Source organism: Biomphalaria glabrata, chromosome 6 (assembly GCF_947242115.1).
Source record: "Biomphalaria glabrata chromosome 6, xgBioGlab47.1, whole genome shotgun sequence".
Lineage (NCBI taxonomy): Eukaryota > Metazoa > Mollusca > Gastropoda > Planorbidae > Biomphalaria > Biomphalaria glabrata.
In genome coordinates, this window is record NC_074716.1 from 45,776,346 (window position 1) to 45,917,712 (window position 141,367).

General features: G+C 32.8%; 5 protein-coding genes across 19 annotated transcripts in view; 2 read left to right on the forward strand and 3 right to left on the reverse strand.

The window, feature by feature from the left end:
- Window positions 1–8,055: 8,055 nt before the first annotated feature.
- On the reverse strand, window positions 8,056–56,832 carry LOC106077773 (uncharacterized). 3 transcript variants are annotated; one of them, XM_056034052.1, is made up of 14 exons: window positions 56,244–56,832; window positions 54,041–54,342; window positions 53,826–53,921; window positions 48,228–48,424; window positions 48,005–48,092; window positions 47,759–47,891; window positions 47,307–47,441; window positions 46,892–47,038; window positions 46,658–46,768; window positions 14,841–16,551; window positions 12,670–13,057; window positions 11,560–11,790; window positions 10,925–10,990; window positions 8,056–10,491 (listed from the first exon to the last, which is right to left on the reverse strand). In XM_056034052.1, exons 1-13 carry the CDS (start codon window positions 56,730–56,732, stop codon window positions 10,957–10,959), a joined length of 4,062 nt encoding a protein of 1,353 aa, XP_055890027.1. In that variant the 5' UTR covers window positions 56,733–56,832; the 3' UTR covers window positions 8,056–10,491; window positions 10,925–10,956. The 3 variants fall into 3 exon arrangements, with proteins under 3 accessions (XP_055890027.1, XP_055890026.1, XP_055890028.1); XM_056034051.1 differs by lacking the exon at window positions 10,925–10,990; XM_056034053.1 differs by lacking the exons at window positions 10,925–10,990; window positions 46,892–47,038.
- A 5,868-nt stretch (window positions 56,833–62,700) lies between these two features.
- LOC106078334 (zinc finger MYM-type protein 4) lies at window positions 62,701–86,167 on the forward strand. 2 transcript variants are annotated; one of them, XM_013239190.2, is made up of 18 exons: window positions 62,701–62,857; window positions 67,623–69,767; window positions 70,875–70,893; window positions 71,839–71,906; window positions 72,354–73,391; window positions 74,779–74,998; window positions 75,786–75,851; window positions 76,956–77,017; window positions 77,117–77,276; window positions 78,205–78,383; window positions 78,526–78,667; window positions 79,096–79,260; window positions 79,668–79,867; window positions 80,324–80,585; window positions 81,141–81,266; window positions 82,242–82,499; window positions 82,883–82,994; window positions 84,901–86,167. In XM_013239190.2, the coding sequence occupies exons 2-18, from the start codon at window positions 67,635–67,637 to the stop codon at window positions 85,088–85,090; spliced, it is 5,400 nt and encodes a 1,799-aa protein (XP_013094644.2). In that variant the 5' UTR covers window positions 62,701–62,857; window positions 67,623–67,634; the 3' UTR covers window positions 85,091–86,167. The 2 variants fall into 2 exon arrangements, with proteins under 2 accessions (XP_013094644.2, XP_013094651.2); XM_013239197.2 differs by lacking the exon at window positions 62,701–62,857 and adding an exon at window positions 62,982–63,118.
- On the reverse strand, window positions 86,164–99,968 carry LOC106078350 (zinc finger-containing ubiquitin peptidase 1-like). 2 transcript variants are annotated; one of them, XM_013239209.2, is made up of 10 exons: window positions 99,781–99,967; window positions 95,638–96,590; window positions 94,452–94,622; window positions 93,858–93,913; window positions 93,152–93,488; window positions 91,926–92,117; window positions 91,014–91,185; window positions 89,443–89,579; window positions 87,918–88,135; window positions 86,164–86,465 (listed from the first exon to the last, which is right to left on the reverse strand). In XM_013239209.2, the coding sequence occupies exons 2-10, from the start codon at window positions 96,572–96,574 to the stop codon at window positions 86,430–86,432; spliced, it is 2,256 nt and encodes a 751-aa protein (XP_013094663.2). In that variant the 5' UTR covers window positions 96,575–96,590; window positions 99,781–99,967; the 3' UTR covers window positions 86,164–86,429. The 2 variants fall into 2 exon arrangements, with proteins under 2 accessions (XP_013094663.2, XP_013094682.2); XM_013239228.2 differs by lacking the exons at window positions 86,164–86,465; window positions 87,918–88,135 and having other exon boundaries at window positions 89,460–89,601; window positions 99,781–99,968.
- Window positions 99,969–104,573: 4,605 nt separating this feature from the next.
- On the forward strand, window positions 104,574–129,237 carry LOC106078326 (ADP-ribosylation factor GTPase-activating protein 2). Of its 5 annotated transcripts, none has more exons than XR_008778656.1 (15): window positions 104,574–104,728; window positions 109,005–109,196; window positions 109,612–109,743; window positions 111,071–111,109; window positions 114,060–114,246; window positions 114,713–114,834; window positions 117,971–118,113; window positions 118,882–119,010; window positions 119,272–119,442; window positions 119,553–119,693; window positions 120,231–120,296; window positions 122,090–122,219; window positions 123,131–123,349; window positions 125,166–125,278; window positions 127,699–129,237. XR_008778656.1 is itself a non-coding variant. In XM_056033678.1 (15 exons), exons 1-14 carry the CDS (start codon window positions 104,657–104,659, stop codon window positions 124,242–124,244), a joined length of 1,752 nt encoding a protein of 583 aa, XP_055889653.1. In that variant the 5' UTR covers window positions 104,574–104,656; the 3' UTR covers window positions 124,245–124,282; window positions 127,699–129,237. The 5 variants fall into 5 exon arrangements, 2 of the variants coding, with proteins under 2 accessions (XP_055889653.1, XP_055889652.1); XM_056033678.1 differs by lacking the exon at window positions 125,166–125,278 and adding an exon at window positions 124,236–124,282; XR_008778658.1 differs by lacking the exon at window positions 120,231–120,296.
- A 1,607-nt stretch (window positions 129,238–130,844) lies between these two features.
- LOC106078264 (synaptotagmin-7-like) overlaps window positions 130,845–141,367 on the reverse strand; it is a 465,097-nt gene continuing 454,574 nt past the window's right edge. For all 7 annotated transcript variants that reach the window (XM_056033680.1, XM_056033679.1, XM_056033683.1 and 4 more), the window contains 2 exons: window positions 137,694–137,808; window positions 130,845–135,450 (listed from right to left, as the gene is read on the reverse strand). In XM_056033680.1, the coding sequence (XP_055889655.1) occupies window positions 135,146–135,450; window positions 137,694–137,808 (420 nt within the window). In that variant the 3' untranslated portion in view covers window positions 130,845–135,145. The remainder of the gene's footprint in view (window positions 135,451–137,693; window positions 137,809–141,367) is intronic.

Genomic DNA, 141,367 nt, shown 5'->3' on the forward strand with positions numbered 1-141,367 from the left:
GCATAATCTCGTGACTCACAGGCTTTGAAGTCAATCACTAATTACAAATATCATACACATGGATCAAAAGAGGAGCAGAAAGAAGTAGAAACATTGAAAAATTAAAAAAAAGGATAAATCTCTGGGATGCTGTGAAATTATTTGTTTCCTCACCGGCTTGCTATAAAGCAGTGTTTGAAAAAATCTTTCTCTTTACGGAACACTTTCAATTTTCGGAGAATTTAACGCAATCCTTCCTTGGTTATCAAGGTTGGATTATTTAGTTACTATTCGTTTACATTTTTTTTTTAAATAATCATAGTTAAATCATGTTATAGATTTAGATCTTTTTTTTTTTTTTAAGTTGAAAACTATAATAAAATATATAGACAAAAGATCGGAAAATGTCTGAGGATTGTATAGATGCTGGGAAAACCCGTTCGAGCGAGTCTTTCAGTATTACACACTCGTATGTGATTTTCAGAATTCTCCTGAGACAGCGTAATATTTTAATATAAATAACGAAATATGTTATCTTTTACGTTCGCGTATTCATTTTACTAAACAAAATTTAATGTCGATTTATCGGAGGGCGGAAAATCCTGGTAGCTAGTTTACACATAATTAATAAAATGTAAAATTATAATTATACTAGATTGTTGGGAAAAATTTTTTTTACTAGATTGAAGTTTAAAAAATATTAATTCAGAACTGACATCAGGAGATAGTTGCTAAATTAGAACAGGAAATTTAAAAAATGTGCCAATGAACATCGGTGGCATCAATAGATAGTTCAAACTTAGCATAGATGTTTTACTAGAAATTCGCAAAATTATAGGAAGTAACAAAAAAAATATTAATTCAGAACTGACATCAGGAGATAGTGGCTAAATTAGAACAGGAAATTTAAAAAATGTGCCAATGAACATCGGTGGCATCAATAGATAGTTCAAACTTAGCATAGATGTTTTACTAGAAATTCGCAAAATTATAGGAAGTAACAAAAAAAAAATATTAATTCAGAACTGACGTCAGGAGATAGTGGCTAAATTTTAGCAGGAAATTTAAAAAATGTGCACACAAAAAAATATTAATTCAGAACTGATGTCAGGAGATAGTGGCTAAATTAGTGCAGGAAATTTAAAAAATGTGCACACAAAAAAATATTAATTCAGAACTGACGTCAGGTGATAGTGGCTAAATTAGAGCAGGAAATTTAAAAAATGTGCACACACAAAAATATTAATTCAGAACTGATGTCAGGAGATAGTGGCTAAATTAGAGCAGGAAATTTAAAAAATGTGCACACAAAAAAATATTAATTCAGAACTGACGTCAGGAGATAGTGGCTAAATTAGTGCAGGAAATTTAAAAAATGTGCACACAAAAAAATATTAATTCAGAACTGACGTCAGGAGATAGTGGCTAAATTAGAGCAGGAAATTAATAAAATGTGCACACAAAAAAATATTAATTCAGAACTGACGTCAGTAGATAGTGGCTAAATTAGAGCAGGAAATTTAAAAAATGTGCACAGAAAAATATATAAATTCAGAACTGACGTCATTAGATAGTGGCTAAATTAGAGCAGGAAAATTTTTAAATGTGCACAGAAAAATATATTAATTCAGATCTGACGTCAGGAGATAGTGGCTAAATTAGAGCAGGAAAATTAAAAAATGTGCACACAAAAAAATATTAATTCAGAACTGACGTCAGGAGATAGTGGCTAAATTAGAGCAGGAAATTTAAAAAATGTGCACACAAAAAAATATTAATTCAGAACTGACGTCAGGAGATAGTGGCTAAATTAGAGCAGGAAATTTAAAAAATGTGCACACAAAAAAAATATTAATTCAGAACTGACGTCAGGAGAAAGTGGCTAAATTAGAGCAGGAAATTAAAAAAATGTGCACACAAAAAAATATTAATTCAGAACTGACGTCAGGAGATAGTGGCTAAATTAGAGCAGGAAATTTAAAAAATGTGCACACAAAAAAATATTAATTCAGAACTGACGTCAGGAGATAGTGGCTAAATTAGAGCAGGAAATTTAAAAAATGTGCACACAAAAAAATATTAATTCAGAACTGACGTCAGGAGAAAGTGGCTAAATTAGAGCAGGAAATTAAAAAAAATGTGCACACAAAAAAATATTAATTCAGAACTGACGTCAGGAGATAGTGGCTAAATTAGAGCAGGAAATTTAAAAAATGTGCACACAAAAAAATATTAATTCAGAACTGACGTCAGTAGATAGTGGCTAAATTAGAGCAGGAAATTTTAAAAATGTGCACAAAAAAATATATTAATTCAGAACTGACGTCAGGAGATAGTGGCTAAATTAGAGCAGGAAATTTTAAAAATGTGCACAGAAAAATATATTAATTCAGAACTGACGTCAGTAGATAGTGGCTAAATTAGAGCAGGAAATTTAAAAAATGTGCACACACAAATATATTAATTCAGAACTGACGTCAGGAGATAGTGGCTAAATTAGTGCAGGAAATTTAAAAAATGTGCACACAAAAATATATTAATTCAGAACTGACGTCAGGAGATAATTGCTAAATTAGTGCAGGAAATTTAAAAATGTGCACACAAAAAAATATTAATTCAGAACTGACGTCAGGAGATAGTGGCTAAATTAGTGCAGGAAATTTAAAAAATGTGCACACAAAAATATATTAATTCAGAACTGACGTCAGGAGATAGTGGCTAAATTAGAGCAGGAAATTTAAAAAATGTGCACACACAAATATATTAATTCAGAACTGACGTCAGGAGAAAGTGGCTAAATTAGAGCAGGAAATTTAAAAAATGTGCACACAAAAAAATATTAATTCAGAACTGACGTCAGGAGATAGTGGCTAAATTAGAGCAGGAAATTTAAAAAATGTGCACACAAAAAAATATTAATTCAGAACTGACGTCAGGAGAAAGTGGCTAAATTAGAGCATGAAATTAAAAAAAATGTGCACACAAAAAAATATTAATTCAGAACTGACGTCAGGAGAAAGTGGCTAAATTAGAGCAGGAAATTAAAAAAAATGTGCACACAAAAAAATATTAATTCAGAACTGACGTCAGTAGATAGTGGCTAAATTAGAGCAGGAAATTTTAAAAATGTGCACAAAAAAATATATTAATTCAGAACTGACGTCAGGAGATAGTGGCTAAATTAGAGCAGGAAATTTTAAAAATGTGCACAGAAAAATATATTAATTCAGAACTGACGTCAGTAGATAGTGGCTAAATTAGAGCAGGAAATTTTAAAAATGTGCACACAAAAAAATATTAATTCAGAACTGACGTCAGGAGATAGTGGCTAAATTAGAGCAGGAAATTTAAAAAATGTGCACAAAAAGAAATATTAATTCAGAACTGACGTCAGTAGATAGTGGCTAAATTAGAGCAGGAAATTTAAAAATGTGCACACAAAAAAATATTAATTCAGAACTGACGTCAGGAGATAGTGGCTAAATTAGAGCAGGAAATTTAAAAATGTGCACACAAAAAAATATTAATTCAGAACTGACGTCAGGAGATAGTGGCTAAATTAGTGCAGGAAATTTAAAAAATGTGCACACAAAAAAATATTAATTTAGAACTGACGTCAGGAGATAGTGGCTAAATTAGTGCAGGAAATTTTAAAAATGTGCACACAAAAATATATTAATTCAGAACTGACGTCAGGAGATAGTGGCTAAATTAGTGCAGGAAATTTAAAAAATGTGCACACAAAAAAATATTAATTTAGAACTGACGTCAGGAGATAGTGGCTAAATTAGTGCAGGAAATTTAAAAAATGTGCACACACAAATATATTAATTCAGAACTGACGTCAGGAGATAGTGGCTAAATTAGTGCAGGAAATTTAAAAAATGTGCACACAAAAAAATATTAATTCAGAACTGACGTCAGTAGATAGTGGCTAAATTAGAGCAGGAAATTTAAAAATGTGCACACAAAAAAATATTAATTCAGAACTGACGTCAGGAGATAGTGGCTAAATTAGTGCAGGAAATTTAAAAAATGTGCACACAAAAATATATTAATTCAGAACTGACGTCAGGAGATAGTGGCTAAATTAGAGCAGGAAATTTAAAAAATGTGCACACACAAATATATTAATTCAGAACTGACGTCAGGGGATAGTGGCTAAATTAGTGCAGGATATTAAAAAAATGTGCACACAAAAAAATATTAATTCAGAACTGACGTCAGGAGATAGTGGCTAAATTAGTGCAGGAAATTTAAAAAATGTGCACACAAAAATATATTAATTCAGAACTGACGTCAGGAGATAATTGCTAAATTAGTGCAGGAAATTTAAAAATGTGCACACAAAAAAATATTAATTCAGAACTGACGTCAGGAGATAGTGGCTAAATTAGTGCAGGAAATTTAAAAAATGTGCACACAAAAATATATTAATTCAGAACTGACGTCAGGAGATAGTGGCTAAATTAGAGCAGGAAATTTAAAAAATGTGCACACACAAATATATTAATTCAGAACTGACGTCAGGAGATAGTGGCTAAATTAGTGCAGGAAATTTAAAAAATGTGCACACAAAAAAATATTAATTTAGAACTGACGTCAGGAGATAGTGGCTAAATTAGTGCAGGAAATTTAAAAAATGTGCACACACAAATATATTAATTCAGAACTGACGTCAGGAGATAGTGGCTAAATTAGTGCAGGAAATTTAAAAAATGTGCACACAAAAAAATATTAATTCAGAACTGACGTCAGTAGATAGTGGCTAAATTAGAGCAGGAAATTTAAAAATGTGCACACAAAAAAATATTAATTCAGAACTGACGTCAGGAGATAGTGGCTAAATTAGTGCAGGAAATTTAAAAAATGTGCACACAAAAATATATTAATTCAGAACTGACGTCAGGAGATAGTGGCTAAATTAGAGCAGGAAATTTAAAAAATGTGCACACACAAATATATTAATTCAGAACTGACGTCAGGGGATAGTGGCTAAATTAGTGCAGGATATTAAAAAAATGTGCACACAAAAAAATATTAATTCAGAACTGACTTCAGGAGATAATTGCTAAATTAGTGCAGGAAATTTAAAAAATGTGCACACAAAAATATATTAATTCAGAACTGACTTCAGGAGATAATTGCTAAATTAGTGCAGGAAATTTAAAAAATGTGCACACAAAAATATATTAATTCAGAACTGACGTCAGGAGATAGTTGCTAAATTAGTGCAGGAAATTTAAAAAAAAAAATATGCTAATGACTAGATAGAGACCGAAACACGCACACGTACGAAACATCAGGTAACTAAAAAAGAGCTGAGAATTGGGAGGTCCGTAACCTGGTGGGAGGGTGATTAGCTGTTGCGGGGTGGTGAGGGTTCTTGGGGGTGGGTAAATTGGGGTCCCAAATAAAATATATCTATGAAAATGTAAAACAAAAAAAAATTAAATTAAGACTTTTCCAGTTTTTTTTTTTTTTTTTTTTATCTTTTGGGGGAGAAGGGGGAGAGTAAAGAAACATTCTTTTTTTTTAAATTAAGACTCTGTTTCCTCCAGGGTTTTTTTTTTATCTTTTAGTGGGTGAGTATAAAATCTTTTTTTTAAATTAGACTTTGTTTCTTCCAGTTTTTTTTTTTTTTAATTAAACTATGTTTCTACCAGTTTTTTTGTTGTTTTTTTTTAATTTGACTGTTTCTTTCAGTTTTTTATTTTAAGTTGTTACAATATTTATAAAATGAGTTATTAATGTTGGTTATTTTAATTGAAAATATTTCTGATATGTATTTTGTTAGCTATAGAAAGGGAAGGATGTTGATGTGTGTTTTATATAGGTTGCACCAATCGGTGTTTGGGAGTAACATCCCTTGTAACTGTTGTTGTCAACCAATATGGCGTTAGATTAAACAGCTGATTTCATGGCTTATAACTTAGTTTTATCCAGAGTCTTGTTATCATTCGTTCATAATAATCAACAGTTTCTTCCATTTTTTTTTTTAAATTAAACTTTGTTTCTTCCAGGTTTTTTAAAAATCTTTTGGAGGGTGAGTAAAGAATGTTTTTTTTTTCTATTAGAGTTTCAATTCCAGTTTTTTAACTTTTGGGGGGAGGGTAAACAAACGTTCTTTTTTTTTTTTTTTTAAATTAGACTCTGTTTCTTCCAGTTAAAGTGGGTAAAGTGAAGAAAAGAAATCTATAAAAATGTAAAAGCTAGAAAAAGACAGAGAGAAAAGTAAGGGCACTCCCGTGGACTTGACACCATATTGAAAAAGAGAAAAGCTTGCAGACTTCTGTATGTTTAATGAACTGGTGATAGGCGGCAGCATTACCCCTCTCACACACACACGCAAAACCCACAAAGTGACATGGGTCTCACCTAATAAGACAAAACCAAACAACCACATTACCATACGTCACTACTATCCAAACAAGACTACCAAATAGTTTCACAAAAAAGTCACTAAAATGCTTAGACAGGACGAAAGAACATTCGCACAAACAATAACAAAACAGGCTGAACAAGCAGCAATCAAAGGAGATATAAAACCAACTGTACAAAACCACCAAACGTCTTAGTCCTAAAAAAGCCAATTGCAGTCTGCCAGTTGGAGACAAACATGGAAAACTACTTTCTTCAATAAATGAATAGCTTGAAAGATGGCAAGAATATTGTTGTAACTCTGTCCCCGCGCTGATATACATGGTGCGCACTAGTACACTGTTCCACACGAACGTTGAAAATAAGAGGACAGGAAATAGTGACATGATGGTGAATGCCGGCTTATTTTGAAAAGAAAAACTAGATCTAAGAAAACCTGACATCCTGTTGGTGTGTGTGTGTTATTTGTTTTATTTATTAAATCACTTATCACTGGTATTCTTCATCTGTTGAGTGCTTGCCTTGAATTTAGAACAATATTTTCAAGAAGTGCTCAATAGACCAAAAACAAGAAATCCACCAGACCCAAATGTTGGACCAACACTAGACATACACATAGAAGGAATAACAAGGGGAAGTAATATGGAATGCCATCAAACAATTGAAGAAAGGTAAAGCAGCTGGTATTGACAACATACCACCCAAAGTCCTAAAAGAAGGAGCAATAAGTTAACGATTGGAGAGAATATTGTGTATCTTCTTCGTGCTGAGGATACTAGTTTGTTGCCGAATGTGGTGACGGCTGATAAAACACTATTCAATAAAACAACTCTTTGTGTTGGAGGAATCAACTTCTCCACTTTTCTCAATTCAATAAAACAACTCTTTGTGTTGGAAGAATCAACTTCTCCACTTTTCTCAATTCAATAAAACATCTCTTTGTGTTGGAAGAAACAATTTTTTGTTTGTTTTCATGCACAGGCTGGAAATCACGTTTTGGTATTTTCAACTAAAAAAAGGGTCTTCCAGCATAGGCAGTTTGTATATCTAAGCATTCATGAATAAACCTTAATTCTATTCTTAGTAGACTCTTACAAATAGGCTAGAAACCGAGTAATAGAGCTCTTCAATGTGTGGGATTTGACAAAAACATGTATTGAAAATATCTGAATTGTACTATCTAATAAGACTATAAGCCTGTTTCTAGACTTGTGTTGTAACTTAATGAGAAAATCCTGCCTCACACAATGGGAGACTGAAGTAAACCCAAACCTTGTTTGAAAATATTGCTCTTCAAAAAACTAGAAAATCATTAAATGGTTGATTGTTTATTGTCTCTTGGTTTCCAATTAGATTCAAAATTTAGATTAGATCAGTTCATCATGATCTATAGAAATTATTTTATTATTAAGCAGAACTAATTTATTTTTTCTGCATTTACATTCATTTTATTAAAATTAAATAATTAAGATTAATTCATTTGGTGGTCTACTAGTTAATTATTCCAGTATTCTTGAAACACCTATTCAGACCATGCAGAATAATTAAGTTTCAACTATGTTTCAATTGTTTTAAGACAACTAGATTCTTCCATTGAAAAAAAAAAACAGAAAAAGATTGCATGTAAGACAATCTTGACATAAAACATGTTAGCAATAAGACATCCCAAGAAAACAACAACTAAACATTTGAAAATCATGGAATGCAAAACATTTTATTACAGTATTCTGTATGATTGTCAGTCAACAATGAAATGGTACCATCACAATGACCAACCAAAAAGTCAAACTTTCCATCAATCAGCTGAATTCAATATTAATAAATGATAAAGAATAAGAAATTAAAAGAAAGAAAGTAACAGAAATAAATTACTTAACTATCTAAAACTAAAACAGAAAAAAAAAATCAAAAGCAGTAAGTTTAGGCATAATCAATTGTTAAACTTAACAAAATCTAACTAATTTAAATATGATACTTTTTATACAGTATTACCCTAACTAGTTTTTAATTCATGAAATAGTAAATCAGACACAACTCTTTCTCTCCGTAATTATTTTCCACATTCTGGTGGAATCAATGTTGGTATCGTCAGTTAGGAGACAAAGAGTTAATCCTGAATAAACATATTGCAATTCTCCCTTTGAAAACATCAGAAGCACTGTGTGTAATAAAATTTAATAAACAAAAAAAAATAAATAAATAAACCAAGCATATATTAAATTGTACTAATTACTAATTCGTTTTTCTAAATACCAAAATGTTGCAAGAAACAATGGTATAAATAAAAAAAAAAATTACTAAAACGAATCAACCAAAAGTAATTTTAAATACTGATACTGCTAAATAGTAGCTAGGAATAAATCTTTTAAAAAATTTAATTGAACATTGGCTAAACTTAAAATAACAAAACCTAACACAAGGTAGTAGTTTCACTTCACTGAGAAGCTGATGGTACAACACGATGAATGGCTGGTACAAACAGTAGTGCACAGCAGTCAACAAAACAATTAACACAACAAAATAGTCCAGATAAAAAGGATAATAAATTATTTACTGTGCCAGTTACACACAACTAAAACAACTAGTGTCACCAAAGTTTCTATATACAACTTTATTGATATAAAAAGTTTGAAAGTGTTTTACACTCCAGTACACTTGAACATGAAATCACAACAAGAATAGGTCCGCAGACATTTCCTGGAGTGTTAAAAATACATCTATTATCAATCTCTAAAAGTTCAGAAACATGACAAATATATATTTAATGTAATACCATAAACTGGCAGACACAGCCCAATATTAATAATTGTTTAGCACAGCCTCCAGGACAAATATTTGTACTTGTTCTAGTAAAATCTAAAACTCACAGACACAGACTGATTCATCCTTTGTTTACACAGCCTTCTCATTTCAACTCTATTTATCACTCAAACATTGATTTTTCAATTATATATACTGGGGGATTTCTCCAAACAACAGGTTTAATCGATGGGTAAGCCATCTAAATAGACCCATTGTTAAGCAACTACAAAATGTAATTAGACTAATGAGCATGAGTTACACTGCAGCATTAAAAGAAAAACACTTGAACTCATTTCCAACAAACATCTCTTGTGATAAACAACCTATGAGCATATAGTGTTGAAACTATAATATAATGGTTTTAATATTCAACACTGTGGATATAATCAACATCAGCTTTTTTTTTATAAATAAAAAAACATCATTTCATTTCATGACATTGGGTTAAACAAAAATGGCAGGATGTAAACACATGACTACACAACTAAAATGCATGTACAAGTTGAGAGCATATTATATATGCTAAATATTGTGTAAAATAATGTGGACTAAAATATCACGGCTAAGGGTCAATTCTGAAACATTCAGATGTCTAAAAACAAATAGACTTGATACATAAATATTTCGTAGATGGGGCAGGAGGGTGCAAAGACACATTTCAAATCTTTGGAATGATGGCCTAGATATTTGTGTCTTATAATACTATAGCACAACAAAATATTGTATTAAATTCTGTTCTTGTGAAAGACAAAGTAAAGGTTAACATAAAACACACAGTACAAATGAGGCCAGCCTCTGTAATCTTAAAGTATTTAATATCTGATTTTAGAATTTTAAAAAGTAAAAAAAAAAAAAAATATACAAAAAAAAAAAAAAAACAGTTTTGATTTACTAAGAATTAGGTCTTTACCAAAATCCAAAACAAATTTTTTTTAAATGTCAAGCAACTTACACTTTCAAAGCAATAGGTAATAAATATTTAAATATCATCCTGCAATACCTTTCTAAAAAAAGGAATTAGTTTCTGAAATGAAGTTTGTTTTAAAACTAATACAATTATTTTTAATGTTTACATACCGACCGGTATTGATGATTCAAATGTGTAAATCTTCTTTTCAACAATCATTTTGTCATATAAACAACTAACATCCCTCAATAGGGATGTGAAAACTCTGACCCTCTCTCTACATTTGGACTGTCACTGTTTTAGCTTTTCCCTTTTTAAATCAACTCTTTAATTTTGTAAGCAGGACTTTTGATCTTGCACAAGTCTTGGCTCAGGTATTGGACTCCATGGGCAAAGTTTCCCTTGTATAAGTGAGTTTAACCCTGTGGGACAATGGAATGAAACATTTAGGACATTAGTTCAACCCTAGCACAGCATTCTATCTAATTTACCAGAGATGATACAATATATTTTTGTTAATGGTCCCCCCTCAATAAAAACCTAGAATATGCATTAAATGATGGGTGTTCATGCTGACAAGACAGATACAATATGATGACAGACTAAATAAAATGTGATGTTGAAATGAAGAGTAACTTCAGAAACACACCATCTATTGAAGCTGTGTCTGTGAAAGCAACAGTTACACTGAATAACAAAACAAGATCTTCCAAAAGAATTCAAACCAAAGTTCCATTAGTCAGGTTTGTAAGTCACACTAAACAAAAGCATTTTTAGTTTGTTAGTCACAGCTCCATTCACTTCTGTTGTCAATTTATCTCCCTTGAACCAGATACAAAGAAATGATTTAATTACCTCATAATGAGTTGAAATTATATTTTCAACATTTATTTGTAGACATCTTTAGAATAGGAAGAGGTTCTGGAATGTCAAAATGAGACTTTTGTATGGTGGGCAAAATTGAAATATGAAACATGTTTGAAATTCATGGATTACTGTCAAAAAAATTTCATTTTAAGTTGAATTTTTGATGTTGAGTAATATTATTCAACAATTTTAATTAATTACAAAGCAATGTCACAACCATAATTCTCAAGAAAACACAAGAAATTGTAATGTCACATACAAATCTGAAAAGTTCATTATCTGATCCTAAGGCAGAAATTTATAGTGATCTTCACTTGCTATTTACTGTAATTACAGATTATAGAAAGCTTACAGTAATATGTATTGTAAGGAGAAATAGTTTTGTATCATCTCTGGCATTAAATTAGATGTAATATTCTATTTAAAAAATGTGTTTCTTAAAGCAACAAAAAAAATGTTTTTTTAAGTGAATTGCTCACAAGGGCAACTTAATTTTGTATTATTAGTGTTAAGATACTTTATTGCACTTAAAAAGACAAAAAAAATGGTCAATGAAATTTAAAGAAAACAATAAATTTGGCATATCATTAACATTTACTTATTTAAACATATTGTCAACTGACCTAACTGGTCGACCTGCAACCATCTGCACACCTCTGCCTGGCATGACTGGACCACCTAAATATCTCTGCCTGACAAGCTGCTGCATCACTGCAGCAGGATTGGCAGTCCGCACTAACCCCTGACTTAGCATGGAAGGCTGGGTTCCAACTGCTGCCTGTTGAAGCAATGCAGCCCCCCTCAAAGCTTGTGCTCTCATTAACTGAGTGCCCATTGCTCTAGCTTGAGCTAACCTGAACAAACAATAACAAGATTTGTTAGTCATAAAAAAAAAACAAGTGCATTGGTAATCTAGAATAATGGGCAATTTATCACAAGAAATAACTACATAAAATATGACCAGCTGAAAAATTAATAATAGGATAAAAAGATGATAAAATGATAACAACAAAAATATTTTTAAAATTTATTCTTCTCATCAGAGCTTTCCATCCAAAAATGACAAAGACACACATTATTTCAACTTTATCCCAATTTTAGTTACTCTGTTTTTACAATTATTGGTTGTTTTACTTTCAAACTCATTCCAAGTTTTGAATTAATTAGCTGAATATATACTGCAGCTTTTTCAGTTCCATTTCCTGTTTATTGAATAAAAGTTAAAGGAAATTTTGAAGGTTTGGTGCTGAGTCACTTTTTTGTGTTATTTTGTTTCATTATACATCAGTCTTATTAAAAAGCATGTGTGCTAGGGCAAGAACTTAACACTATAATAATGGTGTGTTTTTTTGTGCATCTTTTGGAAATGTCACCAATTTGTTCAGTAAATAAATAAAGCCGTCTGTTCTGGAACAAGAAAAATCAGAAAAGGTCTCCCCTTATTAGCCCTTAAGTGGCAATAGTACAGTTCAAATAAAACATTTGTTTCTTAGTTTTGATGACCAAAAAAATGCTCAGGAAAAAGCAGTAAATGAAAAGTATAACAACATCTACACAGCAACAATAACATTTAGCAGCAGTAACAGTTTGACAAAAATTGAGTTATGATTCTTGAAGGAAGACCATTGAGACAAGGAAACTAAATATTGAAAGAAAAAAAAATGGGTAACGAGCTCTTCTCTTCCAAACACAAAAAGAAAATTGCTGAAAAAATCATTTTTACTAAGAAATACCTTATGGCCCTTTGCTGTAGTATAGTAGCTTGCTGGCTAACCATTGCACGATGCCTCAATGCATTAGCTTGAAACATTGCTTGTGCCACATTGTTAGGTGCAGCTAAGCGCTGCTGAACAAGAGTTTGCTGGGTCATGGCCCCCAAACCAGTGTTTATTGTCCTTTGCTGCAGTACCATTGTCTGACCCCTGTTGGTCATAGTTCTTTGCTGCAGGACAGCTGTTGCCTGAGCACCATTGGCCATAGCCTGCTGCTGCATCAGGGTGGCCTGAGTGATGCCGCCACCATTGAGGCCAGCACTGACAGTCTGCTGCCGCATGATAGTTGCCCCATTGGGGTGCTGGATGTGCACTGATGACGTGGACATAATGGTAGGTCCAGGAATACCTGTAAAAATATATTAAGTTTATACATTGATCTAATAAATATTAAAGGCACTGAACTAAATAATTTCAGACAGATTATTCAGCTTGAAATTTGTCTTATTTTACAATCAATATGTATTTATTCTTCACTATTCTTTAGTTTTTAACAGAAATCATTACCTCTACTTATAATCAGCAATTTTTACCATGAAATGATGCCAGTACATACCAAAACAAACTCTACTAAATAATTAGATAAGGAAAAATACAAAAAATACTATGAAAAACAGATACTTTGATCATAAGTTCAATCAACTGTTTTGATAAACTGGCACTTTGGAATGAACATTTTATGCATTAATAATAGTAAGACATAGTAAAAGAAAGTAAATAAATGAAGGCAGAATACAACAGAATTTATGTATACATAGGCAGTGGCATGGGTAGCAACAAATGTGCAGGAACAAGGAGGCGCAGTCTTGCTGATTACTATGTGGTACCAACAACAGATAAATAATAAAAAGATGAAATAAAATCACAAGATTCTCTGCAATTCAGAACATAAAAGAAGAGCAAGAAACCCTAAAGGAAAAGGAGTTGAAGACACTGTCTTTTGAAGATGAGAAAACAGTAAATCCCCAATGGTCCTTAACCATGAAAGGTGTTAATTACAAGTGTAGCAAGCCAATACGAATAACTGTCTTTCATTGTAACTATTATGTATTTACATGGATTTCAAAATTTAATCAGCCAAGTACATATATATAAAAAACAAGTAAACATCACTCTGAAAAAAACAAGAAAATACTTTTAAAAAAACAAAACTTATATTAAGCATAGTTGTATCAATTAGTTTGGATCAGTCACGTAATTAAATTTGTAATAGGTCTAAACTAACAAGAAAAAAGCATTTATAAAAAGGGGGATCGACCTGAATTTGAACTCATGGCTCAAACCTTCTCAGGATTCTCAAGCCAACATGGTAACCACTCTGCTAGTACAGAGCCTATGAACATGGAAGATTGTATAATTATCTATTTTTTCTATTTAATGTTTGTGTTCACTAAGCCTAATATATAGGGGACTAATTCAGCTTATACCACCACATCAGTCAAGTACTATTTCTTTCCATTGTTTGAGATACTAAAACAAAGTAATTTATTACCAATAGTAATTAACAAATTGGTTTAATTTTTTTCATTGGTTCGTGTGTTGTCAGGTAAAAGAAATTTTGCAAAACTTCCACTTGATCAAAGATTGGGTATCTGGGTGTCGGAGAAATAATTTGTACAAACTTTTGGCCAGACAGACAGACAGAGTTGATATAAGCGTTGTAAAAAAAAAAAAAAGTATGATACAAAATGTGCTTACATAATACAAATCACCAATTTGTAAAATTAAGTCAACTAGAATTGACAAAGTCAAATGCATTTAACATTCTAGATCAGTTGGGGGTGGGAGGTTAGTTCAACAATTGTTTGACTGAATTGAAGAACTAGTTATTGCTTCACACTGTAAGAATTTTTAACTTAATGATAAATAAAAGTATGAACGAATTTTTTGAAACAAGTTTCAGAATGTTTGTAAGCAGCTGGCAGTAGCAGCAAGAGCTTTCCGTAGACCAACACAACTGCCCAAAATTCAAACTTAGTGTACCATACTCTTTTTATTATGTAATCTTTGATGTAACCAAAGAAAAGACAAAACAATGCTGCAACTCCAAGTGGTGCTTAATGAAACTAAGAGATAAATGAAGACCAAAAGGTAAATCCAGTAATTTTAAACAAATTAAAAAAAACACTAACCCTGAACCATTGCTGTTCCTGCATAGATAGATGGATTGATGCTAGGAACAAAGGGAACAGATCTTGAAGCCTGTAGAAATGGACCCATTGCTGACTGTCTTGCAGCAGCAGTTTTGAAGGACTGATCTCCAGTACAAAGCGCTCCTTCATGATCATCTTTGCTGCCACCTGACACCTTATTCTGAGTTGAGGTCACAGTGGCAGACATTGAGGATGTGCTTGCGACTGTCAAGGTGTTCTGAGTGTCTGTAAATGAAGATGAGCTCAAGTAGCTGTTGCTTGGTACTTCTGAGTTGGATATAACAGCAGCACTAGAATCGCCACTGCCAGAAGATACCCAGTTCTCTTCAGAAGTAGCACTTGTATTATACTCTGCAACACCAGGCACACCTATCAAAGAGTTTAATGCTGCACTCCCATAGTGTGAAGAAATGCCTTCTTCGTAGCTCTGATAAATACCTGGACTATCAGTGGTTTGAGCAGTACTTTCGTCCAACCCTTCAGTATCCATGTCACTCACATCCTCAGAACATGTTTGTTTATAGGAAATCAAATTGACATCACTTTGATTATAGTCAGAAATGGGACTGTCCTCTGATGGCACTGTCTGTTTATAATTATCAGAATCTGCTGCAGCTTCATATGTGGAGTTATACTCTTCTAAAACTTGGTTATAGTCAGAACAGGAATTGTTGCTGTCCATGTCAACATGTAAAGATGGAGGTAGTTTGAAGTCTAATGTATCAGTATGGCTTGTTACATAGTCACCAGAAGTATTGCACAGTTTTTGGACATTTTTATAAGAATGATCAGAGTTAGACGTATCTGTAATAGATTGAGCATCACTGGAGGTATATTGAGATGGCACATCAGAAGGCTTGTAATTGTTACTTTCTGAAATGTGTAAAGTGTCTATAGACTGGTAGCTCTCATTAGAATGAAGAGAAGAACATTCAACAGGCACAATATCATTGGAAAGATAACTTTGAACACCAGTCAAATCCATGTTATCAGCAGAGAGATAACGCTGAATTTTGAATTCTTTGGGAACAGTTTGCTCATCAGATACATCATCAGCTGATAAATACCTCTGTAATGGTGGTTTCACCCGCCCCCCAGGATCAATCTTATCTTTACTATGAGTACCATCAAGGTAAGTCTCATCAATATCCATTTCTGGCTCGTCCATACAATTCTCCTTTGATTGTGAATTAAGTTTTGTCAATAACTCTGAACTGGAGTTCCCAACAAAAAATGTATTGTTTCTAGGAGTGGAGAAACAGAGAGATTTTGAAGTTGATAAGTCACAAGGAGTTTGTTCAGAGGGAGTAGTGTTGAAGTCATAATCACAACGAGGTTTTTTGGTTGGGTTCTCTGTAGTATTGTCTTTCCTATCCTTGTCAAGAGGCAGAACAACAGGAGGCCTAGAGCTAGGTATATTTTCTGACTCATCCATACTGCCATCGTTGTAGTGAGTTGGAGCTGACCACAAACCAGGATGCTCTTCTTCATTAAGATCAGGGGAGAAATTATTTGTTGGCAACTGGCATTTTTCTATGGTGTGATGTACATCTTCCCCCTCAACCTTCAATGACACTGGAGGTATATCAAGTCTAGAGTTGTCTAAATCATTTTCAGTAGTAGTGACAATGTTTTGACTTTCAGCATCATTTACACTACATATGGATTCTTCATTCACATCCTCCTCTGCCTGTAAAGAAAAGATGATTGTGTCAGTACAAAAACTTAGCACTTGATGTTAAGAAGTAAAACTGTTCAACTCAAGATTAAGATACAAAAATCTAATATGTCTTGTGGTGTACCAATCAAGTTTTGAAGTAAGTTCCCCATTTTAGTAAGAATATTTCATTCATACTTAAAAACTTAAGAATATGGATTGCCAAAGCTTACTGAAAACATCAAAAAGATTGTAGTGTAACACCTATTCAAACAATAATATTTTAATAGCATTATTATAGTAATAATTTTAACTGATCAATTAGAGCATATTAGTGTGATGATTTCTGTTTATTTCTTGGTATTCCTTTTATATTAATTATTGTTAAAACAGAATCATCTTGCCGGAGATTATATAAATGACTTGATAACACGTTGAAGAAACATCTGTGTTCTCTAATAACTTCTTTAATTGACTTCTTCAAATTAGAAGTAGATTCTTAATTCAATAACAACTTGACTTAAATTAAATCTGTTCATAAAATGAAACTTTCTATATTACAACTTAACTGGTATAACTTATTACTGAGACAACTTAAAGATACAACAACAACTTCAACTAGTATAACTTTAACTAATGGACCCGCATAAGACCATTACTAAGCAAAGACCGTTACAATGCGAGGACCTGTTCTTATGCAAGGACCATTACAATGTGAGGACTCCGGCTAGCTAAATTTCCCTTAGTTTATACTTTTCTAACCCGTACTTTCCAGAATCATAGAAACTTCTATCCTATCTTAATTGTTTTATCAACTGTGACCCCTTCTAGAAACTGACGTATGCTATTTTTTCCATTAACCTCTTTCTCTGATTGGATGACTATAATTAACGTGTTTGTTGACCTCGGCTTTTAGAAACAGATCGAATTAGGTCACAGCAACAACTTGTGACAATTAGTAAGGGATAAGATTTAATCCATAACAATTCATAGATTAAGTTAAGCCCTTTCATAAACTATTTAACTCAAAGTGAATGTTAAATGATAATGATACTGAAGATGGGTTTCCATGTAAATTCATGAAGATTTATATATACCGGCAAATTTCCTTTTTTTTAAATGAAACGTACAAATAATTTCTTAAAATATTTGAGAGTTTCAAATAACTACTAATATTTAAAACAAGCTTTCTAATTCTCAACCACCTAATTGGAAAAAAAGTTTAAATGTTCAACTATTTTTCATTACAATAAACTGTTTTCTACAATTCAAATACAGAACCTTAGTAAGGAATAAAACCAATAGGAATAAATGTGATTAACACAAAATATTTCTTGCAGCATTTGCCAGAAACATTTGAAGATGTCCATAACAGTAAAGATAAATCCATGATAAATGTTCTGAGCAGCTAATGTGCTATGATTTACTTCTGAAAATATAAAATTACTTATGTGATATATCTGTATAATTTTTAAAACGTGATCAAAGTTTTTTAGAACACCTGGGTGAACCTATATATCAAATATACCTAGATTTTTACAATGATTGTATTATACAATGTTTAAAAATAAATAAAAGCATTATTTTATTTTGAATTATTTTATGACTTTTAAATTTATTTGTGCATAACTGAATATTTACCAACTTTTAAAAATATTTTTTAAGAGAAGACAGTATTGAAACGATGTGATGTTTTTACCTATATTATTTTTAAAGGATAAAAAATAATATATTCCAAACCCACTCAATATTGCTTCAATAAGCCTACAAAAGAAAATCTAAAAATCTGCCATACATAATAGTCTGAAAACCTGCTACTACATAGCAATGCACTACATATTTTTTTTTTAGGTAATACCAACATATTCCTCTTAAGATAAAAAAAAAATATGGCCATGTAAGCACTGACAAAATATTTTCAAGAGGGCCTTTTTGTAAATTAAATATTTATAGCTACTTACTCTCTAGACATGTATGGCAATCATTGAGAGGCAATATAAGAAACTGTACATAATCGCATGATAAACTGATTATGGCAGACCTAAAAGTGCCTTGCAAAGCATATACTGATCATGGCAGACCTAAAAGTGCCTTGGAAAGCATACATTAACAAACAGACGCAAATGGTATGTCCACATGGAAAAACTCAGCCCTGTAATATTTAGTCATATAAAATACCTTTTATACCGTACTTTAGGATTTGCATTCTGAGATTTTATTTAAAAATCATTTTTCAACATTCATGCAATAATCCAATTCCCAACAGCTCAGTAACAATTGTAAACAAACAAAAAATTTGCGCAAATGACAAATGAAAGACCCTAGATTGGTCAAGCTAATTCTGGGGAAACTAAATCTTCCTTTATTATTATTATAATCATTCCATTACAAATGATGATAATGTCTTTGATTCCAAAGATAAAAGATGAGTGTAGTGCTTCACATGAATCCACAAAACCATTTGTCAACGCCTGTGGTTCCATTATAAGTAGTGAATCAGGAAAGACTGGTCATTAAAATGTTAAAGCAATACTTACCTGAATAAGTTTACACTACAGGTGTTGCCTAGTGGCAGAAAAATATGCTTTGCCCAAAAGGGCTCTGTAGTAACTTCAGCAACAGAGATGTCAAAAATCACCTGATCAATGAAAAATAAAAATTCCACACCCACCCCACTACCTTAAAAAAGTGACTTTGCATTGAATTATAGCCTTTCATATAGCTTGGATGTAATGATTGTCTTGTATTTATACACAAAGCTTTTTATTACTGGCATACATAAAGAGGCACAGAGTCTTTTGAAAGAAAAAGAAAATTCATAATCAACTTCTTACAACAATAAAATAAAACCCTTAAAGGCTACTCACAACATGCATTTAAAAAACAATTTCAACTCTCCCTTACGCAACGGTGCAACTCACTTAACAGAGCTTTTCCCTTTTTGAGGACTGCAGCAAGAGAGCCATTCCACTCTTAATGCCATTTGTAAAAAAAAAAAAATTTTCATAATACTGTTTATGATTTTTAAGTCATTATTCGAAATTTATTTCGGCTTCCTGAATGAAAAGTTATCCTGCGCATGAAAATTTTGTTGACAGCACATTACATCTTACAGGATAAAATCGCAGTGTATATAAGTCACTATTAACGCTTGTACTGAAGTTCAACGTTTATCATGGCACATGGGAATTTCATAGGTCATGTTGTTTTTATGATAGAACACTGAGACGTGTTACAAGAGCTAGAAATCTTTTGACGCTTTCATGGTAAGGTCCAAGAAAAGAAAAAAACATGCATCCTATGCCCAGCAAACCTGTTCATACTACTAGTCAACTAGCACAATCCTCAAGAAAATTCCATCTTAAAAAAATGTCCAGCTGGATTTCACATAAAAACTGAGGAAAGATAACCTATTTATTTTTTCACATCTCCTGCAAAGGTATTGTCTACCAGCAATCTTTTTAAGCTATCTGTCCTGTAGCTGTGTTCTTTCAGAATTTATACACACTCCCAAGGCTGCAAGACTCTCTTTACAAATTGACTCGGTAATTATGTTTAAACAGGTTATGATTGAAGTGACGAACTAGCAGCTACAATGATAATGCTAAAAGGATCGGTTTCTTCTTTTTTTGGACTCCTTTAACTTTTTTTTTCCTTTCAAACAAGGATCACAAGAAAAGTATTTGCTTTGGACAGATAAAAATTTACTCAAAAAGAAACCATTTACAAAAATACCAAAAATGTCTGACTGCATTTTTAAAAAGAATATTCTTTCAAAATATTACATAATATCAAAGAAGTGTGTTATCTGGATTATTTTAATTGAATACTTACCTGTTGAGTAAAGTCTTGTAATAAGTGTTGAGCGCTATCAGTAGATTTTCAACTTAATGGCTATTGTTGAGCGCCTTTGAAATCAAGAAATTAGTCTTTTGAGTTCAGAAGATGGGTAACTGGATATCATTTAAATCACAGATAATCTACAACCAACTATGTTATAATTAACATTAAAGTTGAAATCCATTCAAAGAGTTTTTACAGCTGAAATGCCTTAACCCACAATATAATCACACAAGAAACATGAATATATAAAAATTGAGAGTTAAAAGATTAAGCTGAATAACAAAACCCACAGAGCTGTTCATAAAAAGAACCCATTTGAGGACTGATTGAGGAGGAAAAAAATGTTGAAAAATTATTAGATATATACATACATCATGGGACAAAAATAAACAGTTTTTTTTCAGCATGGCACATTTTCAATTTTCCAAACTATAAGAGGATTAAAATGTAACCATCAATGGCCAACCATTAGAAATTGTTGACCATTTTTGCTATCTTGGCTTCATCATATCCAACGATGCTCTACTGGATAAAGACATTAACAACAGGATATCCAAAGCAATGGTCACCATGTCACAGTTTCAGAAAAGAGCGTGGGACAATACCTTGCTGACTAACAATACCAAGCCTTAGTCCTAGTGTTGAGCACTTTGAAACATGGTCAAACTACTCAAGGCAGGAAAAAAAGCTAAATATCTTCCATCTCCAAAGCGGATCTTAAAAATAAGGTGGCAAGATAAAATGACCAATGAAGAAGTCCTACAATGAGCAGGGTGCCATGACATCTGCTGTGTTATCAGCAGCAGACACATTGACTGGATTAGCCACATTAATAGAATGCCAGAAGGTCAACTTCCACAATACAAACTGTATGGTGATCTAAAAGAAGGCGAGCCGCTGGTCATCCACTTTTACAGTATACGGACGTATGCTAATGCAACATGAAGCTCTTCAAAATCGACACCAGTAGCTGGGAAAAAGTGGCACAGGATAGATCCACATGGAGAGCAAGCATAAATGATAAAGGAAGGGGCCTGGATTGCAGATGCCATACACAACAGTAGTAGAAAGAAGGGTGAAAATGCAACGGCGCTTGGTGGTTACATATGCTCAATCTGTGACAGCAGCTGTGTATCAAGGAATGGCCTCTTTAGTCACACAAGAAATTGCAAAGGGAAAAGATAGCATTTCAAGACATAAAATGCCACAGAGTATTAAACTATGGTTGATTTATACAAGGATGATATACCCTGCTCGTCATCAACACTCAAAGCTCATAAAGCCAAGTAATGTGAAGAAAGACACATTTCAGAAGCCAAACTATATGACTAACTCAGAATTAGGTTGTTTTGGTAGAATGAGATAACTTAGAATGAGACAACTAGATCTATGTCATGACCCATATCCTGGGTGAAGTATGAGGACTAACTCAAAGAAACAATGGTCTAGTATTAATGCAAGGTAGTTAAACAATGTTAGAACACACCAGTTGAATTGAGCCTTAAATACAATGTAAGCAGACAACATTTTAAAGGCTCTAACAGATCAAAATAGGAAGGTGAAGCATAATGGCTGCTTCAGTCATTGTGCTTCATTTATGCACATGTAGAGATCTTTTTTAACTAACATAAATCTATTTTATGTTTTATGCCCATAACTTTCAGTGAGTAAACATGGTCATCTTTGCAAGATAGTAACTTAAGTTCACTCTTGTTTTGCATCAAATCAGACACATTCGTTAGAAAAAAAAATTTCATTATAGGGCAGTCATTAAAACATGGTCTTTTTGCTAACCCTAATGCATCTCTAATTTAGCTGTTTAAGTAAGCAGGGTAAAGGACTCTTCTATTGCAAATGAGAGCAATAAATAGAGATATTGAGCTGTATTGAGAAAGGAATGTAAGTTTCTTTAAAGTAAGTTCTGGAGGTTCTTTCAAAGATTATTACATCTTAGTGCAAACATTTTGTGTGATCCGTCAGGAGATGGCAGCAAGATTTGAACTTAGGACAATTATGACAACAGTCCAAAATGCATTCCATGTGACAAGGCAGAAGGCAATCATCAATGTATTGTATCAACACTAGATCTCCCCCGCCCCTCAAAAAATACCCCCAAAAAAACAAGATTACAAAGTGAGTGTTTTCACACTAATCAGTATAGTGTTTGTCAAGTTACAACTGATGTGAACATTATTTAGTGCAAAATAACTACTTATTCTGCCTGCAATAAGTAGTTTAAAAATTATGAAACTTTGGTAGGATCCATTACTGGCTTGTCTAACACATCACAAGAGACTGAGATTTAGTTAACCTGTGGTTTGGATTAGACTAAATCAAAGGAGAAATGTACATGTACTACAAAATGATGCATCTAACCCAGCAGTCACAAAATTAAAACAATGCTAATCAACTGTATAGTGTCATCATTTCCGCTTCTCAGACTTTGAGATCCATGAGCAAATTAAGGTGTAGCTGCTCTGTTTCAATGGCCAAGGTTACTTAACTCTTTCTCTCTTAACTGACATATCATCATTGATTTTATCCCATTATGCAGCCTAATCAACAATATTATTATCGTCTATGCTTAAAAAGTCAGTTATGTTGTTATCTTTCCTCACAAAATGCTTTTAGTTGCTTACAAATAAATCTTGAGTAGTTTCCCTTTGGAAAAAATATGTTTGTTTTTTTTTTTCATTTTGATTGTTTTTTAAAAAAAAATGTTTTGAAAGAGTGGGGGCTAAAAAGGCTCTATTTTTCTAAATTAATTTTTATAGGGAGTGTGACCTCAAGACAATTGATATAAATGTTTTAGATATGTTATATAATTAGTTTTGTGAGAATATAAATAACTATCATAAAAAAAGACTTTTTATTTAATTTGGATCATAAAACATTGCCTAGATCTAGTCGAGATCTAGTTTTAAGGGAGACTTGTCCACAGTCAATATGTTTTAACTTTGAAGTTTCACTATCCAAAATAAACTTTTTTTTTTCGTTTTATAAGCATCAATTTAAGTAATCTTAAAAGGGTGTGCATTTTTGTAAAAAATGTTTGTAAAATGCTAAGCCCCCGCCACAGAACAGAATATATCTAGGAGTCATTTTTATTTTAACAATGCATTGAATAAATAATCTTTTGTTTGTAAAATGTTTTACATGTTTCGGATGTTCCTTCAGAGTTTACTTCCTAGTCCAAACCTCCCGCAGGACGACGGGGGATGGGAGCGGGCAGGGTTTGAACCCTCGACCGTTGATAAATCCGAACGACAGTCCAGCACGCAAACCGCACAACCAGGCAGCCATCCTTTAATTGTATACCAAATATAACATTTTCTGATAACAAACACAAAAGTTATTTAAGTTTTATCATGAAAGGGTTGTGGAATATATATATATATGAGTAAAATGAATCATTCCGTCGGAACGTGGAAAATAATTACGGAGAGAAAGAGTTAAGGAGGGTATCGAGTGGAAATAACCTTCACCAGTCAACTTTACTCTCTCTACTAATAACAGGTACTTTTCAGAATTGGACAAACTCAGTGGGAGTCAAATATCTGTACAAAATGCAAGTCTTCACCACCTCGCCCCATAGTCTACTCAGATATACACAATATTTAAAAAATATATATTGAATTTAAAAAATAAAAAAAATAATGTATTTTAAATTATTCACTAGCAAAAAAAAATTATTATTCAATGGGATAAGCATGCACGATTTTTTTTGGTACTGGTAAAGGATTTTTCAAAATAAATGGACTAACAACATGAAAATTACCTACTCACCCTACCAGGTCAACTGGTTAACTGCTTTAGCACTTGCATCTGGACAGCAAATAATGGCAGGTCTCAGCTCATTTTCAAAGTATTTAGATAAGGCTGTGAAAGGTGCTACGCTCTTGTTACGATTTCTTTAATGACAAACAGTGTTTTTCCAAATATAAAAAGAAATAAATTACAGAAACACCAATGGATACGTAATATCTTGAATAGAATGGTTTGCCTCTGACGTCCCCATTTTGAATTGAAAGGAGACAGCCACTCAACTTGGCTTGTATGGAAACAAATAAGCATAATAGGAAACTAAAAGGTTTTCATTCAAAGCTTTTACAAAGTGAGAATAAAAGCCTCTCAAGCCCTCACATAAGGTTTGATGATGATGATATATGAGGTAGCTGACATTCCTCCTATGCCTCCAAAAATAAGTGTGCTACTAAAAACACACATAGTCACCTTTCATCACATTTTTCAGAAACCCTAGTTGATAGAACCTGAAAGACTTAGTAACAACACTAAAAGTGGGACATAAAAAGATGAATTGAAACTGCAGATCTGTAGTATGCATTTCAGATTCCAGCTCATCAATTAAGTCATGGTACAAAAATAACTTCCCTGACAATCCTCAATGACGCAGGTCCAGTAGTGACTAAGTTTTCAGTCAGCTTTAAAAAGCAGCAATTATCATTATAAAAGAAAAAATAAAGTCAAAGGCATGTTTTCAAATCCATTTCTTTTTCCAATAATAAAAATTAATTTGCACATCAAAGAAGTTCATCTTCTAATAAAGACTTTTGGACCCTCAGTTACCTCCCCTTAAGCCCTAATTCCCCTGAACTCCTACAGACTGTCCGTCTGAGATAAGGTGCAGGAAACCGATATTTCGGACTGGCAGGGCATGGCTTTTTTTATGTGCTGACCTATAAATCGGGCTTGCAGGCACCTCCAGCAAAAGTTAAAGAAACACTGTCTTAATTGGTCTTATAATTTTTGTTTTTAAAAAAATTAACTAGAAACATGACATGTACCACTCAATAGTTACCCTAGAAAATTGTCAAAGTTCAGCTTCCAACACAGATACAAATCTTGAACACACAGAACTAATTAGGAATTATTTAGTACTATTCATTTTGTAGAGAAAGAAAGAAAAGTGTGTGCAGCAATAAACAGATTCATATAAATAAAGTGAATATTCAATACAACTCATTTAAATCTCTGATGATTCAATGCAACACATTTGAAACTTAGATAAGTGAAAAAACATGACTCCTTTAACCAACCAATAATTTTTTAACTACTGGCATTTAGTTTGTATGCTGCATATTTGTCTGGCCAATGATCATTAATTACTTAGTAAATAAAACAAACAAACACCTATGCCCAGATTTCAATTAAGGCAGAAAATGCCGTTTTTCCCCCTCACTATAATCCCCTAATGACCCCCACCTGAAGCTAGAAATGATTATCCAATGTGAATCAAACCCTAAATGATATGTGCCAGTATCTGGTATAACACCCTTCTAGTGCACTTTTATTAAATTTCATTTCACGAAATCCGCTCATGTTATCATCATTTGATAGAATTCGACGCAAGATTATGTTCATTTAAAAACAATATATGAAATCAAGGAGTATGCGTTCCACATAAACTCATGGCCGCCCCCTGCAGGTTTTAGGTCACAGTTGCTGCTGCACACAAAAAAAATTAAATAGTTCAAATAAATTTGTATTACATTCATTTGATAAATACAACGAAACACACACACATGGTACATGTACATGCAAACAAATACACACACACCCACTGATAGAAAGATACAGACAGACAGAGACAAACCAGTTAGATTGCAACAACTCTGTACTAAGCATATGCAGTATAAAATATTTTTTTTTAAAAATGTGTTTGACTATGAACCATATTATTCACATATGTAATAATAAATTGTAAAAAAATGCACAAATAAAACTCTATGGCTGTACCGGAATTACAAGGTCTTCGGGGCTCGCAAAGACCTTCCTTCAGGGAACAGTACCAGGAAGAAGAGGCAGACAGAATAAGCGATGGGAAGACAACATAAAAGAATGAACAGGCCTGCCATTGAAAGAGGTTTTATCCAAGGCAAAAGACAGAGGAATGAAGAAAGACACTCAACAAATCTTTTGTGGTGCCCCAACGGTTCAACAGGCTAAGGGATAGGTGAAGGTGAGTAATCAAGACAAAGAATTCACTTTTTGAAGACCAAAAGTAGCTTTAGCACCTATTCTGCAATGATACAATGAAATCATGTTTTCAATTTCCATTTTCAGACTGAACTAGATAATTGAAGTAGCTTATCCCTTTCTCTGTTAATCTACTTCGTAATTTCAATTCCTCTATCTTATCCCTTTCTCTGTTAATCTACTTCGTAATTTCAATTCCTCTATCTTTCAACAAGTGCGTTTGCATATTGAAGTAGACCAGTACAAAAAAATAATTTTACATTGGTAAACAAATTAAAACCTAGAAATGCCTTTTAATAATAGATTACTCTACTATTTGTTAAATCTTGTGACTCAGAATTGGTAATGTAATAATAGTTTTTAATTAATACTCCCAATTATCTTAATGAAATCAAGCAGTTGCTAACTATTGTTGCCAGGAAAAGATACCCCTCAAAACACTGGATATTTATGTGTACTGAAAATTATTTTATTTTTTTGCATTGCTTTCTTCATTCCACTAATAGCACTAAATGAGGTTTAACAAGTAAATGAAAAAATCACCCCCAGAGCAAAACATCAAGCATCTCTTTTAACAGCTGTTGAAGACACACACAAAAAAACATCATAAGTGGTATGTATGTATTCCTTCAAATAACCAAGGTGGATCAAAATCAATAGGCAGTATAAAAGACTTGTAGTAATAAAGCCTCCTCCAACAGCATTTCTCACTTTTCTGTGAGCAAAGGTACAGTGAGATAAAACACAAAAATACAATTTATCTTGTATGGTCAGTGAAGACTGGATATATCTTACAAAGAAATAATAAACCATGTGATGAAGGTAATGTTGGCCATCGATTGCTTCTTGATTTCCAGCCATCTCAATATATTAATGCCACTGAAAACAACTTGGACAACACAATATTACAAAAAATTAAGTATATAATTTTGTTTAACAACTGCAAATGCACTAAAAAGAATCTGCAATGGTAACAAGATGTTAAACAGTTTTTAATGTTATACAAAATGTCTAATTAAACAGCTATTTTTAGTCCAAATTACTGGATGGATAACCACAATGCATGGTTCCATAAATAGCAAATTTAGTATTAAATCTAAAAAGATTTTCTCCTGTTAGTGCATATGTAGCCTTGATTAAGAAAAGGTTTAAACAGTAACTTTCTCCATTGCAGTAGAAAACAATAGTTTGTAATCAGCTTGTAAATGTTATAATCGAAAATTAAAAACACACAGAATATTTTACAATAGATGAGGCATACATTTTTTTGTTTAGAATCAGATCACAACCTGTCCAGCCCACCTAATAGTCCAATACATGGTCTTCTCCTACCACGCCCTCTACAACCTTTAGAAAACTACATTAACAAAATAAATATGATACCGGTACCTGTATTTAATTCATAAGGAGGCGCAGTGGCTGAGTAATAAAGCGCTTGCCTTCCGAACCGGGGACCTGTGTTCAAATCCTGGTGAAGACATGGATTTTTAATTTCGGGATCTTCGGGCGCCTCTGAGCTCTAATGGGTACCTGATATTAGTTGGGGAAAAGTAAAGGCGGTTGGTCGTTGTGCTGGCCACATGACACCCTCGTTAACCGTTGGCCACAGAGCCAGTTCACCTTTAGATCATCTGCCCTATAGACTACAAGGTCTGAAAGGGGAACTTTACTTTCTTTTTTCTATTTAATTCACAATTTTCTCATTAAAATTTGGCCCATAGTGCTACCTTTATGTGTGATAGGTATGTATAGTTTCAGCACAGAGCTTTACATTGTACTAACTTTTAAAAACAAAGGGATACTCTTTCCAAATTGGCTAAAAGTAGCCATTGCATCTCCAATAGTGAGCACTTATGTTATCAGGATATGACTAGACAATGATCTTTAAAATATTCATAGTTTCAAAACCAAAGGGCTAGGCTTTTGTAAACTAAAAAAAAACAGTTATCAGTTTACCTAATTAGAAGATGAAAGAGATGGTGAAGTGGTTCTTCAATAATACTGAACACTACTAGTGCTGTGTAATACTTTATCAGTATTTCCGACTGTGCTGCTTAACTGCTGTGCCAATTTATGGCATTTTGTCTACTATGTGAAAAAAACAAAATGCCCCAGAAACTAAAAATAACCAACCTATCATTTTAAAATCTCTTGATTAGTCATTGCAAATGGCTGCCCCAATGTGTTCATATAATTTTTGTGTGATCCAAAGTGAAAAATTCACAATATAACAAACATCTTATGAACTGAGCACTTCAGCTGGGAAAAAAGTAATATATAAAAACAGTTCATATGTTAGATTCTCTGGAGACAGTGAAGTTTTGTTAATCAGTATTAGTTTTTGTACTAAGTTATTTGGCAGGCAACAGGGATGACACAGACGGATTCCCTTCAGTACCGGATCTGAATCGTCAACTTTCTTGATTGTCTGATTTTATTGTTGGCCTTTCGCCTGTGTTCAGTTGGTTAGCTGAATTAGTTGTTACCTCCAACTGAGCAGTCTTTACTCCACAACTAAGAAGTTTTTTTTTTAGATTTAGTGCTAGACCAATTGAAGAGGTGCTTGTCCCTCAAACAGCCGATGGTCGAGAACTAGGTGGAATTTCAAACCAACAAAAAAAATTAAATCTAGGTCAGAATTTCAATAAAGATGAAAGGCCCTGTAAATATTCCTTGAACTATTGAGGATAGTGAACCAGTGGAGTATTTTATCTTTGTTTTTGGACAATATGTTCTGGAAAAATTTGACAAAACAAACCATTGAGCCCATCAAGCATTTATTGTAAAGCCTACCTCCTACAAAACCGAAAATTTCAAAAGATGCCACAGTTCAAATGATGAGGCATTTCTTGAATTGACAATTTATATGGAATATTTATGTATATAGCAAAGCTACCAGGATAATTGGATTGAGGGCGCTAACTTCATGGGCTTTACTCCTATATTTCTCAATATTATGTCTCTTGACAGATTCTTATCACTATGGGGTTCTTTTTTGTTGTTAATTTTTTTTAATATTATTGATGAAGAAAGCACATATATTGATAAGACTATAAGTTATAGGCCTATTTGTAACAGCCTGCTCCACGTTTTAACACTTGTTTCTACATAAGCAACATTTGAGCTTAGATATAGGAATGATTTAACAACAACAAAAAAAACGCTTGGCCTTAAAGCAGTACATCGATAAGCCCACAAAGTGGAGCATCCAATCCTTTATTCTCTGTAGTAGTGACATCATGATTGGCAAAATCTATACTGATGCTGCACAGAAGGAGATAAAGACATTGGTGCAGTATTAAATATGGTACTGGTAGTTCTTTTTTACCTTATGCTTACTGGAAAAGAATGTCATGTTCTAGTAAGTTATGGACAGGTACTTAACTATAATTTATTATAAAAAAACGTGCTAAATATGCACTTTCTGAATTACAAATAGGAATAGTAGCAAAAGTAGAGAGCAGTTTTCTAAGTCATTGAAAACTATCCAAAAAAAAAACTTAACAGTGACCATATGTCAAAAATCGTGTAACGTTTAGTTTGGCAGGATAAAAGGCCAATCACATATTTATTTCAGAAGTTAACAGAAAAAATAAAGAGGGTAGCTATCAAGAAATACAGATGACACAAATGGTGAAGGAATACAACAAAGATATGGGTGGATGTGACTAAAATGACCTCCTTAGTACATCTGTGACATAACCATTGTGCTTAAAATCTTTCTATTACTCACATTTTTCTTTGATTTATTTTACCATGTCAACTGTTAAGTGATGAGATACTACTACCTACACCAATAAAGACGTCAATCATATTGAATTTCATCAAAAAATGTTTTGACTAATTGAAAGAAAAAATACAACTATTTCTATGGCACTTTTAAAGGCTTTAGAAAGGCTGAAGACAGCACTGTTGTATTCAAGCATCTTCTGACACAAATTTAGTTTGATGAAATGAGATTAAAGGAAATTAAAACACTGCAGATTGATTGAACAAAACAATGCATTGTAGATATTTTTGCAGATTGTTAGACACATATGCTAGCACTCAAAACTAAAAATCAGGACAGACACAAACCATGAGAAGAAATGTAAACTTGCCTGTTACAAAATCTGGGTGCCATTGAATTATGGCTCTATAAGTTTAACTGATATGTAGACTTTTTTTTCCCAATTCAACCCATGATTTTTTGATTTTTTTATATACCCAGAAGCTTGTTTTTTTTTCCTACCAAGAATCTGCAATGTTTACTTACAAGATGAATACTTGGGTGTTTGTTAAACAACTGTATTCATTTTATGTTATTGAATCCTGAAGTCTTTTTACTTACATTTATAAACAGTTCCTCAAGTCAGGGGTAGCATCACTAAAATCTACAGTCATCTAAGTCAGGGGTAGCATCACTAAAATCTACAGTCATCTAAGTCAGGGGTAGCATCACTAAAATCTACAGTCATCTAAGTCAGGGGTAGCATCACTAAAATCTACAGTCATCTAAGTCAGGGATAGCATCACTAAAATCTACAGTCATCTAAGTCAGGGATAGCATCACTAAAATCTACAGTCATCTAAGTCAGGGATAGCATCACTAAAATCCACAGTCATCTAAGTCAGGGGTAGCATCACTAAAATCTACAGTCATCTAAGTCAGGGATAGCATCACTAAAATCTACAGTCATCTAAGTCAGGGATAGCATCACTAAAATCCACAGTCATCTAAGTCAGGGGTAGCATCACTAAAATCTACAGTCATCTAAGTCAGGGATAGCATCACTAAAATCTACAGTCATCGAAGTCAGGGATAGCATCAGTAAAATCTAAAGTCATCTAAGTCAGGGGTAGCGTCAGTAAAATCTACAGTCATCTAAGTCAGTGATAGCATCAGTAAAATCTAAAGTCATCTATGTCAGGGGTAGCATCAGTAAAAATCTACAAGTCAGGGGTAGCATCACTAAAATCCACAGTCATTTAAGTCAGGGGTAGCATCACTAAAATCTACAGTCATCTAAGTCAGGGATGGCATCAGTAAAATCTTAAGTCATCTAAGTCAGGGGTAGCATCAGTAAAAATCTACAAGTCAGGGGTAGCATCACTAAAATCTACTGTCATTTAAGTCAAGGATAGCATCAGTAAAATCTAAAGTCATCTAAGTCAGGGGTAGCATCAGTAAAAATCTACAAGTCAGGGGTAGCATCACTAAAATCCACAGTCATTTAAGTCAGGGGTAGCATCACTAAAATCTACAGTCATCTAAGTCAGAGATAGCATCAGTGAAATCTACAGTCATCTAAGGGGTAGCATCGGTAGCCATCTAAGTCAGTGTTGGCAATTCTATTGACATGATGGGACACAAAAAAACTTCTGAAAAGCCTCACAAAACTTTTTAAAAAATAGAGTATTATCTTTATTACTCTATACTGGTATACAAGCAAGAGTGAAGAATATTTTTTTTATAGTTCTTGTGAATACAGCAAAAACATCTGTAGAGTAAAATTTAAAACATTATCTGTAAAGTTTGCATAAATGACAGTTGTTTGGAATTTTTTATAGCAATCAGCTCACTAATACATAAATGTATTATGTTAATGTGATTTCTGCCTCTAAATTAAAAAAATTTGAAGAAAAAAAACTGTGATAAATTTTTATTTTTTCTTGAGGCTTGGAGGACAGCATTAACATCTCAGCAGCAAGGGGTTGCCAATCCCTGATCTAAGTGATGTTGAGTAACGTAAAGTAATGAACTCACCTTTTCCTTAGTATTATATCTAGACTTCTAGATATACATTAATAATAATAACAAAGCTTGTCTTCAAATCCAACAATTAAAGAAGAAAGCTGCTTTCCAAGCTGCTTTGCAAATCCAGATTTGACCATTATTTTTATCAAATTTGATTCAAACCAAACCACTGGATGCAGGCTACATTAACCAAGTTGCATTAAAACTTTTGGTATTTTGATTTTAAATTAAGTGTTATTTCAGCAAGAAAGATAAAACAAGAAAAACATTTTTAAAAAATACTTTTTTTTAAATAAGTGTACTTTTATCAATTAGTTTGGATCAGCCATGTAATTATGTATGATAGACCAAGACAAATTTGTGTGATAGAAATATTTTTACCAGTTGTTTTTGCTTAGCTAATAGCTTTCTCAATGCGATATGATCCTATCACTTGTCTGGACCAGTTGTAAAAAGGGGAGGGAAGAAGGGGGTATCTTAGTAAATGTTTACAGGATTGCGTTTTTTAAATGCATAATAAATTTTCACTCGTGGCTCAAGATTCCTCAAGGGGACTAATTTAACTTATACTACACATCTGTCAAGTAAGATTTCTTTCCCTTGTTCAAGATACCAAACAAAATAATTACCAATAGTTAATAAACTATTTGGTTAATTTATTTATTTTTTATTCTTGTGTTGTCGGGTTAAAGAAATAATTGTGCCAAATTTCAGCTTGATCCAAGATTGGGTGTGAGAGAAATAAGGTGCTCAAACTTTTTACCGTACGATAAACAGACAGTGAAATGATATAAGCTTTGTAAAAAAATAATGGTCATTTTTTTTTATTTAATATTAATTACTTTCTATTTTACACAATATACAAAGCTCATTAGTAGAATGAATTATAGAAGCCCACTAATTTTTAGCTGCCCCCGAAAGGGGAATAGACGCTGTTAGTTTTGTGTGGTCTGTCCATCCGTCCCATTTACATTTCAGAAACTAGAAGAGAAAATGAAAACCGGACATCATGATATTTAAGATCATTCAAAGTTCCTGTTGAAACGGTTAGTTTTTTCTTTTCCGAAAAGTGAACCATTTAATTTAAAAATTATCTATGCAAGCAGAATTTTCAAAAAAATAGACCACTTTTAAATGAAAAACCCCAAAGGCAGACCCTGAATGCGATGGATTGACGATGTGGAAGCAGATCTGAAGCAGCTTGGGGTGGAGACGAAAGGCCCAGGAGAGATCTGCATGGAAGGATGTGTTAAAGCAGGCCAGAGCCCTCCATGGGCTGTAGCGCCACTGGGATGGATGGATTAAATGAAAAACTTCAGGGAGGTAAGTTTTTTAAAAAGGTCAAAGACTTCATTCATAGATTCGCTCATTGGTACCAAAATTTGCATCTAAGGTTACAATGGAAAAAGTATCAATGTATTATAAAATATATTTTCCATTTATTGACTCATGGAATGAAATACTGATTGAAATGTTGTTTTTTAAAAAGAATTTTGATACGAACTTCGCTTTAGTTGTAAGCTTAAAAAAAACTAACTTTTATAGCACGCAGTTTTGACATATATTTATTATAAAATTGACAGTCTAAATAAGACTAAATACAGCCCAGATCTAGATATATGTATAATATTATAAATGTATTAATAATTTGAACAAAATTTTAATTATTAAGGCAATAGTGAATATCACATGCTTTCTTGCCTGCAAACTATAATTAAGTCTTGTTTAATCTTGGAAATTGCCAAATTTGTGAGTCGTAAATTCGTCACCGTTAATTGTAAGTATTTATTCATCAAAGTGTGTTTGGAAAAACTTTGCTTGCATGTAGCCACACTTACCACAATAGTAATAAAAAAGAAATTTTAAAATATGCAGATCAAGATAGCAGTATTCAGGGATTTACATACATCGACTGCCCTATAGATTGCAAGGTCTAAAAGGATAACTTTTTTTTTACTTGATTCAGTGAAGCTGACTAACGAGAAGAAGTCTGGTTTTGATTGAAAATAAATGAATTCTTAACTTTTTCATCAAAAACAATTGTCACGTCTAAAAACACTACTTGTATTTTCATTTTTTCTTATTTTAATATATCTATGAACATGACTATTGTTACAATCTGCATGTTAAACTAACAAACAGCATTCCATCAATGTTATTAATAATTTCTGATTATGGTTACTTGGCACATTTCAGACCATGTTGTGTTCGCAGTATTAACTGTTGATAAAAAATCTTCAAACATTAAAAATTGAAACAAAAACTTTAACTATTCAAGCAATCATGATCAAACATCATGATTAGTAATTGTCAATGTCTTTCTACAAGCTTAAGTTGAATGTGCTTTTGTATGAAAATTCTGAAAACAAGCAATTCAGGGTGAAAAAGTAAAAGTAGGTCTAGACTTTTAGGTCCAATACTTTGATTGATTTAGAGGCGCGGTGGCTGAGCAGTAAGATCTTGGCTTCCGAACCAGGGTCCTAGGTTCAAATACTGGTGAAGACTGGGATTTTTAACTTTTGACAGTTTGGGAAAAGTGAAGGGGCTTAGTCATTGTGCTGGCCACATGACATCCTCATTTATCATGGGCAACAGAAACAGATTACCTTTACATCACAAGGTCTGAAAGAGGAACTTTACTTACTTTACTTTGGTTGATTCAGAATCTGAATTTAATGAAGAATAAGTTTTAGTGACCAGAGAGTGACAGCTTAAATAATGAGGAAAAATCTTGTATCTTATAGATCTATAGCTAGATTAATAGCAGACCTGCCTACCAAAAAAAGTCCAAATGCTTAACACTTACGGTCAAAATGCGTATTTTGGCACCAGAATGCGTAACACTTACGTGATCCTCTATTTTGTCATATATATATATATATATATATATATATATATATATATATATATATATATATATATATATATATATATATATATATATATATATATATATATATATATATAATATTAGATGTCATGATTAGATCTACAATCTAAATCTAGATCAATAGAGATGATATCTAGACTAGATCTGGATTTATGTCTATATAATGAATATAATCTACTCTATGTCTCTAGATCTGGGCTCAAAAGTGTTACCGGTGCCGTGGATCCGCTAGATCCAAACTTTCGTAGGCCTACCTTCATACTTGATCTATTCTATACTAAGACTAAGAATCTAGTCTAGATCTAGACCAGATGGTAGTAGATGTTATCGATCTAGATCTAGTCAATCTAAATTCTAAATCATACTAGATCTAGAATAATCTAGATCTATAACTAGTTTGTAGGGTAATGTAGAGAATCATAACGTAATGATTAGCTAGACTCGAGCTAGATCTATTCCTGTATAACAAGTTATCTAGATTCTAGATCTAGAATCCAGATCTAGACTAGATATCTACAGTGTCACTCAATGTGTTTTGAATCGATAGCTCTTCAATTTTTTTTTTTCTATACAAATGAATACGAGAATCAGGAATGCACCAACATAATTAATTTCTACTCATGAACTTACAAAAAAAAAAAAAAAAAAAGTCACGTTGGTGTATCAGCTAACTGACGGTACCAACCTGGTACCAGCCCGCCACTCCCTCACTCTCTCGTTCTTCATTTCTAGACATCTAATTGCTATTAAGTACCAATCAACGTATAGATCTGGGCACATTGTGTTCACCCCACCTTTTCTGTTTCGCCCCTCTCCCCACAGGTGGGCTTAGCGTGACCTCCGTGACCGCTTGTAAGCTAGTCTAGAGAGGAGAAAAAAAAAAGCATACGAAATGCGTAACGCGACGGGTTAAATGCGTATTTGCGTACTGGCGGTCATTTTTGGGAGATTTTGCGTAACGAATACGCATTTTGCGTAACGGTAGGCAGGTCTGCAATAGTATGAGCAGGGAAGGAGTGCTCATCAAACAGCTGTTTAACAAGATCTAAGTGTTATGAAGGTTAAAAAAAGTGTTATGAGCATTTACATTTCTGCATCATCAGGTGTATGTGTAATGGTATAAGCCCACAATGACTCACCCACATATAGAACCCATCCTCAAGTGATAACTGTTATAAAGTGTGTGTGTGAATCTATGGTGACTGTGGGTAAAGGTTAGCAATTGGATGTGAATGATGCAAGATGAACGGCATTGTTGTCAGTAATCTTAAGACAACTCCAGAATGCCAGACTGAAAGGATGTTATTGTAGTGAAATAGATTTTTTTCAGAATACCATTTCATATTATTATTGATTTCATTTCATCCCAAGTTACGTGTATATATTAGAATAAAAGTTCTATTTAGTTGTTTTGTTTTACAAAAGAAGTTATTCAAGTTTTTTTTTCAAGTTTTACAAGTTCAGATATAATACACCTACAGCGGTTTAGTTGTCTACCAGCAGCTTGGTGCTACAAGTCAACAACTGTCAATAACAATGACCCAACGCAGACGTTTTCCAGAGATTTTCCTAGGAAGATCATCTATTTATATCTATGTTGTGTGCACTCCAGAAATAAAAAGCAAAATGTCTTACAAAGATAATTCATATAAGATGGTGAAAAGCAATAAGTGGCACTTATTTGCAAGTAGTATCTCTATATGAAACAAGGCTCATCCTGCAAGGTGGATTGGAAAATCATCAAAAGCATCTGGTGAAAGGTCTTCACATAAAATTACATTTTTTTTATTAACTTTTGCATATTAATGTTTTTCTCTTTCATGTTCTAAATCTAAAACCCAGGTTAATAAGATCCAAAACTTGAAATTCTTGAAGGGTAAAAACTGGATAATTTTCTTATTCCAGGCTTCAAAAAAAATTTAAAGAACAACTAATGCTAGGTAATGTTAGCAAAATTAAGAAAAATATTCATACAGCTATGTCTTTTTTTTTTAAAGTACCAGGTACAAGGTTTTAAGGCTATTGTCTCATTGATTATATTTCAATTTTTTTTTTCTTGTACTATACTGTCACTCATTCAACATTTAACAAGAAAATAGAAGAAAACATTTTGAACAAGATACTCAAAAGTTCTCAACTTTAAACCAACCAGAAGTTGTTGAAAGATTTTTCTTGCCATTTTATTTGTTTTCACCCAATTTCTCGCCATCTGATTTGTTTTCACCCAATGTAAATAAAGATAATTATTTCTTATTCCAAAAAACTCTGAAAAGGTGTCAGCAGCAGTTGAAACTCTGAACAAGCCAAGCAACCAGTTTTCCTCTTTGTACAACATTTAACAAACATTAAGTTACCCTCAATTGATGGTATGATTTTGCCAGATTTATCAGTTGCACTAAGAGAGCACATTATTGGTTTGTAATAAACCAACTCATGTCCAAAAAGACAAAAAGTCCAGATTTACTTTTGTTTCATATATTATTGCTTAAGTAGTGCTCTTTGGTTTTTCAAAAAATTAGTGTTTGATTCACTAAAAACTAATTGAATCCTTTTATTTCTTACGTTTACATGAAAGCCATTTTATAGCGCTCGAGACGGAGCATTGCTAATAGTAAACCAAAGACCTGGACCATGCCCCCCCAATATCGACACTGTCATCATGGCCTCACACAACATAAAACAGCGCTATGGAACCCCTGTAATAATGCAGTGGGTACAGAGTCACAGGTGTGACTGGCAACACTATTGCAGACTCCTTGGCCCACCAGGGAGGGCAAATTCCACCAACTGAACAAGGCTGTATGTTTTCATCATGCCCTAGCTATAATTCGAAAAACAGAAATGGAAAAGTGGTTTGAGTGCTGGGACAAATCCCAAAAAGCCCGTGGAGTCTGGGAGCGCATGAGGCGCCCTGACTGCACTTTACCGTGGTGGAGGCTGTCCAGGCCTGAGCAAGCATTATAGAAAAGTGCAGGACAGGCCACTGTCCTGTTGGCTCATATTTCTCACGGCTATGGCCAAATTTCAATTCACAGTGCACCCATTGCGGGGAAGAAGAGAAAACCGTGCCTCATATTTCTGTTTGACTGCCCTAGACTTGCTGATCTCCGCCTCGACAAGTCTAGGAAACCAAAAATTCTCGACCTGTATGGTGACATATACGCACTACGCACTACAGCAGGGTTTCTGTCCAGGGCTTTTGCAAGAGAGGATTTAAGCCTCTCAAGCCTTCACTCAAATGGAGTTTGATGATGAAGATGATGAATAGTAAACCAAGTCATAAATTACCATTCTAATTTGTTTATATAAGAAATTTCAATGCAGAAAGACAATAGAAATTATTGTTTAAGCTTTTAACTTGCACTAGTGTCAAAATAATACTTATCATTAACACTAGGACTGCAACAAACGAAGAAAGGTAGTCACCATTATGTAAACAAGTCTCAAACACCAAAAGAAAAATATGAATAGGTGTAAGTCTCCAAAATAAAATTTAAGAGATTGTTGTAGAATCAAGCACCACAATTTCTAAATGTGATCGGCAATAGATTTCTCAGAAGTGAGATAAGGTGCCAACATTCAATATACAAAATAGACCATAAATGGATATTTTTATTGCACCTATCAACGTGTTGGAATAAGGTTTGTAAAGCTGAATTATGCTTGGAATAAGGTTTGTAAAGCTGAATTATGCTTGCAAATTTTTTTTATCTTGAAAAGGTTTATTCAAATATTTGACACTAAAATTGGTAATGAAAGTATAGTATTTTTTTTTATTTCACAAGTTTTCTACATTTGACACATTGTGTAAATATGTGCTTGTTAAACAATATAAGCAACTAAGTAGCCAGCCCACCAGTCTTAGACATTGCTTTCCAACCATCATAGAAACAACCTAATTGAATTTTTCTTTAAAATTCCAGAACTGATATATTTTTTTTTATTATTTACAACTGAGTGATAATATTATTTAAAATATACAGAAGTCTCAGATTACCTGGCCTAACAAAATTATAAATTAGGCTTCTATAAAATCTCAAAAGTATTTTTTGTTAAATTTCTACAGGCCACAGATGACGAAAAAAAAAAAAAGAAGAAAGTTCTTTTAATTTCTAACTTTATTGACGACACTTATGAACTAGGATTAAATTACAAAGACTTTGAAAAAAAAAAAAGACTTAACTTTAAACAAGTTTTAATACAAAAAAATGTTGGGCAGTTTTATTTAAATCAAATTTATTGGTAAAAGCATACAAGACACTATTTTAAAAAAAACGAGTCATTTTTTTTTTTTTAAAAAAAAGGACAAATATTGTGTGTTGAAACAGCTATTACAATTAATGACTTGACAACAGATCGCATGCAGAACAAAAAAAAAACAATGATGCAGAGCTCTAATGACCACTATTAAAGAGCAGTTAATTTTTCCCAACAGTGAAGCACAAAAACTTTTTAAATGAGATGACATAAATGAGCTAGATATGAAAGTCATGAACACAGTTTATTGCTGTAAATCATTAGCAATTAACCAAGTACTGTCCCCGTCCCTTGATATTGTTATTTACAAACAAAGACTACATTTCCAAATGTCTAATAACTTTTAATATTAATATACTTTAATTAATGATACACTTATAGAGCTATAATATAAAACACAGAAGTTGTTTTTCTAAAAGGATATAAGATACATTTTTGCTATGATTATTTTCAAATGTTATCTATACGCAATATCATCTCCCCCAAGTGAGTGATAAAAATGAACATTACATTCTTTGGGCACAAACGAAATATTTCATGTAAACAGATTTAAAACACTAACATTAAAACAACAGGATAAGAATACTTAAAATTTAAAATCTGCGCATTCTTTTGATATCACTGAGCTCCTCTCTGGCAGCTTCTCTGCGTCTCTCTAACATCATACGCTCGTTTAAGCTTGCAGCAGACTGGAACATGTTTGGACTACCTCCCCCAGGCATGCCTCCCTGGGGCCCACCCCCCATTTGCCTAGCCAAAGCTGCTGCAGTTGATCCCAAAGTTCCTTGGGGGCCACCTAAAGCTGACTGGGATCCTCCAAAACCCACGGGGCCTCCCAGACCACCTGGTGGTGCCCCAAGAACACCTCTTTGGCTCTGATAGTTATCAGACCCTCCTTGACCTTGATCAAATCGAGAACGCCTCTGTCAAAATCAAATTGTATAAAACACATCATTGTTGGTTTATAAAAGTCACATGATGGGTAAGTTATGATATAATCCAGTTAGAAATTCAGATCATCACAGGAACATGTCATCAACATCATTGTAGAAGGTAAGACGTATCAGCAAGCAAATGGGAGAAGAAAAGAAAAGCTTAAATCAGTTTAAAGTTCCTTAAAGAACCTTACAATGTACCTACTACAATCACAGCTGAAACTAAAACAATCAATTTTGAACAATAATTTTTAATTTGGAACAATCATTTACAATTGTAAACATTTTTTTGACAACAATTTATGACATGTAATATGTTGTGAGGCATATGACTACTATTTGTTTCTCCCGCCACAAAGCAGCTTATGTCAAAGTCAAAGAAGTAAGCAAGAAGCTAACAGATTATCATCGCAAATATCATTGACATATAGTAAAAAAAAATCTCCCTTTGAATATGGTAAATAAGACAAAGTAATAAAGTCTTCAAACAATTTCTTTTATCCGTTGAAACAAAACCTGTTACCTTTATGTATGATTAGATCAGAAGAACAGAACCAACTAAAAAGTTCAGGTAACTGTTTGTGAGCATGTGATCTAATTAAACACACAATTCATGATTCATTATTATAGCTCTGTATAGTTTGTCTTCCATGCTGCTTCAGCATTCTCAGTGCACCTATGTCCAAACACAATGTGGCTATGTGGGGAAGGAGACATCTGCTCAACATCTTAGCTCAAATCTCAAACTTTCCAATTGTAAATCATGATTCAAACATGAACCCCCTTCAATTAATTAGCAAAATGAATTATGCCACACATCCGACATAATTAGAAAATTAGTTAAAGGAAAGAGGTTTCTTCAATGTCTGTTTGACGGTGCATACTAATACAACTAAATATTTAAGAAAATTTTACACTATGGCAATGTCTTTGTACAGCATCCCCCTATATCAAACTGAAAAGAAAAGCCTGGTTCTAAACATTCAGCTAATGTAAAATAGAAATAATAATTCAGAGCATTGAAATTTTAATGATTGTTTTGTTTTTCCTAGTGTTCTGTTTAATGCTTTTATTTTACATGCTTGTATAAATGAAATATTATATATCTGTAAATGGCAGATTTATATTCATGAAAAAGTACTAGATCTATCTATGTGATTTAAAAAAAACAACATAATTCTGAAGTAATCTATTTTAAACAGCTTGAACTAGATAACCAAGTGGAACCAAAAAAAAAATTTCTCCTTCATGAAGAGGATGACTGTTTGTAAAGGGATTATTCTTCTCTAAGAACTAATAAATGATATATTTTTTTTTTAAATGGAACATTTTTGCCTTGCCCTAATCCCCCCCCCCCTTTTTCAAGTCCTGAAGCGGAAAAAATCCTACTTAAGTGAATGTATAAATCTACTCAGAGTATAAAATTCTAATGGTAGGACTATGGATCTAGACTAAGGATTTTATTAATTATTTAACTCTAATGCATTAGATGTGGGAATACATGCTGACGTGTGTTCAATACACAGAATGTCTAGTCATCCAGACCAAATTTAATTTTAGAAGAAAACATTTAGAAAAAATCTAAGTCAAACCAGAGTTTTCCCAGTGTGGACAATCAACTAGCAAGTCTTTTCAGAAAGATATATACACAACTGTAAAATTTATAGGAAAATAATAATAGAACCATTTTTGACATCCGCTTTTTTTCACCCTCTGAAGAATTTGCCAATCGAAAAGAGGAATTGTTCAAATAGTTCTGTCATCCAAGAATAAGTTATCCTTTGTAGATTACTTTCGCACAATCATTAATAAGGTAACAAAAGTGATTAAATGCTTAAATGTTATGCATTTAATGAGATTAATGAAAATGATAATGAATGAACAAAAACAATACTATAAGCTTTTTGAATAACATGTTGAAGCTTACATGTAAAAGGAGAGACGGCGGTTACAGTGTTGTAGCTTTTTTTTTTACTATTTATTTGCAGTTCTAATTAGATATTAAATAGACAGGGTAGAGTTTCAGACAAATTTCATTTTTAAAGTGCTCCAATACTTTAAAACATTTATTTTTTTACTGTTCTAAATGCTTGCTTGTTTTATATACACAAAGTAAATACCAGGGTATATATACATATTTATATATATCTAATATATATAATTAATTGTAAGGTGTATGTATGTAAGGGTGTATGTCCCAAATAAAATCAAAACAATCTTGTCAGAATAAAAATCAAAACAAGCTTGTTAAAACGCATAAATGTTCCTTAGATCATGGCCGTAGTGTATGTTTAATATCCCTCCCACAACCAGAGAGCCCTAAAAATTGAAAAAATACATAATTGTATCTCAATTAAAGAACGAAACTTTTGAACAAATTGGGTAAACCCTTTTTCACAGTATTTTATATTAGGCATGAATATGCTGGTTTAACTGGGACAACAATTTTCACACTTTACTTTTATTTTCACTGGAAGAACACACACACAATTTGAAGGGAACATTCTCCATGTTGTACATAGATCAAAATCCAGTAATACCCGAATTAAGGCTTGCAGGCCGCAGGTTACATCCTAGCTGACACCCAAATGAAAGGAAGGATTAACACTTTTATAAACACTTGTAGTTGTAGACATCCGGTATATAAATATAATCGGCCATAGTTTGCTCAGAAATACCACTTGAAATATCATAGGTTATCACAACAAGATAGTTTACATCATAGCAAACATGGAGTAGTGGATTTTGCCAAAATTCATTCAACAATAAATTATTAGCGAAATGGTTTAACAATCATACCGCAGAATTACAAACGCATGGTACATAGTACATAGTATCATATGCCTCATAACACATTTATTGTCAAATTTATGAATTTCTATTGTTTGAGATTCAGCTGAATAATAAAAAAAAACAAAAAAAACTCAAGATCAATTTGATACACTTTAAATTATTCAATAAGTTAAGGGTTAATTCAGTTTTTTTTTAATAATGCTTCGTTCATGTTAAATCACTTAACATGAAATCTAAGAAGACAACACTTATTAATTAATAACTTTTTGTTTCCCCTTTGAAAGTCAAAGAAAAACAAGTTAAATGTGATGTTAAAAACAGACACTTTTGCCATTTTTCTAAACTAGAATTGTACTGTATTACTATAAGGCAAAATAATGAGATTAAATTGAACTTAATAAAGATATAGATTTTCAAAAATGAATGGGATGATTTTATAGCATTATGTCAAAGTTAAGCAAAAAGAAAAGTGGCTTGTTGGTTCTTAAACTCATCAAAATTTATTGAAAGTCTTTTCCATATGTTAAAATAAAAAACAGTACAGGTCCCTAGTCCTATTACAAAATTGCCTATGATGATTGCGGTACAGTACAGTGCTGATAATTATGAATAAATTTCCACTGGCGTGAAGCCCGAGCGAGAAGAAATAGCAACTATTAATAGTCCATTTATCAAACATCTCAACTCAGGTAGTTTAAAATGCTCAAAACTGTTTCTTACAACACTAAACTGTAATAGACAGTATATTTCTTAATATCCTCACGCTAAAGCTTATTTAGTTGTTTATACGCTGCCCTCATCAGTATATTTATCCTGATGATGAACTTAACAGAACATTTATTTTCTTCACACTCAGTCTATTTTTCCCATAGAGAAATTCGAGATTTATAGTTTGTAGATATATGATTCATAATAGAAGACTTTTATAAACATTTCACTTCTGCAATGAAACATGAACTAACCAAGAACAATATTAAACATATCTCAAAGAATTGCGCAAGTTTAAAAAAAAAAAAGGCTGATCAAGGATAAGATGGATAGACAATATTAAGAATAATGTAGAGAAAGACTTTCAGCTTGCAGTCCAGAATAGGATGGAAAACACTAGAGACGGAAGATATTGAAGCAAATATTTGGAAAATTAAGTACTCCACATCCACTTAAATTTAACTTTCATTTTCATTGAATTTCTTACTATTACATCATTTTCACTGTTTAAAATCTGATGTTTTTTTTAACCAGATATAAATACACTTTTTCGCATATATAAGATATAGATATCCCATAAATGTTTCAGATTTCGTACTTCTTATTTACTTCCTGAGATAAAAAGAAGAACTTTTCATATTGGGAGTGTCAGAAACTCTGGAAATCGAGTAGGCCATGTTCAAGACCTTGTACAAAATTTAAATATTTGGAATGTGATACAAAACGTATATACAGACATAACATTGAATAATGATTTTGCTTACAGAGACTAAGGTCACAAAGCCACTAATTAAAATTCAAAAAGAATAGATGAACACTGTGTAGGTGATGTCATTGAAATTAAGCGCATCAACACTTATCTTTTTCGCATCATGTACGGACATTATCAAAGAGGGGGAACATAATAACAATTTTAATCCGATTTTATGAAACTATAATAATCCATCTTCATGTGACTAGGGGAGAAATCTTGGGACATTTATCAGACCTTGTGACTTCTCTGACCCTCAAAATGGAAATTACACTGACTGACTAAAAGTGGATAGGGAGTTGAGAAATGTCAATTACAGAGGATTAAAATTTTATTTCTACATCCAAATTTTTTGATGCAATGATTACAGTAAACATTTCTGAATGAACAGTAGATTATTTTATGAATTTAAATTATTATAATTACTATTTTATTTTTTATTTATCCTGTCTACATGTTTCTATACAATGCTCAGCGCACTCTAGTCTAATCATTTTAATGGATATATTGGCTGGGACTTAGAAGAGATACCAGTAGGTACTCAAACACACTCCAAGTTAAGTCTTTAAAAAAAAACTAACCAGGATTAGAATTCAAGCCCTGTCAGATAGCCTAGCATTAAATGCCACTTTGTCACATGTCAAAAACAAAATTTTGCTTAAATTAATTTTTCTTCAAAAGTGTTAAAATAGCAGAAAGTTAATTTGAAACAAATGTAACTAAAGGGACAACCAAGCTAAGAATGAAGAACTTAAGGACTCAATAAGGAAAATATAACAAAGTATATGTTAGCCAACAATTTTTCTAACAAAGAAATTCTTTTTACTGATCTGTTTTATATAAATTAAAATTACAAAGAGTTGATATTTTATATATTATTTTTTAAGTATGCTTAAAATATGCATTTAGATTGAATCCTGACTCTTCCAATTAACTATATTATAGTCAATTTAGGACAAACCTACATTTTATCATTAGGACTAGACAATAAAATGATCCTAGATTTAGCCAAAGTAAATATTGATATAATTTTCTTGCAGATTATTAATATCTTATTCTAAAATCTAGATCTAGATTAATTCACATAAGCACTTTACAACTAAATGTATTAAAGATATCCATCAGTAATGAATATAAGTAAATCTGTAGATATACATCTATATTTCATTAGAAATTTTATCCTTTTCCTAGTAACCGTGGTGTAAAAAAAAAACTTAAGAAAAACATTATTTCAACATCATAATCAAAGGCCATCGAATGAATTAATAATTAGCACAAGTTTAAACTAAATGGAACTGTGTATGCTCCCACCAAGTAAATCAGGTAAAAAAAAATATTTTGCATGCTTTATTTTCATTTACGTATAATAATGAAATTAAGAAAAATGGTAGGTGGAATTTGTACTCTTCGAAAAATGTCCTTATTGTTGAACAGTTGATATGTTTGAACATAATTTTCCTGTTGCATTTTAGTTCCGCAATGTAAATATTTCAATAGTATTAGGAATGATACTTAGAATTTTCTAAATACAAAATATCAGTTGTGACAAGTTGAAATGTATCAGCGCACCTTGCCCGCGATAGGCCTCCAAATAATTTTCATCAGTAAGATTATTTTTACTCCAATAAAAAAGCATAAGTAATATTCAACATTTAATTCTTAACTGTCTATGGTTAATGGTTTACAATTTAAAGAATAAAATATTGAATAATACTTATGCAAATCAATCTGACTACTTCTCAGAGATGAAAACATTAACAAATTTAGAAATTAACACAATGGCAAATACTTTAAAAAACCTTTTTCCATTTTTTTAAAAGTTCTTTACTCAGCAAGGCGATACAAATATTATGTCAAATTATTAAAATCCTTAGTGCCTATGTAAACAAGCTCTAGGATTAGAGCAGCCTAGTTTTTTTTTATTTTAACTGAACAGCATCACTGTTTCTAAAATATTCTTGGTTTCTCTCCCTTGTTCCAAGCACCACTGGTTGTAAGTATTTGATTTTTTGTTTGTAGACTTTTGATCATAAATATCATGTTACAAGTACTCAAATGGCATAAAGTTGTGACTGATAAAATGAAAATATGTATGAATTAAAGTAAAAAAAAATAAATAAATTACAAACTGTGAAAGATAAGAAATATATGTAGTGTGTGTTTTGCTCCTGTATGGCCCACAAAACCAGTAAGATAGTGCTTTGGAGTGCAAATAGAAATGTACTTACCATATTAGAATTGTCAGATGAGGCTGATGGGTTATTAGCACCAGGAGCATTACCAGGCTGGTTGCCTATGTTTCCAAACCCACTAGTGCCCATCAAAGGTTTAGGACTGGACTGTTGAATTAGAACAAAATTTTCATTAGTGTATCCCCATAAGGAATATTTACAAATTATCTTATCAATATGATTATGGATACTGAGATATAGAATAGCATGAAGAAAAAAGTGATAAATTACTTTAGAACTCTGTGCAGAAGCAGCCATGGATTGCCCCCCACGTTCCAAGGCACCCGGTCCTGAGGGTGGAACAGGCGGGGGTTGAAGGGGTGGAGCACCAGAGCCCCTCATGTCCCGCCCCCTGCCACCATCACCTCTCATACCAGCCTAAGCACATTAAAAAAAAATTAAATGAACGAAAAAAACAAAAACAAAAAAAAGTCAATGCAATTAACAAGATTTTTAGACTTCAAAATGTTAAAATCAAAAACAGGGAAACTTATTATTATTATGGCAATTCAACTTTAAATGCATTAACTTTAGAAATTAAAATGCCAAAGCAATATCAAACAATGCAATAAAAACTTCAAACGTTTAAAGAATTTAAAAGTTAATTATACTTTATAGGTGATTCAAAATAAGTAATGAAACTAACCTCTCCCCTTTGGTTATCGTCCCACATAAATCCAGACTGGCCTGGTCCCATGCGATCCCCAATTCTATCTGACATCCTGTCGCCCATGCGGTCTGGCATTCTGTCTGACATTCTGTCACCATAACGGTCAGCCATCTGATTAAAAAAAATGTCAACAAACTTTTAAAAAAAAACAAAGTTATTCAAGAACATCAATAGAACAAGTTTAGCACCAATTAATATAAATATTATGCTTAGAATTTTTGTTTGTTTATCATTAACATAATATTAATTTCAACCTTAAGTACAGAACCATTCTATAGCATGATTGTGTTTGTGGGGAAATAAGTCTAAATTTTCAATATTAAAATATTTATAAAGTTTATTTTTAAGCCATTATACTAATTTCTTACCATTTTAGTTGTAGTATTGAAACAATAGATATAATGCTAGAAAAATTGTAATAAACATACCAATATATCATCTCTTCCTCTAGAATCGAGGGGACCTCTACCTCTGGCTAGTTCTTGCTGTCTCATGCTTAGCATCATATCTGTTCGCCGACGCTCTTCTTGCTGTGCTCTCTCTCTGTCATCTTGCTGGCGCCTTCAAAAATATTTTCCAATGTTAAATCACTTTACCAAAGAAGTTGCTAACATTTCTAATTGTTTTGTCGAAAAGATATACAACTAAATAAAAACTAAAACTCTCTAAATTACCTTAATTCCATTTCCTGTTGCCTCCTCATTCTATCCTGTTTTCTTAATTCTTCAAGCCGCCTTAATTCTTCTTGTTGTCTTAGAAGATCTAAATTTTTATTTAATTAAAGAAAATGTTGAACAAATTTGTCTTCAATTTGTTTTTATATACTGACATTTTTATATTATTATTTAAAAATTGTTAGTAATCAAAAAAGTTTAACCTTCAAATGCAAATTTTTACCTTGACGAATCTGTTCTGCTTGATATTCATATAATGCATTTTGCATTTCATCTTCCAGCTTAAGCCTTGCTTCTTCAGTGTCCTTTTTTATTTGTTCAATGCGCTGTTTTTCCAGATCTTCAAGAGCTTTCCATCGCATTCCAAATTCATACTCAAAGGTGCCTGGGGGAGCAAACCTAGGCTCTTTTTCTCTCTCCCTAACAAACAATTTTGAAGTGCAATTAAAAAAAAAAAATTTCAAAGTAAAATTTTTAGATTAAAAAAATAAGACATGTCTACCCCCAAGACAAAGAATGTGGTTGAAAATGTGGACTTTTGGGCACCAATGTGGAACATAAACAAGTTTATGGTGGTATACATATTGCACGCATTAAGTAAATCTCCAATTATTACTTAAATAACGACGCTAGTTTGTTTCTTTTACATTCAATGTAAATAATATAATTAAAACTAAGAAAACCTGTAGTTTAAAGTATAATTTTATGCCCTATGCTTGAAATCAATAGTTTAATCTAAATCTATATTATGAATTCAATTGCTTTAACTAAACTATATATATATATAGATCTAATGATTTAAAAAAATGCATACATATTGAGTCTAATAGTCATAGATCTCTAGATCTAAGATCTATATTACAGAAATAGATCTAGACTTACTAAATCAGTTCAATGATTCTAGCTCTAGAATATCTAGAAATTATAGAATCATTTATTGATCTAATGACAAATCTTTTAGTACTCTTATGCTACTATGACAACTAGATCTAGATCTCCTTGATTGTCTAGGATACTAGATATAATACTAGTCTGTAGATCTAGGTCTAGATCAAAATTCTAGATCTATATCTATAGATCTAATAATTATAGTATACTAGACGGGTATGACCAGCGGCTCTTAGTTTGTGTATCACTGATCTAGCAACATGTTCCCATACATAGCTAATATGAAATACTGTGAAAACTGTTTTACCCAATTAGTTAAAAGTTATGTTCTTCAAAATGATAAATTAATGTATTTTTTTTAATTCTTAGGGCCTTCTTGTTGTGGGAAGAGACATTTAACATACACTACGGTCAGGGGTGCCACCCATGAGACCAAGTAAACCCTGAAACCAGAATTTCCAAATTTTACAAACCCTGAAATCATAAACCCCAAACTTTACCAACCCTGAAACGTACAGCATATACAATTTAAGCACCAAAATTTTACGAAAGAAGAACAGTATTCAATTACTACCTAGATCTGTATCATAATATGCCCCCCCATGTTTTAAATATGTAATTAGTAAGCCTATCATTATAATAAATAGAGTTTGTGTGTATTTATTGATAAAGCTTGTAATACAAGTTAAGAGGATTTAGTACAATTTTATATTAACAATGTTTGTAAACCCCCCCCCCCCCAACACACAGTTATTTTAAATGATGTTTCTCTCTTAACATTTTTTCCCTCATTATTCATTTGAAGCAGCCTACTTTAATCAACATTGATAAAACTGATTCCATCAATGTACACGCATGGACCTGTAAATCTATTGCAACTTGATAAAATTGATTTTGAAATTTAGTACAGATCTACTCCAAAATGAACATTAAGATTTAGTTTCTAATATTTAAATGTAGACCAAGATGGCTAGAATGTGCTGGACTGCCTATACATAATTATAATTTATTTGTATAAAAAAAAACTATAAATCTATTGACCAATCGATCTATTTTTTCTAGCCTTCAGGCGAATGCAAACTTACTAATTTAATTCTTCAATCATTGATTCTAGTTCTGATCTAAAAACGATATAAATATCCTAAATCTAGATCCTACTTCTATAATACTCTAGACATAGGCTAAGGCTCTATGTCTATATGGAACCTATACAAATTTTAAAATATAAAACACGGGAAAAAAAATAATTTTCTCACTCGTGAATTTTTTTTTTTTTCTATTTCTAGATCTAGGACTAGCCGCTAGGTACGCGAGTAGATCTAGACTATTCTAGACTATATCTATACTAAATACAAGACTTTACAGTCTAGATCAGATCTAGATTGATCATAGAAATAGATCTAGACTCTAAATCGAGCCGATTCGAGGCGCGTTCCGTAGATCTAGAAATTCTCTATAGATCTAGAATGTTTACACTTTTTTGTCACTTAAAAAAAAAAAATACTGTACCGGTAAATAAAGCTTAGTGCGCATGCAAAGTGAAAGTCTCGCGAATAGCGAGATATGAGACTGGTCGATTTTGTTTAAAAGTGGCGGCTCGTGCGATCGGAACTAACAAACTAAAATTAACGTGGGAAAATGACCAGAAATTTCAAAAAAATCTAAATCAACTAAAACCCTGGATTTTTACAAAATTGTAGAAGGCAAACCCGGAGGGAGGGAAAATCGGACCCATCAAAACCCGGATTTCCGGGTTATTCCGGAAAAGTGGCACCCCTGACTACGGTGTCTCCGCCATGATGTAAGGAACATTTATGCCAAATTTCATCAATATTGGTCAAATGGTTCCGATTTCTATTCAGGATATACATAAGCCTTACTTTCTGCTTTATATATTACATTTAATTTCTTAGAAACAGGTTAGATCCACTAGATCTAATCTATATAGATCTAGATTGATTGCACAGATAGATCTACATTGTCAGCAAAAAAATATTTCAATGAAGCATTAGGCTTATTAGATTCTACAACTAATCTAGTTCTAGATAAACTATCTTCTTCGTAAATGTAGACACAACAGGTCTGGGAGGACATGAAATGTAAACAATAAACACAGACCTATTTGTATTCTATTTTGCATTAAGGCGGAAAACAGATTTTCCATTGAAAATGCATTTTTGGGAATCAGAATTCATTATCCCCTTAAATAGACCATCTGTTGCGTTTTTGTTTGTTTTGATAGATAGATCTATGTTTGTGGAAGCTTTGTTAGCAAAATTTTGTTGAAATTCGTTTTTGTAAAGATTTTATGGTTTTGTGAATTCCATGAAGTATTCAAAATGCGAAGCACAGGATTTACTTTTGGATTTATGTGATCCCGTTTGAAAAGGTAAGAAGCATATAAATTTTTATATTCATATATAAAAAAGACATTCTTACCATACAAAAATGGCTATTATACAAAATCCAGGGGGAGGGGAGTGAATTAATTGTTTTTTTTTGTCTTAGATTTAAAAAAAAATGACCTTGTTGACACTACGCAATTTGTGCAGAGCTAGTCCACGTGCACTATTTTATTTTTTTGTACACTTAAATATTGCCTATTTTATTTAAACGTTTTACATTTTCAATTTGAGAAATAATAATGTTTTATTATCAGTACTAATACGTATATATATCTATATTAATCTTAATAAAAAAAGAATTAATTTTTTTATCCGATCGGAAGTGCTTCTCCGGAAATAGGCATCAATAGCTTTTTTGAAAACATGTTTTTTATTCATTCAAGTGGAATCCGTCAGAGAAGGCACATCTCAGAACTGAGATCTTTATCTGTAAAAGCCACACGCTTACAATTTTTAAATTAATATTGACTATTAAGGTAATTATTATGCTTTAATGTTAGTGCTTCGCAACTGTCAATATCATAGGCGTCAATACGTCGGCCATAATGCACAACTGCCGACACACGCGTACATGGTTGCAGCGTAAAAAAAGTTAGGAAAACATTGATTTTTAACTTAGATCTAAATCTAAATTGGAATTCTAAAGATATAGATCTATTTTAGATCATAATGAATATGTTTTAAGGCGATCAAAAATAAATGAAATCTAGTAATACTAGATCCAATACATGGACATAGATCTAGTAGATCGAAATGATATATATTTTAGAGTCATATGATATTATATTACATTAGATCTAAGTCTCTAGATATCTGACATTTTCTAGATTCGATCTAGAAATTTTGTGAGCGTGATTAGAGCTAAAAAAAAAATGCTGACCGGTAAAAATCGAGTGCTATATTCCTTCCATTGTTTAGAATCTTAGACAGTAGATTTAGAATAAAATTTAGATCTAGTAACTAGTAGATCTAGATTCTATCTAGAGCTACCAAAATAAAGCAGATACTGACATTTTTGTTTCAAAAAGCATTTGATTGTAAATCTAGACACTAGATCTAATAATACTTGTTATGTTTGTGATTTATAGAGGTAGTCTATAAGACTAGACTAGAATAGTCTAGATCTACATTCTAGAAATCTAAGAATAAATCTCTATTGAATAGATCTACTTATGACTTAAACTTTAAGGCATCGCTAAAAACAACAACAAACACATTTAAACCAAATAAATGTTGTTTTTATTTCTTTTCTCAGCAACAATTACAACAGATACAAAAACTTAGATTATTTGATATATATATATATATATATATATATATATAGTAAACAGAAAACACCATGCACCTGTGAGTTTTTAAAAGCCAATTATAAATATTAGGGCTAGAATCTAGACCTCTAATTCTAATGCCTAGATCTAGAAATGAACTAGAGAGAGATCTATTTATATCTTGATAATATTTCATTTAATATTAGATCTTTTCTAGTCTAAAATACATCTATACCCTTTATCTAAAATTGATATTGATATAAATAGTATGTAAAAAAATGAAGATAAAAAAAAGTGACTTTATGGTAGGGTGGGCCGAAGAGGGGGCTTATTTATTAGTTATAAATACATTTTAAAGTTGTTTGTTTGTTTTTTCAAATGTTCTATAAATATACTTAACTTTGTGACACAGTTTTATGTTAATAATATTGTGAATTTGTGAAATTCATGGAATATTGGACATATTTTCTGTGAATGGTGGATTTTTCATTATTAGGGGTAAGTGTGTTTGATCTAATTTTTCTATGTTAAATACTTGTCTGATGATAATGAATTTACTTTTTTTGGATTCCTCTGTTCTTGGGCATTAAATTTGATACATATTATGTCAAAACTGATAATGGTTTTGTTATTCATGATGATGATAAAGTATAATTTGCAATTTTTTTTTTTACGGAGGGGGTGGGGTCTGGGGGGGCTCAATTAACAGGCATAAATGTCTTAAAACACTTATTTATATATTTTTTTCAAATGTTCTATAAATATACTTTACTTTGTGATACATTTTTCTATTAATAATATTGTGAATTTGTGAAATTCATGGATTGTTGGACATATCTTCTGTGAGTGATGGATTTTTCATTATTAGGGGTAAGTGTGTTTGACCTCATTTTTTCAAGTTAAATAATTGTCTGTTGCTTCTGATTTTATTTTTATTGAATTCCTCTATTCTTGGGCAATAAATTTGATATATAATATGTCAATAAAAGCCAATTTGAAATTGGTCAAAAAAATGGTCCTAAAAGTAGAATGTTGAGAGCTCAATCTGTTTTCCGCCTTAAGTATTTTTATTTTGCAGTATTAATAAATAATGTCGGAATTTAGACTTGGCGGAACAAAAAATATGCAATGGCTGAACATGTTAGCTTTTCTTTCATGATTTTGAAGGAAGATTCACCATAAATGGGAAAAGTAGGCACGTCTGAAATAATCTTTAATTACCATTACAGAAAAATTTATAAAAAGAAAAATATAAATTACTTTTTATATTGGTCAGTTTTGGTAAGAAATTTTTCTGGCATTCCATCTTCTTCATCTTTCTGCTCAAGTGGCTCAACTGCAACAGGCTTGGGATCACTAAAAAAATATAAAAAATTCAATGTTTTAGCATAAAGATTAAATGGAATATTTCTATATAAATCTACAAAAAAATAATTATAAATTGAGAAGCATTGTCAAATGAAACTGTTACTTACATGCCCATTAGAAATACTCCTTCATTAATACGCCGGAGGGCAGAATTAGCCCCTGGTTTTCTGACAAACTCTACTATTCCTTCTCCTGTAGGTTTACCTCTATCATCTACGATAACCACACATCTTTCCAGTTCACCAAACTGTGAGAAAGACTGTTCCAAAAGTTCATTGGAAACATAAGGGTGGAGATTCTTAACTTTCAGTGCAGCACCATGAGTAGCAAACCGAACTCTTAGGATTCGCCCCTTTCTCTGGTGACCATCTAAAGCTGCTTTAGCTGCCTCAGCATTCTGTCTGTAATCCTACAATTATGTAGATATAATTAAAGATACAGAATAAAGTGGTTTTTTTAGTAAAAAAAAATGTATTAAAATAAAATCAAAACTGTTAAATAAATTGAAAATATTATTTTAGTCAAGCTTTATTCGTGCAGTGAGAAAAAAAAGAGACTGGAATGTTGGTATAAACCATAATTTTTTTATAAAGAGAGAATGAAAACAAGAACTTTAGGCTTCAAGTTAAATAAAAATGATTAAAAAGTAATTTTTACTTAAAGGTACAAATTAACATAGCTCTAGGTTTTAATTAAAATAAAATCATAGGACAGCTAAATTACTTAAGTAGATTACTTTAAACACATTTAAAAATTAGAATCAGAAATTTATGATTGTTGATATTCTCTGTACATCAAACTTAGTAGCACTATCACTCTATACCACTTAATAAAACAATCATCTAGGCCCAGTTAAACAGGCTATACAAACAAGAAAGAAAGAAAGAAAGAAAGAAAGAAGAGAGAGAGAGAGAGAGAGAGAGAGAGAGAGAGAGAATATATCAAATTCAGATAATAGAAATGTAGATCTAGTCTTCAAAGAATCTTATCTAGCCAAAAATAATATATGAATAATGCACCTATTCACTAGTTCTGTTCTCATATAAATTATATTACAAATCTATATTGTAAATTCTACATAATTGGGTAAGGCATTTAATAACCAAAATTTTCCTATCTTACAATAAAATAATAATATACAAGTATACAGTGACAAAACTAGCCACTTGCAGTGATATAGAATGTAACATAAGATCCAGATGATAATGAGATAGATAGCATTCTATTACAAGTATTAGATCAGAACTATTAAAATATTTCTAGTTAATCTCTAGAGAATAATCTAAATCTAGACAAGTCTAGTCTAGTCTAGGCTAAACCATAAGACTGCAATCTATACTAGTATAAATCGAGATTATTTCTAGACCTAGTTACAGTAGTTAGTCTTAGTCTTGGCCATGAGCTCTTTGAGAATATAAGGTGGCATGGTTGCTAAGTTCTCAACTCAGCCCATATGGGTAAATTAACAGATGTCTGGCTCAAGAAGCTCACTTAAATTGACTTCCCAGCTGATTAGTTCAATAGGGTGTGCTTGATAGCTTAATCTGACATATTTTTTTTTTCTTAAGGCTTCAGATTAAAGTATTCTATATTAATCTATATAATATATATTTGAATCTGGATAATTGGACCACACCAACATACCATCGATTTGTTGGGTTTTTTTTATAACTAGCTGGTCTGTTTAAACTAGATTTGATAGTATAAATTAGATCTATATTAATATTAATAGGATTTGTTCAGTCTCAGTACCCGTACTTTACTTTTCAGTTCGATATAATCATAATATAATGATATATAACATAATTAGATCTAGATCTATACAAATAATTAAAAAGCTGCTTGTTCGATTAAATGATTCAACAGATTTGACTGTATTATAATAGATTCTAATTCTAAATTGATAATAATATAGATCTCTAGTTTTAGCTCTAATTGTCTAATAGAATCTAGGCCAATATCTGAATATCCTGGGCAATCCAGGGCCAGGGTATAACAAATTTGGAATCTATAATCTAAGTTTAATCTACTAATTAATGATTAATGGACCCTGTTTTGTAGATAAATTTACAGTAATTTGATGTATGAAACCATGAGATGATGAGTGATGACCATGAAATCTCTAGGACACCTTAGTGACTAGAGTAGAGAGATAGAGTGTCACTAGAGTCTATACTTATAATCTACTACAGTACTACAGTTATAGTCACTAGACTAGAGTCCTCAAGAGACAGTCACAGTCTGAGTAGAGTACTAACTAGAGTCAGAGACTAGATTTAGACTTTATTAAAACTAGAGAGATGATCTCACCAGCCGAATGAATCCAAAGCCTCTAGAAGTATTAACATAAACTTCAGCAATTTCTCCAAATGGTTCAAACATTTTTCTGAAATCACTTTCTGTTACGTCAGGAGTCAGATTGCCCACAAACAATCTGCATCTCCCAGTGAATTTTTTTTCTCCCGGTGCTGGCCCTGTGCCGCCAGTAGAACCTTCAACGTTTTTGTCATCTTTGTCAGCCGTCTTTTCGGTTTCAGTCACAGCCTTATTGTCAAACTGTTTGTTTTCATTTCGATTTGAAGATCGATCTCTATCATGTTGTTGGTTGTTCTGGTTGGAATTATTTTGATTTTGACCACCACCGCGTCCCTGTTGATTGCTGGGTGTAGAATTAAATCCACCAGATCTTCGTTCTTCTTTCGCATTGATGTTTAGTCCACTATTTTGGTTTCTGTTATCTTTTTTAAATGAATTATTGTCTTGTTTTGTTGGGGTGGTGTTTACCCCTTGCTTGGACATTTTTTAGAAAATAATGTAAAAACTAATAGCACAAGAACACAAGTAGATCTAGATAAAATGGCGTCGTCAGTCAATTTCTCCTTTGTAGATTCAAACGAGGCTTATTTCCGTTCCGAGCAAGTTAAAAGATGATTTTTTTTTTTTTCGGTTTCTTTTTTTTTTTTTCGCTCAATATTTGGTAATTAATTTCATTATTTATTATAGATCTAGAGCTAGATCTAGATCTAGATTCCTAAATCTAAATTTAATTTTGGAAAAGTAAAAGCTTATGCATTTGCATTTTTTTTTTCTTTTGCTTGACAAGAATCAATAAAAAAAAAAGTTAGCTAGTTAGTTAATTAATTGGTAATTAATTATTTTGTTAGGTATCTCGAACAAGGGAAAGAAATTGTACTTGACTGAAAACGAGGCTTCATGGCCTATATTCAACAAAATTTGCGGCATGATAGATTTTATATTATAAAATAATAAGAATTTAATAGATCTTGATTTATTGTATAGAAAAGCCCATTGCAGCGAGATGTAAAATGATTTTGGTTGCATGTTGTAAATATTATGAATTTAAAGCGAAGTATTGCAAACTAGTTTTTGTCAAGTTGTTTATAATTATCTTCTTTTTTGAAGTAACGTCTGTATTATATAAGATAAGATTTTAAAAAATTTGCACTATTTTATTTTATTGCCAACTTTCAATGCAATAATAATAATAAAAAAAAACTAAATTTCATTGAGTTATGTTTTAAATTAAATACAACATTTGCAGAGCTATACCATGCCAAGAACAGGAAATTGTATCATGAGTTTATAGATGGACAACATTTCTATAGATCTACATGCTGATGATGTTATGCCGACAATGTTTTTATTTCATAGTAATACTCATACAAGTGCATAGAAACAGACATGATTTAATCTTGCTAGATTTCTCCAAGGCTTTTGACAAAGTTCACCAACATAGTTTGCTTAAAAAATTAAAATATTTTGGCATTGATGATCCATTGTATCAGTGGATTAAAGATTTTCTGATAGGGAGAGAACAAACTGTAATAAAAAAAAATGGTTCTAAATCAACACCAATAACAGTAAACTCAGATGTACCCCAAGGAACAGTCTTAGGCCCACTACTATTTTTGATTTACATAAATGGTTTACCAAATTGCATTAGTTCAGGAACAAAAGTCAGATTGTTTGCAGACGATTGCATAATATATAGAACAATACTAACAACACAAGATACAGAAATTTTACAAAGAGAATTAGATGAATTACGGAAATGGGAATAAAACTGGAACATGTCTCTCCACCCAGAAAAATGTCAGTTATTAAGAGTAACAAAAAACTAAAACAAATTAATTCCACATATCTTATTCATTGTAAACCAGTAACACAGACTAAAAACGCAAAATACCTAGGTGTAATAATAAATGAAAAACTGTCATAGAATCCCCTTATTGATGAAAGTATCAAATATCAAACAAAGCATTAGGATTTATTAAAAGAAATTTCTATAAATCATTAAGAACATAAAACTAAAATTTTATTTAATCTTGGTTAGGCCAATAATAGAATATGCATCCTCTGCTTGGTCGTGCGGTTTGCGCGCTGGACTGTCGTTCAGATTTATCGATGGTCCAGGGTTCAAACCCTGCCCGCTCCCATCCCCCGTCGTCCTGCGGGAGGTTTGGACTAGGAAGTAAACTATCTTCAACTCTGAAGGAACATCCGAAACATGTAAAACATTTTACAAACATTTTACAAACCCCTCAACTCAAGAAATCATTAAGAAACTGGAACAGACACAAAAAAGAGCAGTGAGATTCATAACAAACGAATATTCACATTTGACTAGAGTAACACCTTTAGTAAAATCACTAAATTTAGAAAGCCTTCAGGACAGAAGGCTCAAAAGTAAAGTAGCAATCATACATAAAACACTGAACCATAATCTTCAAATACAAAAACAAAATTTAATAAAATACTCTGAAAGACACAAAGATAAAGGCACATTCCTCGACCCATATGCTAGGACAAATTTGTACAAATGCTCTTGCTTCGACCCTAGTGCTATTATAACATGGAATGGGTTGCCTGAGCTAGCCAGGAAAACCAGTGACTTGGCAGAATTTAGGTCATTGGTTAATATGCATGACTAAATGCATGGCGCGTAGGGCGTAATCATCCTCTTTTTTTGAAGTAACGTCTGTATCATATAAGATAAGATAAAATATAGAATCTATGTATAGGCAGTGGCGTAGCAAGGTGCCCGTGGGACCGAGTTCAAGAATGTGTTGACGGGCCCCTCTCCCAACTCCCATATGACAAATATTTTGTGTGACAACAAAATTCAGTAGTGTGTATGTATTGGTGCATTTACTAACAGACATTCCTATGCAAGTTCATGAACACAGCTGACAAACAAAATTTAAGACCATGTTTTAGTACCGTTTAGCACAGTGAACATAATGCGCAAGCGGCTACTTTTGTTGAAATATGATATAGTAGGCCTACTGTCCACTAGTGTCCACTCATATTGAAAAAACATCATTGCCTTGGTATGGTTAGTAATTTAAAGAAAGATGGCGATATTTTATTACTTAAGAGTATTTGTTCAGTCAATTCTGCAGACTTCTGGTTCTCACAAATATGAAAACCTACAAATGACTATATGATTGCAATTTCTTTTGGTAGTTCGTCATCGGAGTTTACAAAACATTTTCAGAAAATATTGCAAATTTAATAAATTTTTAATACTCTTTGAGTACTGTCAACCATGATAGAGTACATGGTGCAGATTGGATCTCCTTCAGGTATTTTGATAAAATTGCATTGCCCAACAGGTTGAGGTAAAGCCGCTGTATTTATTTTCTTAAGAATCTGTGTACTGCCAAGACATTTTCGTTGTTACTTGTGCCACCCAAACGATAGCCTACTCTTCGCGATGACCACTAAAAGAGAGGTTGTTGCATGCTTAAGTCAAAACTAACGTTTACTATGCGATGAGTTACTTTCAGTCCCTAATTGTCAACTTCTTCAATGTGCTCTTGCCACCCACCGTTCTCAGTCATTTATGTTGTCGGTATGTTTGGCAAGATTGTCGATGAAGGTCATTTGTAGGCCTATATTTTTTTTTTAATTCTTTTTTTTTTTTTACGATTTGGTTGGAAAACAAACAACATTGATGCTGTCTCAGGGTATAAACCCGAGACCAAGGAGACCATACGAACGACTTTCCAGTGCACATACCAGACGATAAAGCAGCCATTCAAGTGAAAGACACTATTTCACGATAAATGTAATTATCTTACTTTCTTAGACTTAGGTCCACCCCCCCCCCCCCCGCGCCGTTCGGTGCATTGGACGGCAAGCTGTCTCCATAAAGATCTGTCGTTGGCAATGTCTGAAGCCTCCTCCCACCTGGTGTCCACTGTTCTGAGGTCCCCCATGAAGGTGTGGCGCCAAGTAATACGAGGACGTCCCTGTTTGCGCTTTCCTCGTATTAGCCTCCATGTCATCGCAACTCTTGGTATACGTAGTTCATTTTGTCGTAGAACATGTCCCGCAAACCTCATGTGACGCCCTGTCACAACCTCACTAAGTGTTCGACTCCCAGTTCGGCATAGGATTTCCTTGTTTGAGACCCGATCTGTGTAACTGACTCCCAAAATCCGTCTCAGCCATTTTTGTTGAGCCACATTTAGCCTTTTCTCAATTTTGATAGATGACTTCCATGTCTCACATGCATATGTTGCAGTTGGGATGACAATTGTGTTGAGAAGGTGTATTTTTGTCTCGAGCCCAATGGCTTGGCTTGTCCAAATAGGCTGCAGCCTTTGGAAAATGCTCCATGCCTTTCCTATTCGGCACGCTACATCATGGTAGGCATCCCCATCATTTGTTATGATGCTGCCAAGGTAAGTGAACTTGTCCAGCTCTTCAAGCTTTGACTCGCCAAGTCTAACGGGGGCACCCTTTGCCTTATATCCCACTCGCAAAATTTTGGTCTATGCGGTTTATGCGGAGGCCAATTTTGGGTGCTTCTCTAGTTAGGCTCTCCGTAATTTCTGGTGTGCCTTTATTTGTAGCTTCGAGTAGTGCAACGTCATCAGCAAAGTCCAAGTCCGTTATTCGATTTTGTTCACGCCATGGAATACCAAAGGCAGTCTGGTTCATTGCTCTCCTCACTATGTAGTCGATGGCTAGGAGGAAAAGGAAGGGAGATAAGATGCACCCATGTCTCCCACCTGTCTCGATGCTGAAAAACTCTTAATTTTTTTGTTATAAACCTCCTCGCTTATTCAGTCACAAGAAGTAGCATAAAAAGTCATCATCTTTAAGTAACGTTTCCTTAAGTAACAAACAGAATTTGTTGTTTCTTTTGTTTGTTTAATATCTAATTTTAAGTCTAAATCTAGATTTCTGGTAAGAGAAAAACTTTTTTTAAAAAAAAAAGTAATACTTTCACCGGTTTAATTAACATAGAGGAAAAAAAAAAAGAATGGGAGTATGGGACCCAACCATCACCACCAACGCACCGTCACCACATTACAATAAATCTGATGCAAGGAGTTCCTTACAATGAATCTATAATAGGTGAAAAAATGGGTTAATGTTTTGATGTTAATATAAAGTTTGATAAGATTTTTTTTTTCAATTCTATTTTTTACAAAATTGAAGTGTAGGATAGACCACAATTGGTCATTAGTCATGGGATCAGGCGATTTGAAACCCCTACGCGCCATGCATTGCCGTATTTCTAGAGATATTCCCATATTAGTCCAGATATTGTATATAACTACTAAATATTTCTTGGAGGCCCTAAGCTAGCCTAGAGCTTATAGATGTAAATCCGGCCCTACCCCCATGGTTGTTACACCGGGTGTGGGCCCGGATTCATTGAACCCCTTCGCGCCATGGATGCTACGCCAGTTTTAAATATCGGCATATCTATGCAGAAAATACAGCATCTGATTTTTTTTTTTTGCCTAACGTACTTGCATCAATTTTCTTTTTAATTTTTCACTACTAGATCTAATTTTTTAAAATCAATTATTAATCAAAGAGGTAGATGGCTAGAATCTAGATCTAATTCCTTTTACCATAGCCTTATTCCTTTTAACGAAAACGAGGCTTCATGGCCTATATTCAACAAAATTTGCGGCATGATAGATTTTATATTATAAAATAATAAGAATTTAATTGATCTTGATTTATTGTATAGAAAAGCCCATTGCAGCGAGATGTAAAATGATTTAGGTTGCATGTTGTAAATATTATGAATTTAAAGCGAAGTATTGCAAACTAGTTTTTGTCAAGTTGTTTATAATTATCTTCTTTTTTGAAGTAACGTCTGTATTATATAAGATAAGATTTTAAAAAATTTGCACTATTTTATTTTATTGCCAACTTTCAATGTAAAAATAAAAAACAAACAAACTAAATTTCATTGAGTTATGTTTTAAATTAAATACAACATTTGCAGAGCTATACCATGCCAAGAACAGGAAATTGTATCATGAGTTTATAGATGGACAACATTTCTATAGATCTACATGCTGATGATGTTATGCCGACAATGTTTTTGTTTCATAGTAATACTCATACAAGTGCATAGAAACAGCCATGATTTAATTTTGAGGACTTTTTGTGGATGTATACAACAAAGATATAGACAATCTCACAATTGATTTCAATCAAATGAGACCTGAATTCGATGGAAAATGATTAGCTAGTCAACAATTTAATGCTAAAAGTACTTATTTTATAATAATATAAATTAGCGAAACTTTGTTGATATTTCAAGATAACTTATCAATAACTCGAAATTTTAAAAAAATATATTTAATCTTTTTTTTTATAAATCTATATTTTACGCTATTCGTAGTGTTTGGATTCTTACGATAATCTAAAATGTTTTTTTTTTTTTAGATAAATGAAATATTAATTCATTTTAACCAAGGCCAAAAAGGCCTAGGCGTTTTGAGAGGTTGACGAAAACGAGGCATATGACCTATTTTCACCTACATTGGCGGCCTGTTAGGCATTAAAAATATGAAATAATAAATAAGTTCTTCAACGTCATTCAGTAATTAGAATAGAAAAAGTGTAATCCTTAATATTAATCATAGGTGAGTTAAATATTATTTTAAATATTTAATTACGTTAAATGAATTTTTCCTTATCTCAAAAGGACGGAAGGCAATCTAGATCTAGATTACATTACTTATTACTACAGTATTTCTAGTGTACCTCTTGTTTCTAATTCCAGGCGAGCAATTGAAAGGGGCCATAATCAGATCTGTGTCTTATTATTGTGTTTTTAAATAAAAATAAAACGAGAAAGAACCCAGACTATACTTCTTGATATAGAATTACAGATCTAAATCAAAGTAAATCTAAATTCTACTTCTAGCTAAGCTAGCTTTATATAGTAATACTAGATCTAAGAGATATTAAGATATCATTAGTAGATATTTTATATTTACATATATTTATATTTGATAATTTAGATACTCCAACTTACTCTAGTCTCCACTCTACTACTGTCTCTACTCTCTAGTCTCTAAGTCTAAGATTATAAAGATAGTTAAGTTACTGATAGTAAGAATACTAGATATATCTAAGATTTAGTTTACTAAGATTTTTTCTAGAATCTAGATCTAGTAACTAGTTATCTTTTAGTTTTAGTTTCTTCTTCTTCTTCATTCTCATTGACTCATTGTTATGTTTCCTTTCTATTGGGGTGATTTGGGGCCAATGTCTTATACGGGCCTCTTGGTATAGAGAGCAGTTTTGGAGAACATGGTCTGCATTCTCTGGTGATACTCCACATGGGCAGATTTCACTGGTTCCAATTTTGAGCTTCCGGTACATGTGTTGTCGCATTCTGTTGTGTCCGGTCCTGAGTCGAAAGATTAGACGTTGGTCTTGTCGGGATAGCTTATAGTAAGCGTCATCTTTCTTGTGATTTGGATGAGAGCTCGTCCATTTCTCATTTATTTTATTTACGATTAATTTCTTCAATTCTTCTGGATAGAGTGCAGAGTTTATTAGTGTGTTAGTTCTCCCACTCTTGGCGAGTGTGTCAGCCTTCTCATTTCCTTCTAGTTCTATATGAGCTTTAGTTTTAGTCATTTTAGTACTATTACTAAGTAGTCTAAGTAGATCTACTCACTCATCTAATGATCTATGATCAAGACTAGTTAAATCTACTTTAGTACACTAGATCTAGTACTTACTCTGAACTTTTATTTACTTAGTTACTAAGTCTAAACTAAGTTAGTATTCTAGATTAAATAGCTTATAATAGATCTATACATTTATAAAATTATTATAGAATATAAATATATTAATATTATTATAGATTTAGTTCTAGACTCTATCTTAATCTAGATCTAGGACTTTTGATTAGACAATTAGAGTCGCAGCCTAGAACAGAATTATATATCTAGGCGTAGGATCTAGTGACTTGACTATCAACATAGACATGAAACCACTATAGGGTTACTACAAAGTCACAAGCACACCCAGAGGAGTACAAAGCTTTACAAAGGAGGACTAAAACAAGACACCTGTTCAAGAAGGATGTTGTAAACAAAATCTTACTGCTATGAGTGAGTTAGTGCAATTAATCTAGAAGATAGGAAGGAATAAAACCAATTGATGCTTAAATATATCCAATTGTTGTGAAAAAGCTGGACTTTCTTACACATTAGCAGACAGAGGACATGATCCCAAAAAGGAGGACATTGACTTCTTTTGAAGGATATCTGGTAACCTTAGATATAGTAACTTAGAGATCTACACTGACTTAAACTAGATCTAGTACCTAGTCCACAGGCACTGTGATTTTCAAACAGTCTCACTTGTCTTTTCAATTTTGATGAGTTGATTGAACTGGACTTCTAGAATAGAATTTAGTGGAGATGGTTCTGACAATGTCGTCAATGTAGTTATTGTTATAACTCTGCCATGTGCACCGCCATCCAGGCTAGTGCTAGAAGGTGCGCACTGTGATAGACTAGACCTAAAAGGATGTCAACATTAGGGAGGAGAACGATTTCTGCCCAAGTTGAAAGCCGAAGTGAAAAGACTGTGCCTAAGAAAGATGATGTTTTATGAACTTGTGATGTCGTGTAAATAAAGATATATTATATGTGCCTCGTTGAGTTGCCTCACTTAAGTTATTACATTATGTAGCAATTAAAAATATTTAAATTAAAATTAATTACATATAGAAAAGTTTTTACACAATACTGTTCAACAACACTGATAAATTGCAAATAGTACCTAATACAGTAATAGTGAATACTAAAAATAATCAGGAATAGTTGACAGTAATCTTAAACACTTTGCACCTTGACTTTTGAGTGTACAGAACAAAACACCAGCCTGGCTTGGTAGAATATTATAGATCTAGATTTTCAGACAGTGCCAGATGACAGGCACATCACTGAAACAACTCCAGTTCATTCCAGCATGGCTTGACATGAGTGGTACCCAATCTAGTGTCTAGAAGTAGTATAATATACAATGGATGAGCATCACTGTATTCAATGCACTTTAAAATTAGTTTCATGGAATAAATACAAATACTCTTGTAGGACCTGTTAGAAACACTCTTGTTAGGAATTTAAGATTTCATATTCCACTCATGGTATCACAATAAAATCTATACAAAGTAGATAGTGATTATACCAAACATCGTCACAGAAGCAGGAATAAAATAACTATAATAACAGTGTACAGGAAGACTTGGTTGTGCAGATGTGAAAAAATTCTACTAACCAGGGATCCCAGGTTCGAATCCAGGTGAAGAATGGGATTTTTAAATTTCGGTATCTTTGGGCATCTCAGAGTCAACCCAGCTCTATTGGGTACCTGACATTAGTTGGGGAAAAGTAAAGGCGGTAGGTCGTTGTGTTTGACCACATGACACCCTTCTTAACTGTGGGCCACAGAAACAAATGACATTTAAATCATCTGCCCTATAGACCACAAGGTCTGAAAGGGGAACTTAGTTACTTGTTTCCAATGCAAAGACAAACTCATAGATAAGAACTCTTACCTTTCATTTTTAGACTACAAGCATGGAATTTTATTTTTTTTTAACGAAAATTGCAGGCTTAGTTGCACTAAGAAAAACTTGCTTAGAAAGAACATTTGTTTTTAATTAACTGAAAGGATAAACATATCTAGCTTTGTTTTTATTTTTAAATGTTACATGACCCTTTTTTAAAAATTAAATTGTCAGTGGAAAAATAATTACTATTCTATAATAAAATCAAGTAGTATTAAAATTGAGTCATGGATTATAAATATAAATTTATTGATAGCTTGATACTATTGATTACAATGACTACTTAACTTTTAGATATATTATAAGATTTTGTACAAAGTTAACAAAGTTAATAATTTGGTAAACGTTTGGGTTATTTTTTTCCTAACTTATAAATAAAAGAATATATACAAAAATGCTTTTTACAATGATAAGAAGACTAATTTATCATTTTTTATTTGTTGAGGGTCAGCATTTTTTTTTTTTTTTGTAACATACAAATGTTAATTGCAACATAGCATTCATATGCCCCTTACATTTACCGATACCACACATATTGAAAAACATGTTTATGAGGGGAAAAGTTTTATCAACATGGGGACATGTTCATGAGTGGCTTTTTTCCTTACGTTATTCTGTATATTATATCGTCAGTTTGCTTAAAGTTACATAATCAATTTTCTACACTTAGATGATAATTTATTTTTTAGGTAGTTTTTGACAGTTGGTAATGAAACCCCTCAACTCAAGAAAACATTTATAAAGAAACTAGAACAGATACTAAATAGAACTGCAAGATTTATAAAAAAAATTAATATTCATATTTAATTAAAGTAACATCATTAGTAAAATCATTAAATTTAGAGACACTCCAGGACAGAAGAACTGAAAGTAAAGTAGCTATAAAACCTAAAAGACTAAATCATAATTTACAAAACCTAATAAAAAGAAAAAGTACATTTCTCATTCCATATGCTAAGACTAATTTGTACAAGTACTCCTTCTTTCCTACTGCCATTAGAGCGTGGAATAAATTGCCTGAATCAGCCAGGAAAACCCCATTCACTTATTAACATGCATGAATGTATTGACACATGAAAAGTGTAAGGCATAATCATCTTCTCTTTTGAAGTTAAGTTTGTAATTTATAAGATTAGGTAAGAATAGATTGGAAAGGTCTTTAATAAATGGCAGACCTGAAATTATTATTCATTTTCAGCTGACCTAGCATTCAGAACAATTTTTGTATGCTTCTGACATTCTTATATAAATAAATATATATTATTATGTGTGTAAATATCAAACACACACTATTTAGTGAGCACATTCACTTTATTCCCTACCTAGCATTCATAAGAAGTAATAGCTTGAGTTAAGAATTAAAAAAAAAATAAATTTCATACTGTTGGTGCATTTGGATGGGAAAGAGAGCAAAGGTTTATAAGTGGTGCTAGAGGTTTGAACAAGAAATATTGCCATCAAAATATCAAGTATATATTGTTGAAGGATAGATTTAAGTAAATGATAGGTTTTTTTTTAATGACACAAAGTTATGTTATGTTTTTTAAAAATACTATCCATAATATTATTGTTAGGAATTTAATATTACTAGTATAAATAGTAATAATATTACTGTTGTTTGGTAAAAAAAAACAAAAAACTACCTAAAATAAAAACTCTAAAAAATAAATAGTATTTTATTTTTTGCTTTAAATATATGTACTTTTGAAAATATTTTAAAATTATTAAATTTATTATATGCGCGTGTGCATGCATGTATGTTTAATCTAATGGTTTTTCTTTTTATTCTAAAAAAAAAATATTTTCTTGTACAGGGGGATGCAAACATGGAAAGTGAAGAAGCTATTATGGAAAATGAAAACAACTCAAATGTTGAATCAGAGTCCATTATAAGAGTTAGAGAAGGGGCTATCAGTAATGATTATCAAAGGGAATCTAATGATGCTGCCTTTGATAGCGTTGATTTATTGGAAAATTCTGAAGACTCTAGAATTCCTGAGAATATTTCATCCAATTCAGATGGCAATATTTGCAACTCTGATCCCTCAGTACTGCCTATAGATGTTAAAGAAGCAACGGAAAAGGAAGATTGTGCTGGTAACATAAGCATTTGTCCTCCAAATCTTTCAAATCTCTTAGACCATAGTAGTGTAGTTTCTGATTTAGAAACACAGCAGTCCATTAAAGAGACATGTGACACTGAACGCAAAGATGTAACAGAAATAGTCCCAGATGATTGTTCCAATAGTGAAAACAATGAGAATGAAGAAGAATCTATGGATGTGGACAACTATAGCCATCCAGGTAGCATCCAACATCAATCAAAGTCCTGTGCGAATAGTGAAGATGGCTTGAGTCACAGAGATGAATCCATTCAAGGCACTCACCAGGAAATTAATGAGTTTTCTACAAACTATGAGCTTAGCAATAATGGGGTATTAGGTACTTTAAACATGGAATCAGTGGGGAATAATAATGAAGATAATTTTCAAGATAGCAATGAAATGGAAAGTGAACTACAAAAGTGTGAAACACCTAAACATGCTCAAGATATATCAACAAAAGAAAAAAATGATAGTGAAAGTTATGAAAAGGCAAATAATCTTGATGCAGAAATGAGCGGGGCCAGTTTTTTTGTTGCCTCAGAATCAAAACCCTCTGATACACAGCCAGCTGAAAGTTTTCCAGTACTTGATACTTCAGATGAAAATTCAGCTGAACTAGTGAATAGAGGGGAAATACCAGATTCAGACATTCCGAAAGAAGCTGCTTCAATACAATCTTCTCCAAATAAGAAAACTGAAGAGGAGCATGGTACTCCCCAAGCACAAGAGATGGCATCTGTTGCAGACAATGAAGATGGTGAGATTAGGATTCTGCAGGTAGAATCTGTTGCAGGTAATGAGAATAATGATACTTCACATTTAGACACCATTGCAGATACTGTGAGTGACAATGATTGTGAATTGCAGCTATCATCTGAGATAAAAGCTGGAGGTAATACCGTTGATGCACCACCTACAATACCTGAGCCAAACACTGGTGCAGATATTAATGCTGATGATGATCGTGCCGTATCGCAGCTATCAAATACTGCAACAGATGGTGGTGACGATTGTGAAATGCCTATGATTTCTGAGCCAATAATTGTTTCAGACAATGAAGGGGATGATTCTGAAATGCCTAATATATCTGAGATAGAATCTGCTCCACTAATGAATGGTGAATCTCAATCAGATTTACCTAAATCATCTGAGACAAATACTGCTCCACTAATGAATGGTGAATCTCAATCAGATTTACCTAAACCACCTAAGACAAATACTGATTTAGCAACTGCTGTAGAGAAACAAGTTGATGGAGATACTGTGGAAGAATGTATTTCTGATGTTGAATATACTAGCAATGCTATACCAAAATTATCAAGAAAAGATTCAATCAAAGATAATCTGCAGCATAGTGATAGTAGTGCCTCTGGAAGCTTTTTAGAATCTTCTAACACTAGTGACACACTTGACAAAAAGGACTGCAGCAATAGTCAAATTGAGATGACAGAAAGGACTGTTCAAGATGAGTCTAGTAGAAAAAGTATAGACTTTGTTGATTGTGATAACATCGATGGCAACAGAGACAAAACTAGTGACACTGCTGCTGCTACAGAAAGTGTTAATGTAGCTTCTGTCAATGAAAGTGATGATGACCTGATTATAGTGCCTGCAGCCAATACGGAATTGGCTAATGAAAGTCTTAAGAGTCAAGATTCAACCTCCAACCTTGATGTCAAAGCAGAGCAGGGCGCAAGTGAGGATGATGTTGTTGTTCTGGATGACGAAGGAGAAGTTTTACCTGTTAAAAAGGAGGGCGATGACAGCAAAAGCATAGACAATGGCCTCGGCATCCAGATTTCTGAAGTTGCAGGCCAGCAGCACCAGCTCCATGCCACAGCGGAAAGTACTGAGGTTAGTTGTACGTAAATATCAACCTTAAACTCATTTCTAATGGTTCCTGAATAGGGAAAAGTCACTATTTAGTTTTTTCTGGCCTGTCTGTCTGTCCGTCCGTCCTTTTGTCACATTTAGTTCTCAAAATTAGAATATTTTGTAGCTTGCAAAGTTTAGGTGCAATAGCTAATTTTATCTTCCTAAAAGTACATTTGCATCTTGGGGTTCTGATTTTAAAAAAAAAAGTAAAGTGATAGCCAGAATTTTTATGTTCATGAATCTAGATCTAGTTTTTGGTCTAGATGTGGAATCAATAGAAACAAGACATTTGCAGGAATATTCTATATATTAATTTGTATGTGTATTCTGGACTAGATCTATAGTTAAGAGCAAAATGTTTTCACTTGTTTTGTTTTACATGTTTCGTATGTTCCATCAGAATTGAAGATAATTACATCCTAGCTTGCAGAATGGAAGAGGGATGGTGGTCAGCAGGGTTTGAACCCTAGCCAGGCAGCCAGCCAATACTTAAATTTTATTTTTAAGAATTTAGAGCTTGATTTAATATGTTTAAAGTCTGAGAAAAAATGATTTATTATAATAAATAAGTGCATGACAGCACCTCAGCAAAACATTGACATTATTGATAGGCTAGGATTGGAACCTTTCTAAAGGGGTAAGATTGCTCTGTATGGGGGCACAAAACATGCTATCATAATATCCTTAATTAGAGGAGCTGACGATTCGATTCCATTCTCATGGAGTGCTTGATTAAAAACTAATCTCTTAATTGGTAAATAGATCTTAAAATTCTCCTTGACAATACATGCTGTCTAATCCACAAAGTCTAATATAAGGCTATTCCTTGTTCTTGTATTTGGAAAAAAAAATGTTTATTTTATATATGGCTCCTTCTGTCTCTGAAGACAATGGATGCTCCCAGATGAGTCGCTGGCTTTGGATCATGTTGGAAAAAATGTTTACATGATATATTATAATTATATATGATATAAATAACTGATATATTATAATTATATATGATATAAATGATATATTATAACTAGAAATAGACATTAGCCTTAGAATATTTATTTATTTATTTTTGTTTTTGTCCATTCATTGCAGGCTATTTCCTTAAGCACATGTAAGTAAAAACCATTGCAATATGTTTTTTTTTATTTATTTTAGCAATCTAGAGACACAGTAAAACTCCAATTGACTGAACCCTGTTTTGTAGGTCAAAGTCACATTATAATGATTCATGACATTATTTATTTTATAATTTTTAAACTCATTTCAATCTGTGTTGCATTCTTTTTTAAAAATAAAAATAATTTCTCAATCATATTAAAATCATAATATTAAATATTTTAATTATTAATTCATAATTGGGAAGCGTGGTCGAGAGGCTAAGTATGCTTGAACTTGGCTTGGCTACATATGAAGGGGGCTCGAGGTTCGACACCCAACTCGGGCAGAGTTGTGTTTACTGAGCGCCTAAAGGCAGCACGGAAAACTACTCCTAGATAACCCCCCCCCAACCCCACAGGTTCACAAATGAGATAGGACCATGGCGCTCTGAGCATGCTATAAGCATGAAAGTAGTGCAATATAAAGGCTATAATATATAATATGTTGTCATTTTTTAAAACATCTATGAAAACAAACCAGACCTAAATAAGAACAGTTTTGCCATGTGCATCATTGATTATTCTCTCTTTATGAGTGATATAAAGAGGAAATAAGTGTTTACATTTTAGTTACAGAGAATAAGTTTCCATTAGTAAAGTACTTAAGTTCTTGTAAACTGTTTTCCATTGCTACTTTCTCTGTAGGTTGTTGGTATACACTGTGAATGTTATTTTTATTTTAATGAACTCAGCTAACATAATTTAATATGTAATAACATAATGTTATGCTCTGACTTTGTTACTCTGACTCCATACTTATTTCCCCTTTTGAGAATAGAAAATAGTTTAAAAGCAAATGTGTGTATGGGATTTGTATTACAATTGTTTTTGTGTCATATTGTTTTATATGAATGATCATTAATTTAAATAATTTGAAACTATTTACTTTGTTTTTCAAGCTCAATCTAAACAGTCTTCAAAGCCTAGGAGTAAGTCCAAGATGCAAATCTGCATTGTTTGTTCAAAGGTAATTTTCTTCACTTGATAAAACAAAATGTTTGCAAATAGTGCAATGTGTGTAAAGTGACTAGACCATAATAGTTTGATGAAGAACAAATTACAAACTATTCAAATAATTTTTAATCTTTAAAAAATTTTAAAGAACATGTATTTTTTAATTTTATATCTTTAAAAAAAAATCTATGATTGAAATTAAGTACTGTATTGTTGGAAACTTAAACTGACAAATATAATTGATGATATAAAATAAACCTAGTAACCTTTGTATTTAATAATTTATGGTTCATTTAATATTTATATTGCTGGGAAAATATGCAGGTCACAACTGGATTAGCGTAGTCTTTTGAAACACTGCACTCATCCTTAATCTTAGGAATCGAAGACATTGCCTTTATTATAATATATATTATATATGTGTGTGTGTGTATATATTTAACTTTTTTTTTTTTTCCAGGTGGCTCGATGCAAGTATAACATTGTCAGAAATGGTGATGTCAAGCATTTATGTGATGATATTTGTTTCATGCAGTTTAGAAAGAGCCCCAGCTCTTTTCTAAAGAATAAAGAAGGAAAGGGATCCTCAAAAGATGCAAAGGTTTCCAAGAGTTCTTTGAAACCAACTTATGAATATCCACCACAGACTCCAGCATATAAGACCTGTGCCGTTTGTCAGTTAATGGATTTGAATGTACAGCCCTCTTTCTGTAATTGGAAAGGTTTAGACTTTTGTGGAGAATCTTGTCTTGGTAAATTTCAGGCTACCTTGAACACCTCCTGCTCCTTCTGTCATGCTTATATCCCTATGGACATGAGAGCCCTGTACTGCTTTAAGATTGGCAATGACATGCGGCCATTTTGCAAAACCAAATGTGTCACAGAGTTTAAAAAGAAACTGAAACTTTGTGCCTTCTGCCAGAGGGACATTGCAGCACTGCCTGGTGCCACTTCAGCTGTCGTAGGAGCTGGGGTGAGGAGGGAGTTCTGTTCCCAGGCTTGCGTGAGCAAGATGGAGGAGCAGCTGAGCGCGGTGGAGTTCATGAGTGTCAGCAGCCAGAAACAAGAGGGATCCTGCACTGTATGTGACAAGCAAGGGATGCCAAAACACATGGTCAAGTTCAAGGGCAAGATCCACAAGCTCTGCAGCGAGCTGTGCCTGTCAGCGTTCCAGTACACCAACAAACTAAACATCACCAGATGTGACAGCTGTTTTTCAATAAGCAGGCTGGAGGAGACTCAGGCCCACTTCATCCAGTTTGAAGGGCATATGAAGAGGTTCTGCAGTGACCACTGCGTGAATAATTTTAGGCGTCAGAACACCAAGGTAGTGAGCTGTGACTGGTGTAGCACCAAAAAGCTGAATTTTGATATGATAGAGAGGCTGGACACAGAGAACAAATATCAAATGTTCTGTTCACTGACTTGCCTGTCGCTCTATCGTGTCAATCATCAGGCCAAGTCTAATCAAGCAATTTCTTGTGATCAATGCAGAAAGGTATGGAAATATATTTTTTTTATAATTTTGATATACTTAAAATTCTATTGCACAGAAGTTTTTTTTTCAACCCTTTTGTTGATTATAGGTATTCTGTATAACCCTATTAATGGAGTTTAAAATGTTAGAATTTGTAATATAAGCTACTTTTTGGGCAGTTGTTTGAGACAAACATCTATAAAAAAGCTAACAAGATCCTCGAAATAAAGAATCACCCTTTGTGTCAGGATTTTGTGATTTTACCATCACAAAAGAGATACAAGACACCGATAGCAAAGACAAACAGACACAAACACTCTTTTGTTCCCCTGGCAATCAAATCATTAAATAAGAATAATCTGGTATAAACTTTGTCACATGTAAATTATGAGTGAGTCTGGTGTGAATGTACACTTTGGTTTCTTATAGTTATAATGTTTTTTTGTTTGGTGTAATGCACAAATTGTAAGACAAATTTCCTTACGGATAATAAAGATTATTATTATTATTAATTACCTCTAATGGTTTAATAAATGCTTCAACCGTATAAAAAAACTTTAAAAAAAAAACTGGATTAGATTAGACAAACTTCCAAGATTATTGTTTTGAAGAAAGTTATTTTTTCAGCATCACTTAACAGTTTCTGTTTAGATGATGTAAAGATTAGCGGATATTGTCATATCATTTTGTCATCTTGAAACCGGAAATTAGATTGTTTATTACACTGATTAGTTTAGAGTAGTGTATTAACACTTCATAGTTTATTTGAATAGATGGTAACACAGGTTCTGGGAGGCGCAGTGGCTGAGTGGTAAAGCGCTTGGGCTCTGTACTGGGTGTCCCTGGTTCAAATCCTGGTGAAGACTGGGTCCACCTAGCACTAATGGGTACCTGACATTAGTTGGGGAAAAGTAAAGGCAAGTGGTCTTTGTGCTGGCCACATGATATCCTCATTAACTGTGGGCCATAGTAACAGTTAACCTTTACATCATCTGTTTTATCTCACTTGTCAATAGTTATTATTTGTTAAACTGATTTGTATAAAAAAGTATATCATATTTTTAAATCAAATAACTAACAGATGCATGTTATCTCAATAACATATTTTTTCTTGATGCTTATCAGTTAGGTCTCTAGATCATTTTATTTCATCTGTTTTTAGCATTTCATCAATGATAACAGCCTTCTTTTAGATAGCAGTGAAATTAGTTTTGGAAAGACAGTCATGCAAATTAAATTGCAATTGGATAATGGGCTATTTAGACTAAAATAATATCTAGTGTTCTTTTGTCCAACAGGCAGGAAGGACCAGATGAAAATTAAACAATGTCTTAAGCTTCTGTAATTGAATTTTCTTTCTTTCCCCTCTGTGCTTATTATATTTTAAAACTCTGTTTTTATATTTCAGGTTGTTCCAGCTCAGTATCACCTCACTATGAGTGATGCCTCAGTTCGTAACTTTTGTTCCTATGTGTGTGTCATGGCATTTCAATCTCAGTTTACAGCTAAGCACAGTGTACAGGGTTTGAGCCCACAGCTACAAATACCTGCTGTACCTCCCCAGCAGTCTATGCTTCAAGCTAAAGCACCTAATGCCACCAGGCCAGGGCGACCTAAAATTCGACAAGGTAAATATAAACTATTTAGTTATCTCTTGTTAGTAGTGATGGGAACTAAACTAACTTTAAAAAGTTAAACTAAAACTAGTTGTCGATTTCGATTTAGATCTCAATAATGTCTTAAGATTATAAAAAGGGTTTTTCTTGATGTGCCTGCAGTTAAAAAATTATTGTTTGCCACAAATGAATTGATTAAAACCACTAAATATTGACCTAACTCACTAATCAGATTCACACTAGAAACAAATTAAACACCTCCATGTGGCTCACAAAAATAATTCGGAACAACCTCATTCATAATATTGCATAGAAGCTTTTGGCAAAAAATGTTTAACATTTTATGATACTGCTACTTTCAATTGCAAATATTTATTCCCATAACTTCTACCAGTATCTTACCTCTTCAAATGCAGACTGACTAAATAGTTGTAGACTGCATCATTTTTTTTGATAATCAAAGTTATTGATATCACATGACCAGAAAACAGATATGTGTGTTTCAACCCTGACCACATGTTGAAAAGTTGTACAAATTTTAATTAAACTATCTAGTTAGTAACTTAAAAAAATTAATTAAACTACGATTTTAACTTAACTTTTTTTTTTCTAGTTAAACAATGGGCTTAATTTTTATTTTTTTGTTAAACTAAAAGTTTCTAACTTTTTAGTTAACTTTTGCCCATCACTACTTGTTAGTACATAATATGTATCTTTCTACAAATCTTTTTTTGCATGCTTAATTGGTTTATTCAATTCTATTTAATTAAGTGTTTATTTTTTGAAATTTAAATTGTAGGTTCATCACAGAAAGACTCGTTTCCTGTAATCTCTAATGTTATATCTTTAGCTCCACCAAATACTAGTGAGTATAGACTTAAATATTTACCACTTTCAAACATCAAATTATTGTATTATTTATAAGTTAGTTGATGTCAGTATTTTTTAGAATCACTTTTGAATTAAAAAAAAAAGATCTTTGATATAAAAAAAAAGTGAAGTGCCCATTTTCAGACCTTGTCATCTATGGGTCAAATGATGTAAATGCCATCTGTCTCTGTGGCCAGCGGCTAATGAGTGAGGGTGTCATGTAACCAGTACAATGACCAAATGCCTTAGCTTTTCCCAACATTATGTCAGGCACCCATTAGAGTTGGGTGTACTCAGGGCAACCTAAAAATCCTGTCCTGAAATTTAAAAATTCCAGTCTTCACACAAATTCTAACCCTGAGACCCCTCATTTCGGAAACCAAGAGGTTTACCACTCAACCACAAGGCCCTCACATTTGATTGTAGTACTTACTAATTACAACCATTTTAGAATCCATTCTTTGTCAAAATAAAAGAGAGAAAAATAAATCTCAATATTCTTAAGTTTTAACCGTAGCATAATATCATCTTAGATTAATAGAGCACTCTCAACTTTCTATTTATATTTTATGAATGCGACTAAATTCCATAGAAAGTTTTAGTTGTACTTGCAAACATTCTTCCCTCACCTGACCTGCCTCTTTGTCTGGCTACCACTGTCTTCACCTGACCTGCTTCTTTGTCTGGCTACCACTGTCTTCACCTGACCTGCCTCTTTGTCTGGCTACCACTGTCTTCACCTGACCTGCTTCTTTGGCTACCACTGTCTTCACCTGACCTGCCTCTTTGTCTGGCTACCACTGCCTTCACCTTACCTGCCTCTTTGTCTGGCTGTTTACACTTTTTTCAAACTTTAGTGCATGGGTAATGAGATAAAATTTGTCTAAAAGGCACAATACTAGACTATTTGGTTAAAAGAGAAACAAAAAAATGTTTGTAGCATATTATGATAAAATGGTCACTTTTCACAGTCTTTACTAGTGAGTTAGCTTGATATATTTTACTTAGTCGTTAGTAGCTGGCTGTTAGATGAATTTTTTTTTTTAACATTTATATACAACTCTAAACTGAAATCACAATACATTTGTCTTGTTTTCAGGTGATAAACAAGTGCAGCCTACTGAATCTTTAATACCACCAAAAGTGACAAATGTGCCACAGGTATGTCAATGTGTTCTTTTTGGTATTTATTTATACACATTTGAACTTAAGTTTCATAATAGCATTATATTAAATACTCTTTTTTTTTAAATTTTTCAGACTGGCAACATAGTTAGCAGTGGGGATGGCAAACATCAAATCTTAATTCAACCGCCAAATCCAGTGACAGTGAAGAATAAATCTCTCCAGTGCCGGCCTATCACACAAACCAAAGCTACGTCTTGCAAACCTCATTCGCAGTCTAAGGAGATTCAAACAGGTATTTTTTTTTTACTAGATCAAGCTGTATAGCCTAGTTTTGTTTTTGGTGGGAAAGTTATGGATTATTTCCATCTAGTTCAAGCAACCTATCTCATGCTGGTATGCTACACTTAAGGGAGAAGATAGATTTATTCTGATCTTTGTTGTATTGAAATAAAATAATATAGCCCATTTTTTAAAGTTGCTGTAAGGGAGAGGGTGGAAGGTTGTTGAAGTTATTTGAAATATATATATAATATAAAATATGACATTAATGGTGATTCGTAGTTGTTTGTTTTTTAATTACATATTTATAAGAATGGTACATCATCTGCCCTATAGACCACAATATTCTGAAAGGGGAACTATGTCACAAACTACCTTTATATCTACTGCTTTAAGGTGGTTGTACAGGTGCATCTAGAGATATAAACACTGGCAGGTTAACTTACAAATCTCAGTCCAGGTCCAATCACTTATATTCTTATAGGTTGTGGCTTCTTTGTTCTCATTCACAGCACGCTAATACACAAATAAAGAATTGACTAGTGCTTGTAGTCAAGATGTTGTATTTCACCAATTCATAACTTGTGTACATAGAATACTTAGTCCAATAAAATCAGTGAATGGGACAAAATAATCATAGAGGAAACTAAAACCTCTCTTTTGAAATTAAGCTCTCTCTCTCTCTACCAATCAGTTAATAAAAATGATCTGAATACCTTTTGTACCTCCCCCCCCCCCCCCCAACCTACTTCCGTGAGAACCCATGACAATCTCTCATGCTATCCATGATGAGTTTCTCAAAACCTAAATAATATAGGGATCTATAAATTTAGACCTTACACTAAACTCACATTCTAGACTTGTAACATGGTAAAAAACTAAATATCTTCCCCCATTCTGTATGCTTTCAAAAGCTATTCACTCTATTCTTTGTTGTTCAGATGAGCAAGCTCCCAAGACAATATTAATTCCTGTACCTGTACCGATCTACATACCAATGCCATCTGTGATGTACACTGCCCCAGCACCTCAGTTAGTACCTTTCCCCATTCCCATACCAGTACCAATATTTATACCGACAACTAGAAAATCTGCTCAAGGAATTTCAAAAGCCATTAAAGTAAGTACACTAAGCTTCAATGTATTTCTAGGGACAAATTTTCTACATTTTTTCTATTAGTTGATACAGTGCCTGATTGTTGAATTTTCTTTTCTCAAGAAGTTTGAAAGAAAAAAGTCTTATTTTTTTCTGATTCTGTTAGGAAATAGTTGAAAGGATGCCAGCGGATCCTCTTGAAGCTGAACTCCTGATGATGGCAGAGGCTGTAGCTGCTGACTCAAGACAAGTGGAGAGTGAGTCAGAGTCTGAAGAGGATGTTGGCGGTGATGATTTTGAGCCATCAGGTATGCTTGTTTACCTTTAATTAAGTCAAAACACTTAAGAATTGTTGAAAATATTTGGATATTCCATTTTTTACTCTCATTTAGTTCATTTACCATCTCAAATTTTTCTAATGGTCTGTGACTTTCATGATTTTCAAAGTGCCTTTTTTAGACCCTGTATTATACTATTAAGCTCAGTTGAGAACTAAAAGTAATTATAAGAATGGTTAGCTGATGAGTTGCAAAGTATATTTGTGAATAAAATGAAACCTTAATAAAAACCTGTACACTGACCTCAAAAAGATTTGTATTAAAGTTTAATGAGTCAACTGTAGCCCTTTTTGTCTTGTAACTGCATTATCAATCCTTGTAGATGAAAGAGTATTATGCACTAAATTAGGTGAAATTGTGGTCTGTTATAAAAACCAGATTTGTTTATTTTACTACAGTTGACCTACGACATTCCTCAAAGGAGGATGAGGCTCAGATGATGAGGAAAAGAGATGGTCAGGGTGAAGAGGATATGATCCAGATGGCCTTGCGAATGGCAGAGGAGATGTCTGGACCCATTGAAGATTTAGAAAGCTCTGTTGAACCTGTAGCTGTCAATTCAGGTTTCTAATTAAACAATATTAACTGAATAATCTCATACATTTTGTGTCTGTCCTTTTAAATGGTTACCAATTATCTAGTGAACCACTACCCTGAGGAGCTGCTTTTATTAATTTAAAGTCTCTATATACTGTGAGAAAAAGGAAATAGGCCAACAGAAATAATCTGAAAAAGCATTCTTTCATTCAGTATAAAATTAAAGTGACTTTTAAACCTAAAAAATTAATCATTGGAGAAAAGTATTCTGTAGTTTTTTATGACATTGTTAATACTGATTTCCTTTCTTATTTTTATTACTTTTTTTTTTTTAATTTAAGCTAATACGGGTATGAACTTTTGAAATTCAAATCTATTAACTAGAGAATGTTTGGAAATTTCTAAAATGCCATTTTTGTTCTTTATCCATCAGATCCACGTGGGCACCAGAGCATACCCAGTTATGACACTCAAATAGATGAGGAATATATTCCACCTGTCTCTGCAAGAGGTGCAAAAAGATCAAACAGGGGCAGGCCTCCATCAACCAGACCCAAACGGGCTCGGTACGAACGTCAGTCTTATGCTGATGATGACACAATGTCCTCCTCTCAGTCCCAAGCTAATACTACTGTGAGTTATTGTTCCTTGAATAATGCTGTTGTCTTCTCTTCCGCTTGTGGTTATTCTTAATGGGCATTCCGGCATTTTAAAAAAAAAAAAAATTTTTTCTCCACCTTTGTGCCAGTAATTACTGACTCAAGCATAAATATTGATATAAGAATTACAGCGACCGTGCCGTAGAAATCTTCTTTAAGACTCTTGAATGATATGACAAATGTAATTAAATCGTAATCTTATCAGTTGTGTTTAGACTTTTGGAGGCAAGGGCTAAACACTAATCTTAATACTTTACATAGATGAAGCTTGAATGAGGCTGACTGATTCGTACATATGTTAGCTAGTCCACCTCTACATTGAAGGCTTCCACAGTGTGGGTGTGGATGTGGAGCCGATTCGACTGATTGAAGTGGGCGAAACTGTGTTGCTGTTTGTAACAGGTTTTTGTGACATTCACTATATTCTCAGATGGAACCTCCTCCTGATGCAAACTACAGACTCAAGTTCACTTATGGCGTGAATGCATGGCGTCACTGGGTCATCACTAAAAATGCTCAGCTGGAGAAGGCACGACAAGGGTCTAACAGTCCTAAAATACGAACATTCCCCACAGACATATTGAAGTGCACCACAGATGAGCTTAATTTTACACTCTGCCTATTCATCAAAGAAGTCAGAAAGCCAAATGGTGATGTTTACTCTGCTGATAGCATTTATTATCTTTGTTTAGGTAAGTCTTTGTTTTTTTTGTTTGGTTAGCTAACTCTCTATTTGTAGGTTTGTTAGTTTGCATAGCTCTCAGTAGTAAACTGAACTGTGCTGTGTATTATTAAAGGAATTTACAAGTTTGTGCATTACTTTTGAAAGGAAAAAAAATTAACTCAAATTATACAAATATTTAGTGGACTTGTGTTGTATGTATGCAGGATAATTTTTTCCTTTCCGCCCCGAATTCTCTGCTATTAACCAAATCCCTTTATAATGTTTGGTAAAATGATCTTATCTAAAAAGAAAAAAAAATCAATTTTAAAATCACTAAAAATATAGATTGAACAAAATAAAAAGTTAAAAGAAAAAGCTTACTTCAGTCGTGAATCAATAGCTAGTGTTTGTCCTGTTTACATAATAAAAATAGTATCTTAAACAAATTTGGCTGATCAGTTATATTCACCTTATCTTGAATCTCTTTGTTTTTGTCAATTGTTATTGATGTGTGACATGACCTTCTTTGTAATAGTAACCAAGGAAAGAATTTGAAATGATATAATTACTTTGTGTTGGACAGGTATTCAGCAGTATCTTTATGAGAATGGTCGAATAGACAACATTTTTACTGATTTGTACTTTGAGAGGTTTACAGACCTGTTACATGAAATATTACAGACCCTTCAGCCTAAAGTCAACAGTCAAGGTATGCTGCATTGTTAACTAGCTCAGGAATTCTCCTACTTAGGGATACAAGTTAAAATAGGCAGGCTAAATGTTAGCACTGTTCTATGTATCATTCTAAGGATCATTCTGATAACCTAATCTCTAGAAACATTTTCTATTATATTAGACTAGCATTTAACACCTGCTTTACCCGTTAATTTGTTCCCAAAGTATATATTGTTTATTTTGATCTTTAATGTGCCCCCTCCCCCCCCCCCCTCCCCCTCATTTTTTTTTACTTTCAGTAAAAATGGCTAGATTTCCCCCCCCCCCCCCCCCTTTTTTTTTTATTGCATCATATGCTCTTTCACATAGCTGGAACTCCTCCCCCTCCCTTTCCCAATCTTTTTTTTTTTTTCACTTCCAATGCAACAGATTGTTTTTGACACTTCCCTAACATAGTTTATAAGTTATGTTGAATTAGAACTGTTCAATTAATAGCGCCCACCCCCCTCTACACATACTTACTTTTGGCCCATGAATTCTAGTATCATGTTTCTCTCCATCCCTCCCCTGGTTATGGATATGTTGGTTTGGCACATCGATTAGAGTGCACTCTGGACTCAATAATGCCAGGTTTGAACCCTCTTGTCCTGCAGCCTTTTGGGAGGTTTGCGCTAGGAGACATGGCAAACAATTTTAGTCCTTTCAAGGACTATTTGTTCTTTCACCCTGCATAATTTAAATGGGATGTTAGAGGTGATTCACCCCCACAGACAAAATAATGCATGAACAGAAATTTTATCAATCAATAAAATGTTTTAAATCTATTTTCTATAAATATACCATTTTGTTTGTATAATTCACCATTCATGCCTAAGTTGAACATTTAATTTGTGTTTAAATGTTTATACTTTTGATTCAGGGCATTTAACACCTTTTTTTTTCCCCTAATGAATGTGGGTTGTTTTTAACTATTTTAGAATGTGTGTTGTTATCTGTGTTTATTTCTCAGGTCAAATGTTGTGTCGTATAGAGGAGGAACACTTGTGGGAGAGCAAACAGTTGGGAGCACACTCTCCTTTTGTCTTGTTGAACACTTTGATTTACTTTCACACCAAACATTTCATTCTGAAGACAGCGCAAGAACACATGGCTCTGTCTTTTGCTCAGATTCTTAAACATTGGAAGAAAGGGGTTCCTGTCAAAGGTCAGGCTGCAGCTGGGAAGAATGTTTCATTAAGGTTTTATTGCCTCGCTAATGGTAAAAAAGGTAATTAGCCTCCAAAAATACGGAAGTATATTTTTTTTTAGGTACAAACAAAAATGTCAAGACCTTATTTAGACTTGATAGTTGAAGGAAATCAAATGGCTGATTAGATGAGGCAAAGGACATGAGTTTGAGTGTAGACAGTTTGGACTTGAGTTTGACTTTGATTGTAGACAGTTTGGATTTCTAGATTAGATAATGTTTCTGATTTGACATAGTTCTGATTCCAGTATTTTAAATATTTAATGCATAGAAGCTTCCATTTTTCTGGTCACAAACAAATAATAGTTTTTAAATACACTTGATCATACTTCATTCACTATCAATCAAGTATTTGTGATCTTTCTGTCTACATTTTCATGATTAAACTTTTTTTGTATTTGTAGATGGCTTGGCTCGAAAAAATAAGGATGGTGTCCCAGTGTATGAAGTGACAGAAAATTTTGAGAATCCTTTAAGATGTCCTGTAAAATTGTATGAGTTTTTCTTATCCAAATGGTGGGTACTTTATAATCGTTTTCTTTCATTTAAACATTTAAAAATTGAGCTTATGTTCTTTTTATTATTTGTTATAATATGTATAATTTACAATTTTTCTCCACATCACAAATTAGTAGTGATATTTGAAATCTTTGATGTAGAAATAATATTTAAGTATATATACAATATATTAAGCATTGATCTGTCTTTTTACTACATGACCCTAGGTACTGTATTGTACATATGTGCAGTAGACAAAGACAGTGATAAAAGAACAATATAGTTAATTCTCTCACGCACTGCTATACTAAGCCAATTGGGCTACAAGCAACCAATTGTGGTGTGATGGGCATTTTCCAAACATTGTTGGAATTCTGAAAATTTCTTCTGATCCATTTATCTAACAAAAAGTCCTATTTTTTCCTTGATATTTCTGTGACAAAAAAAAATCTGATTTTTTTTTTCCTGATTTTTTAAAATGAAAAACAAACTTTTATTATTTTCGAAGAATGCAAAATAAGACTTGATTCACTTTGAATATGCGCACATCTGTTATTGGTCTTTTAACAAAATTAAATTCTATTTGTTTAAAATCTCATTTTCTCTTGACCCAAGATCTAGATCTAAAAGTCTAGATCTAGAGTGATTTGAATCATTCTAGGTAGATAAGATGTCTGTATCTAGATTTAGATCCTTTACTTGAATACTTCTGATCTAGATTCTAGATCTAGGCTTCGATTTGAAACAAACATACTTTTTAATTATTTGAAAAACTCAAGCATGTTTTGATTTTCAAACACATTATTTCTTTGTAGTTGTTTAAGAGAGAAGTTGTTACAATACCAGTAAAGCAATGATCTATTATAGAATGTTCAGACTGCCTGGACCAGATAAAAAGCTGTCAAAGTCCACTCATCTGAACATACAAACAATTTTAACAGTGTCTTGCATGTATTTTGTTTGTATGTGTGCAGTAAAGCTCATGCAGTGTATTTAATATGTAAAACTAATTAAAGAAAATATTAAATATAATTAATTCTACAAAAATTAAAAGGAATTCAGCAACTTCTTACTTGGCAGCTTAAAAAACGCGGGTGTAGAAAATTTCCTAAATTTTTTGCAAAGTCTTTTCCCATCACTGAAGTATGCAGCAGCTTGTTAGTTGTTTTTGTCAAGTGTCCATGTCTTGTGTACATGGCTGATGGTCTTTTTTTTTTTCTTATCTTTTTTGGGTTTTTAAAAAGTTTTTTTGCAATTCTTGTAAAGCAAAATTATTTACATTATTTCATAACTTCTAGGATAATATTTTTTTGATTCCATATTTGTGAATTGTTATATCTCCTGTAAATGAGCCTTTAGTTACTGTTCCCATACTTCAGTATTTTCTCTTCAAATAAAATAGGGTTCTTCGCAAATAAAAAAAAAATGTAAAAAATATTTAAAAAAAAAACAATCTCTTTTTATATGCTAACAATATTTTTACTTTTTCCTCTACCTTTGAATAACTGGCTGATTGTAATGTATATGTTTTAGACTTTCAATACAGTAGTCTCAGCTATTGAATAACTGGCTGGTTGTGTGCATAAGTTTAAGTCCTTTTGTACAGTCATCTCTAGTTTAAATTTTACTTGCTATTATCCTCTGCTTAAGCTAGGACTTAATTTCTGAAACAAAACTACCAGTTTGTCATTGTCATTTAAAATCATAAATATATTTTTTTTTTTATTCCTTTCATTTTCTGAAACAATCTCAATAGCCTAGCCTTTTTTTTTTTATTAATAGCATAGCTATATTGTTGTTATTAATTGTTTTAGACTTATGCATCATTATTTTACAGACTCCAGTTTCATTGTGTTTGCAACAAGTTAAATAATATTTATAATTTTACTAAATGACCTCTTGTAATAACATTTTATGTCTGCAGCCCAGAGAGTATTAAAAACAGAAATGATATTTTCTACCCTGTGCCTGAAAGATCCTGCGTTCCAGACAGCCCAGTGTGGTACTCTACTCAGTCCATTGATGTACACACTATGGATAAAATGTTGACCAGGGTGCTTCTGGTGAGAGAAATTCAGGAGGCTCATCTACATGCCCAGCCTCTTTATTTGTGAGGCTGTCTTGTCTTCAGATTTTTAGTTCCACCCCCTTTCCCCTTTCCAACGTCTGCAGTTTGTATAGTGATGGCAGAATTCTTGAGGACTTGAATTATTTCAAGATTCTTTTAGTAAAGTGCAGTATATCATACTACTATTACCCCCCTTCCCTCTCAAATTTCACATTTATTTTTTTTTTCTATAAAAAGTTAATAGAATTTTAAATGTGTATATTAAATTACCTGGCAGTATAATTTTAAAATGTTTACTTATCCAACATTTAAACATAGACATGCCATTTTGCTAGTTAGTCAACAGGGAATATATTTCAGTCTCTTGTTAATACAATAGTTTCATATAATTATTTTGTTTTCAATACTATTTTATTAAAAAAAAATGGAATTGGACATAATAGATATTTAGATCTAGTAAATTTGAAAAATGGAAAACACCAAGTTGGTTGTATTATAACTAGTAAATGTAACTGTTGAAGTTATATAAGAAGTTGGTTTATTTAATGTGCAATATCCTTATAAAATTGTACTATCAAAAGACAGATAAATATTTTAACACAATTAGTTTAACTCAATACTGTTTTGTATCAGTTGATTTCATCGAAGGTATGAAATAGTAAATATATTTTAATAGGCAAATATGATATGCCAATACTATATTTTTACAGTATACATGTTTCTTGAGTCTTGGTAAAAACCAAGTCATAGAGTAAATCATCTACTTGGGAGCAGTAGTATCCCATGCCACTTTTTTTTGTTTTCTGAACTTATTAGAATAGACCTGATTTTAGAAATGAACTTACAAAATAGATGACCATTTTGTGTTTATTCAAAATACAAATAGCATTGTTAAATATCTAGGAAGGGGAGCGAGGTATTGCTAGCATTGTTCATGTTTGTGTTTTAAACAATATTACATTTTGATCAGATTTATGTTAAGTTTATATTTGTTTTGTTTATACATGTGGAGTCTTTTTCACACAAAAAAGACAGAAAGTGTGTTTGGTGAGATTTTTTCATTGTATTAGCATTGTTAACAAACCATTTTATGTAAATAAACATGAACTAGTGTACAAGTCTATTGAAATTGTTTTTATTCCAGTCAACATTCATAAGTTTTACATGGCAGAGAAGCAAATCATTGTGTACAATACTCACAGTTACAATGAAATGGATGGTGGTTCTGTGAACATTTAATCATTTATTTTGTATTCAATACTTTGTTCTAAAAAATGTTTTTGTTTTACTTTGTGTATAAAGATGATGACAGCTGTAAATAAATGCACTTATGTATCACCCCGAACAATAGTCTGTGCATTGATTGCCCTGGTATGTTGTCACACTCAGTCTATTCTTTCAGATTTCAGTATCTTGCTGCTCTGTGAAATATAATTAGAACACATCCAGTTCAAAATAATAGCAGGAAACATGCTAACTGGTTTAAACAGTATAGTTCCCCTTTCAGACCTTGCAATCTTTAGGGTAGATGATGTTAAGGTCATCTGTTTCTTTAGCCTACGGTTAATGAGCAGGGTGTTTTGTGGCCAGCACAATGACCAACCACCTTTACTTTCCCTAACTAAAGTCAGGTACCACTTAGGGGCTCCCTAAAAATCCAGAAATTCAAAATCCCAGGTTCAGAAGCCAAGCGCTTCCACTCAGCCACCGGGCCCCAGTTACATAATGCAGACCAATTCATTAGCTGGCTGTCAACCACAAAATGTGTAAGTAAGCCTAAAGAAGTATTGGAAGTATTGGTTAAGATTAGCAGTTCTCAACCTAAGAGTGCAATGTCTTGAATCTTTTGAGAGGGATTGGGGGGGGGGGGGTCAATTCTAAGGGATGAGAATTTGCATTTCAGTGCATCTATAATCGTATAAATTCAGGTTCGAATACAAACCAAGTAAAACGGCAATGTTTCTAAAATGTATTTGATTGACTTCAAATTATTGAAATAGACATTTCAAAATGCAATTCTTATTGAAGTTCTAGTGTTAGGACAGTCTAATTTTAATTTGCATACTGAGTAAAGTATTAGTAACACTAGTTTAGAGCAATGTTCTGTTGGAGACTGGCTGCTTACACAATTGAATTTGAACTAAATATCAAAATAACAGAGATTCACTTTATTAACAATTAAAATGTACATTTTAGCATGAACATATTTTAAATAAATACACCAATAAACATTAATAGGTATAGAAAACAAAACATTTTAAAAAGAATCTCCTTTATACCATTGTTACGATTATTTTGCTTTTAATAACTAATGAATGTTAGATTTAAAAAATAAGAATATAACATTATTTTACTTTGCCCCATAGGGCCTGCACATGTGTAAATACCTGAAGATGTATAATCTGTTCGAGATAATATTTTCTAGTAATGTAGCCAAATTTAAATTACATTTTTTTATACTTCGAAAAATTATAATGGTCAAACTAGTTTTCTCATTGTGGCTAATGGGCTGGTAATGCTTTTCCCTTCAATATACATTGTGAAATTTCTAGGAAAATAGTTAAGAGATGTTTCTAAGAACCATGTCTGTCTAACCACCCATTCAAAATGAGGGACTTGAATAGAGGTATTGTAAAAATAACAATCAGTGGACTTCTCAATAAAATTCTTAAATAATCCTGAATGCTAAAGCACCTCAATTTGTATACATCCCATCAATTAAAAAAACTGGCCTCCATCATGGGGTACAAAAGCTCATAGTCTATTTAGGCTGGACACCTTTTTCCATTCTTGTCAGTAACACATCTGGTGAAGCCTAATGTTAAAATGATTATGAAAATGTGCTGCATTAAATATTGACTAAGCTCCCTTACATTGTATTCTGCTTGGGATAACAATCCTATCACAGCTACTATCTGATATTGCTTGGCTCTAAAACCGGCTTGAGTCCTGCGAAAAGTTCTAAGATCTTTCCAGCCAAGTGAACCTCTGGCTAGTCGAGCAAGTTCATCTCTGGGTGTACCAGGATCAAAGAGCAATAACTTGGTAGCTCTTCTGTCAAACTCAACTCCAATTATTGTGCGACTATGACCTGTACAAATAATTGAAACCATGTTTTTATACTTTTTAAAAGAAGCAAAGCAATAAATGGACCTCTAAAAGAAATTTTCTACAGCCTGGAAAAAAATGTTTTCCTCCAAAAATAGGGATTCATTTATTCAAGAATTAGGTAGCCAGCACAATGACAACAGATCAACAGACATTGGAGCTGGTTGGAATCATAATATAATACTAAAATTTCTATCTGCAATCTGAGACCTTTAACTTGGCAGTCAATATCTAGTCAAATTTAATAACAAAAAGTTATATTTTCTTTAAAAAAAACAATGCAAGTGTAAGGTATTCAATGTTGAGGTGATTTCATAACAGATATTTAGTCTTAACCACATAGACCAAAACATTATAAATATATTAAAAGATTCATCTATTGCTCTAAACTCAAATGTCCTTGATAGATAAGAAATTGGCTACTTAAATCCTCCCCCCCCCCCCCCCCCCCCCAAAAAAAAAAAAAGAATCACTGCTTTTTGTCAGAAGTAAAAATGTATTGACTCAAATTCTTTAGTTCACCAAGTTCAAAAGTTATCCTCCTTGAATAAATGTGTGATACTAACCATTTCATCAAACATTGTGAAAGGTATCACCACCATATTTGTTAACAGTACCTTCAACATACACTTTACACTGAAAGTAAAGCCTTCTTAAACATATTATTTCTACATGTTAATCTTTTTAGCAGCTGACAGACTTCAATCAACAAACAGTACATTATATAATGTAGAATCAGCATACCACCAGCACAGTCATGGCTATTGACTACAAGCCTTGACTGAAGTAGATATTCATCTATATAATCTACCTGGAAAATGTAACGGCTGTAGTAGTGTTATGACCCTTGCATTGCAATAAGGTCGCTGAAGCGAAATCCCTAGAACAAAACCCTAGTTCAGCAGATAGTTAACATGAAAGGGAGTATTAGATTATAGCCCAAGTAGATTAGTGAAAGGAAGGAACTAAAATGGTAATACAGAGACAAGAAAAATAAAAAGGAAAAAAAAAGTGTATTTACTTTTTCTCCCTATTAAACTGTTGAATCCCCATGGTAAGACTAATTTGTAATTTTTTAAAGTCCTTATTAGCAGAACTTTTTTCAATAGCTTATGTTTTTCTTAGATTTCCCGGGAGTGAGGTGGGGGGTTTCAAATTGTCTGTAGAGCATACAATCTTAATTGAAACTGTAGGGTGATGATAAAACTTCACTTTAAGCTGGAAACTTAACAATGTATGTGTGATCACATACAGGCAACATCCAGGTCATAATGCCTAACATTTTGTTACCTTGGTGCTGTAAGTAGAGAGGTGGTCTGCCCAATCCATTGATCTGAGTAGTTCTGAAGTAGTCACTGACCCACTCCAGAAGCCTAGGATGGGTCCCGTCATCTGAAGATGGTGCATGGAAGTCAATAAGTTGACACCTACCATTGATATAGGATGGTACTGAATGAATAAATTAAACCAAAATATCAATTAAAAACAAATACATGTGTACAATATATATATATATATATATATATATATATATATATATATATATATATATATATATATATTTTTGTTAATGAATTATGTAGGGTTTACACTTTGTATAAACTTAAAAGGCTATTAGTATACAGGATTTTCATACCAAAATTAACCACAGCTATCAACAATTGTTTTTAATTTGCTTTTTAAGATTAGATAACTTTATTGGTCGTAATCAATGGAAATTCAGTGAAAGAACTGATTTAAGTTTTTTAAGCAATAAATGACAGAAAAAGAACAAAAACAGAAAGTGATACCATATGAGGAAATGTGGAACCAATGTAATGGAAATCCCCCCCCCCCCCAAAAAAAAAAAAAAAAAAAAAAAAGAAAAGGAAAGAGGATGATTGGGTAACATTTTGAAATAATAAACATCATCTTTGAGTCTTTAGATTGAAGAAGAGGGCAGTATTTCATGTGGCTACATAGACCCATTTATTTTAATTTTTTTTTTACTTTAGAATTTTGTGCAGCTGGTACACCAATAATTTAATATGACAGATAGCTGGGATTCATGTCTGTACACAGTACAATCAATAAAGAGCAAAATTCTAAAGATGTCATTAGGTTGTAGTGATTATCATACAAATGTCTGCCTGAAAGTGTGGTAAGCACTCTGTCATCATCACTTTGTCCTTATAAGTCATTTTACCTATCAAATACAGTAAAACATCTAGCACTAAACCATAGTGTGATACCATGTACGTTAAAAAAAAACTAGTGAAGTTCCCCTTTCAGATCTTACAATCTATAGGGCAGATGATGTTAAGGTCATCTGTTTCTTTGGTCAATGGTTAATGAACAGGGTGTTATGTGGGCACAATGACCTACTGCCTTTACTTTCCCCAACTAAAGTCAGGTGCCCGGTACCAATTAGAGTTGGGCGGTCCCAAGGGTGCCCTAAAAATCCCAAAATTCAAAATCAAAATCTTCAACAAGATTCAAACCTAGGACCCAGGTTCAGAAGCCAAACGCTTCGAACCATGCAGCCACTATGCCCCCAAAACCATTTAAGGCCTAACACTTAATATAATTCTTCCCTCATTGGTATAACACAGCACAAATGGAACAAACTGTGTTCTGAAGCTAAAAAATGTTTGTTTGTAAAATGTTTTACATGTTTCGGATGTTCCTTCAGAGTTGAAGATAATTACTTCCTAGTCCAAACTTCCCGCAGGACGACGGGGGATGGGAGCGGGCAGGGTTTGAACCCAGGACAGAATGACAGCCCAGCGCACAAACCGCATGACAAGGCAGCTTCCAACTGAGCATCTGTTTTAGTCAGACGGAAGCAATGTATCTGTGTCAGTAAGTTCAAAATAACTTACTTAATACCCAAGTAAGAAAGTGTGGCAACTATTTCTGTGGCCCCAATCCATTTTTTGGTGTTGACAAGCTTTCCATTAAGCTGCAGACAGCCTTGTCGATCAAATCCATTTTTCCACGCACATTCAATCATCTCTTGAATTTTAGGAATGGAAGGAATGCTTTTTTGCTGGTCTAGATAAAAAAGAAAATGCCATATAATGGAATCAATAAGGTAAACTTGGTCGGAACCACAAAATCAAATTCATTTCTAAAGCATACAGCTGGCTCAAAGAATAGCAACATTTAAAAATATCTTAAATAAAAAAAAGATTAGAAGACTTAACATCAAAATATCTAGAAGCTATACACTTCATGATTTTAAAGAATGTTTTAATTATTAGAAATTGCGCTAACTTTTTTCTAAAAACATAAAAAGTGGGCTTTTTTATTTTTCTTAAAAAAATAAAAAAACAACTTCCATGATCTGCTTAACTTTTAAATATAATTAATTTAATTAGTAATTAAGAATTAATATAATTAATAAAGTACTTTATTTTGATAGCCCAATTATTAATTGCCTCATTTCATTATTAATTTGAAGACTATCATCACTATCAGGGTTATTTCAAGAAAGAGCTTTGTATAATATTTTTTCCACATCATCTTTTTTTTTCATTTTACATTGAATTTTTTATTTTGGAATAATATAAAAATACCGGGATAAAAATTTTCAGTAATCTTAATATATTCTTTCTACTGACTTGTTTGTACAATAATAGAACCCAAGAGGACATTGTACCATAAGTAAAAAAAAAATCTAACAAAAAAGAAAATTTAGAAATATGATCCTTGATACAATAGTTTTAAAAAATGTGGATTAAGGTAACAACAAGTCTTTACAAAGATTTAACAGAATGAACTTCAAACAATACCTGGAAATATTTTAGCAGCAAACTCTGGTGATGAAGAGAGACAGGAGAGTATCATTTGAAAGTTGCGATAGCCACATCCCCAGCCTTTGTCCCCATAGGAAGCTGAGTAATGGTCAGCAGGAGAGCACAATATGGCACTCTGACCTTGTCTGGCTTGTGTTCTGTAGAGGGTTTCTAATTTCTGAATTAAGCCTGTGGGTTGTAAATTCATATCATGCTCATCTATTATCATGCTCATTTATTTTGTAAGAAGCATCTTTATTACCATAAAATTATAGTAATAAAAAACAAAACAAGAGCTCATTACAAAAGGAAGCAGAGTGCTACATTAATAAATATATAGTTCACATATTTCACACAACTGAGATTGGGGGTTAGGTTGCTGATTGGTAAAGTGCTTGGCATCTGTCTGAGGGGTCTTGTGTATTAATCCAGGTGAATACTGGCATTTTGAATTTTAGGATTTCAGGATGCCCCTGAGTCCACCCAACTTTAACAGGTACCAGACATGCATGTAGAAGTAAAGACGGTTGGTTGCTGTGCTGGCCACATGATACCCTCGTTAACTGTGGGCAATAGAAACAGATGGTGTTTACATCGACTGCCCCCATAGATTGCAAAGTCTGAAAGAGGTACCAGTACTTTAATCTAACCTACAAGTGAAATATTTTGACTTAATGCTAAGCAATGTGATTGTTTCACTTGTAAGGGGTAAAGGTTTGAGGGTAAATTGATTGCTGCATCTCATACTGTCTGTTCTATGATGAACTAGGTCCTTTCAAAGTAAACAAAATAATAAATGGGGTTAACACACAAACTCATGGACAGTCATTTGTAACCACACATCACATTGCACATGTACATTACTGCAGGTCAACACAAGCAGCATTGTAAATCGCTCGCTGACATCCACATCACTCATTCAGAATCATTTATTTCCCTTATTTGGATATCAAACAAAATAATTAATGAACAACAATTAATTAACGAAGTGGTTAATTTTTTGATTGATTCATGTGTTGTCAAGTTCCATGAATAATTTAGAAATTTTTTTTTACTTGATCAAAGATTGGGAAATGTGAAAAAAAAACATTTTAAATTTTTTTACCAGACAGATTAACAGACAGAGTGAGTTGATATAAGCATTGTAAAAATCATGAGTAGATACTTTAAAATTACAATAATATTTTTAAAGCATGTTAAAAACACAAATTACCATCACAAACCTGTAACTCTTGTGCTGCCATCGTCAACTCCCCTCAAATCATTCTGTGCCATTGACCTCATTTGTTCATGGTAATCTGGTACTGAGACCTGACCCCTGAAGACGGCCTTCTGAAGGTTCTGTTCATACTGTTTCCTGTAGCTAAAACTACCACCACTGTTAGATGACTGGAAACTGTTTTTGCTGGACGACGGCAAAGTATTATCTCTAGTCAAGCCACTCCTGTCTGCATTAGATGCTGAAGAGATGATGCTGGGGTTTCTAGCCACTGTATTAGGATTTTCTTTTTTCTCTTCATTCTCATTACTTTTTGGCGATTCTGAATCAATTAAGAATTTCTAACAAAATAGCAAATTGAAAGAGATTTAAACATGACTTTGAATTTAAGACACACATCAGTACACACACACAAGCACATGCCGCACACACATGAGTATTACTGTTGTCTCAATCGATATAGCGAGTTAACTTTGACCTCTTTCTCTGATTGGTTCACAGCTAGTTAGGATGCGATTACTATGTATTACTATGTGACTCTCTTTTGACATGATCACTTCTAGAATGAAGCAAAATGAGGTCAAAGTTAACTTGCTATATCAATTTGTGACATTTGTTACATGATTAAGAAAAATTGTGTTTTACTAACAAGTGCAATAAGGTCATACAATTTTTATAGAAAGTAGAAAAAAAAAAACTGTCAAACTTACATTAGCATTCAGTTGTATAGAATTACCAGAAAAAGAATTTGGTACCAAATCCACGCCTGAAAAATGTAAAAAAAAAATATGTATATGTTCAACCAAAAATTAGTTAATCTAAATTTATGTTTAGTAAACTATTTTTAATTCCATTTTTATTGTGATTACTTGGTGATGCCTTTTTCATTCAATTTATACAAATACTTGTAGATGGGACACTGTGACAAAAGTGAAAGATAAGTTTGATTCAAGAACAAGGAACCTAGATTCCAAATTTGAATGGAGACTTTTACATTCATAAAAACACATATGACATCTTTTTGGAAACATCTAGTTATTTAATAAAACTCCCAGCAACCTTGAGAATATTGTTGGCCACAGAAATTAATTGACTCTTCAACAGTGCACTTAATAGGGAAAATTTTAGTTACTCTTCTATACAAAATGAAGTAGTTAATCTCATCTTATATATTACAGACTTTATTTCAAAAAATAAGATAATTACGTCCTACGCATTTGATTTGTCAATCTTGTCATGCCTGTTAATCAATGACTTAAACTCTGCTAAGTCTTTGGTTTTCCTGGCTGATTGAAAGATATTACCTAGTGAGTGTTGTGGATTAAAATGACTTTCAACATGTGAGTTCATAAGGTCAGAATCTGTCAAGGTTAAACCACATACAGGGCAAGGCATCACGGAAGATACTTCTGGACACAGGCTGACTCCATAAACAGTGCCATCATTGCTGTGTGTCTCCAAGTGATGTTTCATATCTGCAAAATAGCAGTGAAAGAAAGTTACAAGATTGTAAATCAGATATCAAAGGGAGCCCAAGAAAAGAACAATAAAAAACACTAATGCTGAGAATGATTTGTTTGTAATCACTTAATTGCATCTTTCCTGCTAGAGCATGCTCAGTGTGTTATGGTCCAATCTCTTTTGTGGGCATGTGGGAGAAGCAAACATAACTCAGCTTGAATCTGGAGTCAAACTCAAGACCCCGGATAATAAGCCAAGCAGTTCTGCCACTCATCTACATACGACGAAAAGAAAAATGTTAGTGAAAAGAGATATTAGATAATACAGCTAAAATGTAAATATAAGGTATAATTAAGAAATTTTTCATGAAAGAAGCCTTTCCAAAACACAAACGATTCTTGACAACCTGCACCCATTAAGTCACTGTTACATCAGATCTGAACGAAGTGGTCGTCTCTTTTCTGTTACAACTAAAACAGAAGGATTTAAAAACTCCTTTATCCCACTTTCTGTCAAAGTGTTACAAGATCAGCTGTTGTCATCAAGAAGTACATAGAAGTCTAATTCATTAAGCGTTGGTTGTGAGTGTGTATGTGTTTTATGTGTGAATGTTGTTCGTATTTGCATCTATATTGTTATTGTTACAGTGGTTACACTGAGGAGGTAAATTGTAGTCAAACTGAATTTCCATTTGATTGGACCAATAAAAAATATCTTATCTTATAATTCCTAACCTACTTTGACTTAAAAATATATATTAAATATATATATACTTAGCTTGTAACAATCAATGAGAATTTTAGTGAGCCCATAGTGTTGATGATTGACTAATACTAGTCATTATAACATACACAATTACAAAATGAAATATACTTCCCAGATATAATAATTTCTTGCAACTGCTAAAACAAATAATAAAAAAAGATTTGTGCAATATTTAATGGAATCATAATCTTTAATCATAATAAAAATGTAAACGTAAGTTCTATTTTATCTTAGTGGCTTCAAAAGAGACTCTGCTTTACTTACCATGATCGGATGAACAGACTGTATCACAAAGTGGACAGTTGAACTCTGTTACAGCTTTGTCGCTGCAATCATCTTCATGAACCGTGTTTATGTGCACCTGCAGAGTCAGTGTGTCACCCAGGTCTATATCACAGTAGGGACATACCCCAAGAAAACAGTAACCGTTATCACTGTCACAGGTGTTAGTTGCAACATCTATTTCCACATTTCCATTTTCTGGATGTGAGAGCTGTATGTGAACTTCTAATGTGTTTATGCTGTCCTGACAAGTACCACAAAAAGGGCATGTGATGGGGAGGCTTTGTTTGTCTTGGTCTTCAAAAACCAAATCTGTTTTAAGTTGTCTTTTGTCATTCAGTGACATGCAGCCTGCATTGACTTGATCAGGAAAAGCTATGAATGATTGAGCAACTTCATTATTAATATTTAATTCACTCGGAATGTTTTGCTTCAAAAGTGTTGAGTTGAAAGGTTGTTCACCATGTAGACTAATACTAGCAGAGTCGTCGATAGGACTTTGAACTTGGTAGTCAATAGAAGTTAGAGCTGGGTCATCAATAGGGCTTTGAGTTTGGTAGTCAACAGAACTTAGAGCTGGGTCATTAACAGGACTTTGAGCTGAAATCACAACAGAATCCTCTGATAACATATTTTTGTTTTCTTGAGTCATGTCATCAAAACATGACTTAATTTGGTAGTTTTCATTGTTAGTATTAGATTCCTTATTTAAATTATGTCCTTTGGATTCTTCCTCTAAAACCTGTCCTGTATCCTGATCTGTTATCATACTGTTATCTGAAATGTCCATAGAAACGTTTGACAGAAAAGATCCCAAGCTACTTTGAGCCTGCCCTTGCTTTGAGGGTACTTGACTTTCTTCTGACTCAGATTCCTCAAACATATCATCACTGGCATCAAAGATGTCATCTTCAGTCATTTTCAAAGAGCTTTATCTAAAGTAAGAATAGAATAAAAACATTGATTTAATAGATTAAAGTTAAAAAAAACATTTTACAGACTGTATATATCAGTTTTTTATTGGCATATTTCACTATAATTTTTGTTATAAAATGATTACTGTCAGTCAGCAAATTAAGTTACTAATTGAGGCCAGATCATACAACTATGATACTTAATGATGCTTCTTTTTTAAACTGGCTCGCTTGTAAATTAAAACATGGTGGGCCTAAGACTGCTCCTTGAAGTATGCATGAGTTACAATTATCCTGAATCTAATGGTGTAATGCTACTATTGCCAAAATATTTTAATTTTTTAAGCACTCTTTGTAAAATGTCTTAGGCCTTCAAAAAGTCTAATAAAATTAAATGGCATCTATTTCAGTACTTGCTCATTATTCTGTAAGCCCAATGAAAAGACCAGTATCAATCACCAGCATCTCATGTAAAATACTAGAACACATAATATGTAGCAACATCATAAATCACTTAGATAAACATGTCTTCATGTACCAACTTGGCTTCAAGAAATATAGGTGATGTGAAACTCATATTATGGGATTAATTTATTATTTTTCTAAGGGATTAGATAATAGTGAACAAATAGATGCAATTTTATTTGACTTTTCTAAGGCATTCAACAAAGTTCACCATCAACACCAATAATAGTTAACTCAGGTGTACCTCAAGGGACAGTCTACTGTTTTTAATTTACATAAATGATCTACCAAATTGCATTAGTTTAGGAACAAAAGTCAGATTATTTTCAGAGGATTGAATAATATATAGAAGAACAATAAAAACAAAACAAGATACAGAAATTTTACAAAGAGAATTAGAAGAATTACATAAATGGGAAGCTAATGGAGCATGTCTTTCCACCCAGAAAAAAGTCAATTATTAAGAGTAACAAATAAAACTAAAGCAAATACAAACTACTTATTTTATTCATGATAACCAGTCACACAGACTCAAAATATCTAGGTGTAATAATAAATGAAAAGTTACCATGGAATCCCAATATTGATGCAATTATTAAAAAATCAAGCAAAACATTAGGGTTTATTAAAAAAAAATTATAAATAAAACATGAACATAAAACTAAAATGCTATTTAACTTTAGTTAGGTCAATATTTGAATATGCATCCTCTGTTTGGGATCACTCAACTCAAGAAAACAAAGAAACTTAACAAATACAAAAAAGGGCATTGAGATTTATAACAAATGAATATTCAAATTTGAGTAAAGTAACACCATTAGTCACTAAACTTAGAGACACTTCAAGACAGAAGAATTAAAAGTTAAACTAGCTATAATGCACAAATATTACAACATAACTTACAAATAGAAAAACAAAACCTAATCAAATACTCAGAAAGATTTATTGCCTCATATACTCTCTCTCTATCTCTCTCTCACTATATATATATAATTTATAGTTTATTTATTTATATACCTATATAATCTATATGTAGAAAGACAGAAATAAATCTATATAGATTATAGATCTATAAATTAATTATTATAATTTAATAAACATGACATTTTCAACCAAAAGTATTCTCTCTCACTCTTTTAATTCCCATCCATGGACCCTCTTCTTGTTTTCATAATTTGGATGTTCGTTTTTTTGCACCTTAACACCCCCCCCCCCCATAGATGCTTATAATTTTTTCATATGACTCTTTTCCCCTTCCCCCCAATGGCTGTTTAATAGGTTGTGACACTACACGCTTAGTGTATACATTACTCTCCTCGCTGCCAGCTCACCTGGCGTGATGAACTGCAGTAGGCATGGTCTCTGGCTTCAAATTAGCAGCCCGCACTTTTTTATTTCATTCATAAATTATATATTCTAGATACCTCGATCTAGTTAAGTTTATTCATTGAGTTTAAGTTTTAAGTTTAGGCACATCGGCACAATTTAGGCCATGTCGTGCCCGTAATCCTTTAAGGATCACTCATCCTTTACATAACAAGGGCTAAATTCTATACAGTTAAATCATTAAAAACAAGGTCTATTTATTGAACAAATCATAGATTTATTAACCCCAATAGTATTTCTTATTACAATTTTGCTGTGTCCAAGGAAGGAGAATGAGTTAAATTCATTATTATTCGTTGGACACCTCCTTTTTTAATTTTTTTAAACAGCTAACAGTATAAATGTGATTGGAATGTCTTTCTAAAGATGAGTGGAAGCTTATTTTGATATGCCCATCAGCCTATGATCAAACGGGCTCATAATATATAGCATTCATCCCTTATATGGGTGTGAGTTGCTGGGGTAGGTTAAAACAATAGCTTTACATACATGGTTACAGAAAATCTAAAAAACTGCCATCTGCTTTGGAAAAATGGAACTAAAATACCGGAACTAATCTAAAATTGGACATGCGCAGTCCTGTAACGTTGATTTTTGCTCCAAACATTAAAAAAAATGAATTACAAACAAAAAAAAGCGAAGGAGAATTTGAGGGGGTGTCCCAAATTTAAGAGCTTACTCTTAATCTTATATAAATCTAAATTTCTAACTAATGCCACTAATTATTTAATACTAATGGTAATTTAATATTTAATTAGACTAGATTTAAATCTACCACTACTGATCAAGATCTATTTAATGCCACTAAATTTAAAAGTGATTAAATTGTGACTAATGACTAATGGTAATGCCAATAAATGCCTTAATTTGCTTTACTTTATACTAATAAATTTATACTACTGAAGTTCAAATTTATTAATAATAATAATTTAAATAATGATTTATTATTTAATTTATAATCTTAATCATAATGCCCAATAAAGATTAATAAATAATCAATAATGCAAATAATCATATAATGCCAATTCAATAATCATAATAATATAACCATAATCATGGACTTCATTCTTTATTTAACAGTTACTTAAACTTTAAAAAGTTAAATATTTATATTATTATTAATAAAAGTAAAGTCTAGACTCTAGACGATCTAGATCTATTATCTAGCTAGACTAGACTAGTCTAGACGAGTACTAGAGTAGAGTAGAGAAGAGGTCTAGATACTCTAATACTCTAACTGTTACTCTAAGTCTAAGTGTCTAAGTAACTCTAGAATAACTAAGCCTAAGCCAAGCCTAAGTTAGTAGTAAGTAACTAGATCTAGTAAGGCCTAACTAAGCCTAAGCTAACTTAAACTTACCAAGACCAAGTCACTAAGGCCATAGCAATTTGTGTACTAACTAGAATCTAAACTAACTAGAGATGATGATCTAATCCAATATATAACATAGATCTAGAGTCTAGTCTAGTTTATTTTTGGCCATTTCCAAGAATCGAAATTTCGTTTTCACTGGTTTCATTAATTTGTTGATTTATCATTAATGCACATTTAAAAGTTACGTTACTCCGAATGAATACAAGACACAAATTTAGCTTTACTTATCTCCCTTGAAAAAAAAAAACAACAACAATGAAATTCCCCCTTCCGCAGGGGGTGGTATGAGTATGTTGGAATTTAGTGACTATTATTTCTTTAATTTGTTTATTGTAGGTGATATTTAATGTTAAAACAGCACAGCCAAAGGGGGGGGGGGGTAAAATCCCCCTACAGGGGGTTTTGATGTTAAAAAAAACCCTATTAAATAAAATAAAAAAAAAAAAAATAAAGCAACCGACAGTCAACAAATTACAAGTTTAAACCCCACAGGAGGTTTTCGTGTTTAAAACCCCCTTACAGATAGTATTGAGATTAAAAACACCTCTTCAATATTAAACTCACGTAAAGTCACCAAGGAGGTTTGAGTCTAAAAACCCCCTTACAGATAGTTTTGAGATTAAAAACACCTCTTCAATATTAAACTCACGTAAAGTCACCAAGGAGGTTTGAGTCTAAAAACCCCCTTACAGATAGTTTGGATAGTTTTGAGATTAAAAACACCTCTTCAATATTAAACTCACGTAAAGTCACCAAGGAGGTTTGAGTCTAAAAACCCCCTTACAGATAGTTTTGAGATTAAAAACACCTCTTCAATATTAAACTCACGTAAAGTCACCAAGGAGGTTTGAGTCTAAAAACCCCCTTACAGATAGTTTGGATAGTTTTGAGATTAAAAACACCTCTTCAATATTAAACTCACGTAAAGTCACCAAGGAGGTTTGAGTCTAAAAACCCCCTTACAGATAGTTTGGATAGTTTTGAGATTAAAAACCCTTCTTCAATATTAAACTCACGTAAAGTCACCAAGGAGGTTTGAGTCTAAAAACCCCCTCCAGGTGAGTTTGAGTTAAAAATCTCCCAACAGATGGTTATGACAATAAAACTTGCCTTTTGGATAAATAAACTACAAAAAACAACAGTCACACAATTCCATGAGCGTAACAATGAAGGGTTTTGAGGTTAACCACCCTTTCTAACAAAATAAGATAAGATAAGATAAGAAAAAGCAAACCTACAAATACTAATTTTCAAAAGTGGAGCTAAAAGGTATTTTGTTGTTTGGGGCCTATTATACCATTTCCTTCTCCAAGAAAAAGAAGTACAGTAAAACTATAATTATAAATATTTACCAGGGCTCCATTAACAAAGTAGAATGAATAGCAGATTTGTTTATTTTACTTACAATTTTTTTATTACAAGAATAGCACTGTAGATACCTAATAATACGCATTTTTTAATTATTTTTTTTAGTTTTAAATAGCAGAAAAAAATGCATAGGCACAAGCAAAGACATTAGAGTTTTGAAGTTAAAACCTCTCCAATAAAAAAAAAAATGAAGGGAAAATGCAGTCAATAAATTCGATGAGCGCTGCCGGGCGGGGGGGGGGGTTTGAAACGAAAACCCCTCTTCCAATACAAAGAAAAATAAGCTACAGTCACTATATTCCACGAGAGTAGCCAAAAGGGGTTTTTGTGGTTAACCTCTCCCCAGATCTGACCTTTGACTTATTTTTTTTTTAATAGAAGAGTAACAGTATAATGCACTAAGTATCTCAGAATATGCCTTTTTTTGAGTTTCAAATTCCGCGCTCCCCCGGACACCTTAGATGGTTAGAGCGAGGTTTCTAGTGTTTTTCCACTAACTCCAGGAATAATTTTTCTAGGGTACAAAAAACGTCCGAAAGAATGAAGGGTCACAATGTAATGAAGATTAATTACGTGTGTGTACACAAACACAGAAATATATATGGGGGGGGGGGGAACAAAAATTCACCTCCCCAAAAATCCTCCCCGAAAAAAAAAATCCTGGCTACGCCCGGCCATGATTTACAAATAGAAAAAGAAAACCTAATGAAATAATCAGAAAGACACAAAGATAGAAACATTTCTTATTCCATACGCTATAACAAATTTGTAGGCTACAAGTGTTCCTTCTTCCCTATAATAGCGCCATTAGAGAATGGAATGGATTGCCTGAATCAGTCAGAAAACCAACGACTTAGCAGAGTTTAAGTTAAGGTGACCAGACGTCCCGACTTAGGCGTGACAGTCCCGCTTTGGAACGTCTGTCACGCTTTTCATAAAATGTCCTGGCGGGACGGAAAAGGTCCCGCTTTCATAAAAAAAAAATCGATCAATGTCAATCTTTTAAAATCTCTTTAAATATATGAAGGTCTTGAAATTGAGAAAAGAAACGAAAGAAAGATGAAAGAAATAGTGAACAAATTTGAAAGTTTTTGCATTGGAAAAACGAATGAAACTTATGAGCGCTTCGTTTTCAATACTCGTGAACAGCATTAAGGCGAGGACAAATCTGACTGATAACTTCAAAGTTACCAATTTTCAGCGTTTTCTTCTTCCTTATTTCATGTTCATTGCCAAGCAAACTCCTGTGTTAGAGGCATGTGTAGTGCTTTAACTTTACAGCATCCTGTCTTCTTCTTAGAAACTGACATATATATCAGCACGTTTCCTATCGACTCTAGGAGTGTTGCTGTTCCTCTTGTTTCTCGCTGACTCTGTGAATCCATTCCAGCATACAGTATTCCTTGGCTTGGCTTTTCTTTCTGTTCAAGTCGATGACAGGGTAATGGATGTCGTAGACAAAACATAGAAGTTACTAGGGACTTACAAAGTTCCCGTTTATAAAGAGGACAAGAAATCAATCATCACAGTAAAGTTCTACGCTAGAAATGTCGATCACAGTTTTCTGTCGCGTACCAGCACCTTTTTGAAAAAAAAAACAGTACTTTTCTTATTTTAATATAATATTAATAAATTTTAGTAGTTAAAAGTTAGGCAATCAACTACTGAGTACCGCACCTATTTTTTTTTTTTTTTACAAAAAAAAGCACATATAAATATAAATATATATAGACCCTATATATATATATATATATATTGAGAACAGAATGTCAGTACTCTTGAAGCAAAAATATAAAAATGCGTGAGGGAGAAATTGCGTTAACATTTTTTAAAGGGACTAAGCCCAACAAATTTAGCCATATGTGTGAATACTGAAGTATCAGTTTCCCTAGTTACTATTAAACAAATAATAAATTACCAGTAATTAATTGTCTAATTTGGTAACTTTTTTTTATTGATTCATGTCTTGCCTATGTTAATGAATAGTTGTGCGAAGTTTCAGCTTGATCCGAGAATGGATGAGGGAGAAATAGCGTGTGCACAATTTTTACCAGACAGATAGAGTGAGTTGATATAAGCTTTGTAATAAAAACAATTTTCATTGGTTTGCAGAGGTCTAAGTAAGTCCTTTCTTTTGTTCTAAAATGCGTTTTCCTCGATCTTTCGTGAGAGCTCTTAAAATGTCTCTTTCGGGGTCATCTGCTGCCAAATGCTTTCCTCTATGCAAGTGAGGGCAAAATGGTAGGCCTATCTGAGTTTATCTTTATAGCGCTTCCTGGGGACACCTCTGTTACGGTATCTTATTTTTACCTCATCAAAAAAAAATAAAAAAAATCGCCATACCCATAAGGGAAAGGTGTCTCCAATCAAGTGCAGCTGTCAAACGGTAATTTAAGTAGTGATTCTACACTCTACCCCGGTCTCCAAAAGGTTATTTGTAAGGTAGTCTTTCCAACTATGCCCATTAAGGAAGAAAGACACATTTGATGATAGCGTTCGAGGAGCCTTAGATGCCTCGTATAGAACACCCAGGTCTCAGAGTCATACAAAGGTATGATTAGAACCAGTGCTTATATACAGACATATTGGTAAGCGAGAAGACCTTATTATGCCATACTCTCATTTGGAGGCGACCAAAAGCGCTTTAGCCTTAGCGAGACGTTTGTCTTTGGTGACTGGCGCTTTCATATGATTTTCGTTCAGCAAAATCAAACATATGTTTTCTTTTTCTTATTCTAGATATTTCCAGATATAATATGATTCGATTGATTAAAGTAAATGTCATATATCAACAGAACAGATACATTTAAAATTGTCTATCAAGACCGTTCGACGTGGTAATTTTTTTTTATGAAACTATATATATAATTTTTTAAATGAATAACATTTTGGTCACCCCCAAAATTTGTCTGCCTGCGTGTACATATATATATATATATATTGCACAATAGGTTATTGCGCGCCGTAGCGGCGGACCTGATTATAGCACACACTGGATTGACGCATCTTCTGTTAAGAAGGAACATACTTTATGTAATTCATAAAAAAAAAAAAATGAAAAGAAAAAGATCTAAGAAAGCAGCCTCGAATAGTTATAGGCCTATATGCATATGTGAAGATAAATCTTTATATCCTGGAATTTCAGATCGCAGTGCAAGTCAAACAATTTAAATGTAGGACAACATTCTTTGTTTTCAGCTTTACATCCATAGCCCATGACTAGATAGATAGATCTACCTTCTGCTTGACAACGACTTGTCACCGATTAAAGTAATTTGACTTATGAGTAGTGATTCGAGGGCCGGACATTTAGCTCGACGGAGGTCACGTCCTGAAAAATAGAGGATATTATATGTCCTCCTTTTGTCGGGCGGCTGGTTACCCAACAAATCTTGTATAAAATTCTCTAATTAACCAATAAGAATAAGAGAAAGTTTTACTGCGTTCCGATTATTGGTCATGTGATCTACAAAGAAACGTCATCATAACCATCATGGCAGACCACCCGGTCGAGAATGAAATAAAACAGATTTTTAAACGACTTTTAGCAGTTCCCACTAATAAGGTAGGTTTTTTATATTGCTCTGTGTAATATGGATTGAATTGAACAGTCTAAACAAAAATTCTAAAAGGATCGTTTTGTCTAGACATCTAGTCCTGTCTAAGAAGAGACTCAAGAGTCTCATAAAATTGATAAAATCTCATTCTCATTCTGACATTTCTCAGTTCTGTCAGTCACTCACTCAGTGTCGTGGTTCTGAGCTCTCACAGTCAGTGACACTAGTCACCTAGTGACAGTCTCAGTTAGAGTTAGTTCAATAACTTGAATAACTTCTTCCTTAGTCTCAGACGGACTTCTGAGACTGACTGAGTAGATCTAAAATAATGATAACATTTATAATAACAATCTAAATTGAAATTGGACTTAACTCATCATCAATACGAGGATCATGATTAATCATCAATGAATGTTCTGTTGTCAGACAATAGTCAATCATCTCAATGATGATAAATTCAGATTAATGTCATGATCATCTCAATCACTCAAATCACTGTGACTGTCAAGTCAAAACTCAAGTGTCTTCAACTTCAGTAATTCAGAGTATTCAGAAACTTCTGACAACTTAGTAGATCTAGATCTATACTTGACAGTACTATGCTATACTTATAGAGGAGGCTCTTGTAGTTTGAACACCCCATCGAATTCTCCTTTTTGAACGGGTCGCTTTTTTTTTGTTTGTAATTCATTTGTTTTGATGTTTGGAGCTAAAAACAACGTTTCGGGACTGCGCATGTCTAGTTTTAGATAAGTTCCGGTAATTTGGTTCAGTTTTTCCAAAGCAGGTGGCAGTTATTTAGATTCGCGGTAACCATGTATGTAAAGCTGTTGTTATAACCTCCCCCGGCAATTCATACCCATATAAGGGATGAAGGCTATATCATGAGCCTGTTTGATCGTAGGCTGATGGGCATATCAAAATAAGCTTCCAAACATCTTTAGAAAGACATTCCAATCACATTTATACCGTTAGCTGTTAAATAAAATTAATAAAGGGGGTGTCCAAACAAATAATAATGAATTCAGCTCATTCTCCTTTTTGAACACAGCAAAATCGTATTATGAAATATTATTGGGATCAATAAATCTATGATTTGTTCAATGAATAAACATGACCTAGATAGAGATATCTAGAATATATAACTTATGAATGAAAGAAAAAGTGTGGGCTGCTAATTTGAAGCCAGAGACCATGCCCACTGCAGGTGATCACACAAGATAAGCTGGCGGTAAGGAGAGGTATACACTTAGCGAGTAGTGTCACAAACTATCCAACAGGCAGTAGAGGGAAGGGGGAGAGAGTCATGAAAAGAATTATAAGCATCTATCATCTATGGGAGGGAGGGGATGTTAAGGTTTCACAAAACGAACATCCAAATTATGAAAACAAGAAGAGGGTCCTTGGATGGGATTTAAAAGAAAGACAGAGAGAAAATACAAGTAGCCTAGTAGAAAATATCATGTTTATTAAATTAAAATAATTAATGTATAGCTCTATAATCTATATAAATTTATTTCTGTCTGTTTCTACACATAGATTATATAGGTATTTAAATAAATAAACTATATCTATACGATATATATATATATATATATATATATATATATGGCTCCTTTTGTCTCGAAAGGCAATGGATGCGCCCAAGTGAGTCACTGGTTTTGGCTTAATCTTGATAGGTGGCAGAATCTGGTGTGGCTAATCAAGCCAATTCTAGAACGGCAGACTTTGCCACAATTCGTACATTTGTATGCCTCTGATTTAGGGCTAGCAGACAGGGCAGCTTTCTTTTTTTCCCTCTTGATTAAAGCCGCTTCAATTCTTTTGTTCTCAGCAAGGGTTGTCCCAGCACGCACAGTCTGTCTCCATGCACTCCGGTCTTTGGCTATGTTTTCCCACATACTTTCACTGATGCCTGAGGCTCTCATGTCTCGCTTGCAGACATCTCTATATGTTAGTCTTGGGCGGCCCTTGGGTCTGACTCCTTCCACAAGCTCAGCATATAAGATATCTTTCGGGATTCTACCATCTGCCAGCGTAATCTCCTTTGTGTCAGGAGAGCATACATGCTGTTCATATTGGCCAGTCTCAAAACTTCCTGATTGGAGACATGGTCCCTCCAAGAGATGCCCATTATGCGTCTCAGGCAGCGCAAGTGGAAACTATTCAATCTGTGCTCTTGGTACATGTATGTTGACCAGCTTTCACTGCCATAAAGGAGAGTGCTCACAACACAGGCGTTGTAGACTAGGATTTTGGTCGCTGTGGTCAATTTACCATTTTCCCAGACGCGCTTGGAGAGTTTTGCCAATGCTGTGGTAGCTTTTCCTATCCTTTTTGTCAGCTCGATGTCTAAGTCTAGGTTACTGACAATTGTTGAACCCAAGTAGGTAAATTCCTGCACCACTGAAAGGGTGTGGTTCCCAATTTGTATTATAGGTATTTCTGCAATGTCTTGTGCCAGGATTTCGGTCTTGGAGAGACTTATAGTAAGGCTAAACTCTTGACAAGCAGCTGCTAAGGCGTTCACTAGCTTCTGTAGACCTCCTTGTGAGTGAGATACGAGTGCCGCGTCATCGGCAAACAGCAGCTCCCTTATCAAGATACGACGCCTTTTCGTTTTGGCTTTAAGACGTGCCAGGTTAAAGAGCCTTCCATCGGATCTGCTATGGATGTATATTCCGTCTTCCAGGGATTTAAAAGCACTGGATAGTACGACTGAGAAGAAGATGCCAAAAAGTGTAGGGGCCAGTACACATCCTTGTTTTACACCGCTTTTAATGGAGAATGGCCTGGAGGAAGAACTTCCAAACTGAACGGTGCCCTGCATATTTTCGTGAAAAGCTGACACTAGTTTTCTTAACTTATTTGGACAGCCGATTCTCTCTAGTACAGCAAACAGACCGCTTCTGCTAACAAGGTCAAAGGCCTTGGTCAAATCAATAAAAGCTATGAAGAGGGGCTGCTTTTGTTCTCTGCTCTTCTCCTGTAGCTGCCGCAGAGAGAAAATCATATCTGTTGTAGATCTTCCTGCCCTAAAGCCACACTGCGACTCTGGATAAACACGATCTGCCAGGATCTGTAATCGCTTTAGTAACACTCTAGCAAAAGCCTTTCCGACTATGCTAAGCAGTTATATATATATATATACAGAGAGAGAGAGAGTGAGAGTGTATATGAGGAAATAGACTATAAATACATATTGCAAAAGTGAATCTACTTCTTTTACTACAATGTAAATAATTTTTAAGTAACACAGATATAATTTATTAGCAATTACATAGTGGTGTTCAACACCGGTGCTCACTGTTCAACTAAAGGAGAAAGCTCAAAAACTGCGTTCAAAATAGGAGCATGAGGTGACCCAATTTATTTTAAAATAAAATCTTGACTATGGGTGGTAATACTAAGGAACACAGCTATTTTTATAGTCCTTTAGTTGCAGAATAAGAATCTGCTTTCAGTTTTTTTGTAAGTTAAACCTTCACCAAATAAAAAAATAAAATAAAAAATTGATCTAGTTCCCGAAAGTCGGTGTTCAGTTATAAGAATCTACCATAGTACAAACTTACAGTTTATAATAGTAAGACTGACTGAGTAGGTTTAGGGTTAGATTTAGAATAATTTAGATCTAGATCTAGAATTAGAATAATTAGATCATTTTAGTAGATCTGTCCATCTAGATTCTAGATCTACATTCTACGATCTAGATCTAGACAAGTTAGAGATAGGTGAGTCCAGATTACAGAGAGACAGTTTTGAGTTTAAACTTGTCTTTAGTGTAGACTGTAACTGTAGTATCAGGTTTGTATTAGTTTAAATTGATTGCTTTTTTTTTTTTTTGTAGATCTATAAGTCATAAAAAGTTAATCATCTTCATATAGAGTATAGAGTCTAAATGATAATAATCATATGTTCCTTCATAATTAAAGATTATTAGGTTAGGAAGTTAAAAGTTAACCAAAGTCTAAGATCTAGTCTCGAGCCCAGGAAATGGAGAGTCATTCTAACTCTAGATCTAGATAAAATGGGCCTATATTTTTAAAAAGTCAACAGATACAGAAACTGACCAAAAGAGGACTAGTTGAAGACACAACTATTTTACTTATTCTATTTTAATAATTTAATGAATAGAGGTCTACTAGAATACTAGATTTATTTACTAAACAAATTTACAATATTTTACGTCATAAATTAAATCTATAAAAAGGTGATGGCATGGTGTTTTGTTAAACAAGTTGTACAATTAGTATTTTGTGAATAACTGTGAGTGTTGTATTTCAGCAATGCTTTGATTGTGGTCACAGTAACCCAACCTGGGCTAGTGTAACTTATGGTGTCTTCCTGTGCATTGACTGCTCAGCTGTGCACAGGTCTCTTGGTGTCCATGTCACCTTTATACGTTCTACCCAGCTAGACACAAACTGGACATGGCTGCAGCTGAGAGCCATGCAAGTTGGAGGCAATGCCAATGCTGTATGTTTACACAGATTAAAGTTATATAAGAGCTAGATGATTTTTAAAGATAAAAAAAATTAGTAGAGCCCTCTATGTAGCTTATATAAATAACAACTGATAAAATTAGTCTTTAGTTTATAGAATATTCTTAACAATTTTTGCTCAGTTTGTCTATATTCTTATATATATATATATATATATATGTGTTTAACACATTTATCTTTTTTGTTGTCTTTTTGATGTTTTTCAGAGTTCCATTTAACAAGCACTGTTTATTTTACAGATGCTTTCCTAAATATACTTATGTACATAGTTTATATAATTATAATTTAAATTTCCCATTATAGTTAGATCCACTAATAACAAGCTTGTTATAATTCTTGAAAAACAAAATCCATTTAAAACCGTTCATTTATTTATATCTTTCTAATAGAGAGCCTTTTTTCAACAACATGGCTGCACTACAACAGATGCCCAAAAGAAATATCACAGCAGGGCGGCTACTCTTTATAGGGATAAGCTTGTGTCTCTAGCACAGCATGCGATGAGACAGCATGGTACTAAGGTGAGTGTTGAGCAGTGTGGTATTGATTACATAGATATTTGTCTTGTTGGTCAGGAGGAAACTGTTTTTTTTTTTTTTTTTTTTTTTTTTTAATTTACTTTTGTGACTGATCAACAAGATATATGCTCAACAATTTAAAAAAAAAAGGTAAAGTTCCCCTTTCAGACCTTGTGGTCTATAGGGCAGATGATGTAAAGGTCATCTGATTCTGTGGCCTATGGTTAATGAGGGTGTCATGTGGCCAGCACGACCAACAGCCTTTATTTTTCCCCAACTAATGTCAGGTACACATTAGAGCTGGGTGGACTCAGAGGCGCCCGAAAATCCCAAAATTAAAAATCCCAGTCTTCACCAGGATTTGAACCCCAGTTTGGTAGCCAAGCGCTTTACCACTCAGCCACCGTTCCTCCCATGCTCAACAATTTGCCCTTCATAAAATGAGGCTGACTAGGTTTCTTTTGTTTTGTGTCAGACTATGCTAGAATATTTTAAAATTGTGCTGTGTTCTACTAAAGGGGATCACATGTTAAGTATGAACCAATCTAAAATGACAAATTAATTTAGTTTTTCATATTTTACAGTATAATTATTTAAAGTCATGTACATAGGCCTACTTTCTCAGCAAGTTAGAATGTAGAAAAGCTTGGGTTATTGTACTTTTTGTAATAAATTTGTAAATAAATTTTAGGTTAATTTCTTTCAAACATTAAATTAAAGAAATTTTTATTAAATTGTATGAGAATTTGTACATCCAACTTCTGCATCATTTTTCATGTTATTATTATCTTAGTAACTAGAAATCAGTTTTGCTTATTTGCATGTTCCTTGGACTACCATTGGATGTTCAAACATAATTTGTTTAAATTTAAATTTATATCTTAATTTCAGCCCTGTATCAAAATGTAACCAATATGTTGTGGTTTATAAAAGCCCTTCCAAATTTAAATAAAAAATATATCTTATAATGGACATTTATTTCATTTTTAATCTATTAGGACTATATACTTATACAATTTGAATTGATAAAGGTCACTTATAGTAAGCTTTGTTGGTATGGTATTTTCAATTCAAAAAATATTGATGAGCCATTGCAGAATGAATTAATGGCATATTTAGTCATGTTATGATGAGAGTTGTTTTTTTTTCCCCTTTTTTTCCCCCCGTTTTGATAATAAGTATCTTTTTTTTTGTTGTTTTTTTTTTAAATCAGAATTAGGTAATAATTACTCAAAAGATTCACTCTTGGCTTAAACATTGTCATTAATCAGATTTCTTTTGGTCTGAAATGAAGGACTTTGTGATTTAAAGATTATATTTGTCATTCCAGCTGTTTATTGATGACCTGGATAGAGCTAAAGGTGGAAAGGTTAGACACTGTGGGCTTTGCCAATTTCTTCAGATTCATTTTATATTTTGTGTATTACTATAACACAATGCTCTGGTAAATAAGATCTATTTCGTATTGCCAAGGTCAGATTAAGGCTGTTACATCACTCAGTAATGATGAACCTTATTATTTAATGGTAACAGTACCATCAGACAGAAGATAAACCCAATTCATTAATTTTAAAATTAAATTGAAAGGGTTAGGTTTTTGGTTAATCTGTTTTTTTTTTGTTTTTTTTTTATATATTAAATGTAGTGGTCTTGTTTAAAGATCCATTGACATCATTTGATATTTAACAGAATTTTATTTTCAGAGCTAACTTGTGTTGGTTAGTCTAATTATAGTGTAAACATAAATACTTTTTCTAAGCTAAATGAAGCTTATCAAACTTTCAATACGCTTATTCTACTCTCTTATTAATGTGTCTATTTTGGTTTAAAAAATAAATAAAACTATTACAGTGCAATAACTAATGAACTGGTTATTTTATTTATCTTGCTTGAATAGCAGTGATGGGAATTTTATGAAATCTTGGAAATAAAAAAAATGTATTAATTTTTTAGAGACAATCTTTTTCAATGTTAGTTGTTAGTCTGAATCTTTCAGAATTCTTATTTTTAACTTCCTGAAAGAAAGTGAACTAAGTTTTGCTGATGTAGATGGAACAACTTCTCTTTAAAATATTTTATGTTTACATGAAAAACTATGCTAACACTTTTACAGCTTTTTCCACGATTGCATTGATTTGTTGTTTTTTTTTAATATTTAGAAAAACTGGAAAAAAATTCTTTGCTGGATTGTTTCTTTCAGTTTGGCTGCTGTTATGTTTAGTCTATCTCCATCAATACTAAAATATATAATTACATCTTGTTTGCATGTTTTCATTGAAAGGGAAAATTGTTTAGGTACCATTCTACTCTCTTATATCAAGATAAACATGTAGCAATGTATCATCAAGATGTGGCAACATCACCTGTTGATATAGGATTAGTCTATATCATATTCAGATTGCCTGGACCAGATATAAAGTTGATTCTGACTGAAGTAGGAAGAAATACACTAAATATTATATAATTCACACCTAAAGATTCCAATCTTTTAGAAGAAAGATTCCTTCATGTTTTGAAAAACGCTAAGTCATCTTTAATTAAGACAGATCTTTGCCCTAAAAAAAGTTGGGGCTGATATATATTATAGTTTCTTTCTTCATTAAGAAAGAGAAACTAAATAGTGACGCCCAACAGCATCAGGCTCATGAAATTGTTCTTTCTTTGAAGTATTAACTCTTCACTTCTGGATGAATGACCCCACTGTCCATTTTCAAAAATGCAAATAGAAGCATTAATAGGCTGATGTATTACAGCATTCTTACATTTCTGATAAGAGTTAAACTTATTAGACTAAATGTGTTGACAAGTAGAATTCATTCTCATGTACAAACATTTTACAAAAGATGGTGGGGAAAAAAAAGCATTTTCCCATCACTGGTTTAGTCTATATAAAGTAAAATGTGCACAATACTTCTCTATTGCTTTTACTAATGATGAATGATGTCTGACAAGTGTATTTGATGGTCTTTTCGATTTGTATATCACATATTTCATAAAGGTTTCTGTAAGCTTTGGTAGACTAGTCTGTATATTAATTATAAAAGCACAAACTAAAAACTATATATTCTGCTATCATGATAGATTAGGTTTGCCAATGTTGAGTATATCTATGACCAAATTATAATATATGTATACAAATAATAAGGCTGAAGTAAAATTTGGAGACTATATTGGATTGAGGCATTGATTGCTGAAAGTGGGAACAGCCAATGGTATTTCAACAGAAAGTGATTGTGAAAATATTTGCATGAAAAATTCTGAAGGTTATTATTACATTCAATATCCCTGACATGAAGTTGGCAACTCTAGGATTTATGTGTTGTTTTTTTTTTCTTGCTAAGAAAGGGTCATACGAATGTCCTTGACTTTTTCAAGAAACTTTTAGTTTAGTAACACCATGAAATGAGTTTCAGCCTGTGTTATTATTTTTCTTTTTTTTTTTTTTTCTTTTGAGTTGATCAATTGTTTCAAAATGGTTTTATTATGATGGTTACACAATTATATAAGCAGGCACTACTTTGTGGTGTGTCTTAATACTTTACTGTTATATTTTTTTTGAATATTTGTTTTTTAAATTTATTTTATTTCTTGAATGGATATTTTTATTTGCATTAAAAAATGATGAAATGTACTTCCAATTTATTTATCCATCTTTTTCTAATTAAAAATGCTTTTATTTTTGTGTGTAAACTACTCCATCCCTATAGTTAGCTGAAGAGCATTGTTTTATATTGCATAAACTAGTTAGTATACACTTAAACTAATTGTTACATTTTATTAGTCTTCCATATATATCATATTCCATGTACTTTTTATGTACTATATCAACATATATATATATATATATATTATATTTGGGTCACTGAATCTTGAGACCTAGGCGCTTTTCCAAGCTATCTGTTTGTGGGTAAATATTACAATCTAGAGATTTACATCAGGGTTAGTATTTGGGCAGTGCAAGTATACTTATCCTTGGTGTTTATTGTTCCACTCTGTGGTAAATTTTTTATTTTGTGTTTTAGTCTGTCACCTGATTCTAACCAATCATCAATATTAATTCAACATATTTTCAATCAGCATATATTCATATAACGAATATGATGGGTTGAAGCAATTTTTCTTTTTTGCTTAAGTCTTCAGTTACAACTTTTCTAGCAATTAATTGCTTTTGTTTTTGGTTATTTTCAAATGCATGCTCCTATTTCATATTAGTATTCATAATTATTTCAAGAGAAAGTTGTGCTTTTGAATAAAAACAAAACAACCTTGTTGAATATGAGAATGTTGTTTACTGACTGACTTTTTCATTTTACGTTAAGCTTCACATTGAAAGTCATCATGAAGTCACTTCACCAGAAAAAAAAGAAGTTGATTTTTTCTCTGAACACACACAAGATGCTGGTGATGACTTTGCTTCCTACCCAGTAGAAGAGAATGCCAGATTGGGAGCCAATACAGCCAACTCACAAGCCAAACCTGTGGTTAGAAATGGTAAAGCAGAAGTGGGTAAGGAACCTTAATTAGCTGGATTTATTTTTCAATTTAGTTTTCTGTTTAAAATAAGTAGACTTCAGATATTATTGCTGTAGGAATTGCACTCATTTAAGTTTGTTTCATTTATTGGGTCATTCATTTCATTTGAAATTCTAGTGCAAAAGTAGCAGGAAATTTGGCATTCTGATTCTTTAATTATTGCAAATGGGTTTAAAACACATTTGACTGTGCATTAGGTTTTTACTAATGTCATTAAAAATTAATAATTTCATCTTTGGAGACATTTAAAGTTTGCTAGCCATAAGAAAAATGGTGAAGAAGTGATTTTATAGGTCATAAATTGTGGCACTAGTTATGTTAACCAAGAAGCAATGCCATATTTTGTATTCTCATGCACACATCTACATGCATGGACACGTATCCATGCATTTATTAATTGTTTGTAAAATGAATGTCATCAAACTTGTCTTGCTCTTAGATCCATCTATTGGTCCCAACGTTGAAGCGGCACTTAGTACTTCCCCTTCTCAAGCCTTAAGTCAAGCAGAACAGAGGAAGGCAATTATTGGCTCCAAAAAACCAGCTGCAGCCAAAAAAGGGGTAATTGTTAGAGACTGTCTACGGACGTAATAATAAATTTAATTTTTTAATTTCTTCAAAACAAAAATTTTAGGTTGAAGAAGAATACATAATAAATTATATTGAATAATAGTTTTATCTCTATTTAAAGAAGTGAGTAGCTGTATTGATAAAGTTTTAAGATGAAATATAAAGGGCTTAAATAAATATGATTAAATATGTTTTTCTTTTGTAATATTTAGGTATGTCTAGTTTGAAAAAAAAAATATTACTGCTAGTTGGTAGTTTAATCCTGAGATTATAAACTGCAGTGTTATTTTTTAGTTGTAAATTTTGAATATTTTTTTTTTCTAGAAACAATTTTGATTCAAACTTAGTCATTATTATTAGAGATGTATCAATGTGATTGGTACTTTTAGGATTTTCATTTAGATTTATTTGATGTTATTTTACACATTCTTTGGCTAGAAATATATTAACAAATCAAAATAGACTTGTCACATTTCCTTTGAACTTGTCCTTGCATTTGTAGCATAGAAATGATATTCTTCTTCTTCTTCTAGCCAGCTTTATTGCTGCTGAGCTGTGAGCTCTTTTGCAGACTGTGCCAAAGAAAAAAAGTGTGCTGTTTTCTTCAGTTGTTCAGCACTGCCGTACAGGGTGTTGGTTATGTTGGGCTGTAATGGAAGTAGGGTCTGCCTAAGGTGGATTAGGGAGGGGCATTCAAAGAGGATATGGTTTACGGTTTCAAAGGGGTGGGCGCAGTGTCTGCAAAGGGGTAGTTGTGTGGAGTTTATTTTGTTCAGGTGGTAATTTAATAGTGGTGTGTGTCCTGTTCTTAGTTGGAAGATTGTAGATTGTTCTTTTCGGGGGAGGAAGTTAATACTGTCCTGTTTGTTAGGCGTAGTCATTTCTATGTACATGGCTCTGCCTGTGTTTCCTGATGCCCATTGGTTGAGCCACTCCTCTTTGTGATTGTTGACTAACATTGACCTTAGGGTGAGGTAGTTAACAGGTCTATCTGGTTGTTCCATAGATGAACCTGCCTTTGATAGCTTATCTGCCTTTTCATTTCCCATGATGCCAATGTGTCCAGGGATCCACTGTAGTGTGATATTGATATTTAATTTTGATATCATCTGATGGATTATCACAATGAGTGTTGCCAACTCTCTTGGCCTGTTTGAGGTACTGCTGTTAAGTGCTTGCAGAGTAGATTGGGAGTCTGTAAAGACAACAATATCTGATGGTGGTTGCACTCCTTCATATATTTTGTTTTTCACTGTCTGTAGTGCTATGGTAATTGCCTCAATTTCGGCTTGGAAGTTTGAGCAGTAATCGCCACAGGATGCGCTTATCTCAAAGTGTTTATTTTTAGGGAAGATCAGGAAGGCACCAAGACCAGAATTGATTGTAGCTTTGAAAGTCGATCCGTCTGTATAAATATGGATAGCTGTTTTTTGATAGTTTTCAATTGTTTCAAGCGTGCCTACTTTGAGCTCCAGTGGATTTGATTCTTTTGTTAAGGTGTTATTTAGTAAATGTGTTTTGATGGTTGGTTGTTTGTAGTTTAGTCCGGGTGTAATGTTTGAAAACCTTGGTAATTTTTTCTCTGTTATTGGGTAGTTGGTGTTTTAGGGCTAGTTCGTCAGTAGGTTGGATCAGAGTCCTTTGCTTTTTTTGGTTGTTTTTCCTATTTCTCTGTGTTAGTAATTTATTTGGATGATCGTCCTCCAACCTTCTGTATCTCTCAATAGCTTCTAATGCTGCTCTGTTGCGCCTTAACGTAAGAGGTTATATATTGGAGTCTATTTCACAGGCTGCTGTGGGAGTAGTTCTTATACTTCCACTAATTAGCCGCAAGGCTTGGTTTTGGATTGTATCTAATGATGATTGATAGGTTTTGTTGGCAGCTACTTGTATGGAGAGACAGTTATCCATTACAGATCTGACATATCCAGTGTATAACTGTCTTAAGGTTTTCTTTTCAGCTCCCCAGGATGTTCCTGCTAGGTGTTTTATTATGTTTAATCTTTGTGATGCCTTTTCTTTTAAATCTGCCATAAGTGTTTTAGATACAGTCTTTGGTCTAGTTTTACACCAAGATATGTTGGATTTTCTTCTTTATTTATTGGCTGAGAGTCTATTTTTAGGATGTAGTTTCTTTTTGCTGTTTTGTTGCTGTGGCTAAAGATTGAACAAACTGACTTTTCTTTGTTTATTTCCATCTTCCATAATTTTGAATATGTTGAGATAGTTGTGAGGGCTCTATTTAGTTTGGAACTAGTCAGCACTGGATATTTCTCTGTAGTCCAAATTAAAAGGTCGTCTGCATAAAGTGCCTTATTGACCGAAATGAGGTCTGGGAGGTCGTTCATGAAGATTAGAAAGAGAATGCAGCTAAGGGCTGAACCTTGTGGTAGTTCTTCTTCCAAACTTTTTTTTACTAGAGATGGTACCTTCGAATCGGGTTTGGATGGTTCTGTTTTTTAAGAATGCCCTGATCCAGCTGTACATTTTTCCATGGATGCCCATTTTTTTCATCTTCAAAAATAGACCTTTTCTCCACACTCTATCATAGGCTTGCTGCAAATCTATAAATACTGCTGTAGTGTGCTTGTTTTTATGAAACCCTTCTACTGTGTCCTGGATAAAACGAAAGAGGTGGTCTTCTGTTTTACTTGCTTTCCTGAAGCCAGCATGTGCATTGTGGAGTGAGCAAGTACTTTCTAGCCACCAATAAAGTCGGTTATTGATCATTTTTTCTGCCATTTTGCCAATGTTGGATGTTAGAGATATTGGTCTATAACTTTTTGGGTCACCAGGTGGTTTATTTTTCTTTAAAATGGGTATTATGTTTGCGGTTCTCCATTCCTGTGGTATGTCTTCAGTTATCCATGTATTGTTGATAAAGTTAAGTATACAGTTTTGGGCCTGTGGTCCTAGTCCCCGAATCATTTCATTTGTTATTTTATCGGGTCCAGGGGATTTTCTTGACTTGAGGCTTTTTAGGGCAGTATATAAATGATATAAAATGTTAGCTAGTAGTTTACTTTATAATAAACACACACACACAAAACACCAAAACTGAAGATAGTCTTAAACTGAAGTTGACATAGTTTCACTTACTAACTTGTGTCAACTTTTGTATTTCCAGAAAGGGCTTGGTGCTCAGCGTGTACAAAAAGATTTTGGTGCCATTGAGAGCAGGGCTCAACAAGTTGATAAAGAAAGGGAGGAGTTAGCTAAGAATATTGCTGTTGAGGAGGCCAAAACAAAAGAAGAGCAAGAGAAACAAATGTATGTTGCAGTTATATGCAGTCTTTTTAATATACAAAACAATTGACTCTTTAAAAGTGATTTTTTTTTTCCTAGTTTCACATTTTTTTTTAATTATTCAATATTTCTTAGTATCTTTATATTACTATATTTTCATGCATATGACATGGGTTGTACAAGTTTATACAAACAGTTGTGCAGGGTATGCAAAGGTGTGCAGTTTACAAAATTTAAACTACTCGTAAACATAGCATAGCAAAATCTATGGACATACTGGTGGGTCTTTATACCTCTTATAGTTTGCTGTGTGGTTTTGAAATGTACATTTGAACATCTTATAATAAACCTCAACAAATTAAATAGTACCAATGCAGTAATCAATTGTGACATGTAAGTAACAACTAAACTAATTTTCCAATACTGTAATGTCAAAACTTGCTATAAGAAAGTTCCCCTTTCAGACCTTGCAATGTTAAAGTCTTCTGTTTCTTTTGCCAGGTATATATAAGGGTGTGGGTTGTACGATTTTGTTTTTACTTATTTTATTTAGGGGGAGGGGGTATATGTGATGCCGGTAACATACTTATGTATGTACGGTACATTAAATAAATTAGTTTTTACTATATAACCATTCAACATATGTTTTTTTCCTCCCATAGCTATTGTAACCATTTTATTTGAAAAAAAAAAAAAATCTTATTAAATTAAGTGAAAATTTAACTTCCAATGTTAGATGTACATCCTTCATTTGTTTTACCATTAAAGTAATCGAATCTATCCAATGACTAGGGCCAGTATGAGGCTAGCTTATCAGGACATGAGCTTACAGAGGAAGAAAGAAGAAGAAAAACTGATGAAGAATGACCCCAAAAAAGCTGAACAATTTGAAAGACTCGGAATGGGGTTTGCGGGAAATAAGTAAGTTGTTCTATTTCTTTTGTGTGATACCAATTCTAAACTGGAATTTCAAAACTAGATTACATTTTTGATATATTTTAGATAAAAAGATGTTATGGTTAATATAAGAGTATCAGCTAGTACATTTCAATTATTATTTAAAAAGTATTAACCATATGGTTTTGATTTTTCCAAATTTTAAAAAAAATTGTATTCTGTAGAGGAGTCATTCTGCTCTGTCAGACATGCAAGTAATCAATCAATTAATTTTTTATTCTGTAGAGGAGTCAGTCATTCTGCTCTGTCAGACATGCAAGTAATCAATCAAGAAACTCCTAGTGGTGGTAACAGTAATTCCACCAGGCGAGACTTTGATGCTTATGGAGAGAAACCCAGAAGTAAAAGAGATTTTTTTGATGACGAATTTGAAATTGTTTCCAGTTGGTCTTCCAAGTAAGCATTTCACAAAATATGCAGCATCCTTAAAAAAGAAAACTTGTTTGTTGGTCTCCTTTCCTTTTAAAGTTATGAAACTTGAGTAATAATAATGTTATTTCTTTTAGACGCACTGAAGACAGTAATACTTCAAAGAATGATGATTTTGGAGGCTGGGGCAGCAAGAATAAAAGCGGAGGATGGGATATAGATAAATTTGACGATAAATCAAATACGTCCGAGACCATTTCACAGAAAAACACAGACAGGTAATAGAGGGATAAAATCTTACTATTTCAAATCGTTTCAGACCTTGTGCTGTTCTGTATCTTTCTTTTTTTTTCCTGTTGCATGGCTGACCAGAATATTTATTTAATATTTTAATATCATAAGAAAGCTAATTTACAGGGCAGTTGACCTGCATAACATGGCTTACACTTGTTTTTCTTTAATGTAATAAGTAACTAAACATGTAAATTTTACATTTTAACAGTTATGACTTAAAACAAATATTATTTCTTTGTTTTTCAAAAAAGTTATAAATATTACAATTATTCTAGTTTTTGAGGCTGTTTTTTTTTTAACTCTACATTTATGTAGTCTATATTATCCCTTACTGCATGATATTTACATGTCTCACTTATCCTGATATCCGGACTCTTGTTATGAAAGAAACTTTTTTTATGCTGCTTATATTGTTTTGTATTCCCATGTATTTTTATCATTAAAAAAAGGATTCCATTGATATTACTCTGTTTTGAGTGCTGTTGTTTTATTCTGTGTCTGACTCTTTCTCTTGCATGCAGCTCTTTATATAACGAAGACAAAGAAAATGAAAGAGATGGAGAGAATAGCAGTGTAGATGAAACATGGTAAATACTTGTGGGATCAGCAATGAAATCCTCCACCCCCCTTTGGTTTCTTTTTTTTTTTTCTTCAAAAAATAGTTGTACATTTTTTGCAAATTTATGAAAATGAATATCTTCCTTTGCACTTTTTGAGTTGTATGCGGTCAATAAGATTGTGTGTCATTACACTTTGCCCTTCCAAGTTGTAATTTTTGTGTGTATGTGATGCCCCTGAATAAGTTTTCTCAAGTGATTCTCAAACATACTCACAATATGAAACGAAAAGGAAATGCCTTGTTGAACGATGAAACTAAAATTAAAAAAAAATGTTTGACATCTATTTTAAACCTTTAGCAGTGTAAATAATAGTTGACTTGAGTTGACTTTTTACAGTTGTCTTTGTTTTTTCTTTAATGATTCACAGTGTTCTTTTGTTGTTTCATTATTTGAAGAATTTTCTTGACCAAGGTTGTAAAAAAAAAGTATTTTTAAAGACACACTCTGTTCATAGGAGGCGCGGTGGCTGAGCGGTAAAGCATTTGACTTCCAAACTGGGGGGTCATTGGTTCAAATCCCGGTGAAGATTGGGACTAATACTTTCGGGATCTTAAGGGCGCCTCTGAGTCCACCCACCTCTAATGGGTACCTGACATTAGTTAGGGAAAAGTAAAGACTTTTGGTCATTGTGCTGGCCACATGAGACCCTCATTAACCATGGGTCATTTAACAGATGACCTTTACATCTTCTGTCCCTTAGATCACAAGGTCTGAAAGGGGAACTTTACTTTTTTTTTCTGTGTTCATAACATACTCTAATAAGCTATAAATGACACAGACAGTCTATAAGCCTACTGGTGATGCTACCAATTCTAAAATAAAGCCACAGTTCTTAAGATCATTGCTTTGTTCTGCATTTAAACATAATTGCTTGGGAAATGCTGAGGGAGACATTTCAGAATTTGCTTTATTATGGCAATAAAAAAACAAACTCAATCAATAGATTTATAGTTAACTTCTTAATCAATACTTAAAATCTGCACAATCAGCTTTGAATTTATTTTTTTATTTGGACCAGCTGTAGCAAGGTCACTATCAAACTGAATGAGTGTAGCATTGATAGAGAATTGGGATATGATATTTCAATGATGTACAGGCAGAGTATTTTGAATACAGAACACTCCTATATAGAGCATTTCTGTCTCAATATGGTTAAAATGTCACAGTTGTTGTTTGATATAAACCTATAGAGAAGACATGAAATGATATGAATTAAACATCCGGAAGTAGTTTATCCAAAACACATATGAACTTTATAAGATGATTGATGAGAATTGTACATCTCATTTTGAACTTGGTATTTCAAATGTGTAGACACTTTCTGATAATTTGATATTCTGGTCATGTGCACATCTTGAATTATAAAATAAGTTTCACTTCAAATATGCTTTTTTTGTTGTTCTTAATGTTGTAAACATATCTTTTAAAAAGTTTATTCATTCTTTTTTACCAAAATAGCTGGGGTATAATAAAAAAAGTTTGGATTAAAACTGTTAAGGTTTTAAGTTTAAGCCTAAATTAACAAAATCTATAAGAATAAGATAGAATAATTTATAAATGAAGATTTCATTACTTATTTCAGTGACTATTTCAACCTTAATATATGAGATTTTGTTAATTGTATTACTTATAAAAATAGGGGTGCATGGAAAACCGTTTTTGTTCTTAAATTCAATTTTTAAAAGTTGTACCAAAGTATTCTTTTTGGCTTAATTTGCTTTAGGCTATAAAGATTTTTTTCTTTCAAATTTTGTGTTTAGGTCTAGCCGAAGCAGGAAAAATCCCGACACTACTTCATCCTCCTTTGACTCTGGTGATAGTGCCCAAAAAAAATTTGGCAGTGCCAAGGCCATCTCATCAGATCAATATTTTGGGAACAGAGAAAATGATGTAATTTTTACAAAGCTTATATCAACTCACTCTGTCTTTCTGTCTGTCTGGTAAAAAGTTTGTACACGTTATTTCTCAACACCCAATCTCAGATCAAGTGGAAATTTTGCAGTTATTTCTTAAACCTGACAATACAAGAATCAATAAAAAAAAAAGTTAACCAATTAGCTAATTAACTATTGGTAATTAATTATTTTGTTTGGTATCTCGAACAATGGAAAGAAATTGTACTTGATGGTGGTTTAAGCTGAATTAATCCACTTTATAGGTCGCTGCTTTAAAGTAGGTTTAAAACAAACAATAGATAACAACCTCATCTGCAGATTGGTTAGTATATCAGCTTGGGGAGGCTTGAACCATGAGTTTGAATTATGGTTGTTCCTTATTTTTTTATAAAGGCTTTTAATAAGCAATCTCTGTAAAATTTTCCCAGATATCCCCCCCCCCCCACCTCCCCCATTTTCCCAACTAGTCCAGACGAGTGAGAGAATCATAGCTTATTGAGAAAACTAAAAGCATGAAATAGCGCTAAACAAAAACAATTGGTAAAACATATTTCTAATCACACAGATTAATTGTTGCCGGTCTAGATTTTTTTTTGTTGTAATTTTCAAAATGTTTTTCTTATGTTAGGTTTTAAGTTGTCTAAACTATTTGTTCACAATAGACTTCATTTATTATTATTTACTTCTTAAAACTCCACTCTATTTAGAAAGTAGAAATTTCAAGAAAAGTATGCTTGTACCGTAACTTAAAATGAGATTCATCTTGGAATAGATGTTTGTTCTTTATAAAAGACACATAATGAGAATGTTTTAGCTTATACTGTGGTTTCCTAATTGCTAAGATAATATACTACTGTTCTAGAATGCTGACAATTAGAAAGAGAATGTCTCATTTTATGTTCACAGTTTGAAGTGAGGCAGAATTTAAGTCGCCTGGAAGGTCAGTCTTCCATTTCTAGCGATGATTTCTTTGGAGGGGGCAGTGGCGGCAGCAGCAGTTCTCGTCGACAGTACAGCAGCGCCACACCTGATCTGCAGGACATTAAGGATGGGGTGAAGCAAGGAGTCACCAAAGTAGCTGGTAAAATCTCCAGTCTGGCTAATGGAGTTATGTCCAGTTTACAGGTAGGCAATAATGATGAATTGAAATTTTGATACATTTTTTCAATATATCTATTATATGATGAATAATAGAGAATCAAATGGTCAAGCTTTTATTGTTTATAGGTTGCCAAAATCCAGATTTCAGATTTAACTCCTTGTGGAGATTTTCAGGGCCCAATTTTCTTGGTTCAAATAACTTAAAATGGTCATTTCCCTACTGCTGGGAAAATTAATATGGCACTTGGTAGTGCAAGCCATACAAGACACTTGTAGCCTTTAGGTATGGAGTAATTTCTGCATTAGTAGAGATCTCTAGGTCTTTTTCACTCTATGATTAAGGTTGTTTTGTTTTAATAGTGGTTTATGACAAATAAGATAGACCACAGCTTAGTCAATGAGCCCTGAAGAGCTGGTGCTGCCTTAGCAGAGCAGCAAATCAGCTCTTAGTTGTGTGAGTTGTGAAAACATGCACACTACTTCACTTATATCCAACTTGTTATGTTTGCTTGACCATTTCACTGGAATATATTGTCTTTAAGGAAATGGTAACAATAGACAGGCTTTTCTCAAATGTGTCAATACTTTTTTTTTTAGTCTGTCCTTGAAAGAACTAATTAAAAAATTAACACTATTTTGTATTGGACATTGTCAGCCAAATATTTATATATTGTTAGCCAATTTCAACATATTTTGTTTTAACAGTTTATTTTAACTGTATAGCTGCACTTGTATGTTAGTCTGTCTCTTTAAGTGTTTTGATTTTAAATAATAATGTGTTCCTGAAGCATAATTGGAGTCATTGACTTATATTGTAATTAGTCCTTCAAGAAGTGTTATGCAATGGTCTGGTGGAAGAGTGTCTGGAGAGACAATAAACTATACATTTTATATTGTTTGTTCCCTGCAGCGTAAATAACCAGACTTAGATCTAACATACTTTATTATATAGTCAAGGTAAACAATCAATGTGGAGGAATTTTTATATTTTTTTTCTCTAAAAGTTTTATATATTCTCTATCTCTACACTATTTTTTTTATTGCTTCAGATTGTTTTTTTTTTTTTTGGTTGGAGTTGATTTAATAATAGCCTTTATTTTTTTGTTTAAATGAGTCAATTTTCTTACAACAAAATAGAGTGTTTTTCGAAAAGTTTATAAACAAAATAACTAAATTATTTCAAGTGATTTTGGTCAATGAAAAAGCAAATATTGGTTCAGAAATGCATAATGAAGGAATGATACTATTGTGCATCAAGTTTTTTTCTTTGTTAGCTGGTGATGATCAAGTCTCTGTTTTGATTGCCCCTTTTCTCAAACTACAATTAAGGTTTCTTGAAAAGAAAAAAAAAAAACAACTTGATGTCTAAAGTTTAATATGTTTCTTTACATACAAATAAAGAGACAGAGCTCATCTGAAAGTGGTAGATTGATACACTGTTCAGTTTTGTGGTTTGTTTGAATACTGTCCAAGCTAATCAAAACTTCTGTCAACTCTCATGTTTATAATGTTTATGAACTAATAATACATTAATAAGTGTGCAGTACATATACTTCCTTGTTGTGCCCTTATTTTTTTGTTTCTTTTCTTAAACCTCACACATCTTTGAGGCATGATAATAGGCTTAGAACTAACTGAATTTAAAAACAAAATGTGAAGAATGTACTATTAAATTCTAAATTTGAGAGAAATGGTTATTGAACATCTAGACATATAATAGGAAAGAAATTCTAAAATAATTAATTTCTATAGAGTGTAGTAGTTACTATGTGTAGGCAGTGTCATTAGATGAAGAGATGTGATTATTTGAACTGAACGCATGCTTGTGATCATCTTTCAGGAATGGGGTGATGACTTCTGACCATATTTTTATGTGTGTGGGTCAGGTTTTTTTCTTGTCCATATACTGGGAGAAAATCTGACCTGCTCCCCTCTGCAAGCTTGTATACAATGGTAGGGCTTGGAGTGTTTGTCTCCTTCTTTGTAGCTTAACATTTTAGTTCTAGATTCTTGCGTACCAAACTTTTTTACAAAATTATATAAACATTGTTTCGTAGCTAAATGCTTGTATAGTTAAATACGAAATAGTACATTTTTTTTTGTTTCAAAATTAAAAAAGCAAAATGAAAAAGTTTGTATGCAAGATATTTGGATGTTTTTAGTTTTTTTTTAAATTTCTCTATGGCTCCCTGCAATATTAACTATGACTTTACCTCTCTGTACACACTTTCTAGCAATTTATAACTAGCGGATTCTGATAGTCAAACTCATTATCATAGTAATGTACACATTTAACAGAAAGTATTAACTTGTTGTTTTTTGTATGTGTGCAAGCTTGTAGTAAAATGTTCTTTCTTCTACATTTTATTTATTGCTGTAGAGCTTCTACTTTTGTTTTGTAGCTATTTCATTTTCAATTTTAATCTTTGCTTGCTTGGAAGAATTAAACCATTTTTTTGATACCTACTACTTAAGCTAAATTTTAACTAGTTAAAAAAAATTGAACTTTCAAAAGAATGTTTCCTATTAAATAAATAAACTGTTGCTTATATATTGGAAGTTCCCTGTCAGTCTTAAAGCCTAATGTATTTAGATGACTATTGGGAATATTTTACTTTGTTTTTGTAAGGAAATATTCTTTATTAAACAAGTTGTTTTATTTCTGCTCTCAATAATTTAGTAAATATTTTTTTTTTTGTTAAACAAACTCATTAAACAAACTACCTAACTTTTAGGTTCTATATTATTAAAATATTTTTTTTTATAGGATTGATGAAATATTTATATAAATAAATATATACATATATTTAGAGGGATAAAGAAATAAATATTAACAGTTCTAAAGAAATGTATATTTACTTAATTACATATATATTTAGAGTGCCAAAGAAATATATATTTACAGAAATAGAATTATATATATATATATATATAAGACTATAAGAAAGAAAAAACGTTAAAGAAAACAGTATTGGTAATTGTATTTCATCTAAAGAAAATAAATTAATTAGCATTAACTGACATTGAAAGATGTCAGCAGTAGATTTATTCAAATATTTTAAGTTTGTTTCAGGACCTTATTAAATCTTTTATTTTTATATAGACTTTTTCTGGTCAGTATATTAAAATGTGCATCCATTAAGCATTAATTGCTACCCTGAAGTACAATAATTACCATAAAGCCATTCACTGTCCATTAGTTGCAACCACATTATTTGCTTGATATTCTGGCTGTCGAATGTTGGACTAGAGAAGTAATTTAACTAGCAGCAATGAGCACCGCTTTTTCACTGATTTTTTTTTAGATGTTTAGTAGCTTATGGATTACTGAGTACTAATGTTTTGTTGTAGCTATTGGTTAAAAAAGGCCTTTGACAGTAACAACAACATGTTATACCAGAAACCGTCTAGTTGCTTCTAGTGGCAACAGGTTCAATACTTACTTTGTGAAACACAAACCTTTTTTCTATTAATAAGTTAATTGATTGTTTTTAAACACACACACACACACACACCCATCTCCCAATTTTTTTAACCTGCATATGTATCCATCCAATGGCATAATTAGTGATTTTAATGTTTTAGTTGAGAGAATGGTTGAATCCCCTTCCCCCTGTCTTGACAAAATGATCACTGATTGAATATTTCCTCACAATCAACGAGTTGACCTTTGTATATATATATATTTTATTATACCCTAAATTGAATATATAGATTTTTAGCTTAATGAGGGCTTTTTAAAATATTATGGCTAATAATTTTTGTGGCTAGGTACTAAAACTTGCATAAAAAAAAAATTAATTGCATACAATTTTTTATGTCATAGCTAGATCTACGACTTTTTAATAAGGAAAGTTAAAGACAAATGGATACATAATTTCTATAGTCATCTAAAGTTATAAAGGAATTCATTTAGAGTGAGTGGCAAAACAGTAAAAACTAATGCTAAAAATGATACCCTTGAAAACCTGTTTGAATGAATAGGTCTATTGTTGTCACTATACAGGTTTACGATCTGATAGTTAAACAACAGTTGTTAACAACATAAATAATATTCCAGTTAGAACAGCAACAGTTGTTAACAACATAAATAATATTCCAGTTAGAACAGCAACAGTTGTTAACAACACAAATAATATTCTAGTAAGAGATTTCGATGTTGAAATGTCCTTTAACTATTATTCTAAACTGACCTTGGCCATGTCACTAGTGCAGATTATGTGTTTGTTGTATAGGCATGTACTTGTTTAACTTTTTTTTTTTTCTGTGTATTTTTTTATCTAACGATTTTGTTTGTATTTGACTTATTTTGAATGTTTGAAATATTAGATTGTGTCGTGTTTTAAAAATGTTTTGTTCTGTTTGTTTCCCAGGATCGCTATGGATGACCACAAGGTGTTAAGGACGCGGACAATGTATATGACCATAATTTCCACCAAGTTCTTTATGACCTCCATTCTGACGGTCCATGCTTTCAGTGTGTGGACAGACAGCTGGGCCAATGGCGGGAGAATATGATAATTTATATTTGATACACATTGTGTTTTTGTTGTGTATGATGAGGATGAATGATGGTGCCAGTTATTTTCATTACTTTATTGATTGTGATACTGTAGACAAGATATTCTGTTATTCAGTTGTCCTGCTTAGATGATTGGTGTTGACAAAAATTTACAATTTAAAAAAAATATGTTTTGAGACGCTCTCCACTTTGTTATGAAATATGAAAAATAAAATGCTTGGAAGAAATTGTGAATCAATTGATCTTATCCAAAACACAGAAATTTAGGCAGGTAAAAAACTTCATCGCATTTTTAGAGTTGTTTTTTTTTGTATTTGTACATTAAACACTCTAATTGGCTACATAGTCTTATATAAAAATTGATGATAAGACCTCTTTTAACAATAAAAAGCTCTGTATATTTATAAATAGAACTGTAGTTTTAACATTTTTATTTTGTGCTATTTATAAATGATTATTCTTTAAGATGGTCACTTAAGATTTGTTTGTTAGCACGCATATGTTATTGTCCAGTCAGGTACCATGTTTTTTTCATGTTGTGTTAAGTTCATCTCCAGTCAGGTCATGTGTTAATATTCTTAAATACATTTGTTTAATTCCATTTTTTCCCCCCAGTTATACTTTTATGTAGTTTGACATGATGTTAGGCTGTCAGTGTTAGTGTTGATCAGTTCTTTGGTTAAACAGAAATCTGTGAGAGGCACAACTTGTTACTAAAAGTTAATATTCTTTTTAGGCTAATACTTTATAGAACTGAATGAACAGTTTATCAGAGGCGAAGCTTTTCTCATGGAGAATTCATAAGACATGCTGAAGTAAATGTATCCAATGTACAGGATTTGAACTGGAGCCTAGCTTCCAAAGCTTCCTTTTGTTATTTTGTTTCCCCCTAGGATGAACACTTAATGAATGAAATGGGTGGGAGGGAGATAAATAGGAGAAAAACTTCTGGCTGTTGTGTAAATGTATGTCCACCTCCATTGCATGTTTCTACTAGTAAGCTTTATTGTTTTTCTTGACTTTTTTTTTTTTGATGTATCTTAACGCTCCAATGTACAGTAAAACTTAGCAAACGGAAGAGAATTTCTCATCAGCTCAACCAGGATGAGGTTAATTAAAAATCTGCTAGTTGTTTTTGGGAAACAAAAAGCCAAGAGAACTTCACAATGGCAATATCATTTTTAGAGACTTTATTTTTTGCCTGTTTTCAGAAAACTGAATGCACTTATGACTGAAGTGAAGATGTAACAACTGCTAGACATAACTTTGTTTGTTTTTTTTAAAACGAAATGTAGATTATTTGGGGTGATTTCCTTGTGTTATGTGTATTTCCTATACAAATGTTATTTCCTTGGAGGGGTTTCTTTCAATAAAATGTACAGATACACTTTTTTTCTGGTTATATTTTGTTTGTTGGTTAGTAGTTTTCAATGCATAAGGTTACCAAATACTAGCACACTCAGTGGAGGACAAAAGGAGGACACACAAAAATAAAAAACAAAAAAAAGTAAACTTGAAAGAACAAGATCTAGGATGACACACTATTTTGCTGAAACATTGCAGCCGATCAAATGTAGAACCTGACTATATTTAGTATCACTATTCTTAGACAATGTCTTTTTTCCCATTTGTACATCATTAGTGCAAATGTACTTGTGAAGCTCCATGCAAGACATTTTTTTTTTTTTCAAATTGTACATTGTGAGAAAAGAGCCTCTGATTTCCCTCTTTTGACCACTGCATGTTTATTAGCAAAACGCCTTTTCAGCTTTAGTAATGAACTGGTACTTTCAATGTAGAATCTACCACGAAAAGTTGGCGGATCTTTACTTTTTTTGTGGAACATGATAATAAGCCAACATATTTTTTTTATAAAGAAAGTGTGGCTGTTATATCGGCATTATGAAATAAATATGATTTCCCTCTTTTGACCACTGCATGTTTATTAGCAAAACGCCTTTTCAGCTTTAGTAATGAACTGGTACTTTCAATGTAGAATCTACCACGAAAAGTTGGCGGATCTTTACTTTTTTTGTGGAACATGATAAATAAGCCAACATATTTTTTTTATAAAGAAAGTGTGGCTGTTATATCGGCATTATGAAATAAATATGCCGGCATCCTTGGTTTGAACTACAAATAAAAGATAAACTACGCCTAGAGTTTGGAGGATTGATGCAAATATTTACCAAAAAGAGACAAGAAAATGAGTCGGTGGTAAAGGTACCTACACTGTTGCTGACATTTTCTGATGCGTAACAAATATAATTATAGAATGTAGCACTGAATCCAGGGGTTTCTGGTAAAATAGTTGCAGAACAATTTCATTTCGTTTTTTGTAACTTTTCGATCATGTGGCCTGTGAGATGAGTGTTTACTGTTGGAAATTAAAATGGCCCTCATGTCGAATTATGGGCATCACTGCTTTAGGTCAATGCCTGTCTGACAGAGGACATGATCCCCTTTTTCAAAGACGTCTGGTAACCATAAGCCTGCATAACATGTAGAAGCCATCATAATATATTAAAAAGTTCTGATGTGGTTTATAAATTAAAGATTAATCTAGATCCCCTTAGATTCAATAATTCTAAGTGCCATCCACAATCCTTCCAAATGAAATGTTTAAAAGGCAAGACATTAACATTTCTTTCTATACAGACTTCAAATGAACTGCTTTTTTCCTTGCTCATTTTTTATGAACAAACACTGAAAACCTTAAATAGTATAAAATTGCATAACTCTTAAATTATTATAAATATATATATATATTATTAAATTGTAGATTCATAACATCAAAAGTTTGTTTAACTTAAATGAAAACAACATACACAAAATAAATTCTAAACTTGTGGATTTTTTAAAAAATATATTATTGCGGTCTTCTTAACAAATTATTTTCAATATTGATTTTTAATTTGGCACAATATTTTAGTTTTGAAACAAGTTGGTGAGACACTAAGCAACAGAAAATTATATACATTCAAACTCCAAGACAACTTTGTTATAAGTAGCTTTTATTGGCATCTATAGTTTGTTAATAAGTTGTTTTTCTCTCCGACTGCTGAAGACATAAAGTTTGACATAGGTGATGGTGCATTACATAACAAAGATATATGTCACACTCCATGGACACTCTACGTTAGCTTGCATGTCAGAGAATACTTAGATGACGGGACCATAAGATCTTTCATTATTTCATAAAAGTAAGAGCCAAGACCCGATGGGGGTGTCGATTCAGGTTACTCATTAGGACTGAAGTTTATTGAAGTATATCTTATAAATAAATTATTTATGTCTTATTGAGGTTTTTTAATTAGCTTGTCTGTTAAAATGCTATTGCTATTTAATAAAAGTAGAATCGAATAATGAAAAATTAAAAACTGATCCCTAGTATCCCTATCAGCTATGTATTCAACTTCTAGGGGAGTTACCTAACTTCAAGGGTTTAAAATCTTTTTTCCAATAACTTTTTAGAGCCTTTAAAAAAAAAAAAGAGAGATCCTTATCGAAAACAAATTGCACATAACAATAGTTTTGTTATAGAATGTTGATAAATGTATTGCTACCTTCAATTTATGTAACTTTTAAACAAATTTTTGAAAATAACTCATTTTAATCTGCTATTTCCATAATCTCTCTTAGTGTAAGACAACAGAGTGGTCAATTTTTTTTTCATATCCTCTTGATTATTAACACCTGATAAGTTATTTACTTTATTCTATAAATGAAATAAAACTTGGATTTCTCAAAAGTAGGAAAAGTTTGACAGCATTGGGTTTCCCCATGTTATCTCAAATGATTTCATTCAGCATATATACCTAATTAAATATAATGGTTTTACTTCCATATCTACTCTGCTGTCAATTATGCTGTTTTTTTTTCTGTTCATCTTCATTCAGGGTTTTAAAAATTCATACTTAATGAGATTAGCCTTGAAGGCTGTGGGCATCATTTAAGACTTTTGCATAAAGACATTAATATACTCACAATAAGATAATTCTTTAAAACATTTAAAGCTAAAAAAAAATAAATTAGTCTAAGACCAATGGACATCTTGAGGTCTAAGAGCCAGCCTACTCTTTATGTAGAGAAAAACAGAACAACAACATCCCGTCCTATTCCACCAGTAAAGATTGGACTGGAGCATGGGGTTTAACATATGAAGCCACCAACATGCAAGCTGTTTTGAACTCTAAAACAGTCAAGTGTTATGATGATGATTTGACTCGATGGATGAATGAATGGCTAGATACAATGGCAAATGACATTTGACCCAAATAAAAAAACAAAACAATAAAGAGACGATTTCAAATTAATATAATATAGATAAAAAAATAGATGTTAAGAAATTATTAGATTAAATTTTGTTCCTCGTGTATCCAATAGAAAGAAAAACCATAAGAAAGTGAAAGAAAAGCATGAAATGTAGGTAAATTTAAAACAAATTTAATGTTATTAATTTTTCATTCTCATGATGTGCTTTGTGTACACAAGTTATTTTAATATTTACTATAACTGTTTGACAAAAATAGTACAATCTAAATCAGGACTAGCTTAACTTGCAGATGTGTCTAAACACACCTTTTTAGAAGACCTAAAATCCATAGGCAACAGCTGGGAAAATGCCTATGACCAATCTCTGTTGAGAGATCTTGCCATCCTATGCACTAAGAGGGTCTATGTCTAAGCAAGTGTCTAACCAAATAATCTTTTTGAAAAAACATATGTTGACTAAATATGTACCAGTGGAACAATTTAGTTTAAAGAGATGCTTTTTATTGCTTTGAATTGTTATCATTTGATAATGGTAACAGATAAAGAGAAGACAGTACCAAGCACATTCAGTGAAGAGGATAAATATCTTTTTCACTTGATTAATGAAAATCTCTGACATTTACAATAAAATTAGGTTTTCAAAACATTTGCATCAAATACATTAAAAGTTAATTTTTTTTAAATTTTACTTTTCAATAATAACTTTACAAGGTAATTTATTTCCAGAATTAAATTTTTAAAGCATTTATTAAAAACAATGAAAAAAAACAAAAGGAAATACAAAATATTACTGCAAAGAAAAATTGCTTTTGACAAGTTGCAAAATTTGTTTACATTAAATCAAATTTAAATACAATAATTTTATTTACTTTTTTATTTAGACAGACGACTGACGAACATTTTTTTTTTGTCAAAGAATTTCATTCTGCATTTTATTTATCTTGCAGACAAAAACATCCACAAGATGTTTTACAATAAAAAAAAATAAAACAAAATTAACATTTCATATTTTATATATTAAAAAAGGACACAATTTCACTGGTTCAAATTTTAGTTTGTATACGACAACAAAAAAAAAAAATATATAATTATATATATTAAAAAATGTAAACAAGTGTAATATAAAAATTACATAGTTAAATCAGAACAAATAATATAATTAATGTAACTAATAAATGGACAAATGTAATGGATAGTGCAGATGTCATGAAATAGTCACATGTATCTTATCTACATGCTAATATTAAACAGTGTTCCTAGAGAAGCATCTATTCCACACTCTTTAAAAAAACAACAATAATAATATGAACAAATATAGAAGCAGAGAGTCAAGTCATCTGCTCAGTGTAGTCAAATACTTGTCCACTTTTTTTTGTTCTAGCATGTGTAGGATCTTTGTAACAAAATGTATGATTACGATTTTTCCATCAAATTTTTCCTTGTACGGTAATTATATATTTCTGAAGCTTATGCTAGTTTTTTTTTGTATTATAAAATGTTTTAAGTAGTGCTACAGTTCAAAAATATAGACTTGTCAAGATAAAAATTAATAACATTACCTTATCAAAATATATTTCTTAAGTTTTGTTAAAACGAATCACTTGATGAAAAAGAAGAGGCAAAATTAAGTGTTTTTTCTTTATTTAAGATCTATTGAATTTTAATTTGTCATTCAACAAATTTAGATCATATATTTCTCAAATTATGATTCCAGAGAACAGTTGGTTCGAAATATTTTTTTCTCAAAATTTATTTTTTCTGCCAACAACTGTTTTGACAAATATTACCATTCCTTACTGATTTTTTTCTCTCTCTTATTAAACATAAAAGAAATGTCAACATTATCCATGTTCATAACATTCTTTATTTTACTGGTGGAGATAATTCTAACAACTATTGATACTCTCTGAATTAAGGAAAACTCCACATAAATAAAAATCTGCTATTACTTTTCCAAACATTTTATTTTAGCTGTATAGTCATTACACAACTTAGTTTTGATGTCAATAACTGATGATTTTACATTAAATATGTCAAGTCTACATTTTAAATAGAACTTAATTGGCTTTTAAATGTTGACATTTAAATTATGTATATAGACAGAATTTTAAACTAAAATTTGCAGCTGAGCCAAAATCTCTGTAACAAAAATATATTATTACTGGTGACTTTGAAAAAACGACTTCAATGCCATGTGAAAGCTTTTTAAAGTTAGCACAGTGTTAAAAGTACAACTAACAGAATAAAAGAAATGTTTGATTCATCCCACTACTAGATCAAGGCGTTATTTCCTTAAGCTCACTCCATGGATAAAAAATAATTTATAGAAAATTTAAAAAAAAAAATCTTAAAAAAAAAAAATTAATTAAAAGATTAAAATAAAAGTTTTACCGGTTCTGTTGAGTTTAAGAATGTCAAAAAAAAAATAAATTAAAATATTGGGACTAAAACATTTCCTGAAACTATTATTTTAGCTTTGATTAAATTTGTTAAAATATTGTGAAAAATAAATATAAAAATATGGTATTAGTTTACGATACTAGAAACGCTAATCAATACGTTTTAATTGTAATGATTTTTTTCAATCCAAACTGATAACAATTAGTCATAAAAAATTATAATAATAATAAAAAATGATTTTTTTAACAACTTCTCTTTCCAATTCGTATTGGAAATATATCTATATCTATATGCTTTAACAATTAATTCTTGGATTAGTCTTTCCAAATGTTTGGAAATATTTCAAATCTGGGTCTACATTAATAACAGTAAAAAAAAAAATTAAAAAAAAAAAAAATTGCAAACACCCTTGTTGGACAATCAATTTAAAAAAGTTGATCCCATATTATCATTAGGTTGTAACTGAAATTTGTTAACAACTTCAACAAAAATGTATTTAGTGTACAAGTAACTGCTACTTGTTATGTATCTTCATGCTTCACAATTTTAGTCTCACCATACGCTCAAAAAAATAACAATATAGAACAATAGCTACTGAGGCAAAACAATCTGAGAGCATATCATCAGTCTTTCAACAAATGCCACTGCGCCACCTGTTGCCTTGGTTTCGCCACCATGTCGTTCCAATGTCTCGTTTCCATTGGTCCGCTGCGGCAGCCTAGCACGACCCGACCAATCAGCTCGTTCCTTCCGACCTTATCAAAGTCCATGACGCTCACCTCCAAGTTGGCTTCGCGGATTTTTTCCCAAGGGATGTCAAAAATGAAGGACTCGTTGTAGATAGGGTTCAACGATCTCATTTTGATGTTGGTCTTTTTCTTTTCCACTCGAGTCGCTCCGAAGGACAGCCAGATTTTAACATAAGGATCTATAAATAGAAGTTAGTGGTGATTTTAACATTAGGATATATAAACATATATTTGACGTGAATTAACAAGAGTATCACCATTAATATAATCACTAAACTTCGATACTTTAGAAGACTAAAAAGTAAATAGCAATAGTACATAAAGCATCGAACCCTGACTTTAAAAAAAAGAACAACAAAAAACATGACAACTAATAAAATACTTAGACACAAGGATAAAACATATGATTTAACATGGATATAAAAGTTAAGTTCCCCCCTTTCAGACCTTGTGGGAAGATGATTCTGTGACCTACGGTTAACGAGGGAGTCATGTGGCCAGCACAACGACCAACCGCCTATACTTTTCCCCAACTAATGTCGGGTGGGTAGGGTCAAGGGCGCCCAAGGATCCTGAAATAAAAATCCCAGTCTTCACCAGGATTCGAACCCGGGACCCCCGGTTCAGAAGCCAAGCGCTTTACCGCTCAGCCACCGCGCCTCCGATACATGGATATAGGATATGGATATATACGTAGGATGTAATTGTCTTCTCCAATGAAGGATTTTATAAAGACATATTAGGCTTCAGTGACACAAATACACATCATTGGACAATGCATAAAAACATACGCCAAGCTCATTAATTTACTGACATCTTTTCACTGGGGTTTTCAATCAATAGGCAGGTTGTAATGCCAATGTATGCTATTCAGGCCTATTACAAGAATCACTGACCTTTTGTCACATAAGGGGTCAATGCACACAGGCATATATATAAGAAATAGTTTGAATACCAATTAGGGTTATATATATATTGTACAATTATTATTGTTGTCTTCTTCTCTCCCTCCAATGGGCTTCTGATAAATGCGATCCCGAGACGTGTTTTGATTTAATTTCTAGCTATCTTTCAAATTAATGTTTCCCAAACTGTGTTCTACGGAACCACAGTGTTCCGCGGGGCCTGAATAGGTGTTCCACGAACTACTGGAATAATTAACTATTAAGCCACCATGTGAATTAATCTCTATATAAAAAAAGCAAAGTGTTCCGCTAAATACTCAGAATGTGCAAAGTGTTCCGTTTAGAAAAACATTTTGGGAAACACTGCTGTAAACTATGTTTTCAAGTTTACTTGAATCAAACTATCCTCTTACTGTTTGTTTTTAAGAACCAATTTAATTTATACGAGCTTCATTGTTAACCCTTGCACTCTCATTTCATTTACATATCACATTTTTTTTAAAGCTTCTTCTGAGGGAAACACACACAAACATACACACAGACACACCCAGGCATACACGCAGACACACACGTACACACAGACACACCCAGGCATACACACAGACACACCCAGGCATACACACAGATACACACAGGCATACACAAACACACACAAGCGTACACACAGACACACCCAGGCATATACACAGACACACCCAGGCGTACACACAGACACACCCAGGCATACACTCAGACACGCACAGAGCGAAGCAGACGATTACAACTTTCGGACGTTCCTCCAGAAATAAAGATTTGTACGTCCTAGTCGACAGGACTGCAGAAGATGATGGCTGGCAGAGTTCGAACTCGAGACCATCTTGGCGAAATCCGCAGCGCTTACCACTCGACCAGGCAACCACCCAAATCTATGTTATAATAATACTTGATTGGTATAAAAAAAAGATTTAACGAAACAAAGATTAAAAAAAAAACAACATTTTAAAATACTTAAAAAAACAACAAAGCTTATATTAAGAGTGATTGTATTAATTAGTTTGGATTAGAAATGTACAGTAACAGTACAGTTACACATGGCTGACCAAGACACAATAAACCTGTCCGATTAGAAATATTTTTACCGATTGCTTTTGTTTAGCTTTCAACTTTCTCAATGCACTCTGACCCTATCACTTCTCTGGACTAGTTGTGAAAGAGGGAGGCCATATGGGGGTATTTTAGTGAATGATCCTCTTTTTTTTTTAATACATAAAAAAATGTTCCCCACCACCATAGTCAAGTACGATTTCTTTCCCTTGTTCAAGATACGAAACATCATAATTAGTTAATAGTTAATTAACTAATTGGTTTATTTTTTAAATTGATTCTTGGATTGTCAGGTATGCAAAAGTTTATCTTAATCCGAGATTAGGTGTGGGAGAAATAACGTGTACAAACTTTTTATCATACAGACATGCATACATACAATGATACATACAGTCAGACTGAGTCGTTATAAGCTTTGAAAAAAAAAATCATACCCGACGATCCGGTAATGTCCTTGGCCTTGAGATCTTTAGCCTTCATGACAGTGACCGTGAGTCTTCCAATGTTGGGTTGGTAACACAAAGATAAGAGCAACTCACCCAGCTTGCCCTGCAACAGACAGCGTACTGGTTATGTCAAATGATGCACACCACAGAGCGTAGTAAGACACCATAAGTAATAGTAAAACTTTCCTAATAAGTATCCCAAATAAACTGGTATTTAATAGCAAATCATTGAAATAGGTGGATGGATGAAGCGGTTGGCTTCCGAACTTAAAGATCTTGATTCTCAATGAAGACTGGGATTTTGAATTTTGGGATTCTTAGGCTGCTCATGAGTGTACCCGTACCCAACTCTGATGGGTATCTGACATTAGTTGGGGAAAGTAGAGGTTGTTGGTCGTTGTGCTGGTCACATGACAGCCTCGGTAACCAACGATATAGAAATTGATGACCTTGACATCATTGACCTTTTAGATCTCAAGGTCTGAAAGGAAGACTGGGAGACATTGATCTCTAGAAAAACTGCTAAATACTTGAACAAGAAAAATATTTAAAATAGTTTAAAAAATAAAAGACAATACCTTCTTTATACAAATTAATAAAACTATTTTTTTTTCTCTTAATAACTAATATATATTAGATTAAAAACAATGAAACTTTCACAATATACTCCCCCCCCCCCACCACCGAGAAAAAAATTCCTGGTTAACTTAAGCGAATGTATAGTAGATCTACTAGACTTTATAAAATTCTAATGGTAGGCCTTTAGATCTAGATTTATATGAATATATGCAAAATTTTCATGAATTTAACTTTTCAATGAATTTACCTATTTCATTTTTTTTATCTGAAAAATTATAACGGTCAAACTAGAGTTTTTCCTGTGTGGTATACGAGGTAGTAATTCTTTTCCCAACGATATACATCAGTTTTTGAATTTCCAGGAAAGTCTTTAGAGCCGTTCTCGAAATCCATGTCCAGGTTTCGCTCAATCTTGCCCACCCAGAAGTTTTTGTTTCCAGGAAGTTTTGAATTGAATAGAGGTTTAATTGGTAGGGACTGGTACAGGTGCTATGTAAATATTACTATATATTTAACACATAAACTATATTAAACTATCTAAGCCTGATTTTTCCGCAATTGCGATGAAATAATTCATGGATTAATGTGCCTTTTAATACTTATATAATTTATCTAATATATCTAGATCTAGATCTAGATGGAATTCGCAGGACTAATTATTAATATTATCGGGTGTATGAAGAGACAGGTTGCTGTTTATTTTGCATTTTAGCCTCGTCCTAGCTACGACGCATGCTTAAAGCTGGAGTAGGCATACAGCAGCCAAATAGTAAAATGATTTCTATCGATTAACTTTAATACACTGATGAGCAAACAGCGCAGCGGGAAGCTCGTGTTGACCGGAAACACTCTTCAACGAGATGGATGCGTCTACGAGCGGCCATTGATGTAGCACGTCACGTGGCTTTTTTCCACAGACTGGGGCCAAAACGTCGAACAGGAAGCCGGTTTAGAAGTTAGGCCAACAGTGACTCATGGCCAAGATTGGTGTGATTTTTTAAAACTCTCTCTCTCTCGAAAAAAAAATAATTTTTACTCCGTTAATTTTATGTAAAGATGCCGTTAAAATATTTTGTAAAAGGGATACCATTTAACCATTAGAGTGCTGAGCTGTTTTACAATGAATGCATACAAAATGAAATTACAATTTTGATGTTTAGAGGCCAAATAATTGGAAGTATCTAAAGGGTTAATATTTTTATTTTTTATTTAATAAGAAAATTTCTGCAATCTTACTGGATTATACACCATAGACTCACTGGCGGATCCAGGGGGGGGGCGGTAGGGGCGATCGCCCCCCCCCCCCACTCGGCCGACCCCGGCGGACGAACTTTAGTATAGGATTCACACAATTTGTATACGAATTTATTACTTATGTTAAAAATATATTCTAATTATTTATATTTCAACCTATTTTTAGATTATTTCGCCCCCCCCCCTCTAGTATGTTGGCCGATTTGGTGGGGTCGGGAGGGGGCGATGGTATCAATCCCGCCCCCCCTACACTTTCGAGTGGGGGGGCGGTCCAATTTATTGGTAGAAATCACAGCCTGCTAACAAATCAATTAAATATCTATATCCTTGTAACTTGTTATTGATATTTTAACCGATCTTTATATTATGTCGTTCCCTGTTTGCCGATTGGTGGGGGGGGGGGACGAATACCTCTTCTGCCCTTCCCACCTAAACCCTTTGAGTGGGGGGGGGGCGGTCCGTTTTTATGGAGAAATCATAGTTTGTGAACAAAATTAGTTGAATTAATATATAAATTTTATATTATGTTTCTCCCTTTCTGGTATTTTGGCCGATTCGGTGGGGTGAGGGGGGGGGGCGATTGCATGTACTGCCCTCCCCACTCTAGTCCTCTGAGTGCTGGGGGGGGCGGTCCTATTTTTGTGGAGAATCATAGTTTGTGAACAAAATTAGTTGAATATCTATATAATATAAACTACGTATTGATATGTGACCCATTGTAAATATGTCGTACCACACTCTAATCTCAAATTGTATCATTAGTAAATTTAAATGAAAAAGGGTTGTACCAGGTGGGAGGGGCGATCCATGCAATCGCATTTCCCTCATCGGACAAATCAATACTTTTTCTTTTTGTATTATAGTTAAGAAATTACAAAATTAAAAAAAATCTGTCACTAATATAATTTATATATACTATAAATTAAATTCTTATATCGAGTCGCCCCATACCTATTCTTTAATGCCAAATGCAATCTTTAGCAGAAATTAGTAAAGGAGCGAGGATTAATCGTTTTCACTCTATCGCCATTCCCATTTCCAGACAGAGTTTTTGTAATTTCACATGAAGTTATCATAAGTATTTTAAGAAAGACTTTGCATTGGAAAAGTTAGAATTCAAACGAAATTTTTCAGTATAAGAGTCATGATTGAGATGAGTTCTAAACTCAAATAACCTTTTCATAGTCACCTTTTCCCAACCTTTTCAATCTGATATTTTTCTAGCTAAATAAATTTGGGACTATAACTCACAATTTATATTAGAGTTTTCTTGAATAATATTTATCGAATAAGTTTTTTTTCGGCGGCGATCCTCAAAGTAAAAATCTAAATACGTGGGGTATCCTATCTTTTCAAGGAACAAATCGGTTTTATTTGCAATGTATTATGGGCCTATAAATTCAAATTAGAATATTTTTCAAGTACAACATTATTCGAAAGGTCGTTTTTTAATAGTATGAATAATGAGCTTCAGGTCAGGAGAATGCGTTTCTGCAGTGAAGAATGCAAGAAAACGCTTTTGGCGTCGGGGCTTCGCCCCGAACTTCATTTATGGGTAATGAGTTGTAGATGTCAGGAGAATGCGTTTCTGCAGAGAAGAATGCAAGAAAACGCTTTTGGCGTCGGGGCTTCGCCCCGAACTTCATTTATTGGTAATGAGTTGTAGATGTCAGGAAAATGCATTTCTGCAGAGAAGAATGCAAGAAAACGCTTTTGGCGTCGGGGCTTCGCCCCGTACTCCATTGATGAATAATGAGCTGTACTTGTCAGGAGAATGCGTTTCTGCAGTGAAAAAAGCAAGAAAACGCTTTTGGCGTCGGGGCTTCGCC

Excerpts from the sequence above, each read along its gene's own strand:
- LOC106078334 (XM_013239190.2), top strand. The coding sequence starts at position 67,635 with ATGGAAAGTGAAGAAGCTATTATGGAAAATGAAAACAACTCAAATGTT. Across the intron at positions 77,018-77,116 it reads AAGTGACAAATGTGCCACAG|ACTGGCAACATAGTTAGCAG; the intron begins GTATGTCAATGT and ends TAAATTTTTCAG. Across the intron at positions 82,500-82,882 it reads CCTCGCTAATGGTAAAAAAG|ATGGCTTGGCTCGAAAAAAT; the intron begins GTAATTAGCCTC and ends TTGTATTTGTAG.
- LOC106078326 (XM_056033677.1), top strand. The coding sequence starts at position 104,657 with ATGGCAGACCACCCGGTCGAGAATGAAATAAAACAGATTTTTAAACGA. Across the intron at positions 109,197-109,611 it reads TTGGAGGCAATGCCAATGCT|AGAGCCTTTTTTCAACAACA; the intron begins GTATGTTTACAC and ends TCTTTCTAATAG. Across the intron at positions 109,744-111,070 it reads TGAGACAGCATGGTACTAAG|CTGTTTATTGATGACCTGGA; the intron begins GTGAGTGTTGAG and ends TTGTCATTCCAG.
- LOC106077773 (XM_056034051.1), bottom strand. The coding sequence starts at position 56,732 with ATGTCCAAGCAAGGGGTAAACACCACCCCAACAAAACAAGACAATAAT. Across the intron at positions 48,093-48,227 it reads AGCAGAACAGATTCGTCAAG|ATCTTCTAAGACAACAAGAA; the intron begins GTAAAAATTTGC and ends ATAAAAATTTAG. Across the intron at positions 47,039-47,306 it reads ACGATAACCAAAGGGGAGAG|GCTGGTATGAGAGGTGATGG; the intron begins GTTAGTTTCATT and ends TAATGTGCTTAG.
- LOC106078350 (XM_013239209.2), bottom strand. The coding sequence starts at position 96,574 with ATGACTGAAGATGACATCTTTGATGCCAGTGATGATATGTTTGAGGAA. Across the intron at positions 91,186-91,925 it reads TGCTGCTAAAATATTTCCAG|ACCAGCAAAAAAGCATTCCT; the intron begins GTATTGTTTGAA and ends TTTTTTATCTAG. Across the intron at positions 86,466-87,917 it reads TATCCCAAGCAGAATACAAT|AGCAGCAAGATACTGAAATC; the intron begins GTAAGGGAGCTT and ends TATATTTCACAG.